The sequence below is a fragment of the Amphiura filiformis genome, chromosome 12 (genome assembly GCF_039555335.1).
Source record: "Amphiura filiformis chromosome 12, Afil_fr2py, whole genome shotgun sequence".
In the NCBI taxonomy this organism is placed as follows: domain Eukaryota; kingdom Metazoa; phylum Echinodermata; class Ophiuroidea; order Amphilepidida; family Amphiuridae; genus Amphiura; species Amphiura filiformis.
Window position 1 is genome coordinate 34,424,846 of NC_092639.1, and position 112,808 is coordinate 34,537,653.

The window sequence follows — 112,808 nt, forward strand, 5'->3', positions numbered from 1 at the left end:
ATAAACAGAGGGGGTACTTCCAGATTGAGGTTATGCTCCAGGGGAAGTCGGAATATAGGCGGAACAGACTTTCGACACATGGTATATAATGCTGGTGGCTGAAAAGGGAGTAATGATCTCTAGTGCTTTTCCAAAATCTATGGCTAGGTGGCAGAAAGAGCATTGCCTACATTACATGTATAGCTGCTATATGTACAATTGTATGATTACATTCCCTGTATAGGAGTGCATGACATCATATCACAGACAATCAACATAGAGCAGCTAATAGAGCTACACATATGATTTGATCAAGCAAAATCAGGTGAAAGTCAGAAATATTGATTTTGAGATATAGCAAAACAAACAAAAAAAGTATTTCCTTTTGAACTGGTTGTCCAAATTCAACAGGTTTTTCTGGAAAATGAAGCTTTGCAAATGGATTTTACAATCCTGAATGTGAGTGACTTCAGACTGATTTTGCTTGATCACACCACATATTTCAATCTGCTGCTGAGCTTTTGAAATTAACGATGTGCTTTAATGAATTGATGATACTGACCAGTGCAAACACATGAAACCTTTACACTATACTATGCTTTACTATATATCAGCAGTTATGATTGATGTTGCATCACTTATATTTATCTGAGTCAATAACTATTTTTCTATATACATGTTTGAGCAATATTTATTTGGTTGCAAACTATGATGTTCCTGTCACTTTTAGCGTAAGTGTATAAAAATGTATTTTTAATTAGAAATAAACACTAATATTGTGTTTAAAGCTAAGAAGTGTGGAAATACGTTGTTCATATTTTTATTTCTCAATTGTGTTCGAATTGAATTGGACTTTTTTACTGCAGAATAAATGTTTATACGGGGTGTCCCAACACATCCATACAGGGTCAGAATTTCGTTTCACAGTGCGAGAATCAATCTTAATTCTTGCAGAATAAATTTGCGGGAATCATTTGATTCTCGCAAATCAACTTCTGTGTAAACTACAAATGTTTGCGGGAATCAACTTTGATTCACGGAAATCTGTTTACGAGAATCTTTGCGAGAATTGATTCTCTGATTCATGCCGAAATTCTGACCCTGCCATATAATTCCATAAGTCAATATTTTGTAATTTTCAGAACAGGTACAAAACAAAATGGTTCAATCGTGCATTTAAGCATATTTATTCACCAATCTTTGCTCAAGAACAAATCATAATTATACAAATTAAATGAACTAATCAGAAATGAATAGAGTGATTACATAACTGATGATTGCTGGAACCATCTTTTGTACATGTTCTCAAAATAACAAAAAATGACTCGTAGCAGGGTGACGATATATGACCAGCTGCCACTAAATAAGTGTAAAGTTACAAGTTGGTAGTTTCGATATGCCCAGACTACCGCATTGGTGTTCTTTGTTTCACACGCACATGTTCAATCCAGAAGTATGTCTGTATGTCCTTTGTGAATGGTGATACAATGGGCCATTCACAAAGCTTCTGGCTTGTACAGGTGTGTGGCAAACAAAGAACATCAACTCAGTCAGCCAGGATGTCTCGAAGCTACCAACTTGCGATTTTATACTCATATGTGACATGATCTAGGGGAATGAGATGTCGGCAATTTTCAATTAGAAGTTTTTTATATCAATTTCTGGCAGTTTCATAATGTTACGTTTTGATACAACCCCTATCAAAATCAGATATCTGGTTACTGACTTATGAGCAATTTATCAATGGCTGAAAACAAAATAGTTGTGTTCACATTTTGAGTTACACCCGGCGTAAACTTACGCTAACATCGATAAAAATTCCACAAATATTTTCGCTACTCCTACCGCGTGTCCATATCTAGCCTACTCCTACCACTACGCCGACCAGTTCCACCAAGCATTCACTTCTGGTCGGTGTAAACATCGGCTACCACTTCCGTGTTTTCGTGACCTTTTCAACCACGCAATATTAATGTCTTATAGTTAGTTCCGACTGATAAAAGTAGGGATGACCAATGAACCATCAACTTGATTAGAACACTCCCATAGACATGCAGGGTGCTGAACTGTGCACTGCTTGCACAGACATTTCTAAATTGATCTCATTCTTTTAGTTTTCAATATTTTTCTGTAAAAATTGGGGAAGTTAATGCCAATTATATTTTGTAACTATCCTGCAAATTACAGCAACATAACTTATTTCATTTTCCTGTAAGTGCGAGTCAAAATTGGTCCATCGCCACAGTGCGCTTTAATTGCCAGTGGCTGAGTTCAGCACTGCTCAAGAATGGCACAAAATATACATGTCAATAATTGCAGGAGAAAAACGTGGCCTACTGAGCTGTAATTGGGCAGAGTTGCCAGTAATACCTCTATCATACCCTCTGTAAAAAGGTTAAAAAATTGAACAAGTAGATCTTGAGTTACAAATTAAATCACCAGCTTCCCTTTGGAATTTCCATACTCCTTTCGAATCATGCTAAGAAGACACCTTTCTGAACATAAATGTGAAGTTTCGTGCCCATTCGATGTATTTTTCACCTGATTTCAACCCTAAACGTTTTCTTATATTTAGGCCTATACCATATACAACTTGCTGCTGGCTATACCTTGTTTAGAACTTTCAAAAGAAGTACCGGAATGTGCAACCATAACTGTTTTAAAATAGCCCGCGAAAGTCATGCAGGTAACTCCAAGGTCATGTATTGAATTGTTTTGAATGGGGAATACTACGGGAACCAGCACCTTTTGTTAGAAGTCACACATGAGCATGATGAGTGAAGTGGATAACCTCTATTGTTGTGAATGAGTCAATGACCTTCAATGACACTTAAGATTTAATTTGCATACACCTACTAATTGGTCATATTAAACCCAATAACAATAATAACAATAAATTTTTGGTTGTGAAAAAAAAGTTTACCTGGACTTAGTGCAATTTTGATTTTGTGCCATCGGCCATCTTGGATGATTTTTGGCAAAATGTTCTCTAAATGCATGATTTCAATGCCTCGGTTTGAAAAAATAATTGATGCCATTGATGACTAGTAAAGTGCCATTTCATAAGAAACCCCTTTGATACTTTCACAATATGCTTGTTTCATGTTTGCATATATGTTAAAATAAAGAAATATATAAAGGTATATATGCTTATGCCAATTTTGCTCCCAATTGATATTTTTGGACCTTGTCATTTCATTTCGTTCCAATGACCGGTCAGAATGGGAAAATTCATAATTCGAAAAGTTTTTGACCGATTTTGACCATTTAACCACCAAAATACTTCTATTGATGAGTTCTATCCAGAAAACAATATTTTGTAGCAATAGGGGCAACATGAAATTTTGATGGTTATCCCTAATAAAAGGTCAAACTTACACCGTGTGCCAGGAGTATAGCAGCGTTCACATTGCAACTTACGCCTGTCGGAGATTACACCCAGCTTGCTACTCCTGACTTTTGTTACCATGATTAATTAACACACCTCTTGATTACAAGAAAATCTTGGAGGGGGTGAGGCGTGGATAGTGATTAGCTTAAAAAGAAAATTAACCTTTTAGAAATTCATGCCACAATTAAAATATAATAATGATTTTGAGCAAATGAGCTCCTTTTGTTACATTAATTAACACACCTCTTGATTACAAGAAAATCTTGGAGGGGTGAGGCGTGGATAGTGATTATCTTAAAAAGAAAATTAACCTTTTAGAAATGCATGCAACAATTAAAATATAATAATGATTTTGAGCAAATGAGCTCCTTTTGTTACATTAATTAACACACCTCTTGATTACAAGAAAATCTTGGAGGGGGTGAGGCGTGGATAGTGATTAGCTTAGAAAGAAAAATAACCTTTTAGAAATGCATGCAACAATTAAAATATAATAATGATTTTGAGCAAATGAATTCCTTTTGTCACATTAACACTCTTGATTACAATAAAAATCTTGGAGGGGGTGAGACATAGATGGTGATTAGCTTGGGAAAAGCATACAACAATTAAAATATATTAATGATTTTGAGCAAATGAGCTCTTTTTGTCACATTAATACTCCTAATTGAGTGCAAGAAAATCTTGACATGGTGAGACATAGATAGTGAAAACACATTGTCTAAAGTTACGATCAAATTATTCTGTTCTTCCTTATTAGTCTCATGGAAGAATCCCATGGGGGTATTCAGTACAAATGACCATACAGGGACGAGCCGCAAACATGGGTAGCATTTTCAGCATTTTGGTATATCAATAACCCCTATTTCTAGGCCAAACTAAGACAATTTGGGTTAAATTTGGCCAAAAAATTTAATATTTGGTATATCAATGGGTCAAAATTTCTTGAAAAATTGGTATATTGATTTAGTGTCCAAATTTTTCAAAGCAAAATTGCAACAAAAGTTTTAATTTTTATAGCAATATGTATTGCAATATGGCATACTTTATGCCAGCTATATTATGCCCTGTTGATGGGCCCACTTTCAAATTCTCAGTGGCACACCCCTACCAAAACCAAACTTGAGTACCCCCCTCCCCCAGGTAGAAGAGAGGATTGCTTATTAAGTGCTGTATTTATCCACTGCCCACATGTATGTCAAGATGGCAACCACTTTGAATTTAGAAGTCACACAAATTTGCAAAAGTGCTACAAAATACTGTGATCTACCGTAAAATCTTATCAAAAACATTTTTGACAATGTCTGTAGGGTAAACAAATACTACCAACAATAATGAACACATCCCAATAGTAGTGTGCACATCCTGCTTTAAAAAAAGTGGACTCATCTGGCAAAAGTAGAAATTGTTTAAATAAAATAACAAGAGTGGTGCAATAAGCTAAGCTGAGTGCACACTTCACTTTTAGGAGTTCTTTTTTTAATTATTAATTTAAAATTGAACTAATTAGTATTAATTAACATAATTAATTTCAATGTACAAAAGACCCAAAATATGAATATTGACCGGGCTTAATTAATTGATTAAATAATTAAAAAATTAATTAATTTTAATTATTAATATTAATTAATATTATTTGATTATTCATACATACACGCTATGTAACAGCGCACATGATTGGTCGAGAGCTGGATATAAGACAATGTTGAGTCATATGAATGAACCCCTAAATGATTAATTAATTTATTAAATAAGTAATTGATTAATTAATTATCCATTTATTATTCATTCCTTTCAGAGTATGTTTAAGAACTTACCAGAACTATTACAAATGCTCTGGTATTAAAGACCATGTAATTATATAGTAGCTTTAATAACGTGTACACTTGCTAAGCAATACAGATCGGATTACTGCACTGTTATGTGGGGAAATCCAATAAACAGCTGATAAACTGAGACCTTTGTTATATAGCCATATCTAGAAAGTTGCCAAACCCATTTGGGTGACTTCTGATGATTTTGAAGATCAAAATGGACCACAAATTTGAAACTATTATGAGTAGAACCCCTGCTGTGTTTGTAAATTATATTCTTTAATTTGACACCACTCAGGTGGTCATACCTTCGTGGGTGGGTGGGTGGGTGGGTAGGTAGGTAGGTAGGTAGGTAGGTAGGGTGGGTTTTTGTTGTGATTAAGCAGTTATTTTTCTATGAAAGGCTATTATTGAGGATACACACATCCTGCCAAACTTGCCAGGAAAAGCTAACTATCTAAACTTGTTCATTTATCATCATTTAGTTCTAAGGGATAAGTGGGTGCATAATTTATCTTTTATTTCTACACACATCCCCCGTTTCCGGCAGTACGTGTATCCGTGGGTACTCATGCTTGTGCAAAAAATTCGTGAAATTTCTAAAAAAAATAGGGGTGTTTTCATCCTGAAACTTCGTGAAATGAGATACAAAAGGGGCTGTTTTCAAAGTTCATAGATGAGCATGAGTATACCTGCAGATACATGTGAGTGCCGGAACTAGGACACATCCTGCCAAACTAGCAAGAAATAGCTAACTATCTAAACTTGTTCATTTATCATCATTTAGTTCTAAAGGATAAATGGATGCATAATGTTTTCTTGTATTTTTACACATATCCTGCCAAATTTGCCAGAAGAAACTAATCTAAACTTGTTCATTTATCATCATTTAGTTTTATAAGAGACCTGATAAGAGATAAGTGGGTGCAGATTGTTTTCTTTTATTTTTACACATATCCTGCCAAATTTGCCAGAAGAAACTAATCTAAACTTGTTCATTTATCATCATTTAGTTTTATAAGAGACCTGATAAGAGATAAGTGGGTGCAGATTGTTTTCTTTTATTTTTACACATATCCTGCCAAATTTGCCAGAAAAGCTAATCTAAACTTGTTCATTTATCATCATTTAGTTTTATAAGAGACCTGATAAGAGATAAGTGGGTGCAGATTGTTTTCTTTTATTTTTACACATATCCTGCCAAATTTGCCAAAAATAGCTAACTATCTAAATTTGTTCATTTATCATCATTTAGTTCTAAGCGATAAACAGGTGCATAGTTTTTCGTTTATTTCTACTGGAAACATTTCTGAATAACAGCCATTAGTTTACTAATCACCTGTCTGGGGGGGGGCACTCATGTATAAAAGTTGTAATCATCTGCGTGAATTGACTTTCAAAAATGAACCTAAGCGAGGATGCCAGAATTTTGTCAAACTAACCCTAAACAAGGATTTTACTAAAATAAAAACACCCTAAGCGAGGAATTGGTTTAAAATTTGCCCCTAAACGTAACAAGCAGAGACATAAAAACATCCTAAGCATGGAATTGGCATGAAATTTTCCCCTAAACAAGGAGAGACATTGCATGTGTCGGTATTAGTGTCATCCAGTCTTTTCCTGGCGCTGTTGAAGTTGGCTCTGAATATTTTAAAATCTGGGTTGTAAAACTGCTCAGAAACCACTGTTTTGTGCCATAAACTTGGCTGTTAATTGGGTAATTCTAAAAAGAACCCTAAGCAAGAATCGTTCTTAAAAAAAACACCCCTTCTAGTAAAATTAGTGTTTTGAGACCCTAATCACGGATCTGCAAGGATCCCTGTTTTGCTTTTCAAAACCACCCTAATTCCTTTCACGCGAATGCTTACAAGTATAATTCTGAGTGCCCCTCCCGGGTCTGAGGAAACAAGTAATTTGGAAAGAAGACAACAATATACCATGCAAATATTATAAACACAGCCAAATTAAAAATCTCCACTAGTTACATCCCCATTTAATCAGAGTCTGATGAGTTTATGGCAAAATAATTTATATAATTTTCTATACATTTTCCTTCGAAGGTTGATACCAAATTTGATATCAACAGTTCCTATGCTCACAATGATTATACTTTTCATATCAAATTTGGCATCAACCTTCGAAGGAAAGTGTATAGAAAATTATTATATAAATTATTTTGCCATAAACTCATCAGACTCTGATTAAATGGGGATGGAACTAGTGGAGACTTTTAATTTGGCTGAGTTTGTTAGTAACAACCTGTTACCATTAGTGGGCAGTAGTGACTGTCTTCTTCAAACCTAGTCCTAGATGGTTTTGGTATTTCTTGGACTAGAAGACATACATTTTTTTGTAGATCTTCGACCATCTCTGTTTTACTTAACTTCTTCCTAAATTGCTGTGGACTCTTCTATCTTCTGTTGAGAAACAGAAAGATCAAGCTTCTTATCTGCTTCTGGGGGAGGGGCATACATTCTCAAAACGGTCTGTCGAAAAATCGCTTGTCGCCCCCTTTTGACATTCCAAACAATCTTTTCCCCCTTTGATGTTCCAACAGATCTTTAACCTGCTTTAACTTGCCAGATTTTGGGGAACCCAAACTTGAATTTTCAGAAAAATCTTTTCCAGCTTTATTCTACACCATTTTAAGACTTAATATCAGAAAAGTGCCAAAACATCTATACCAAAACTCACCTACTCCCCCCCCCCCCTGACCTGCCAAAACTGCTTGGCCCCCTCCCGCCCCCCTGAAATTGTTTCATTTTGATAATAAAGAACAAAAAAATAGTAGTTTGGTTGTTAACACCTCGGATGTCATGTACGGCTATGGGCCACTATGGACACACTTCTTAGTTGTAAAATTCAAACCGATGGAGCAATTCAACTCAAAACATAACGCTATGTGTGACAATCGAATAGCACACCTTTAAACACATTTGTGTTTTGATAATGGCCATCACATCCTTTTATATTTTTGGCCCGACAATAGGGTGTGGCAAAAAAATTGTTTTTCTATGATAATTTACTAGTATACTTCTATTGTGCTGAAATATCAGTAAGATCAGAGCATAATTTGCTCAGGCAGTTGATTTTCACAAAATCCCTACTTACTTTCTGTATAAATCTGTAGAAACCTGGACAAAGTTGGACTATGCCATAGTCGAATTTTGATAAATAAAAATATGTTATTATTAATCATGATGAACGCATTCTGTTGAACTAAAAATTATACTGATGTTTATTAAAATTAAAGTGTTCAATAGTAAAATGGTCATAAAGAGTTTATAATTAGTGACAGTGAAAAGTAAAGTATACATAGGCTTATGTTATTGAATGCAACATACCTTGCATAATTATAATGGCTCACTTCAATACTGAACAATTCTGATTTTGGAATCTATAGTTTATTGATCGCGAAAGCCTGAGTGAAAAATCTATGTACTTTGGATTTTAAGCAGAACTTTACCCCGGGACTTTGTATCTAACAGTTAATCATACTTGTTTATCAATCCAATTAACCACAAGTACTAAGCATGATAGTACAAGACACACTAAATGTACGTCCATGCACCAAGTGAGAGTTTAACCTTAGTGCCAGCAAAAAAGCACCACACAAATTCCACAGATTGTTGTGTACGATGTAGTGAATGGTAATGGCACGTGCCAGGAGGATTTAAACCATTGCGAGATCTGGGTGACCAATCACAAGCCAGATCCATTTAAAGATGCATTACATCATGGCCATGGCCAATTTTGGTAGGCCAGAAATCTCATCCATAGACAACTGTGTTAAGGTAGCTGCCTCGGATACAACACCCTTGCAGAAAAATAGCTCCTGTGTCAGATCAATCAGGTCTATTCATTTAAATCTTTTAAAACATAACATTTGAAGGAAAGTATTTTCCCCACCTATTTTAAGAGTCTTAAAATAAAAAAATCTTCTAGATATTTTTATATAGTTTTTAAAAATTAATTTAAAAAAAAATTTGGCCCAAGAATCTTTTTGGTATAGATGTACAAAAAAGAAGTGGGCCAAAAAACAGTTTTTTGGGATTTTGGGCCAAAAATGAGCATTTTGGCCCAAATTTGACCTCTCAGATGAACTTATCAAGTAACATTTGAAGGAAAGTATTTTCCCCACCTATTTTAAGAGTCTTAAAATAAAAAAATCTTCTAGATATTTTTATATAGTTTTTAAAAATTAATTTAAAAAAAAATTTGGCCCAAGAATCTTTTTGGTATAGATGTACAAAAAAGAAGTGGGCCAAATATGTATACTTTTATATACTTTAGACCAACAATTTAGCAGTTATGAGGCCCGAAAATTTCCATAATTCCAGGATTCAGAACAACCTTAATATTGATGGTATTGGAGATAGGGGTATCATAAATTGGTGCCTTTCCCCAGTTTTATGCAATGTTGGACTTGTTCATAGATATGGACTGGATTTTAACCTTATAACACTGACCCAAACCTAAGATTTAGGTTAACCTAAATGCCCTGAAGTTGTATAAGTTATGACAGAAGTCATACAAATATCTTGTTTGTGTTTTGTCTGTTTAGAAAATAATTGGGAACAGATAGAAGCCATATTACAATTAATTATCCTGTTTATGTTTTACATTAATTTGTTTTGAAAATAATGAATACAGAAGTCATACAAATATATTTTTATGTGATATAACATATATGCCGGGTGTATCAAAATAAAGTATATAGTTTGACTTTGAAAAATGCCACTAGAAAAAGTATGAGGTATTAGGTCAAAATGAATCTGAATCAACATCTTGTCCTCCCATAAACTGTAAAAACTGGTGTGTGACCATTAATAAGGACTCAATGGCTTTTTTTGTGAGCCGAGTAAAAATGCAGTTGCGTGAAGTTATTTAAAATCAAAGCAACATGAACATGACATGTTAAAACCATCACTTTCTTCACAGTAATTGACAGTCTTAGTTTTCAACATGGCCACCATTCCTCTGAATGATATCATCTAGCAGATATCAGCTCCCCCCCCTCCCCAGCCCCCAACTCAGCACAAAAGTTGACAACCATTAGAGTTACCAAATCTTTCAAAAGCCCCCTTTTGCAATGATTTTTCATCAAATTTACCCCTTTTTCATGCAAAATCATGGACAAAATATGGCCAAAAACAACCCCTTTTTTGCGGTTTTCAATGACTAGAATTTCAAACACCCCTTATCAATGACACTAAATATTGACATAAAATTTCTGGATTTTCTCAAGTACCCCTTTTATCCAAATTTCACGGACAATGCAAATTAAATACCCCTATTTTGCTCATTTCACTGTCAAATTTCACGGACAGTGCAAATTAAATACCACCTATTTTACCAATTTCAAGGTCCTTGCTACTGGTAAAAAATAACCCCTTTTCCGCGCAATTTGGTAACTCTCATGGTTGTCAGCTTTTGTGTTGAGTTGGGGGGCCCTCAACATGGCATTCACACCACTCATCGTATGAGAGATGTCCTGCCTGGGGGATGTCAATTATGTGTCTTTGGAGTTCACCAAGGTCTGCAGGAGGACTTGTGAAAACCTTTGATTTCAGATAGTCCCACAAAGCATAACAAGAAGATATCCAGTCCTGGCACGGAATTGGGAAATGTTGTGAGAGTTACGCAAATTGCGACATGCCTCTCTTGAGTCGCGTAGGAGGGATTAATGACTGTGTTTGCTCATTTTGAGGCAGCTCTTCAGCAAACCTACAACAGTGATCCACCCTCCTATTTCAGTTACATGGCTCACATAAGTAATCACTGAGTCCTTATTAATGATCATACATGCCAGTGATTTTACAGTTGTGGGAGGAAAAGATACTCGTTATCTAGGGACCTGATTTTGATACACCCTGTATGTTTAATTAATGAACTTAATTAGTTAATTAGTTTCTGCTGCATGTTACCTATTCACAACAGGAGTGTCTTTTGTGGCTTCTTAATTTTCAGTTTGTGTAATCGGACTTTTTGATCCAGCCCCTCCCTCCCTAGGGCTTCATTGAACTTTTGGGTTGTTCCCTAATTAATTTTGGCTATAATGAAGTTGAATATGAGTCTTAAATTGATCTTTCAAATTATTTTGTGCTGAAATATGTGAAGAATCGATGTTGAATTTGTCAATCCTAAGAGTGGCACCCAGGGCATGTGCCCCCCCCCCCCAAATGAAAAAAGGAAAGGAATAACATATATTATTGGGCTAAATTATTGGGCTAACATTAAAATATAAGCACCTCAATTTGCACACAAATATACAGTTTATAGAATTAAAATTACCACAAAAAGCTACAAAAAGGCAGAAAAAGATGAAAAATTTGATTTAAAAAAAGTTTAAAATAGCTAAAACATATGTGTGTATATCAGTGTGATGGCTGATGGTATTGGAAAGGTTTAGAAATGAAAATTATGTAATGTTTTGTTGGAAACATTAATAATCAATCACATCAAACAATCGTGAAAAGCAGCTATGGTATTTTTTTTTTTGTCCGCTTTTCATACCTCCTGCCACCCCATGATTAAGAATTTGCTGTAATAATTCTACTGATAAGTCTGGCAGGAATACCCCTAGATAAAAAAAATGGGGAGATGTTTTACTTTTTACACTAGTAGAAAACCTGTTACAGTGAAAATAGAAGAGTTTGACCCTGTAAAGTGCAAAAATTTTCGACTCGGAGAGGTGCAAAAATATAGGCCGAGAAATTTAAGCTCCCGCTTTCAAAAACCTGGATCCACCTGCTTACCCTTACCCTTACCTGATAACCCTCTCACTCTCGTTCATATACCGGTATACACAGATTGGAATTTTCCATGCCTGTGCCTTCTAAGCGTACTCGCATTCAGCTGACGCCGGTACAGCGTACAGACCTGGCGAAATTGCTTATCTTACGCGCGAAGTTTCTTTTGAGTACGCTCGCGCTGTTTGCGCTATTTTTGAGTTTGCTCATGCGGTACCTGACTTAGTGTCGATCCCCTGAGGCAACATGCCATGTTTCCGCGGTATGCCTGTATGTTTATACATCATGATACAAGGATGTAATCTGATGTAAGGCAATCGTGCATGTTGGGGAGACTGCATAGGGCAAAGTGCACCAAGGGGGAAAAACAAAACACCCCATTAACTTATTTATATGCTGCTCTCAATCTCCAAGCTCATGTTTTTAGAACACGGCATGGATCCAGCATTGTTTGTGATGGGCTTAAGCCTACTGTATGCATGGTAACAGGGCTAGCATACATTAGCGTAGATGATAGTGATGCATGTCAGGAGAAATCTCACATAGTCGGAGCAAAGTGGATCAGGCGATGGAACAACGTGGAAACAGACCCCACTCAGAACTCAGTGCAATACTGTATCTGGCCATAGTGTACTGATGTACTAGGAGGTAGGCCCTAAGTGGTGTTGACATGAAGACATGCCTGAAGTGGTGCATTTCTGTAATGCCCCTCTCCATGTTTAACTTTCCCCTGGCCCAAAAGCAGGACAACTTTTTCAAGTTCACACCATTTAATAAACAGTGGCGGCGCCGGGAATTTTTTTCGGGGGGGCATTGAGGGGGCAAAGTAAATTTCAGGGGGGGCAAAATTACATAAAAAGGTGAAATTTTAAGTAATTTTGGGTTTTACTGGGGGTAACAGGGTCAAGAGTTCCAACTAGGGGCATTTGCCCCTCATGCCCCCCCGTGGCGCTGTCACTGTTAATAAAATTGTGTTTTTGATCAATTTGATTGTCATTTGTTAGTTGTAGTCCTATTAAAGGTAAGATTATAAACCTAAAGTTTGAATGAGCCTGATGATTGAAAATGTGTGTGAATCGTCGTGGATAGTGAAATATCATGTGGATAGGTTCCATTTTCCCATGCATCAATAAATACACATGCAGCAACACTGTAAGTTAGATTTTAATTGATATAAAATTGGATCGATTGATCCCATATTTATTGGTCGAGCTACGAGTTTAAAAATATTGGACGAGACATAGTCAAGTCCAATATTTTAAAACTCATAGCGAGACCAATAAATATTGGGCGTAAAGCATCCAATTTTACCATTATTATGTGTTGGATCCAATATTTTCACACACTTGGATTCATTAAAACATAATAATATGAATAATTATGCTTCTTAGTTTAATATTACTATTGAGTGTGGCTCTGGCTCTTAGTATATATGTCATGTCAGGCATGTAAAATTTCTGTCCGACTGGCTAGTGGCCAAAAAGTTAGAGTACACCCCTGTATTGCTTTGCTTTGTAATCCTGTTTGGGCTGGACAAAAAAAAAATGTTGGTCCACTTTACCACGGTCTCCCCTACGTCACTGTGTGCATGATGTACAGTTGGTAACTGGACAGTTGTCCAAGATTCTGATTGCTGCTGTAACATCAGAAAGATCACAGAGGGCAGCATTCATACTTGATACACAGTTTTGTGTATCCGTTGTCGTAGTGCAAGTTAGTAACCATTGGTTACTGCTCCAAGCCTGGGCTCATACACCTGTTCCGAATTTTGATATGCCATAGGCTTTGTGTTGTAATCATTTCGATCAGTGGTTCGTAACAAAGAAAGCGTGATCCAGTTGACTTAGCAACGGTCATATTCTAACATGCACCATGACAGCGAATAGGCCTGGAATATAATTATTGCAATAGAAGCATATGAATTGCAAGCACTGTTATAAGGGTGGTCTTGCAAATAAGCTCATTAGTATTCATAGATATGCAAATAACATGACACAAAACTATACAGCACATCAGACCACCATATCCTATCACAATACCAAGTTTAGTTTAAAGTTAATCGGTTATTGCGTTGGAGCTGCACAGTGGATTAATGAATTTGCTTCTGCCCGGACTGCCAAAGAAAGAAAGAACCAAACAACCATTTGGATGATAACACAAGCCCCACACATGGGCCAAAAAAGTGGACTTATCCCCAAAAATTGATTTTTTTTTTTGGTGCTAGTTTGACATGGAAAATAAAAGACACAGATTTTGTTTCAAAGTTTTAATTGTATTTATTATTAATTGATACTACATTGTATATTCTACAACTTAATTTAGGTTTAAAAAAACCAAGTTTGTCCTCTGTATGTAGCCGGAGAACTAAAATACATTTTGGGGTTTTTCTCTCTCCTTACTTTTTTTGTGTTTTTTTTTAGGTTTAGAGTCGGCATCTATGATAACATAATATGTCTCAAATCACAAAATATTGTCAAATTGGTGGCAAATACTTTAGATGTCAAAATTAATTACAAGTTTGAAGAAAATTATAGATTAATTTTCATATGATTATTTTGATTTTGTAATTGCTTGCAAACAAAACGTATGAGAAAAAAATCTTATATCATTGAATTTTGCGTGAAAATATAAATTTTTGGTATACAGGAACAAAACTTGTTTTTTTTAGCCTTATAGGATACAATGACAGATACATGAGAGCATTATAATTTTCTGACTATACATTAAATGTAAATGTTGTTGAAGCACCATAGGCATAGCTAGGCATCCAGTTTGAATTCTCTTTTTGCATTAAAGACACTATCAGTAATTGGCTAAACTAATAAAATCATCAAAAATCTGTTTTTTTTTCCCTTTTTTGTAAAGAGGATGGGTGTGATAACACACCCTGACAAAACTGAACACGACCCAATAGGTCAAATTCAGACACTTGTAGCTACATGCAATTTGAATGGATTTATCAACATTGCCGTTTTTGTCGACTTCCCGTCTCTTTTAAGGGGTCGGATAGCAACTTTTGCACAGTATTTTTTGTGGGACCTGACAGCACATCAGACACATCAAATTGCATTCTAAATACAAGGAATGTCCTGATATCAAATATAACTTTTTGAAATTTGTAATAATTTGCATTATATCGTGAATTTTTAATAATTTGCCATAAAATTTGTATTATTATCGTGAATATCAACAAAAATCAAAATCATTTGCCATTCCTCGTATTCAGAATGCAATTCGATATGTCTGATGTGCTTGTGTCCCATAAAAAAAACTGCGCAAACATTGATATCTGATCCCTTAACAGCAATTTCTATTTAAAAAATGCTTTTCTCCAATCACTGATAATGCTTTTAAGTGATTTCTAACAGAAATCACTTCCTAAGTGATTTCTATACAGATATCTACAGAATTAGATTACTGGTCTTACAGGCAATTTCTAAAGGCACATACTAAATGTTTTTATTTACATCAGAATTGGGTCATTCCATTTATGTGCAGGTAGTGATTAAAATGCACATTCCTAAACTTGAATGGGGAATTGTTATGTTAGTTTGGCCCACATATTCATTTTTTGTGCGTTTATTGTGTGACCACCATCAATGTATACTACATAAAATATACCAAATTTTGATCACGATAGTACATTAACATTTTTATTAAAAATAAGCTACATTTATCACTTATTAGGCAAAAACATTGTGGCATAGCATCAACAATTTATTGCATATCATCAATTTTAAATATTATTAATTAAACATAACAAGTTGAAAATGGTTTTGTATATAAACAATTATATAAAATATGATTTTTGAATGAACGGCCTAAAAAGTGCATTGGTCCCCTAATGAAATGACCCAATTGTCAAAACATACATGATAAATATACAGTACAATTCTCTCTGAGTGGGTACATGTGTTAAAAAATCGTTCACAAACGGCAATATACCTTACTCTACACAAAACAGCTCTTGAAAGATTTGCATTGCTATTTTGTTGCATTAGTTCGTGTTTTTTTTGCTCCACGTTGGTATGGAAGTGGAAGAACCATGTTCTCTAAAATATTCTCACCAAAAATGTGGTGTGCTGAAGACCTACTTTGAAATTTCTCAAAAAATTTATCATTATTATTTATTTATTCAAGGTTTATTAGAAAAATGCACATTGCAGCCAATGGCTGAATTAAATATATTGTACAGGTAAAAACAATTGAAATATATTAATACAACTTGACATGAAAAATACTTATGAGCAATTCAAATGAAAACACTCAGCTTGGCTCGCTCTAACACTCACTCATGCATTCACTCATCCCCTCACTCATTCCCCCACTCAATCACTCGCTCACCCAATCACTCACTCCTTCACTCACACAATCATTCAAATAATGGAATTTAAATACCAAAAAGCATTATACGATACAATATAAGTCATTGGAAAATATGAAGACCATGTGAACGTGACAACAATGCAACAGTCAAACTTTTGTTGCTTCCTGAAGCCACAATCTAACCATGCATGAGATTTTTTGGGGGGAGGGGTCAACAAATTTTGCTTAAAATTGCTGCAAAAAATAATTTTGGGTTTATAAAAGTGGCAGAAAAATATTGGGGAGGGTAAAAGCGGGGCCAGAAAAATATTGGGGAGAATGCCCCCTTGCAAAAGAAACATCAATTATATTAACCATACCCTTCCTATCTCAGTCTGAAGACAAACGCTGTCAGCAATTATGCCACAATAACTGGGTATGAATTGAATATATGAATACAAAAGCCACCCAAGTCCATACTTTGGCCAAATTGAATTAAGCATGGGAAAGTGTTGCTATACATAGGCCTGTCATATGTTTGAAAGAACAACTCAAATTCATCCTCTGTGTCTATTGAGCATGTGAAAAATAGCATGTATGAAAGAATCAACCCAAGTCCATGATTTGAGTCTTGTAACACATTGATTGAAATCCAGCATGTATAAAAGTCCACTTGTAACTTCTTCATTGCTGGAGAGTGACTTTTGAAAAAAATGGGTTTAATCAAGGAAAGTGTGTGGTTTATATTACATGGCAGAATGCTTATCAACATTATACATAACTGTGTGCTTTATTTTGTATTATCTTACTAGTGGTAATATCATTCCAACATTATTGTCTGTATTTGATTCAAAAAACCACCCAAGTCCAGAATTTAAAATGAACCCCACAAAGTCCCTGAATCGTCATACCTAATACAGTTTAACCCACCCATTTGCACGTACAACCTACCATATTGACCAGGTAAATCTAACCGAAGGAGTGAAAATGATACACAGGTTTTTTTTCTCAAAATCACTTCCCATGGACTTGGGTGGGTTTTGGATTCATGTATTCAATTGCATTACTGGTGGGAATTTCAAACTTTAAACTACAAAATTCATGCAAAATACAAATAATTCAAAATGTTTTTTGGAATGTGTGTTAAAAGAGTGGAATGTGCAGTTACAATTTTAGATATATTAAAAAAAATTGTAAACATAAAAATGATAAAAAGATCTGTATCGGACAGATTTGATCTGTAAAAATTTCATAAATACACTTCAAGATACCGCACAACCAAATGGAATGCTATCTGCATATCACCTCAGGAACTTTGGTGCTTTGTAAAATAATAAAATTGAAAACATTTTGTTCCTGTTTAATAGTTGGGTCAAGAACTAAATATAAATCCTTTTGGTAGGTTATGATTGGTCAGTGTAGTTCATGTGACAAGCGCCATCGCTCAGGAGTAAAACTCGCAGAAGCTTGGTCTGAAAACAGCTTGACAGTCTGAAAACCATGCATGTGATTACTTTCTGCAAAAGTGATATAGTATTCAGTTTAATCCTTCGCTTATAAGCCATTTTCTAACCAATTTTAAATATTTTTATGCTGTGATGTGGACCACTGATAAATATTTTTAAAGTGCAGTGATTTATAGTATGGTACAGAGTGGCCCAAGACATATTAGCAACAGGGATTTACAGCTAAGAAGAGCACACCCTAGACATGCCACAATATACCATCACAGCCAGGATCAGCTCCCCAAGTTCTTGTATGGGTAATAAGCAGCTAGTTCCTTGCCCAGGGGAATTTCAAGTCAGCTCAATTGACCTTTTCGGTAAATCCATAACCCTTTAGCGAGTACACCTGAGAACTCGTCATATTATGTCAAAATGACGAGTTCTCAGGTGTACTCGCAAAGGGTTATGGGATTTACCGAAAAGGTCAATTAAATTGTTTAACGAGAACAAACGTGGACTGCGCCAGAGGTCAAACTCGCATCGCTAAACACCAATACACCAGAATCCACGCTATACAGATTGATCTAACTTGACTGCTTACAGTATCTTTAACATAGGTATGCCATTATAGAGTATATAAACACAATGTACCAACCTGAGTATATAGAGAAAATCGCATCATTACCCAGCAAGCACCAAATATTTCTAATACATGTGTTATAAACACATTTTGGTTTTGGTCAAAACATTTGAATAACATTTAAATGTCGGGTTATGTAAAAGGTTCTGAACACATTTTTAAAATGTTTTATATGAAAGAACACTGCAACAATTTTTTTTTTAATGTTGTCAAAATGTTACTGCAAAACATTTTTTGGCAACCGTTTTTGCAAAATATTTTGTCAACACTTATATCAATAACATAATAATTTCAAAAATGTTTCACACCTTTTATATAACCCAACATTTTTGAAAACATTTCTGTAAAACATTTTGTTTGCTGGGTATAAACCCTATTTATCCACATTGTATTGCAATCATGTTCTCACATCCCACAAACTTGTGATTCAATAATGTTACAGTGATAAAGTAGAATATAATACAGTATTTACAATATCTCGACCGGGGGATGGGGGGGGGGGCACAGTAGTAAGCACTACCACTGTCATGTAATGTGGGTATGTGCTGCAATTTTGCTCAGTTCTTTTTTCAGTTCAAAAAGTCTCAATCAAACTAAGACCTTACTGTATGGAGGAAAAAGTTGATTTCCAGGACCCTACTTTTGAAGACCTGTGCGGCACATACCCACCCATAAATTTGTGAGTGTTCCTCCCCTAAATGCCCCACCCCCAATCCCCGGGGGAAGTTAGCCTCTACAAAAGAATACAGTCAATATATACAATCAGCACACAATATCTTGTAACCTACCTAAGGCGACAAATAGATCCTGTTCTACAGACTCGACTGACCCAAATTTTGCATTTTGGAGAGTGGCTTAATTTATGTTTGCAAACCTGAATGTGCAATTTTTCAAAATTTTTTAAGCTTCTAGTGATTACTTGGCAAGTCCGCCCTCCTGTAGAATTTCGGGTTTTTTGTCGCCTAAAGGTACATTGCTAGGGAACTAACAGAAGATTGATACAGCCCTATTAACAAGACTAGAGTCATTAAGGAGGTATGAACTATGATATGTTCTTTATTGTTATACTTTAGGCACCAACACTTTTTTTAATCATCAATGTTGATTTGACCCACCTCCGAGAGGGGCTTAGCTTTATAATCAGATCTTTATGTTACTTCATCAACCTTTGGTTTTGTTCCCTGCATAGCAGATAAGATATCTCACCCTTCCCAGAATCCTTTGCAACATGATACATCACCCCCATTTCATCAAATGACGCTTCCATTACTTTATACAGGTTCTTTTTGTTTCATTTTGAGAATAAACTGGCTAAACATGGGTTGATAGCCTAAGAAATAAACCTATTTTGCAAGATCTTGATGTCCGCTGTTCATTGAGGTACATTTTGTCACTATCAAGTATCGACCCATGTTGCACTATCGACCTGACAGCAAATCAATTCAGGAAATTGAAATGGGCAGAAATGCATTATGGGAAGTGTAAGATATCTCCTGTGCCTGCATGGTATCTGAATGTCAAATAAGGTGCTGTAATACAATTTTAATAAAAACCCTGTTAAAAACATAAAAACTTGTTTCAAAGTGATAAAATATATTACATCATATTATTGTTAATGCACTTAGCACTTTCACTTCATGAGTGCAATTCAGGCAGCAATTTTCATCAAATCATACATACACATGCACATACCATACTATAATTTGGTTCACCTCAAGTTTGGCAGTGACGTAGGTGCGTATTTAGCTCGCCGCAGTATTGAATCGCGCGCATTGAGTCTCCACGCACGCATACAGAGGCGGCTTGTCGACACGCTTGCGGCGCAACCGCGAAAAGGCATTGACGTCACTACCGAACTTGAGGTGATTCGAACCAAATTATAAGGATGTGCATGTGTCACACTGCATGTACTCATCTTACACAAAGTCATTTCACTACATCTATACATAAAATTAAGCTTAATATAATCCTAAAAATCAAAACATATAGCATGATTCTTTTGGTTTAAAATTCCAAACATTTCAATTACATATGCATTTCAGTTTTTGATTGATACAGCTTAAAATATATGACATGATATAAACACACATATCTTGGTGTAGATTATTCATCCAGTAGTTCAAAACATTATTTTGTAAATTAAATCTAATACTGGAACTAAAATGTGCAACTCACTTTGCTATGTTGCGTCCGAAAACATCGGACTTCATCAAGCATCTGATTGATGATGTTGTGACGTCAGATGTGATGATGTTTTTAGTTCCAGTATTAGATTTAATTTACAAAACAATATAAACACACAGCTATATCTTACATGTGATGGGGTGTGTGTATGTTGTTTTTATTTTTGTGACTTTTTTAATATATTTGTTCTTTGCATTCGGCAACCCTGAGAGGGAGAGGTAGTAATGCATACAAACTTATCTATTACCTACTAGTATACTGTAAAAGGAGATATTTTTGTGAGCAGTTATTTTCGCAATTTAGAGTAAGAGAGACATTTTCACGAATGTTATTTTCGCAATTGCTAAGTCCTGCCTTATACTTATAATACATTGTTGCATATATTTGTGGTGTTATTTTCGCGGTTCGAGCTCCAATCGCAAAATTTGCTAAAATTAAACCCCTGCTAAAATTTCCCCTTTTACAGTACCTGCCAACCCAGCAAAACAATACAGAAAACAATCACAAAATGTTTATATGAAGTTGCTAGAAAACATTAGGTTATATAAAGTTGTAAAACGTTTTTAAAACAATAATAACATTGAAAAACATTTTAGACAGCTTCCTGCAAAACATTCTAATATAATGTTATTTTAAAAGTGTTGAAAAAAATATTTTAACAACATTTTAGAAAGGTTGTAGTAATGTTTTTGCAGCAAAATGTAATGAAATGTTTTCATGACCTTTAAATAACCTAACATTTACTGTTATTAAAATCTTTTGACCAAAACAAAAAAAATATTGAAAATATGTTGGATAAAGTTTTTTGTATTCACTGGGATGAAATTTTTGCAGGTTCATAACTACACATCAGTTGTTTGGAGGGTATTAAGAAATATCAACACATTTTCTTTGGAACCGAGGAATAACCTCAAGTGAGGGATATTACAAGGTCCAAAGCAAAATGTTCAGATTTTTCACAATGCCCGACATATAACTGATGCAAAGTTATTTATCTAATTCATAACCATCACTTTACAACTCATCACATTACAAAATATGTCACCTTGCTCACGTACATGTTCATCAAATTTTCTGGAAATTTCATTTCCAAGTGCTTTACAATTGTCATCGAACACTTTAGTAGCGATTCTCGGTATTCACAATATGATGAGCCACCATCTGTTGCTGGAGAGAGGCCAAAATATGCAGTGCATCTTGAGAAAAAGTTGACATCCAAAGCCAACTTAATACGAATACAACACAGGAAAATATGTCATTGTCGTGGCGCTGTTTTCAACATTATTATCATCACACTGACATGAAAAGCCAATGGTGATCGACTAGAACGTTGATGTCGACCCTGGAGATCAAAAATTGGACTGGCAAGAACAACCACTGGCTGCTCATCATATTGTGAATCGTAAGAATTGTTTTTGCTTTTTATTATTTGAACAAGTTGTCAGGCAGAAAAGCCTTTGTTCAAATCACAGAGTACAAATAATGAAATCATAACATAAAACAATAACATAAAACAGTTTCAAAATTACAATTACAATACTACAACAAAATTTGAATTGTTGGAATCACTTGCATATTATGAAACCAAATAATACCATTATACCAATATTTTACAACAAGTAGCCTAAATAATACAGTGACATAATAATAATACAGTGTTATCTGGGGTTGGGCAATGTGGTGACCCTACTTTTGTCATATTTCTGACCCCCGACCCAATCTGTTTTCAAGCCCAAGGCATGTTTGTCTGACATTAGTATGTAAATCTTACAAAGTAGGTAATGGTGCCTCCAACGGACAAGGTACAAAACACACCAAGGATCAAAGGATGATACAAGAGGATACCTAGAAATTATAAAAACAGAAAGATTCGAGCCAGGTATACCAACTTGGTGTGGGGAACAAAGACAAAGACCAGATAAAAACTAATGCAGTATGTAAACCAGAATGGTGTACATGCACTGTTACGTCTGCATTAGAAAAAATCCAAAACCACAGGGATGGTAGACAAAGTTAACAAAAATACAACCGACGTTTCGAGCAGATAAACTGCTCTTCTTCAGGGACAGACAACAAAATATAAAAGCAAACAACGAAAACTACATACTGTAACTGTAGTTAAAAAACAATTTTGTAAAAATAAAATTCAAGTCAAAAACTGAAGGCAAGTTCAAATAGAACTCAGTAGCAAACAAAGCTCAGAGCAAAATAAGCACGTCTTACCTCTATGAAAGACGGTTCACTACAATGAGAAACAGGAAAGCAATAAAATTATGTAAATGAGCAACACCGCAGGACAATAGGGTATTGTCCTAATTGACAGGATGTAGATGCAGTATTGTAAGCCTACAAAATAAATGTGTTAAAAAATAAAAAATAAAAAATATAAAATATAAATAAAAAATACAATAAAAAATAAATAAATAAAAAATTTTTCATCCTAAACACACAAAGCATAGTCTTCCATACAGCCTGGCCTTCCGTCTTAACAGGATCTGCTCTTCTCCAGAGACCCTTACCACCAGAACTGCAGAACTTAAGGACTTCTTGAAGGCCAGAGGCTATCCTATAGGTGTCATTGACAGACAAGTCAGCAGAGCCCTTACTATACCCAGATCTGAAGCTCTGAAGCCAAGAGGCTCTGACTCTAACTCCAGTCCAGAACGGGTCCCTCTTGTGGTTACCTTCCACCCGCCTCTACCTAAGCTGTCTCAAATCCTGAACAAACACTTACCTATCCTTCGCTCTTCCAGCAGATGTAAGAAGGCCATACCCAATGTTCCCATGGTGGCCTACAGAAGAAGTGCCAACATAAAGGATATGGTTGTACGCTCTACTCTCCCACCTGTACAACCTCCTCCCAGAGGCTCATTTACTTGTGGCCAATGCAGATCATGTAAACACACAAGCGTTGATCATCATGATCATATTGATGGACTTGGGCCAGTATCACACACTTATGAAGACACTACATTCACCAGCTCATCTACTGGAGACACCCACACTATCCACAAACATCTCAACTGTCAAACTGATAATGTTGTGTACCTAATTACTTGCACACAATGCCAAAAAACAGTACGTAGGAGAAACAAGCCGCACTCTTGAACAACGTCTGGCTGAACACTGTGCCGATGCCCGCCACAACAGAAATACACCTGTTGCTAGACATTTTAATCAACCCGCCACAATGCACGTAACATCTCAGTTATTTGTATCGACAAACCACCCAAAACTAACAGTACTATGAGGAAGAAGTTAGAGAAGGATTGGATCGCTAAATTACAGACCAGTAACCCTCATGGTATAAACATGAAAGAGTAATTTTCTGCCAGTGTATCCTTTTAGGCCTATGGATCTTGTTAGCATTTACTATTGGATCTAGGCCTACATGTATTGTACATGCTTGATGTGTCAATTCACATTTGGCTTTCTTACTGTAGGCCTACTTGCTTGTTAATATTTTTCCATCTTTCAGTAGACCATGTATCACTTCCTATTTTGGCATATTTCATGCCAATCAGTAACGGTATTTCACTGTGCTTTGGTTATAGTGATTTTTGGCTTACTTTTATCCGTAGGCCTATACTCATGCTCTGATGTTAATTATAATTATGTGCGGACCATTTCCATATTTTACTTTTTATCTGTTTTTCTACCCCCCCCCCACCTACTCTTTTTCTGTATGCATGCTACACTTTAATATTTGAGTACTTCCTCGTCTTTATTGTTTTATTCAGCAAATTTAACTTAAACAAAAAACAAAATTAAAATTTTTTAATTTTTAATTTTATTTAAAATTTTTAAATTTTTTATTTATTTATTTTTTATTGTATTTTTTATTTATTTTTTATTTTTTAACACATGTATTTTGTAGGCTTACAATACTTGGTTTGTAATATGCATATCACTCTTCTCTCTTTTTAGTTTGAGTGACATTAGTCCACTTATCTCTCTCTATTCATTCTCTTCTTCTTCTATTGTCTGCGACCCCTCTTGACATCTACATCCTGTCAATTAGGACAATACCCTATTGTCCTGCGGTGTTGCTCATTTACATAATTTTATTGCTTTCCTGTTTCTCATTGTAGTGAACCGTCTTTCATAGAGGTAAGACGTGCTTATTTTGCTCTGAGCTTTGTTTGCTACTGAGTTCTATTTGAACTTGCCTTCAGTTTTTGACTTGAATTTTATTTTTACAAAATTGTTTTTTAACTACAGTTACAGTATGTAGTTTTCGTTGTTTGCTTTTATATTTTGTTGTCTGTCCCTGAAGAAGAGCAGTTTATCTGCTCGAAACGTCGGTTGTATTGTTGTTACTTTGTCTACCATCCCTGTGGTTTTGGATTTTTTCTAATGCAGACGTAACAGTGCATGTACACCATTCTGGTTTACATACTGCATTAGTTTTTATCTGGTCTTTGTCTTTGTTCCCCACACCAAGTTGGTATACCTGGCTCGAATCTTTCTATGTAAATCTTACATAAATTGTCTAACATTAGTAAATCTTAAAGGTCTATTCTGCAATTTGCTGAACTGCAACACCCTAAAATTCATCCAAATTCAGATTTTTGCATTTTTTTTGGAATGAGTATAGATGTGCTATAGACAAATGGCAAACTTAAGGGCTCCGATAGTGACATTTTCATTTTGCATGGGGTGCAGATTTTCAAAATGCATACCTTTTCATTAGAAACTGTCATGTTGGACAATAGTAGACCTTTATCCCCTATGCAATTGATTTTTGGATCCTATTTCCTAGCAACAAATTTCACAGAAAATTCATGATTTGAGTATATTTATAAATTTTGACCCATGCAATTTTGCTATCTTTTGCAGATTTATGGGGTACGGGCCTGAAAAGACATAATATATTGTGGTCAACTTATATGTAATTGTTGATTGTTTGGTGGTGTAGTCAAACAATATATTTTTGTACAGCAAACTGTCGAATAGGTGTTTAAAATCAGCCTCTAATCACAACCTGGTCGAGCGGACCTTGCCTCCCACTTTATTTACATTTAAAAACACAGAACTCTTCATCTTTTACACTCCTCTTACGTAACAAAGTTTGCATTGTTATATTTTCTTTCAAAATAATTTCTCCTTTATGTCCTATTTATAAATATGAATTTCATGATCAAAATAAAAATTTAACAACTTGTGTCAATTTTTTTAATTCCATGATTTTTCCCCAACTCTGTGGGACCCCTGAACATGAAAGTCATGGAACAGCTACATGTGGGGTATGAGTTGTTGCATTCATCATGGTGTGTTGCAGTAGAAGTTTGAAATTAAGCCCAGTAACAGTACAAGAAGACGCCAACAGACAGTATGGTAACCAGGCCTATATTCAGGATGATCTTATCTCGTTTTTTCTGGTATAACTTGGCCATTTGTTGCTGTTCTCGTGCTTTTATGTCCTCGTCAGATAGCGCTTCTTGCTCTTTTGTCTCGAACCCGCAGAACCACATGTAGAAACGTTTTAGAAGGGTCATCTGTGTAGACGGACCATCAGCTGAAACAAGAATTACAAGATAATGTATTTAAACAGAAATTGTAACCACAACCAATTTCCTTCTCAGACCATATGGCCCAAAATTGGCATACAGTTGGCACAAAATTGGCCTGGCTCAAAACTGGTCTATAATTGGCCCAAAACTGGCAACAATTTGCTCAAAATTAGCCTACAGTTGGCACAAAATTCTTCTACAGTTTGCCCAACATATAAACCTTCAGTAACATTTCAATGGGCAATTTGCAATGGGCTATACCATTTCAAATCCACACTACCCCTGTGGAAGATTTTGGAAATATCTTTCACAAGAGTATGGATTTCAAACAGAATGACTCCATTCGAAATTCATACTCCCCCTGTGGTAGATATTTCCAAAATTTGTCCACAGGGGTAGTGTGGATTAAATGGAATAGCGTAATCTAATACCACTGAATAAGGAAAACATAACTTATTGTGGGATAGGCTTTTACGACGGGAATTCATAACAATTAGTGGGTTTTTAGCGGGTCGCCGTCGGACAAGTTTAGAACTGTCAAGCTTTCGTCAGGAGTAGCTCTGACTTCTTCAGGACAAAGTACCTAAGAATGAGACATGTAGACCGCCTTTGTCTACTGATGACTCTGAAAAGAGCCGCTCAATGAAGACTGCCCCTTGTCTACAGAGAACTAGCAGATCTCGCCTATCTGCTAATATAAAGGTTTTGGTGGCTCTGAAAAGAGCCGTTTGCTGAAGACTGCCCCTTGTCAACAGAAACAAGCAGATCTCGCCTATCTGCTGATTTTGTGAGTTTTGGTGGCTCTGAAAAGAGCCGTTCACTGAAGACTGCCCCTTGTGAACAGAAAACAAGCAGACCTCGCCTATCTGCTAAATTAAAACATAACTTATTCAAAACCAGTCAATTTTGCATTAAATCCCTATAACTCACAAACTATGAACACTAAATTATATACCAGTTACCTATATGGAGATGAGATATTCCTTTATTATAAAATTCCATTTTTGAAGCTGCAGGAGGTTTTACAATAATCTTCATTTATTCAAATTTTGAACCACGTTTGGTTCGTTTACTGCATGAAACCTTTTCTTTTGAACCTGCCCTCTTTTTAACGATCGCCATTCAGAGTAGCGCTCTCTATATAGAATATACTGGTGTCATTAGGGAGCTGAGAAATTTTCCTTAATGGTCATATAAAACTTGATGTGATAGACCTGAATTCCATATCGCAAGTTGAATTAAGATCCATCCTTCGATCTGACTGGTCGTTTACTAGCCTCACTCACAGCCATGGTTACCACAGCACACAATAAAGCAATCAAGCACAGATTTTGTTAGCAACTAGCAACTTCAGATTACATGCACATATTTCGGGAATTCAAGGTTGTGATATGCTTGCAATAATAGTTAGTCAGGTATTTCAGGCTGAAAAACATGTTACTCTTTCCATAGAAAGGTTTTCATATGAATTGGCCTACATTTGGCCTGAAATTGGTCCAGCATCTTGCGAGATTAGTTCAGAGGAAATGGGGGATGGAAGAATCACAGGCTTTTGCTGCTAAGAGCTAGAAGATCACTCGAGACAACAAAAAATATATAGACCATTCACTAACAGGCAAAGTCCAGCATCATCTGTTAATGAGGGCTGAATTATCCATGAAGCGTGCGAACGAAAATGCTACATCCATTTTGTGCCTGTTACTGCGTATTTTTTCAAAGCACAGTCTTGATATCTTTTGCGTAAATGTGCACAGGCAACATAGAGTTGATAATAAACCTATTTCAGCTCCATGATAGCCACAAACGATATGTGCTTGATTTATTAGACATCTATTTGAACGATCGGCCCTCATGAATATGCAAGAATTCTCAGCGTATAAAGCATGAGGACTTTTGGCTGTTAGTGAATGGTCTGTATATTTTTGCTGAACCATGGAATGGTATCAGCCTATATTAGTGAATGTTACTAGCTTACTAGCTTACTTACTAGCTTACTTACTAGCTTACTAACTGACTAACCATTTAGTCTGAAATGGACATATCTCAAAATGCCACAAAATTTAAATGCATTGATCCTTATGACATTCTAAACATGTTAAAAATATTTTTAAATTCATTTAAGGTCATTACGGGGTCATAAAGGGGTCAAAGGTCAAGTTTTCAAAATGTTCCAATTGAGCTGCAATTTAAATACAAAGATCCTTATGAACACAATATACTGCCAAGCCCATGGTTCAGCTATGGTGCGGTAACCGCCTAGTTCATCTATGGGAACACTAACTATATTCCTTAACACACAAACTTATTTATATGCATTTTGGCTCGAACTGGCAGAAAAAAATGCCAGGTTGACACAAAAAAGTTATTGTAAATTGGTCTCTGCCAGGCCAACCATAAAGTTTGAGTGTAAGCCTTTTGCCAAGATTTTTGGCCAGGTTTACCATAAAAGGTATTCTCACTATATCGTGGTCTACAGTACTAGGAGTATGTTGATTTATTTGTGTGGAATAAACTAAAGACCTAGGGTATCCTAACTATTCTCTCATTTTCATCTATTTTTTGTTATCTAACTTCTATAATATTGTGTGATATGCTTTTACGACGGTAGTTCATAACAATTAGTAAGTTTCTAGCGGGTTCGCCATCGGACAAGTTTAGAACTGTCAAGCTTTCGTCAGGAGTAGCTCTAACTTCTTCAGAGCCACAAAACTTTTAAATTAGCATATAGGCGAGGTCTGCTTGTTCTCTGTTGGCAAGTGGTTGTCTTCAGTGAATGGCTCTTTTCAGAGAAACCAAACCTTTTACATCAGCAGATAGGCGAGATCTGCTTGTTCTCTATTGAAAAGAGACAGTCTTCAGGAAACAGCTCTTTTCAGAGCCACAAGGAGGCAAGGGGCAGCCTACATGTATCATTCTTAGGTACTTTGTCCTGAAGAAGTCAGAGCTACTCCTGACGAACCTTGACAGTTCTAAATTTGTCAGACGGCGAATCTGCTAAAAACTTACCAATTTCTATAATATTCAATCATGCAATCAGGCCATGCAAGTATACAAGGGATAAGGTAGGTAAGCTTAAAAATATGATTGTTGCAAATTAAGGTATTTTAAGGTTATTATGTATTGGCATGTAGTGTCTCGGTTTAAGGAGGGAATGGTCTAGCACAAAGGGAGGGAGGAGTACATTGGGCATTACATCATAGTATGCAGCTATATATTGTCTTTATTTGTTTCTATAATGCAACTATTGTCATGCATGTACATGAGCACATGCCCATACCTCGCTCGGGCTGGTCTGTTGTCGTACCATCCTGGGCGGTGCTTCTTTCAGGCCCTGAGGCACATGATTTGTGTAAAAGGAAAATACTTATGAGAAGAGATCATAAATAAAATAAAATAATCCATCCAAGCAAGAATCACCCCAACATTATTATGTTGCTAAAATATGGTGCACAACAACAACAAAAGTACCAATTTCTATTGGCATGTCTGTTTTTCAATTAACAAACACTACACATCAATGAGGGCATTGTGAGTTAAGACAGAATCTGCCATCTTGACCAATTTGGCCATATTTATCAAGGCAAATTGCAGTTCACGGAGAACAAACCATAAGGAATTCCAACTAAAATGACATATCAATCAGATCAGGGGTGACATTCTTGTGATTTGGGGTGAAATTCTAGTGATTTGCAGTGGCGTATCCAGGGGGGGCTTTGGGTGCTGAAGCCCCCTGCACTTTGTTAAAAATCATGAAAAATCAGCCGTTTGGGGCGATTTTAGCCCCCCCCCCAGCTCCCGCAGGAACAGATCCTGGACACGCCGGTGATTTGCTAATCTGAAGTATTAAGTATCCATGGACCAGTATAACATTCAAATCAAAGTTGACTTTATTACTATCAAATTGCATCTTTTGCCAGAAAAAACAGTCAGGCGATTGATTTTGTGATTTCATGTATGTCCCTGATAATTACTGATGGTATGATACTGATTCTAAACTAATTTAACGTAATCCGCTGGCAACATTAAATTTAAGGTTAAAAATCAAAATAAGGTTGAAGTAAAATAAAATAAAATTGCATCTTTCTCATATTTATCATAAGATCCCAGGGGGGTGGGGCCAGACAAGTTTCAGAGTGTACACATGCGTGACCAGAAAAACACAAATTAAGGGTCCTTTTCAGAAAATGAATCAGAATCCTGTTTAGGGGCTAAAACACGCCTGTTTTCGAGAAAAAGGGTTGTTTATTAAACCTTTAGTTGGTGCGTTTAAGGGCCATTTTAATGATCCTGCTATTTCACAAAGCGTGTTTCACTGGCATGTTTTGCATCAGGAACATCATAAATATTAGACAATTATAAACAAAAACATGTCCCGGGAAACATGTAGGCCTACTATAAGGGTTTATTTTATCAAAAAGTGTGGTACCTTTCAGATAAAATCCTGCTTAGGGGTATCTTTTAGGTACAGTCCTGTTTTTTTTTGGGGGGAAATTTTGCTCAAAAGGGCAAATCCTGTTTAGGGTATGTTTTAAAAATCTCTGGCCATGCATGTGTACACTGTGAAACTTGAGTGGCCCCCCTGTGGATAAGATATCTAAGATACTTACCATTGCGGAGCATATTCTGGTCCTCTGGATCCTCCTCTGTTGATGTTGCGGTGTTACCATTTGCTGTGTTACCATTCATCTCCCCGGATTTCTCCTGCAGTTCATATGCCTTGTTGGAAGCATTCAGTTTGGCACCATCATCCTCGCCATACTTCCTCCACAGTGCGATATCTTTGCGCTCTTCTGTACTGTACCGTGTCCAGTACGTGAGGCGGTACAACTATTAGAAATTGAACGTGAGAGTAAAGATGGTGTCACTGTAGTGTATATTAAGTACAATCAATGCAACTGTATTTTTTGTCCTGAGCTATCAGAAACTTTGTCTTTTACTTTCAAATGGAGGAGCATGTGTGTATGCATGTACGTGCCGTGCATAATACAAATGATCACAGAATTAAAACCAGAGAACCCGGACTGGACCACCATCTTGATACATATGGAGCAAAAATCCGGGGGAATTCGGTTTTGCTCGGAATGTGCTCAAGGCAATCATTGTCATGTGCAGGGACAGGCGATTTGCGCCGAAAAAAATTGCAAATTGCGAGGAACTTTTTTTCAGTGCAAATCATGTATCCCTGCCCATAGGAAAAATAGCCAATTGCGCAAAAAAAAGTTCCTCGCAGATCGCTTGTCCCTGGTCATGAGAATGCGACACCACATAATAAACACATTTGAGAGACGCACTTGATGGGCCCTGCACGCTATACCTATACGCTTCAGATGAGACACAGAATTGCTTTTGTTCGTTTCCTCGCACCATCAGCAGTTAGGACCCAAATACCCCAAATTTTACCCAATAGCTGAAGGGCGCTATTGTATGTGGCAGTATAGGTAGTCTGATTTGGTTTAATTCTTACATGCCACAAGGGGTGTGAAGACTTTTTAACAGCCTCGCATGTACAACATGTTTTTTTGTAATTTTTGCAAAATATAACAGAATAAAGCTATAGATTTATCAATATGTTTTATTCTATAACAAATAAAAATTTGTTGGAGAATAAAGCATAAAACTAAGCATTAAATGTCTGACCCTAATGGATGTCATAAAAAGTGAACCAAAATGGCATAGGTGAATCCTAAATTGCAAAGTTACTGTTCCAACCTCCTTACATTGGAAACAATGAAATGCATAAAACTTTCCACATATAACATAACTAATTCATAAATACTACAGAAAGTTCCTGCAATCTTATTGGTTCTTAGGTGTGTGATATGACACAATATATCATGGTTCAGTGCGTGCAAGTCGATGCGATACACACACCTGCTATTTGAACCAATCGGAGTTACATAGCAACAACGGGACCGATTGATTCTAAGCCCTAGGTAATTCCACATGCAAAATGTACAGTGGCGGCGCCAGGAAATTTTTTTTCGGGGGCATTATGGGGGCAAAGTGAATTTTAGGGGGGGAAAAATCAACAAAGTTTATAAAATTACCGTAAAAAGTGGACATTTTGGGTTTTTTCTGGGGGGGCAACAGGGGGGGCAAGAGTTCTGACTGGGGAGGGGGCATTTTCCCCCCGTGGCGCCGGGGGTTAATGTAGGGTTTAATTTGATTAAAATTTGGTATATTCATGGTCAATATATTTATATGAATTGAAGTATTTAAGAATGAGAATAAAGTTATTGTTTTTAGCAGCTGTCATGTGTTTATCATCTCGTTGTTTTACTTGAAATAATGATGTCGCCTGTGTTATATGAGACGACAGATGCATGACAGCGGCTAAAAACAATATAGATCAATTATACTAAAAAAGCTAGCTTTGTGTTGGAATTCATCGCTGGTGGCTATGAGATCAAAAATGGAAGGATCTCACTTCATAAAATATGTTTCTGAACTGATAGCAATGTATAGGTACTAAAATGCCCAATTGGGATGGTTTGTCCCTAACTTCAGTCGGTGAAGGATTGAAAAACAATGAAAATCAATCCTTCGGACTGAATATTTAATCAGAAGAGATTTGTCCTGAACTTCAATCGCTAACCGACAAAATCAGCCAAGGTTTTTGATTGAATATTCAATCAGAAAATTGAATTATCCATTTCATAATCTGTTTGCGCAGATACAGCATTGGGCTATTCCAGTTAAAATCCCTACACCCCTTATGGAAGACATGACCTTAATCTTCCGCACAGGTAGTGTGAATTTCAAATGGGTTTACCTGAATGGGGGTGACTCCATTTTAAATCTATACTCCCTGTGTGATTAAGATAATGACTTCCACAGAGGGTATACAGATTTCAACTGGAATAGCGCACTTAAATGAGGGCGGTATATATCTACTTACATATTCCGATGGTATCCGTTCTGTGAATAAGCTAACAATCACAGTCACGATGGCTGTGAACCAGTACAAGAACATTGCAAAGTACATGTAATGGATCAGGATAGCCACTATCCACTCAGGTCGAGGGTCCTCTTCACCACAGTGAGGCTTCTCATAGATAAAGTCAAGGATCATACGGATGATGCCAATGGCAAGACCAGACATATTGCCCCAGAAGGCACCCTACAGATAGAATAATAAATAATAATAATAATAATAAATTTTGGATTTATATAGCGCCTTTTTCCAGATCTTGGAGGATTCAAAGCACTGTAATTTCGCTATATCAGTCCAAGAGAACGCCAAATATGGATCAGGAGTATTACATAATAATACCCTGCTATGACAATAGCTGCACTAGCTTAATCGTATAATCTCCTTTATGTGGTTAGCATGGCTGGGCCAAGAAATCCACAAGGTCAGCCAATGTATGTACATTTATTCGGTACATGTTCCATATCTTTTACAATGGGTGATAAATTTCTGGTTTGTTTTATTTCAAAACGCAACATTCGATATTCTAAAGCTTGGTCCAAATCCAAGAGAAGAACCAACTCTAGTAATTTATGTGGTTTCAAATTATATCGGCCGTTGCCTTTTTGATAGAAATGGTGTTTGTTGATGTGCACAGTTTCCCATTAGATCATAACATGCTGTTGTACATCCAAGGTCAAAGGTCTTTTAATCCATATTTGGCGTTGTTCTGGGACTGTATATGGTGAATCATCACAATCAGATCGCATCAACTAGGTTGCTACCGCTTGGCGCAAACCTATCCGCACTTAGATTGTAACATCCACCAATTATCTGTGCAACTCCCCAAATTTCATTGGGTAAAGGAAGTTTTTGATAACCAAACAACAATCACCGATTTTTTGAAGCAAGAGGAAACCGGAGATCCTGGAGAAAACCTTGCCTGTGGTAGCTACTAGATTAGGCATGACTATTTAGATGGAGGAAAGGGGAAGAAAGAGAGGGGAGGGAGGGAAGGGAGGGAGGGGAGGGAGGGAGGAGGAGGATTCAAAGCGCTGTAATTTCGCTGCCATGTTGAATCATCACAATCAGATAATTGCATCAACTAGGTTGCTACCGCTGGCTCAAACCTATCCGCACTTAGATTGTATCATCCGCAAATTATCTGTGCAGCTCCCTAAATTCCATCGGGTGAAGGAAGTTTTTGATAACCAAACAACTAATCACCGATTTTTTGAAGCAGGAGGAAACCGTAGATCCCGGACAAAACGTTCGAAATGCAAAATAGAATTTTTGATTCGAAAGATTGCCCGTGGTAGCTACTAGATTAGGGATGACTATTTAGATGGAGAAAAGGGGGAAGAAAGAGAGGGGAGGGAGGGAGACAGACAGACAGACATTTTCTTTCCAAATTGGTAGCCTCATCGGGGCAGAGGGGTACTCAAGTTCATTTTGGATTCAACAACTCTTCCTATACCTTTGTACAGGAGCCAACCGTTGTTAAACCGTGATGAACCCACACTTTTACTGTAGCGTATACGCGATCGCGGGCGAGACTACGCGTTACGAGTGAGCGCGTAAAATTCGGCATGTCTGGAACCTTTGTGCGTATGCCAGCTTACAAGTTGAATTCAGTATTTTTCAGGTAGCGGCTAAACATTGCCGTTTTATTATGTAGTTTTATTGCTGCTATCAAAAGAGAAATCATCAAAGTTTTTGTAAGGCTGAGTCCCGGGGCTGAGTGGCAATGATTACCTGACATTCCTCGTAAAATAATCGTGAACTATACGATATTTAGCTTCTTTTCGTTGTTGAAAGGATTCAATCATGTTTCACCGTTGTTCATCACCGTTTAACAACTTCGCGTCCGGCGCGTCTGCGTGGTTTACTTCGCGTGGGCAGCTAAAGCTGCCCTCGTGAAGTAAACCACGCAGACGACGCGGCCACATTGTTGTTAAACGGTCATGAACAACGGTAAAACATGATTGAATCCCTAAATGAAATTCAAATTTTGGCCATTTTCATGTACCCTTATTGATTGATTATTAAATGCTGTTATTAAAATGTCTTAGGGAATTGTCTGAGTTTGTCCGATGCATATTGGGGCACTAGTATATATACTTCAGGATAAATTTAATTAGAGAATAAACGATAGAAATTTTTGATTTTACTATCCTCTACTGTGTGATAGACGACAGGCAGGTCCAATATTTTGAGTAGTGAATGCTGGTGCATTCTTAGTCAGTTAAATATTATTTGAATAACTAAACACTGTTTTACAAAAAACAAGTTACCGTCATGACTAAATCTCCCCCTTTACTGAAATGAACGAAATTTGTTTACCGTTTTAGTTAAACGTCCTGCAATCTTGTTCACATATTATTATAGAATGTGCTATATACTTGCGCCTCGACAAGCGTCTTCTGATGACTCGATTGCTGCCGTCTACCGCATGCATGATAGACAGCATGTAGAAACCCAATCAAATTCAGCGCTTACAAGCTAAACCATAGCCTCTGACTAAGAATGTGGTATTGCCGGAAGTGGTACATATTATGTGCAGTAAATTTGATTCACTATAAACAGCACCAGATGCGGTATATATAATTTACAACCTGTCAGAAACGATGTGCTTAAAAATAGTAGTATATTATTTACTACGCAGGGATTTACTAAAAACATGTGTATACTTGCCTGTTCAGTGGTCCTTTCCCAAATGATACCCAATGTGAAGGTGGCTGCAATAGGAGGGGCCATATAAGCAGTCACTTGGTTGATATAGTGAAACAGCTGACCACCCTGAGAATTCTGTACCACTGGGATCCACAAGATACTCACAGCAACTAATACCAACACAAATACCCTGGAAAAAATAAATCATTAAGGGCTCTGTAAAACACCTTTGTGCAGTATTTATTTAAGGAACATGAAAGCACATCAGACATATCAAATTGCATTCAGAATACAAGGATTGTCATTCTGATATCAAATAATTTTGATTTTTTTTTTTTAATTTGCGATATAATACAAATTTTATGGCAAATTATTTTCAAAAATTACATTTTTGACATTTAAAAGTCTATTTGGGCTATTCCATTTCAAACCAACCCTCCCCCATGGCAGAATTCACTACCACTTCAATTCCAGTTGCACCTTATGATCAATCCAACTACTGTAAAAACTTGATAGTTAGCATATGTGCTTACTATCAAGCGCTTTTGAAACTTGCAAACATGAAGAGCCCCATCCACAAAAGTGTAAAGGGTTTTGAGAAAATCATCGATACACATAGTTATCTACGAACAAGTAAATCTGCAACTGTGTGTTTCAACCCCATTAGCTCCGTTGGTAAAGCGCCGGACTTTGCATTTCATGTACATATCCTTAAAACTTTTCAATCCATGCTTTCTTCAAATGTTTTCAGCTTTGACAGCCAGTTGCCATGGCAATTGCCATGAGCATGAAAGTTAGTCTTAAAAACACAGTGGTCAATCTGTCATCGTAACCAGCTGGACTTCACTTGGGTCACCATACTATATGCCCTCTGGCAATTCCGGCCCTGAAACTCACTCCCCTGCCCAGCTGACCTCCAGAGCACCAGGAATGTGTTGACATGCAAAAGGTCAAACATCAGCAGGTGTCGAGGTATATGAGATCAAATTATGAAATCCAATATCAGAAAATGAAACCAGTGAAACAAAATTAATTACCCTCGCTTTTCTCTAATCGAGGGTAATTTTGCTAAAGTTCTTTAAGGACCCGTCAACGAAATGGGTACAATTTTATGTTTTAAAAAGCGCTCGATAGTAAGCACAGATGCTATCTATCGAGTTTTTATGGTATTTTTGATTTATGCTCAATTCTAGTTAAAAATTGTTGCAATTTAATAATTTATAAAATACATTTAACAATGGTTACATTCTGTACAATTTGGTCAAAAACTAGCAAGGCAAATTAGACAATTTTGTTTGGAATGTTTCCAATGTCTTCCATACCTTTTCCACTATTTATGGATGAAAATTGCTTGATCTGGAATAATTCAACTGTTGAATTTGGTTAGTCATTCCAAAATCTTCTTCCAGAGGAGTGTGATTTTCAACTGGAATAGCCTAGTATCAATGGGATCCATTGTTCTTACCTGCCGACAACCATCAACTCAAATTCATACCGCCGCCTATCCTTCCTGTCCAGTTTAGTCATCTCCACATCATTAGGAATCTTGCGAATCTTACTCCAGATGTCCATGGTGAAGATGGTGCTACCACTGTTGAAGATTGAGGTCATAGAGCTCATCAAAGCAGACAACATGACAGCCAACATCAGACCTCGCAGACCTGAAAACAAGTCAAGTTTGTACAGTTTGAGGCAAACATAGATGGCACAGTCTTTGATTTAATTTATTATACAAAATATTATTAGTGTGATATTTGAAAAATAATTATAAGGTATTGGAATTGATCATTTTTGCTATTTTTAGCAACTATTGCACTCTGCACGAATGCAATAGTCCATTTCTCATGGCACCCAAGCACAGCTATGGCAACACTAACCAGGTGGTGGCGGATGCGATAACGCCATTTTTGATGTCGCCATTGGATTAACACATAATTATGAAATCTCCACAAACAATTCTAAATGTGTTATGTGGTGTCAAAGCAAAATTATGTTATTCTAAAACAGTTGCGGTACGAAAAAGTACCCCACTGTAAGTATGTTGTTTTTCAATTTATAACTGCTAACCGTCTATTTTGAATGGGGCTGCCAGCCTTGTATTTTCGCCAGCCTCGAACGTCACATGTCGTGTGTCCTATACCACCTGACACTAGCAAATGCAAGCTTATAGCGCCCTCGGTGAACACCTCCACTCACCAATTATTATGTTGCTTCTAAACTTAATATTTAGATATTTTCAAATTTATTTTATTATATTTATCCTGGTGAATTACAACATAAAGTGGAAGAAAAGGAATTTATATAAAAGTTATATAAAACTCCTTCATGCTGCACACACACACAGACTTGCAACAATCAGATGTCCCCGAAGTTAAACATCCAGTTTGAGCACGCTCGATGGTAGATTTTGGCTCATTGACCGAATAAAAAGGCAGGTAGTTCCTGTCAATCAATCAAAATAAGTTTTATATCAGTGGAGAATATTCATATTTCAGCTGTGCTCCATTGAAAAACATGCGATAGGGCAATTGGCTGTTACATTTACTGCCAGTACAATCAATAGGCGAGACAGGATTTTGGGTAAAACAACACAAGTTTTTCTCATCATCAAAAATGTTTCATGTATGATTTATATTGATAAAAATGCTTTTAACTTGTGCAGCCGTAATTTTGTACAACACAAGCCCAACTTGACATTATATAGAACAGCTGGGAAGCAATCCCACAAATTCACGACTGATTTGCCATGGTAAGCGATGTACTTGACATGTCGCGGAGCAAATGCGATATGCAAGGGTGCATGAGCAAATTCAAAAATATCGCAAATATAGCACGGGCGTACACAAAAGAGATTTCACACGTAGGCACTGACAAGTTGAGCGCTCTGTGTATGCTCAGATGAGCTATATCGTCAGGTCCAAACGCTGTACCGGCGTCAGCTGAATTGAAGTACGTTTATAGGGCACAGGCACTGAATATTCCAATCTGTGTCATATTGATCTATGGCTATCACTTATTAAACTGGATCTTACCAGTTGGTAGCAGGTTCATCACCAGCAATGGATACGCCAAGTTGGAGCAGCCAGACTCAACACCACAGATTTCTTTGCATATCTCAGGGTCTACGAGGCTACTTTATCTGAAAACACAAGTCATATTGAAATAAAAAAAACAATAAGTCTTTTTTTTTTCGAAACAATAATTTGTCCCACTTCTGTTCAATAAAATTAATGTATTATCTTATGTGACTTTTGACCTTTTTGGATATGGAGTTGTGACCCTTCCCAACAATGACAGGGCCTCATTATATTTTCATAATTTCAAGGATTAGTGTTTAAACCAAGGACCAGAACACAGGGTACAAAGCCAGGGTTGCAACGGGCTCAACATTTTAACAAGTAAATTCAGGATGGTCTACTCTAGTAATATTCCTGATATTCTAGTTGAATTGAACATGGAAGGGATGACAATTTCATGTTGCACAAAGCCTGCACAAGGGGCTGGATATGTGCCTGTTTCACTCAAGGTATAAGAGCACAAAATGGCCTCACTCTATAATTTGGTTCACCTCAAGTTTGGTAGTGACATCAATGCTTCTTCGCAGTTGCGCTGCAAGTGTGCCAACAAAACGCTCATGTACGCGTGCATGCACACTTAGGGCGTTTAACTTTACGCACGCGATTTGATACTGCGGCACTGGAAAAACGCACATACGTCACTACCAAACTTGAGATGAACCAAATTATAGAGGGCCATCCCACTCGGCTGCACTCAAATCTGGTATAGATATTTACATAACAAATGCTGGATATTTACAAAATGAATTATTTAGTAATTACTCAAGTGGAATTGCAAACACATTTTGAACATTTTCTGAATTAATCAGTGGTGTGATTCAAAGCTTGTGAAATATCCTGAAAGTAGTAGAAAATCCTGAAAAACAGTGTGAAATTGGGCTAAAATACACCCCAAAACAGCTGAAAATCAATATGGGAGTGCAAGTGTGAATATTAAATATTCCTAGCATATCTATTTCAAAATACACAGATCATCAGCATAACACACATTTACGTCAGTTTAATAATTAATTTGTTTAGGCTTATGCTGGGTTAATTTGCTTAGGCTGTGTGACCACTATATTTTGTACTGTAGTCTTTATACAGCCAGTAGCCTTTCGGGCATTGTACGCTATATTAATTCTCTCTTATTATTATTATTTTGATCAGGATGCCCTTTGTTTGATTTCTCAGCTTTTCCAATAACATTGATAAGCAGTTATGAAGATATTGTGTAATAGAAGTGACTGTGTGCTATATAGATTGCACCCTACCTACCATATTAGTAGACATTCACCATGCTGAATAGAAAGCAAAATTAGACTTCTATGTGACTCAAATTTGGGACACTCACTAGAGCGTTTTCACCGGCTCAACCAAGAGGGCTCAACTGGTGCCTTCAGCGGATGTTATTGCTCTGAAGATTTGTTGATGTTAGTGATGGTAAGACACCTTCGATGACATATCATAGGTGTAAATGACTTCAAACAAGAAGATATTGTGGCACCTCGATTCCGGGGGTCAGGAGGTTGTCCCAGACAGAGTCTATGCAAAACCCTTTTTCACGGTTCTGTCTAGGTCTTTTAGTTCTAATGTAGATTGCTTCCAAGACCCCACAAGGGAAGTCCTTTGACATCCTCTCTAACACCTTTATGTTTCCCCAGTCAACCGCCTGACCCCTGAATCGAGGGGGTGCCACAACATCTTCGTGTTATGCCAACTACACCTGTGACGTCATCGGCGGTGTCTCAACGTCACTAGCATCAACAAATCTTCAGAGCAATAACATCCGCGGAAGACGCCGGTTGAGCTAGCACTATCAAGACACTAACACCAACAAATCGTCAAGCAATAAAATCCTCGAGATGTCGGTTGAATCGGTGAAAGCGCTCCGTGTACCAAATTTGAGTAGCGTAAAAGTCTAATTTTACTTTCTATTTACATTTACCGCTATATGAATATATACCTCATAATATCCACCATGCATTTTATAATTTTGTAAAAAACAATTGTCATTTGACCTCATATATCATGATGCATCATAATTCCATCTCATTATTCCAGTGTACATTTATCAGGATTTAAGATGTTTTGATAGTACAAAAAACATAATTAATACAGATTAAAAGGAAGAAAGGATTATAAACATTTAAATATACATAGCTGCTATAGCTGCAAATAATATGATAGAATAGAATAATTAAGATGTTAAAATAGTAACAAACAAGAAAGTTTAACAGAAAAATATTTGTTGAAACAATGAGCATGTTATTCTCATGACTCACTGTCAACTTTTCAAACTTATCACAATGAGCATAACTGACAAAATCTTCACAGGAATGTACCAACAATATATTATTTTGAATACATTTAAGTTACATGTTTACATATTTAAGATTTGTGTAAAAGAATCTTGCAGGGTCCCCAGCATTTTACAAAAACAAAATTCCCTGTGAGTTCACCCTGATATTCCTCTCACGATTTTCCAAAATTATACCAGAAATTCAGGTTGTGTACTCTTTCAAATTACTACCTAGAGACAGGGAAGGTAGAATTCTTTCCAAAAAGTATGAAATATGGATTCAGTTTACAGGTGAATGGAGTCATACATTGTATGCAAGACACATGCATGCCAATATGACTAAAATAAGTGCTGAGCCACTTGGCCAACTCCAATTCCCTCACCTCTTTCCCTGATTTCTCTTTCCCTGAGTGGCTGGGAACCCTGTCTTGTTGAGTAATGGTTCTACAAAAGTAGAAGCCAATACAGTAAACACTATTTTCCTGTCTACATAGTTATACAATTCATGTTTGATGAAACCTGTGAAGTAAAAACACCCCTGCTCAGGGTTGCCAGTTGCCGCACATGAACATTGTTTGATATTATTTAAAAAACTTTTGCAATGAGTGATTCTGTAAGTTTTACTTAACTGTATTAATATATCCAACTCTAATTTAGACCTGGAATTGAATCTATATAATAACATGAATTTAACCCTAACCAGAATTATTTTCAACCCACATTTGGCAGTTTATATGCTATTGCTATATCCAAAATCAAAATTGTAGAGAATCTATTTTATTATTTTTTTGTGTTCATCTATAAATATTAAAATTTTAAAAGCCTGTAAAGTAAATTTTTTGTTACTCTTTGATCAAACCATCTTACTAATATTTGAGTAAAACTTTTTTTTTGGCCTGTGGCAACCATGAATGCTTAATGAGAGCTGTGTAGGAACAAGAGGTAAAGAGCATGAAAAGAAGGAACATTATATGGATAACACATCGCAGTCCATTTGCACAAAGATGTAAATATAATATTAATGCACAATGCATTCACATATCGTCGTTGGGCAGGAAAGACCTCAAACATGTTTTTGGCACCTGAACATGTTTAAAGCAAAACCCCCTATGTAACCTATAAAAGGTTTTGCTTCAAACATGTTCAGGGGCCAAAACACATATGAGGGTTTTTTTGCCCAACGACGATATATGACTTGGTCGAGCTCACTTTAAAACTGTTCGTACATCAATTTGGTCATGACGGGCTCTTGACTGTCGTCATAACCAATCATGACCAAATTAAATACCTGTATGAACACTCTATTGTCAGCATAGATGTTGTGGAGACTTTCATGAGTTTGAGTTCTAATTTATAATGTTTTAACCCCATGAGAACTACCTGCCGATTGGCCAAAAAGATGTTTTCATTATCAAATGGACCAATCAGCAACATTGTTAGAATAATTTCACCATGTAAAAAAATTGGGGTGAATTATTTGCAAAGCTCCATTCTGATTGGTGATCAAAATGAAGATATCATGTAATTGACCAATCAGAGGCAATGTTAGATTGGCATGTAGTGCTCAGAGGGTTAAATCTTTGAGACAATGTTTGCATTGGTTGAAGATGAAGCTATTATAACGTGAGGCACTCTGATCAAATCTGACCTATGTTGGCAATTTGTACAACTGAAATACAGGCAAAATTCGCTGCCGTGGTGCACGTTATGACTGTTGCTAGGTCAACTGGGTCAGGCTTTCTTTGTTACGAACCACTGATCGAAATGATCACAACACAAAGCCTATGGCATATCAAAATTCGGAACAGGTGTATGAGCCCAGGCTTGGAGCAGTAACCAATGGTTATTAACGTGCACTACCACAGCGAATAGGGTGTCAAAACCAGTTAGCAAAATCAATATAAAAATGGTATGTAAAAGCTCATTAGGCACCACATCTTATTTGCTCCTATAGCACTATCAGTGCCCACTTAGGTACCCATGACTCTTCTATCATTATACCCTGGTGATGTAATAAATTGTATCAAGCATGATAATTGACATTTGCAGTTATCATTTTTCATTTGAGACCAGTTCACACAAAATGAGCGGAAAGTTGCTAGGGAAGTGAAGGAGATATGGTTCATTGCATATATCAAAAAGTAATAGAAAACAAAAGAATTCTTTAATGAAATATTGACTTTTGAAGACCAAGTGAAAGAGCAACTATGAGGAGTTATATTAAGCTTATAATCCAGAGAATGTGAATCTTGACATAACTCAAAATGAAAATTTGAAAGTTTCCTCTCATTTTGTGGGAACAGGTCTCAACAGGTCTCATTTTAAATTTTTCAAAAAGCAATATTCAAATGTCCAGGGTACGATAGAAAGAGCCATCTGTACCTAATTTATCACCGATAGCACACTATAGGATCAAATTAGACATTGTGTCTAAACATTTCATCTTTCACATGCTGAGCTATGGTGCTAGATGATGATGATGATGATACTGTATAAGTGGTAATTTTCATGAGGGTATTATTTTAAGTGAATTTTGCGATTAGAGCTCCAACCATGAAAATAATACCTCGCTAATATATGTAATTATGTATTACCAGTATAGGACTGGGTAATCACGTAAATACATTCGCGAAAATGTGTCTCTCACTGCAAATCGCAAAAATAAGTGTACTCGAAAATTACCACTTATACAGTAACTAAATTGTCAAAATTACCTCCTTTAGCCAGATTAGATCAGATTGTGTTATTAAATATGAAGCAAAGCATACTGGGTGCACAATTCCTGCTCCAATGTTTGGAAATTAAAAATACCTTTGGGATACACCATTAGATTTCCAGGGGGACTGGAAGTTTTTTTGAGGGTAAAAACCTTCACCTACTACATGAGCCATGACCCAACTCACTGTGCATACAATAATGCATGAAAATTGTTTTAAGAATTGCCCTTTAAAGGAGTATTTCGTGATCCTAGCATCCTCTTTTTATGACATTTTTCAGTACATATCCACGAAAAAAGCATATTCCCAAAATTTCAGTTGATTCCGATTTTGCGTTTGCGAGTTATGCATGATTATGTGTATTACACTGCTCCATAGACAATACGTTGTAATTTCGTTCTGCTGCACCAGAACGAAATTCAAATTTCGCGATATCTTTGCTAAATGAATTAATCTGCAAGAAATATTTTGTACATAAACATTATGTAGCCAGAGGTTTCCAGTGATATAAAAATCTCAACTTTTTTTGAGAAAAGTGGGGGATGAGGCTGTGGATCACGAAATACCCTTTTAACTTTTAAGTCCCTCACTGGTCTATTGGTGCATCCCTTAGGAAGTTGACTAAGAATAGTACATGCAACATTCACAAGGCACAGAGAAGAGAGGGGGCGGGTTAAGCCAGCAACATGAGCATTAAGCATACTATCAAAGTGTGTCAAAAACCTCTTTGATCCAGCTTGACCCAAGTCACCTAACCCACAGGCCCACACAAATACAAACATAGGTCTACACATCAGTATGGTCTTTATGGATCGGTTAGGCAGTTTTAGAAATCGTCCAGGGCTATTGACACAACATAATACATGCTTAGCAGTTTGAATTTTTGCCACGGAGCACACAAAACAAATTACCAGCATATCAGCCACTTATCAATGCAAAATTATGAAACATGATCTTCATCCGTGGCATTGTCTTTTTTAAAGACAGTTCTTGTTTTAATGTCGCATTGGTCCACATTTTGTGACACATTCTAATGTCTCAGACTCGCAAAACAACAACAGGAAATGTCACATATAGCAAGGACTGATTTATGTTACTTGGAAGTCTGTATGCATTGAATCAATGACTTTGGTAACAAAAGTTCACGGTCCACAGGATATCATATATCAGCAAGCCGGCTGTAATTTTGACAGGGGCCTACATAATTTTAGAAGGCTTCAACTCCGTACAACATTATTTAATGGCATGACCCCTTAAAAACATATTTTTAATCCTCCTAAGTAACTCTACAATATAAAAGATAAAAGAGTAAAGCTTTCTCTAATAGTAACAATGGGTCTTTTTTTACAATTTTAAGCACAAAAATGGGTCGTTTATTAATTGTAATTGTATTCTAACTTACTGGATAATTTGATTTAAATCCTAATTCGGTAAAAGTGGGTTGCCACAAAATTTCAGCCCGATTCGCGGGATCAAATAATCGAAAAGAAGCCCAATTTTTTTTCTTAGCCATTGGTTTCTATGGGATAAGAAAATTGTCAAAAGTTGCCGAATTGGGCTACCAAATCACAGGTTTGGCAACCATGGGACCTCTTGAGGCTTTGGGGATGGCAGATGTAACTGTAACACAATCTGACATTGGATGGGCAAACCTCCATGGACCCTACCTAGAAACTTGTAAAGACCACACTGACATATATATACACACACAAACCTATTACCACCTCCTCCACAGCAGTTAATAAAATGTTGATGCAAATTCTGGACAACTTGTACATTATGGTACGCCACTCACTTGCACCCATTGATTCTTGAGAGGATGACACTTTATACCCTACACGGAATAAAGCACACCTCATGGGTGGTGTCCAATGAGGTTAAACTAAAGAGTACCAAATCCATCACGTTTGCATATCCCTCATGGAGGGCAAATAGTGTACCTATATACAATATTTGCCTACCATGAGTGATAAACCAATATGGTGGATTTACCATAGCATACACACTTGAGTTGGTACTCTTTCAGTATAACCTCTTTGGTGGTGGCATACCTTATTGTACAACCTTGTCCCGAATTCTACAACCATTATAATAACCATTACCAGAGGGCTGACATTATTATAAGCTGATATATATGACATGATTACAAGGCTGACATTTCCTTCATGATGCTCTATTATGTGTGATGATGCACACATACCTGTGTACAGAACTCTCATGATCATTCCGGGAAAAACCATAAAAACAAAGGTGTAATCTTGCAGATTCCGCAAATAGCGTGGCTCCTTGGCCGTGGGAGAGATCCTTGGATGCCAATGAACGTGCACAATGACCTGTTGGGGTATTAGGAATAAAATATCAATTATTTAAGGAAAAATTATGAAAAGGTTCTCAGCTGTCCTGTATGTCATGTATCACTATGGACCACAATAGCCTCATCTTAATGGCACAGTTCAATAACCTCAATCAAACAATCATAGTACAAAATTTGACCTCAAGTTGCAGAGTATGAGTTTTTGTACCCAAATTTTCAAAGGTCATTCAATGAATGTACAAATGTATTGGAGTTGAAGAACTGTGCCCTGATAGATGAGCATGTTGTGGATCCTAGTGTATGTAGACTCTCTTACGAGAAAAAGGTTTTGAAAATGGCAAGAACCCAAAAATGGTTCTCTCTGGTTCTAACCTTTACCATACCTTTTAGATGATAATAACTTTTCCAAATTAGCGCAATTATCAACCCCATTTTGAAATTAGCGCAATTTTGAACTAAACATTGCAATTATGAATCTTTCACAATGCTCAATGAAAATAGCGCAATTATGACAATAACTTGCGCAATTTTGCTTAAATTGCGCAATTTTCAGATTTTCACTTTACCTCTTCATTGAAGTGATAATTGCGCTATTCCGCTATTTTCAAAAAAATTGCGCAATTTTCAAATTTCAACATTTTCACTTTACCTCTTCATTCAAGTGATAATTGCGCTAATTTCAAAATGGGGTTGATAATTGCGCTAATCCGCTATTTTCAAAAAATTGCGCAATTTTGCGCTAAATTGCGCAATTTTCAGATTTTCACTTTACCTCTTCATTGAAGTGATAATTGCGCTATTCCGCTATTTTCAACAAAATTGCGCAATTTTGCGCTCATTTGCGCAATTTTCAAATTTCCAGATTTTCACTTTACCTCTTCATTCAAGTGATAATTGCGCTATTCCGCTTTTTTCAAAAAAATTGCGCAATTTTCAGATTTTCACTTTACCTCTTCATTGAAGTGATAATTGCGCTATTCCGCTATTTTCAACAAAATTGCGCTAAATTGCGCAATTTTCAAATTTCAACATTTTCACTTTACCTCTTCATTCAAGTGATAATTGCGCTATTCCGCTATTTTCAAAAAATTGCGCAATTTTGCGCTAAATTGCGCAATTTTCAAATTTTCACTTTACCTCTTTATTGAAGTGATGATTGCGCTATTCCGCTATTTTCAAAAAAATTGCGCAATTTTGCGCTAAATGACACAATTTTCAGATTTTCACTTTACCTCCACATTCAAGTGATAATTGCGCTATTCCGCTATTTCCACAAAATGGCGCAATTTTGCCCTACATTTTGCAATTTCCAGATTCTAATTTCCTTAATAACATACACCCAGCAGCCCAAACGTTTCGGGAACATGCTCCAAGTGGGACCAGAACGGAAGGGCCCCGCAGAGCAAGAAATAAACTGTGAACTGCTAATTTTTTTCATAACATACACGCAGCAGCCCAAACGCTTTCGAGAACATGCTCCAAGTGGGACCAGAACGGAAGAACCCCTTGCAGGGCAAGAAAGAAACTGTGAACTGCTAATTTTTTTAATAACATGCACGCAGCAGCCCAAACGTTTCGAGAACATGCTCCAAGTGGGACCACAACGGAAGAGCCCCGCAGGGCAAGTAAGGAAGTGTGAACTGTTAGGTCTGATGTGTTAGGTCTTTCTTAAGAAATTGATGTTTATGCACTTTAAGTGCGAACTGTTATTGAGAAATTTTGAGAATTTAACTTTACCTCTTCATTCTACTGTTCAACGCTTTACGCATACACGCAGCAGCCCAAACGCTTTCGAGAACATACTCCCAGTGGGACCAGAACGGAAGAGCCCAGGGTAAGAAAGAAACTGAACTGCTCATTTCTTTAATAACATACACGCAGCAGCGAAACGCTTTGAGAACGTGCTCCAAGTGGGACCAAACGGAAGAGCCCGCAGGGGCAAGTAAGAAAGTGTGAACTCTTAGGTCTGACGTGTTAGGTCTGATGGTTACGCATTTATAGCGCTATTATCACTTGAGTGGTGGGGTAAAGTGAAAATTGCAAAATTGCGCAATTTTGTCTAAAGGCCATTTTTGAAAATAGCGAAATAGCGCTATTATCACTTGAGTGGTGGGGTAAAGTGAAAATTGCAAAATTGCGCAATTTTGTCTAAAGGCCATTTTTGAAAATAGCGAAATAGCGCTATTATCACTTGAGTGGTGGGGTAAAGTGAAAATTGCATAATTGCGCAATTTTGTCTAAAGGCCATTTTTGAAAATAGCGAAATAGCGCTATTATCACTTGAGTGGTGGGGTAAAGTGAAAATTGCAAAATTGCGCAATTTTGTCTAAAGGCCATTTTTGAAAATAGCGAAATAGCGCTATTATCACTTGAGTGGTGGGGTAAAGTGAAAATTGCAAAATTGCGCAATTTTGTCTAAAGGCCATTTTTGAAAATAGCTAAATAGCTATTATCACTTGAGTGGTGGGGTAAAGTGAAAATTGCAAAATTGCGCAATTTTGTCTAAAGGCCATTTTTGAAAATAGCGAAATAGCGCTATTATCACTTGAGTGGTGGGGTAAAGTGAAAATTGCATAATTGCGCAATTTTGTCTGAAGGCCATTTTTGAAAATAGCGAAATAGCGCTATTATCACTTGAGTGGTGGGGTAAAGTGAAAATTGCAAAATTGCGCAATTTTGTCTAAGAGCCATTTTCACCAAACTGATTTTCTTCTAAGTCTAAAAATACACTGATAATAGCGAAATTAGCACTTTTTGATAATAGCAGTGCTATTATCGCAATTATGTGTAGAAACGAATGACAAAATAGCGCAATTGCGTCTAGTATAAAAAAGAGCGCTAATATCGCTATTATCAGTTATAGCGCCTTTCTCTTTTTTCTAGGCCAATTTGGGTATTTTTTGGTATATGGATGGGTTATTTTTCTTAATTATCTCATTTTTTCCCGAAAACCAGACGAGGAATTTTGCCAAACTGTAGCCAATTTTTATTTTTAAATTTCCACTTTCAAAAGAAAAACCTTGGGTATCCCCAGGGTTTTAACCCATGGGAATTATGTCCCAAAAGCCACCCCTGCTATGGGCATGCACTTAGGCCTTCGATAATTCATTCTTTCTTTGGTAGCCCATGATACAGGCAGACTTGTGGCCTAGTTCAAATGGGATATTCCAGGTGATATCATACACCCCTATGGAAGACATTACCTTAATCTTCAGGGAGTTAAATTTCAAATGGGGTTACCTGAATGGTTACTCCATTTGAAAATCTATATATACCATATATCCTCAATTAAGCGCCCCCGGGGCATTGCATTTTCCAAAAGGAGGCCATTTTTAGAACGATAATTCCTGTTAAAATCGTTAAGCTTAAAACTCAAGCTTAAAACTCATGACGAACTATGAACTATGAACTATGAACTCAGGATTTATGACTTCCGGGTTCACTTCCAGGTTTACAATCAGACTCTGACGGCTATTCAGTCGCGGCCATTGAAAAATTTAATGCTATGAGATTTTACAAACTGTTTTCATGAACTTTTCAAGTGAAACTTGTAGTATTGCAGTCAAAAACATGTAAAATTGGGCACTTTCAGAGGAGGTGTTAGTTTGAGGGTTATTTTCATCACAAAAACTACTGGGGTGTTTATTTGAAGGGGAGCGACTATTTGAGGAAATACGGTGCTCCCTGTGTGCAAGATTATGATCGTCACATCTTCCATAGGGGGGTGTATGGAGTTCAACTGGAACAGCACACTTAAGTAAGCAAAGTAAACAAAAATACAAGGATATAATATATCCAATATGTCAACCGATTAAACAATGGTGCAGTTATCAGGTTTTATAAGCTTATCACCTTGATAAAGCAACACTTCACAAATTATCTCAAGTATTGTATTCCTGACATTGTTATTTCCCTACTTAAAGAAATACTGACAAAACTACAAGGCTTATTCATACTCATTTGAACACATTTTAGGTGAAAGTGTTAATTGTACACTCTCTTAAATGGACCGATTGAAATATTTCAATCTTGTAATGGTTGTTGATAGTAATCGATCTAAATAGATTGAAAAATAGATTGAAATGGGTTTTTGGATTGACTGTTACTCTTTTTGTAGATCAATTACCCCAACCAATCAAATGTTATTCCTAATGTACAGCCGCTTCAGTTGGTAAAAGATTGAAAAAACAATCCTTTTGACTAAATATTTAATTGGAAAAACATTTAGATTGAAAAATAGATTGAAATGGGTTTTTGGATTGACTGTTACTCTTTTTGTAGACAAACTACCCCATCCAATCAAATGTTATTCCTAATGTACAGCCGCTTCAGTCGGAATAAGGTTGAAAAACAGTCAATCCTTTTGACTGAATATTTAATTGGAAAAAGATTTGTCCAAACTTCAATCCCAAAAAGGATTGAGAATCACTCCTTTTGATTAAAAAGACTGAAAATTTGAATCATTCAACTGAATTTCTGTCAAAAATGTTTTGTCCCAAACTGCAATCGGCAAAAGACTGAATATTTATGATTGAATATTCAATCGGAAAGTTTAAGACAGTAATAGCCATGTAAATATGAAATTCTAAAAAAGAATTGAATGTAGATTGCATCCATCATTATGTACAGAAATTCAAGAATGAAGTAGGCGGGTCTATAGGAATGTAATCAAAATTACCTTTTTTATACTTGGTAACAAGTAAGTTAAAACCATATTATAACATTTGCTGAGGAAGACGCCCTCACTGAATTTTTAACATTCCTTTTTTTACACGATTAAATTGTACTTTATTAAACCAATATACCCTGCAAAAATCAAGACTCTCTAGTGCTGTAGTTTTGTCAAAATCCGAGATTTTGAATAAAACGCCGGATCCGGCGCTTTATTATTACGATGGAATTATTAGTCGAACGCATACACGATGTTCATAACACACAGTAATGCGTTACACAGGCGTGCGGGACAGTGATATACACAACAAAGGGGCGTACCACAACATGACCGAAGGAGTGGTACGTATTGGTGACATGTGCGCTGGTAGTAAATTCCAATTTTCTTTGCTTTGCCGTAGTTGTTCGGCTCAAAAATAAAAGGGGATATCTGACAGTAAAAGCTAACATTTTATGGCAAAGAAATGCTAATCTATTTTGTTTGAAAATGTTATAATATGGCTTTAATGGACGGTGACAAGTTTTGTCATCAAAATTACTGGTTTTATACTTGGTTACCACTTCAGTTTTACCTTGGTGATGATAGCGATGATAAGTATTGCCGCTGATGATAAGTTTTGTAATGTGTGTGTGATTATAAATGTTGACAACACTGCAAAAAGCCTGTGCTGGAGTAATGTGCTCCTAATAAAGCTTACAAGTAGTGGTGAAGGACGCGTAATTGTGATTTGGACGTGCAACCTTGCCTTGATAACCCAGCAAACACAAAAATGCTTGTAAAACGTTATATACATGTTATAACCACTTTTTGGTTTGGACAAAACCATCTAATACAATTTAAATGTCGGATTATATAATGAAAAAAACATTTAATTAGTTGTCAAAATATTTTGTAAAATATATTTTGGCAAATATGTTTGCAAAATATTTTGTCAGCATTTAGTAACATTATTAAAATGTTTTCTAAATGTTATTCAAAATGTTTTATACCCTTCATATAACCCAATATTTTATGCAAAACATTTTGTGTTTGCTGGCAAGTCTGGACTACTATAAGCAGCTAAACTCTTAGAAAATGGTTCCACGTAGAACCTAATAAGGTTCGTTGAGCTGTTCAATATGTAGAACTTTAAATGGTTCTAACAAGAACTCAAAATGGTTCTGGAGAGGCAAGAAAAAATCATTTGGGACCTGAAAAAGGTTCTGGAAAGACCCAATGTTGGGATTCTTTCCATTTTTAAGAATTACTGTTCTTACTCTTGAGAGTTCTACATACAGGACAATCAAGAACATTTTCTCTAAGAGTGTATTTACCATCAAATTTTGGACCAAAATATCACAGCGAATCACACTGCAAGAAGAGTGATTGTCATATCCAAATGTATCAACAACCCCCTTTTATTGTGCATTTGTAGAGCCAAACCTCTTGGTTTATTTGGAGCACTGTGTTTGGAACCACCTTTTTGAAAGAATTCCTGGACAAATAAGATCTCCAGCTTTATCATTGCTATTCTTAAAAGTGCTTAATGACTCACAGATACAGGTGCGATTTCAAGTTCATGACAATGTTTACTAAGAGCCGCAGCACACAGTGTCAGTACCAAGAACAGAAAACACATGTACACAAATTCATACCAATTTGCTTTACAGCAATGGCTTGATGTCGGGTGATATGTGGTAATATGCTGTAACAGCCTCGGCAGAAACATTTCAGGTGAAAGGTGATGCCGGGTGATGTGGGGTAGCCTTACCCCAGGACCTCGCCTCACCATCAACCACGTGTTGAGGTTAATAGTGGGCGGCACAAGGCAACACCCTCATTAGAAACAGTATGGGTGACAATTAAGCGGGTAAACCAGAAGGCACTTAGACCACGATAAGCTACATAATATACACCGCACATGATCTAAACCTGATCTTACGCAGCTTGAAAGTCACAAAAAAGTGTTTTCCTACTTTTGATTTCCCCACTAAATGCACAGGGAGTGAATTGTTATGTTTTTCAGAGCAGTAGAAACAACCTAGTTGACTGTGATACACATAAAAATATGGGGAATTAAAAGCGCAGTAATGTGAAGTCAGTATATTAAACCACATTGTTTGATATCTATGCTAAAATTGCAAATAATATCAGGGCCACTGAGATTGAGGAAAAAGGGCCAGAATGATAATTTAAACATTTTGAGTGTGTATTGCTACCTGCACATGTAAAATAATGCATTTTACATGCACAGCAAGCAAATTTTACACAAAATGTCCAAATACTGGCCCTAAGCTCTATTACATACCTGATCAGTAGCCCAGTACCACAATGACGCAGCTGTCTGACCGAATACAAAACCGGGCCATGGCATATCACTGTCGGTAGGACTCCTCATCATAACAAAAGCCTCTGGGTTGGGCTCTCCGCAGCTATTGTTTAGTTCTCTTGCCTCGTAGGAATCGGCTTCCATGTATTTCTCCTCTAGACCTGGTAGACCTCCGACCTCATTGAATCCTGTGACATGAGGGTGAAATGGAGAACCAAAATACTGAGTTAATTATAGGCATGAAAAGTATAATTCTATGGATAAGGTAAAGTCATGCCAGAGCAAAGCTCATCATGTGCCAAAGTCAGACGCGGATCCAGGCATGGGCACACCGGGCCCGGGCCCCCCTTTTTCGAGGGTCCTAATTTTTTTTTTTACAATTTTGTTGGAAAAAATAAATAAAACCCTTTGTTTTGCTTTTCATTTTTACATCAACGGCCTCCCATGCCAGTGGCGGATCCATGCAGGGGCACACCCGGACCGTGCCCGGGTGGTCCATGCATTGGCTTCAATTCGGCCTTTATTTTTAATTTTTTCCAAATACTGAGGGGCACATCCTCCCTCAGACACACTCCCTCCGCGTATGAATAAAGAAGTCATAGGCTTCTTTTTTGGACCCTCACCATGCAGGGGCGGGTCCAGGTGGAAGGGCACACTGGCCCGTGCCCCGCCCCCTTCACGGCTAAAAAATGAGGAAAGGAGAGAAGAGAAAGGGGGCAAATGAGAAAAAGAAAAGAAGAGAAAATGGAGCAGACCGGATGAGAAGAAGGGGAAAATATTTGCACGTAATTGAGTGGGCCCAAGCCTATAGGCCTACTTGTCTGTGATTATTTTAGGCATTGCCCAAAAGCCTGTGAAATTACTGCGGGCCCGCCGATACGCAGGGGCCTGTCATATTTTATCACCAACATCAGTATTGCATGAAAGCAGTCGGGACTAGTCCTGGGACAAGTGCAAATTGAGTTCAGGCCCTTTTTTGTTTTAAGCAACGATCAGATGATAAAAGTGTAAAAATGATGCACCAAATGACTTAAATGGGTCCTTCATTTTGCAAAATTTTCCAACTTCTGAGGGGAGATAAACAAGTGACCATTTTCACTTCTGTTTTGGACATCAGTACACTTTATGTTTTAACATGTTTAAGCAATATAATTAGGCGTACAGTTGTGCCTTCATTTTCACACATTTTCTAACTTCTTGGGGTGTGGGGTGGGGGGGGGGACATCCCTCCTCAGACACCCCCGTGCGTATGCATAAAGAAGTTGCTATTTTCACTTCTGCTTTGGACACCAGACCCTTTATCATGTTTATGTTTAACATTCATAGTGAAAAATTGTCGACGAATGACTTCAAATGGGCCGTCATTTTACAAATTTTCGGCTTTTTCAAATTAAAACTTTACACAATAATAGTGCCAAAATGGTCCACCAAATGGCTTCAATTAGGTCTTCATTTTGCAAAAGTTTCTCACTTCTGAGGGGGGAACATCCCCCCCTCAGACACCCCCCTGCGTCGCGCAAGCGCGACGTACGCTGCTGCAGCGCCGATGATTCTAAGTGTGTGCCCCCCTTTTCAACAATCCTGGATCCGCCACTGGCCAAAGTGTCCATCATTTTTGCCTTGGCATTTAGGCCTGAATTACCTTGTTGTGGGAGATTCGCCCTCCTCCCACGCAACTATAGTTTATTTCACTACCTTTAATCAGCGGGACTAGCTTTGAAGTTCAGCATGTGCTGTGTTGGCTTAGCATTGTTTCTTGCATGTACATATGTGCCACGTTAATCGCACGAGTAAAAGTATGTACACGCACCAAGTAATGCTAAGCTAATGCATAACAAGCTGAACTTCAAAGCTAGTGCTGCTGACTGGAGGTAGATGTATAGACCATAGTTTACTTTCCCCAGAACTATATTATGCCGGTAATTATTTATACACCTTGGTGGTGAGACACAATAGAAGTTGAGAGCCTTGTGTAAGGGCACAACAGGATAGCACCACCTCCAGGGTTCGAACCAACAACTTTCCAATTATGAGTCTGAGCCTGTACCACTTGTCCACCGTGCTCTCAGATTCTATGTAGCCTGAAACATAATGGCCTTGTGTAAAATTTAAATAAAAACTCCTTTAAAAAAGGAATGGGGCGCCCAAATTATGTGAGCTTGGACGTGATATGGTGAATTCCATGGCATGGTGTTTAGATTTGGTCCCGGGGCTGTGGTATCATAATGATTTTTTCTAGGGAAGAGTAGAAGATGATCAAATGCAAGACAAATGTGTTTGATTGGGGAAGGTGTATCACAGGACCGTTTTGGATGAAATAAATTGAATTGGAATGAAGCTGTCGTGTCAATTTGCGATTATGTGGGGTGGGGAGTTCAATTTTGGGGCATATTGTAGTGATGATATTGCTTTGGATATTGAATATTGTTGAATTTCGTTATGCAGGGGGTATATGATGGATAGTATAGAAGAGGATCTACCCTATGTTGACCAAAAGAAAAGTTTTTATGAATGTATAACGTCTGTGATACATATACATCATAACGCCTGTGATACATATACATCATCTACTTGCTAATACACTGAAAATCTAATAGAGATGAAGGATAAAAGACAATTACAGAACATTCATTCTTCAAAAGTAGCTATATGGGTATACAATGTTTACAAGATAAGAACGTTAATGTTTTGTACATGAACGTAACATCTTTGATACATAGTTGTTAACACACTGAAAATCTGACTAGAGATTTACAATTTGATGATATCCAAAAGAATACTTACTAACTTAGCATTGAAGAATTAAAATAATTACAGAACTTTCATTTGTTAACATACACGTAGCAATGATTAACAATGTTGAAAATACAAACGTAACGCTTTGTTCATAAACATAACATCCTCGACACATCTAGGATCCGCATAATTTGTTGATTAATGTCATAAACAGTCACAAAAGATTTATGGTCTGATCATTTTATCATTTTAAGGGGACCCGATATTGCATTTGGAAGAACCAGGCTTTTCAATTACTATCAAAACTGCTGGGTACCAAACTTTTTGATACAGCTTGTATAGTAATTTGTTCTAATTTCCATGCAAAAGGAGCCAGTTGTTTCATCCTTAAAACAAATAGGCTACACCATAATTTCCAATTACCCCATGCAGATAGATAAGACCTTGGTAAGATAAGCGTGTTAATTGTTATGTCACTATCACTATCTTGATCTTGATAAGATGCCTGACTTTGAAACTTTGGGTACAAAAACTCATACTCTGCAAGTTAGGTCAAATTTTGCACTATGATTGTTTATTTGAGCTTATTGGACTATGCCATTCAGATTAGGCTATTGTAATCCAAAGTGTTGGTCACCGTCTATCGGGTTCTAAGAGGCGGTAAACTGGTTACAAAGGTCAAAGTGGTTACAAAGGTCAAAGGTCTCGATTTATTTGGTGTTTTTACAAATCCATTAATTTTGTCTTTTAAACAAAGAATATACGCACACCATTTTATCCTGTGCATAACAGAAAACAATAATAAAATAAAATCCAAGCATATTGTGGATTTATTTCTGAGCAAGGGCATAATTTTAGCAAAATAGCACAACAATTGCGGAGTAAATCTAGTAAGACTGAAATTAGAAGCTACTCACAAGTACATGCCAATATTGTGGGACGCCTCCGTAGAGGGCGCCCCAAAAACAGCCACATATTTTTATAGCTAAATTACACAAGGTCATTCCGCTTTACAGAACCTCGCTGACCACTATGGTCTAAGACACACCTTATATACGGTATGGCCATTTTATAGCATCATGCAGCTCTAAACAGGTGCATTGGAAATCAAAGTGTACAAGGCTGGTATAGAACCCCACTGGATTTTTACATTCAAGTTTTGCAGCTATAGTATTCGGCAAGGTCCTTCAGCGGTGACCAACTGCTCTGTCTGATTATCGCATGACAAGAACTCGGGCAAGAGAATGAACATTCATGAAAAAGGCTAAATAAAAATTCCCTTTAAAAGGGAAAGCCAGCCTCAATGTAGAAGAGGTCTTGTAATTAGTTTTGGTCAATGTGAAAGGCATTTTTATTTTAGGATCACACTTACATCCATGTTACATGAACGGACTGAAATTAAAAGAAAATGCGGAAATTTGAACAACAAAAAAACCTGTTAAACCTGAAAACTCTCATGCCGGAGAAATAGGTCACACAAATGAGTTACCCAACTTTGGCATGTTTACACCGTAAACAGCGCCAATTGGCAGTCCGTTGAAGAACCTTGCCGAAAACTATAATGATCTGACATTGTTCATTCTTACTGACATCAATTTTTGACTGAATCTTTGATCCCACTGCACTGGTAAAGTGGTTATTTTGCGAGTTTTAATTAAAGCGGTCAGATGAATTTAGGCGGATGCGCCGTAATTAGCATTAGCTTTAGACATTTAATTAATTTCTTTATTTTTCACACGGGTAAGACGGGTGGAAAATAATTAAATGTCCAAAGCTAACGCTAAAAACGGCGCCTCCGCCTAATGAGATGCGCTCTGCATCAAAAATTTCCTAAAAAATTTGTCCCACCTGCCTCCGTTTGTTTATTTCTTGGTTATTTCGGCACGGAGCCCATTACTAAGATAATTATAGTCCTTGACCTCCTTTGAAAGCTTTTAAACATAATGCTATAATAGTTTACTGAGGTGCCGCTTCAATTAGAGATGGTCTGCCCCAGGGCTCTGGGTGTATTGTATCCCATACAGTGGAAATTTCCATAATAACTGCAATATGTTTTCCTCACTAGATGGGCTCTAATCGTTTCTGCATCCGGTATATCCATCATCATTTATTTATTGCAGTATTCTCAAATACTATCATTTGTAATTATATCTTCCACATAACAGGCCTATCAGCTGAAATTCTGCTTTGGTTAAATGATTATGTAAATTCAAGATAGGTATAAATTGTAAAATCGCAAGAATATAAAAAAAAAAAAATGCAGACATTTTTTTTTTAAAAAAAATGGGTTTTTTTTAGTTTTTTCCAGCGAAATCGGATGTTTTTTCTCAAAATACCATAAAAATACCAAGTTGCGAATAAAAAAAAATTGCATTTCGCATTTGTTTTCAAACCACTCGTGAGCTTTGAGACAAATCTTTAATTTTTTTGGCCTTATTAATAGCCTATTATACCTAATATGCATTGATCATTGACATTGTGTATATAAGATTCTATTTGCATGTTAAAATATTCTGCAAAAAGGTCAACAAATATTGCAATGCACTGTCTAAAATTAACATTTTCATTGTTAATTAGACTGGATGGGTCATTAATCAATATTTTTAATGGTTTCCATGGGTACTTGTTAAAGGTAATGATTCATGGAGTAGCTGACATATTGAGAGAGTTAGCAGTGGGGATTGGACCCCTGCCAAATGCCTACCAAATGATTCAGTTTAGTGGGAATTCAACAGGATCTGTCCACTTATGGTGATTGTGACTATTATCATGATTGTTTACTATATATTTTTAGAGTGCATTGACATATCTGTTCAAGTACAATGTATCTAATAATAATAAACCAATCTCTTGATATGATCCTGGATGAGGGGGGTACTCTGGGGTATACTCCAGGGACGGCGCAACCTATGCGACATGTCAGGCGATCGCCGCACCAGTTTTGAGCAAAGCAATAGAAAAGAAGAAAATTAAAAGAATATTTCTCCTATTTAGAAGCAATTTACAAAAATGAACACTTATACTAAAAAAAGGTGTTGTAGTGTTTTTGCATAACACCGTTTTAAAAATGTGACCTATAATACCAGATGAACAGGCACTCGAGCAAGATTTTCAATTAGCGAATAGATGCAACTTTTAAGTATGCATCTTTTTCATTCATAGGGTCACCGTGGCAACAAATTTGATGATATTTTTGCTAAGCGGCTGAATGCTTGATTTAACCGCAATTCGCAGAGCAGATCTTAATGATGATGCTATAGAAGCATTTGAATGAATCTGAATTTGCTAATAATTTGTCATATATTGATTGGAGGAATGTATACTGCAATTTTTATAATGTGAAGTTCTTAATCTGCATATATACCATTGCAAATTGGGGGAAATTATAATATAGAGTGAATTTTTTTTCCGTGATTCTCGCGCAATCGGGACCTTATTTTGGTGTTAACTTAAGCCTAGAATATACGCAATTTTGTTTAAAAAACAACAGGAAATGGCCTCTAAGCGCATCCAGAAACAAAAACCCTACACCGTTAGACGCTCCGCTTGCTTCGCTCGCTACACTCGAATTGGATAGTATATTTCTAGCGCCGCACCACTTATAAATCCTTTGCGCCGGGCCTGTACTCAAGTTTGGTTTAAGTAGGGGTGTGCTGCTGAGAATTTGAAATTGGACCCATCAAGCAAACTGGGCCCATCGATATACCAAAATTCAGAATTTTTTGCTAAATTTAACACAAATTGTCTTAATTTTTAACAACTTTTCCCCAAAAAAATTTGAAAAAAGGACCCATCCATATATACCAAAATTGGCCTAGAAAAAGGGGTCATTGATATACCAAAAGGCCGAAAATGGCATGTTTGCAGCACATCCCATATGGTCATTTGTACTGAGTACTCCTCCCCCATCGGGTCTTAGAGTTCATTTGCTTACCTGTTCAAGATCTCAGGTCAGGGCCAGATTTACCTTTTTGAGGACCCTGGGCCAGGGCAAAATTTGGAGGCCCCAAACTCACCATGGGGAAGGCATGTGCAATCCAGCCATCTTTTGGTTTAGGTATAAGATCAACGGTGGCAGTGGGAGCATTCCAATTTAGAGGGAGACAAGAATAAATTTTACTAGGACATTTGCGCGTGAAGCGCCCGAACAACATTTCAAAATGAACATGTATTTTGCTATAACGGACCAGTGTGCGCTTCGCGCGCAAAGTGTTGCAATTTTACCCATGGTGTTTTATAGGCTAAAAAGGAAGATGCACAGGGCAATTTTTGGGGCCCGTGCCCATCTGGCCCAATGGTAAATCCGGCTTTGCCTAAGGCCATATAAAATTAATGTTTTGGTTCTCATCCAGAGGATTTTCATAAATCAATAAGGGAGGGATGTCCCCCCCCCCTGCAAAATTAGCACATTCAAAGTTTGCGGTCTTTGCAAACAGTGCTTGAGGAAAGCAGGAGGCCCTTTATCTTTTCTTTTTTACAAATGTCAGATTTTTGTTTTCTTTCTTATGAATTATTTTAGTTGACTATATGATTGATCATTGAATCTGTATATACTTTTATTTGCTGAGTACTATGTCAAAAATTAATTATAGAGCCATTGAAAATAAAAATAATGATGCTGTCACACTCACATTTATAATTAGGTGTGTGTTTTGAGGGCTTCCAAAAGTTCCATGTGATATTGTTGCACTGCAAAAGCAGGGCTTCAAATTTTGCTGATGAGCCTGCAATATTTCTTGGAAGTTTCCTGGCATGCTGTTTACAGTATGCTTTTCCAAGTTTACCAAGAAAGCTTGCTTAATGAGTCAATAGAAAAGTAAGTATGGTAAGATTGATCTTCAATACCAAAATACTAGTAGTTTGTCTAGACTAGCTGCTTTGTTGTTTTTTCGGTACATGTAGTCTGGCATGACTATGCGGATCTTAACTACTGACTGACCAACCCCCAGGTGGTTCGGGGCACTCAATTTTAGAAATGATGAGCATGGGCCTGTCAATAGATTCCCTTTCTTGAAATTAACTATACCTGATGACCCCTACCTACTTTTTAAGTTCAGCTACCGATGAGTGGTTTTGCTAGAATTTTATTATCAAAAAGCCGTATAATAATAATTTTGCTCTATTTTTTCAACTTTTTCAACTTTTGACCCCTCTTTAAAAAATATTCTACCCATTGACCTTTTTTTTATACCTTATGCCCCCTTTACAACATTTATTACTGACAGTCCCTACTCACCCCCACAGCGCCGGTAGGCACATACCTGTCAATTCTAATTTCCCAGAACCAACGACTTACTTAGAGCCTTAATGTACGATCTTTTTAAATTTTTAGATTTTTCTTTTTTTCTTCTAAAATGATAATATGCAATCATTATGAAAGTTCCCAATACATTTGGACGCTTGAAAAACATTGGGAATTTGCAAAGAAACAACATCATAAACTTCACCTCTATCACTCAAACATCTCGCACTATTTGGATTAGGACAGCGAGTGCGGCCTCAGAGTTAGTCTCCCACGCGGCCAGTTTGGTTACGCTCCCTCTACATGTGGAGGGAGCGTAACTAAGCTAGTTTTGTAGGAGGCTACGGTTTGCGATCGTGTCGGACCAACAGAAAATCGTCCCGTTTTACTACAAATAGGACGAATTTGACAGTTTGCTCATAGATTTAAGTTAGAACATGTGTAAGTATTACAAATATGCCAACAAATCGGTTTTGAAAAAAATAAAGGTAAATTCTGAAAAAAGATCGTACATTATGACTTTAGCACAATGAGTGCAATGATGCTTTTCAGTTCATAGCCTAAGCTGCAGCACAGATTCTAGAAGGAACTAGAATCTGTGCTGCAGGCCTAATTCAAAGGAAGGAAACATGGGAAAATCTGGAACAAGTTGTGAGAAACGTTGTACAAATTTTCTTGCACTAAACACGCCTGAGATGCTAAGCATACGTGGGAAAAAGTTGTGAGAAATTTTGTGCACTATTTCTAGTTCTTAAGACAAACAAGCTGCATTGAATTGAATGACTATGTTATATGAAAGTTTTTCTTTTACACAGATCTCTGTGTTCTGACTATTATATAACAGTTTGCTAACTGTCAAATTGCACCCAAAAAATACCAACTTTAATCATTACGAAGTCTGTCAATCATAATTTCACTTGCTTCTACCTGTTGTTTACATATTACTAGTGACATTTACCGGATACAGATAGCTGGGCAAAAATGAAACTCCTCTTTACAAAACTCTTTATAGAGTTTTCTTATAATTGGCCCCTTCCAGCCGTTGATGGTGTTTTGGCTGAGCTAGCTCAATCAGACCAGAATTAGCGAAGCAAGGCTATGCAATCCTCGCTTTCAGTTTTCAGGCTCACAATCGTCCTTGCTTTCGGTTTTCCGCTTCGTTAATTCCGACCTGATTGGAATTAGCCGAGCCAAAGCGTAATCAACGGCTGGAAGGGGCCAATTATAAGAAAACTATCATTGTTTTAAAAGAAAATTTGGATGGCTACAATATATCCGTCTGACTCTCTCTATTTGTCTGTCTCTGTCAGACACAAATTGTTGTTTTGTGTGTTAAATTTGGTCAATTTCAATGTTGTATTTGACAATCCTGGGGCATGTGATCCTAGAGGCAGCACAAGAATTTTTTTTCTGGGGGAAATGGGGGCAAAGTGTATTTTCAGGGGGTCAAAATCATGTAATTTCCACAAAATTGCTGCGAATATTATACATTTTCAATTTTATTGGGCGAGCAACTCAAGGGGCAAGATCTTTGAGTGGGGGTTGAATTCCCCCCCCCCCCATGAACCCCTCCACAACCCTCTCCTCACCCCCGTGGCACTGCCACTGTGTAATCCTAAATTTGAGTTGAATATACAGACAATATACTATACAAACACACCCCAGGATATTATCATAATTATTTATAACATTGAAACTGACCTAGTTTTATACACACAAAGGGACAAATTTCACAGACAATTTCTGACCCGAACTCGCCATAAGCTACCAAACTTATCCACAATGCTCAAGGGACATGCTACCCCCTACCCTACAATCTCTATCTTCTTTCATATTTTGTAGTATACCATGTAATATGTTAAAGCATGGTAAGAGAGACAACAAATAAAACCCTTATTATTGTTTAAAATTAATAAAAATTCTTTGTATCATTTTAGACAGAATTGAAAAGACTAGTTTGGGTATGACATCACTGTCAATCAAACTCCCTACGACCCTTGATTGGTTAGTAGCACATTAAAAGGAAGGTCGATTCATCTGGTGCTAATCGGAGAATAGGAATCACCAAAGATGGTGAAAAATTGTGGTACTTTTACAAGGCAAAACAGCAACTTTTCTAGGCATTGTTTACATAGTGCCTTCAAGAAAGAAAGTTTCCTATTACTAAGATCTTAACTTTTTGAGACAGTATTTGTATAATTGAAGGTGCAAAATTAAACTGTTTTACCACCGCGTTCAGGACTCGCTTCATTCCGACATTCGTAAACAAACTGTCCCCGAGTTTGATTGACAGATGACGTCAAACACAAACTAGTCTTTTTTATTCTGTCTTAGATAGTTGCATATCGTCACCCTACTACGATATTTACGCGAGTAATTTTTTTCTAATTTTGAGAACAAAGTACAAAATTATGGTAAAGCATGCATCAGTTATGTAATCAGTGAATGATCTGATTTTCCTTTTAATTTGTATCATTATCATTAGTTCTTGTGCCAAGATTGGTGAATAATTAGGCCCTTTACAATTAATTCTTAGTTTCCTGTTTCCTGCCCGCGTCCAAAGTAGAGAATTGCAAAATATTTTATTATTTTATTTTTATTTTGGATTTTCTCTTTTAAAATAACTTTTAATGACTTTCATTTGCTGCTTTCTGACTTTGCTTGTATCAACTATAATGATGAATAAACAACGAACATAACTGTACGGTCTGTACCATTACTTACAAACATAGTTGTAAAATAATTAAATGCATGTTCCGATCAAAACTGGTTGATGTAGGATGCTACCACTTGTTTTAAAATAAAGAAAACAATAGATAATTAATAATTAATAATTAAAAGTCGCCTCATCCCTTGTTTTCAACCATGAAACAGGAAACTAAGACTCAAATGTGAAGGGCCTTATGTTTGAATACATGATTGAACCACATTTTGTACTTTCGTAAGTAGGGTGACGATATTTTTTTCGGCTTTGGGGATTAACTTACCTATTACACAGAGTACAAGAGCTCCACCCAACATGATGATGGTCTGCAATGTGTCTGTGTATATGACAGCGGCTAATCCACCTACACAACAACAACAAAGATATAAGAATGAGTAGTTAGAATATTTTATAATGCCTGATTTATACTCAGAATCTGTGAATGCAATACTTGACAAAATAAAATCAGTCATTTGATTTTAACCTTGTTTCCTCGATATTTATTTTCAAAATTCTGTTCACTTGATTGTTGGGAGTCATTTCCTGGATATTTATCTTCAAATGTGTTTCTCTCTTTTATTTCCATACAGACCAGCATGGTTTTTTTTTTTAATGTTCTGCGTGCGGGCCATTATAAGCTTCAACATCAAAAATCCATGTTTTGAGATATTTTCTAAAAATACCAAGACCTATCTCAAGAACCACTGAACCAATACAAGGCTTGCTTGTACTCATTTTAATGCCTTTTCCATGCTGATTCCAAAATTGGTCAAGAAAATGTACAATTCTGAAGTTTTTAAATTTTTAAAGAAAATTTGACACTCGTCATCTGCAGTCGACACCCGGGTAGAGAGGATTAAAGTGGCTTGAGCATTTAGTTGAGACTGGGCCCATCAGGAAGCTAACCCAGTACTCCAAATGGATGAACCATACTAAATAGCCCTTCACATATACCATCAGTGGCAGATTTAAGCTGTCAGCTGCTACCACAATCAAAGAAATTAATGTTGGCACACTCGGGCATACTAACTGTAAATCGCCACCCCTCTCCCCCAGTTCAATGTTGATGAAAGCACTTTTTCCAATTTGGGCTCTCCAGAGTCTCTCCAACATTGATTGAGGGGGAATGGGGGAGGGAAGGGGAAAGGAGAAGGTATGTACTTCTCATCAAACATAGGTATACTAATTTCACTTAACTATCAGAGCGGCAATGAAGAGTTCCAACATATTGTCAAGGTGTGCCAACTATTAAATTCGTTGATTGTCTGAGGCGAACGCAAAATATGACATCTAAAATTTGTTTTTGTCTCATAACTCAACAACAGAATATCGTATGAACTTCATATTGCACACGGTGTGGGAGTGGACCATGTGCTTTAGAATGATTATAAAATTGTTGATAAATAAATTGGTTTATCTAGGAAGTGGTCACTGAAAGCATATGCTAAATTACGTCATATTTCGTATTAGGCTCTAAACGGCAAAAATCCATCATAATTCAACAACGGAATGTCATATGAACTTCATATTGCAAATAATATGGGAGTATACCATATGCTTTGGAATCTTAATAAAATTGTTGATAAAGAAATTAGCTTTTTTTAGGGAGTGGTCAATGAAACATTCCATATCCTAACCTACACGAATTTCATGATTAGTTCTCTAAGCTGTCGTGTGCAAAGTTAGTTAGTTTTTGTGCTATATCTTAAAAACAGGAAATCGTATCAAACTGTTGTTACTCACAAGTTTTTGGTAGTTACTCTCCTTTTGAAATATGTTACAAAAAATTTTGAGGGCAAAGAAATTTGTTTATTTAGGGAGTGGTTATTGAAAACATCCACAATGAAGAGTTCCAACATATTGTCAAGGTGTGCCAACTATTAAATTCGTTGATTGCAGGTGGGGGAAATGACGGCAGCTGATTAATAATTCCAGTAAAATTTTACTTGTTGACAAATTTTCTTTTGTTAAGCCTCATTAACTTTGTGTTGAAATATACATGACATGACATGCCAGGTGTTATCGTTATGATTGCTATATCTTCCAAATTTGTCATTTTGCACCGTTTTTTGTTTTGTCCAAAAATACAATGAATTTTGTTAAAACCACATAAAATTAAAAATTTGTTTCACAGCCCCATCTTTTTTGGAATAGTGAGGAGGGAGGGAAGTATTTTTTATTTTTGTTTTTTATCTGTACAAAGACACCTGCATTACACAAGACACACGCACCCCTACACGTTTTCACCGACAAACATGAAATCTATGAGCCTCCCATGTAGTTAACAGTGCAACTGTGGACCTCTACACACGGACATCTCACTATCGAAAAGGTGGACTTTTGTGGTAAGATATATTTAACCACCAAATCGTGGACCTGGTATTACACCTATGATGGGGGGACCTATACCCCATAATGCATTATCACAGCTTGTAGCATCCTTGGCTGCCAAATCGTGGACCTGGTATTACACCTACGATGGGGGACCCTATACCCCATAATGCATTATCACAGCTTGTAGCATCCTCGGCTGCTCTCTCATGACCGTGGATGTCCACGGTTTCTTTGGGTCCGCACTTTATAACTGAAATGTCGTAGGTGGGTCCACACACACCTCTTTACGTGCAACTACTAGTTAATAAGGATGTGAAAAACACAAGAGAGTTTTTCATATCCAACCGTAGACACATGTTTGTGTTTATTTGGCCTGGAATTATTTACTATCCAAATGCAAACTCACTCTATACCGGCAACCAAGGTCTTTAGCTTCACTTCTTTAACACTTTCTTATTGCATCATATCAGTTAGAAACATCATCTAGGAACTGCGGACATCCACAGTTCATATGCGTCCACTGTTGTACAGTGATTTCTCATGTGTATGTCCTCAATTGCCAGTGTTTACAAACATGCATAAACGTACCTGTTACCGTGTACAGAGCAGTAATAGCTAGTAATGATAGAATTGCTAAATACAAGTTCCATCCTAATGCCTGTTGAATAAATACTGCCCCTGAATATAAATCAACCTGGAATATTAGAAAAGAAAATAGAAAAGAAAAATTAAATATAAAAGAGTGAGAAGGGAGAAAGCTTTCAGGTAACAAAAAAAGGGGGCAAGTAATTTGGGGACACCTTTTTGATATAACACCATAAGAAGGCGTTGAAAAATGGCACGTATAAATGTGTAAAGGGGGGATATTTAGGCAGATCAAAAGAGGCCCATAGATTTTGGGGGATATCAAAAAGGGGGGAAATTATTTTTGACACACCTTTTAGAGAATTCGCTGCTGCAGCATATAAAATCTCTTCGGCAGTTGAGATTGGATTAAGAACTTCCACTCTCTTGACCAAAGCACAGATGACCAAAGGCTTAAAATTGTTCACATCAGTGATATGTTGGGAGTGGCTTGCAGCATATAAAATCTACCAAAAAACGTTGACAACGTAAAAGAAAGCAGCAAGTTTAAAAAGCCCCACCTCGGCTCACTTTTTGAAACTTGGTCCCATTTTGAATATCAACAGCAAATCGGTGTTTTTAGCATCATTGCCATTAACATGCCTACTTGTTATTCGCTTTAATTCAATCATTGATCATGAACTTAATAATTATTATAAAACAAAACATATATAGGATATTGGCCAAGAACAACATAATAACCTTTCTGATCGTTCCAGAATGCTAACAACTTTTAAGTAATATATCGCATCGGCACATTAAAGATTCATAACACTTCTGGAAATGTTTTAAGTTAATAATTATGACAAAGTTTAAATCAGTATATTTTACAAATGGGACCAAGTTTCAAAAAGTGAGCCGAGGTGGGGCTTTTTAAACTTGCTGCTGCTTTTATGTTGTCAACGTTTTTTTGGTAGATTTCGCTTTTTATGAATGAAGCCGAGTAGCTCCAAGCTTGAAAAGTCATCCGTTACGAAGTACTCCATAAGACGAATAAAGCGAAAAATAGAAGTTTGAATATTTTATCCTTGATTTATGACAATAAAAAATACGAGTATATGTAGCTATAACTAAAACGTGGTTCTTTGTAGCACTGGGGCAATCTAGTTGGATATCCAAATTTCGCCGCTTGTGGTTCTTTTGTAGCCCCTGCAGGCAATCTAGTTGGATATCTTTATTGAGCGGCGGTTGTTGGCGTGGTTATAATTTTCCTTATCCTTCAAGCCTTGCCCTCTATTGAGGGCTAATTTATAGTTAAAACTTGTTGGACATCCATATTTCGTGGCGTGTGGTTCTTTATAGCCCTGCGGGCAATCTAGTTGGATATTTCTATTGAGCGGCAGTTGTTGGCAGTTTTTCAGCGGTTTGTGGTTTTAATTTGTAGGATATCCATATTTCAAGATTTGTGGTTCCTGAGTCCTGCATGGGCAATCTAGCTAGATATCCAAATTTCGCGGTTTGTGGTTCTTTGTAGCCCTCTTGGGCAATCTAGTTGGATATCCCTATTGAGCGGCGGTTGTCGGTGGTCTTTTGAGATTTTCCCTTTAATTTCGGGCCGCCCTCTCCCCTACATCCCGAGGATGCTTTTTAAATTTAAATTATACGGTGTCAACAATTACTATTACTTGGTATGATAACTTATCTTACCATGTTGATTTATATTGTTTGTTAAGGCAACTTTCGCGGTTCGTGGTTATAATTTCCCTAATCCTTCAAGCTTTGCCCTCTATCGAGGGCTAATTTATAGTTAAAACTTGTTGGACATCCATATTTCGTGGTTTATGGTTCTTTATAGCCCTCTGGGGCAATCTAGTTGGATATCCAAATTTCGCGGTGGTTGTGGTTCTTTGTAGCCCTCTGGGGGCAATATAGTTGAATATTTCTATTAAGCGGCAGTTGTTGGCGGTTTTTCGCGGTTTGTGGTTTTAATTTGCAGGATATCCATATTTCAAGATTTGTGGTTCCTGAGTCCTGCGGGGCAATCTAGCTGGATATCGAAATTCCGCGGTTTGTGGTTCTTTGTAGCCCTAGTTGGATATCCCTATTGAGTGGCGGTTGTCGGCGGTCTTTTGAGATTTAATTTTACCTTTAATTTCGGGCCGCCCCTCCTCTACATCCCGAGGATGCTTTTCAATAATTTAAATTATACGGTGTCAAAAATTACTATTCCTTGGTATGATAATTTATCTTACCATGTTGACTTGTATTGTTTGTTAAGTCAACTGGACGTGACAAAATATCCTGCTATGTAGACATTAATTTGTTGCTAAATTGACTTGGCATAATAATTTATTTCGCGAAAACTACATCATGTCGACTTAGCATGATAATTTATCTTGCCATATTGACTTGTTTGTTCAGTTGTCTTGGCGAGATATTTTATATCGTCATGTTGACATAATGCTGATAATAAGTCGACATGGCAAGATAATTATCTTGTCAAGTTGGGTCACATAGACGCTTCCGTACTATATATGCTTGATAAATGTTATTTGGATATTTTTTTTTTTTGTTGGCCTTCCATACTAGCGGAACAATTTTCCACACCTACAGAGTGTTTGTAATCAACCTACCGGGACGGTATGACAATTGTCATGTTCTCACGATAGCTGAAGATGACAGAGAGTCAGGTCTCTTAATCGATTCAACAACCATTCATACATATCACAATCATCATTGTCCTATTATCATGCTTGAATTTGCCCGTGGTAGGACAAAATATATTTAAATGAGAATAACAATGAGTAACGTCGTATTGCATACCCTATAATACCTGATCTGGTTTCTTGTGTTATTCAGATTTCTTTTGATCCTTGATGGTGTTGTATCACATTATGCTGTGTTTTTTAAATAGGCTCTTAACACAAAAAACATTTTCCATGAGAATCAAACAACTTGCTTTAATAAAAAAATAATATCACAATAGCACTGGATGTTTAAAATTATGTTATCCTTGATTAATGACAATAAATTGTTTAATAAAACATTGAAAAAAAATCAATTGGTCACCGGGTTTCAACTCGGGATAGCGTATCTGGAGTCAAGCGCACTAACCATTAGGCCACGGACCTCTGCTGTAAAATACTTTGTCGAAATACAGCATTTATTATATAAATGGATGCGTCGTCCGATAAGAACAAAAGAATTGTGAAAAGCTTGATTTTTTTTTTTTTTTTTCTCAGAATTTGTATGTAGGGTATCTAGGAATCTGCTAGGGTATATTTGGAAGTGAATCTGAAAAAGTAGTGTGAAGGTGATAACCAGGTAGACCTGTAGCAGTGTCCAAAAATTCTGGATCAGTATGATTTGCAACTAATTTTCGCTATGAAATACCGCGTGAAATGGAAGCAAAAATATTTGTTTATTACTTGCAATGATTGACTGTAGGATTGGTGGCCCTTTTGGAATTAATGAGTTGTCACGATATTACACCTGGGACTGTAAATAACATTTAGCATGGTTTTAGATACATTTTGTACCCAGCGAAAAATAACATCGAACAATAGAAGTCAAGTGTTTTAATGTTACGTAAATATAGTCTCGCGGGAGCATCTGTTATTAGTCTTCTTTATCAGTCTTTTTTTTAAAAACTTGCTGGTCACGGCTACCGCGTGACTCTAATCTCTTTTGCAGTTGAGTTTGGTCAGAAATTTTTAATCCAAAGGCTTAAAATTGTTCACATCGGTGATATGTTGGGAGTGGCTTGCAGTATATAAAATCTCTTTTGCAGTTGAGATTGGATTAAGATTTCTACTCTCTTGACTAAAAGGCTTAAAATTCTCTACATGATTTGTTGGGAGTGGCTTTTTTTTCATTTCTAACCGATTTAAAATGACAAAAATGTTTCACAACATATTGCAAACTTTATATTTATTGTTTATGAAAATATTGTGATTACATGTTAAATCAAAAAATTATGATATCTTGCCCCTCCTTCTTTATCTTCAATTCTGTTTCTTTGCTTTCCATAGGCCAGTATCATCCTGTAGGGGGGGCACTTACATGCAAAGGTGGTACGGTACGGGTATGTGTGGCAGAAAAGCGTCCCCTTTTCAGGCTCCCGGCAGTTCCTTAAAACCCACATTTGGATATGCTTCAGTTTTTTGAGCCTCAAATTCTGACAATTGTAGGTCTTTAGCTCATATTTTATTTTTAAATTGGAATCTTTTAGCTCCACAGCTTATAATTTGGAACAATTTTAGGTCACTAGACCCCCCCCCCCATAGTAGTTCATTAGAGCCCTCCCCCCAAATGTTGAAATTTCAGTTCATCAAGCCCTATTTTGCCCTAAAATCAGACAGTTCCAAAATTCAGCACTCTGTGCCACACACCCATACCAAAATTTAGGTTGAATGCCCAAGCGGGATCGGAGTATCACCAGGAACAGGCTTTTAGCCTTGCTTGAGCATTTTGATTGAGCCTGGTCCAATCAAGACCTAAATGTCTCTCCAGCTCTGCATGGCTATAACAATTAACAACCAAACAGGTAGGCCTCACGATACTAACTAAATTGACACATGTTCATAATAATAATACTCAATTAAATGTAAGTAGAGTTAGTGGAATATTCCATAGGAAAATTCCATTGTCTATGGTATATGCAGCGTGCAAGTAGTACAAGATCAAGTTCAGTGCGCAATTATTTTTATGAATGGTTCTGTATGAGCAGTTCAATTAATAATACTATGCCTGAATGGTTGTCATTAAAGCCCGCCAAATAGTCAAGGCTACTCTAGTCCCACATATTTCTACTCTGACTAACTCACCTATGTATTGCTTTTGACTGCAATTTCAAAGCATTTTTGACAAATTATTAACACTTCCTTGTTCTGAATAAAAATTCTCAAAAACATCTCTGGTATATGTATTTTTTGATTTTATCATATAGGAGCCAGGATATGCCAAATAAAGGCATTGGTACACCATAGTACACGTGTACTTGGAAATTAGCAATCTTGCTCAAACCAGGCCTAAATCTCAAATTGTGACCCAGGCAGACCAAATCAAATTATTATTAATTTTCATCATGTACTCTTGATGATTCATCCTGCTGATAATTATCGGTGTAAAATAAAACCCTATTCTACAGATTCAACCACGCGCAACCTCAATTTTGCATTTTGTGGATTTTTATTTAGTTTAGGGTCATTTGGCCATATATTTTAATTAATCCAACCATAGACCCTGGAAATAGAATCTATTTCCAGGGTCTATGATCCAACTGAAAAACTATATTTGGCAAGGTTTTTTTTTTCATTGTCTTATCACACAATCAGTACAAAAAATATTCAGAATTTTTGTAATTTTAAGCTGCATGAATGAAATAAATAAAACACTGTAAATTTGTTGGGACCATGACTAGCTAGAGGTCACATTTTCATGCAGGGAGCACATTCTGGGCATGCAGTGCAGCATTGTATCACCATTAAAATGCACTGCAGGCCATTGAAATACATCATGTGGATAGCCTCATTAAAAAAAAAACACAGAAAACAGGTGTTTTTTCTTTTATGCCTCATTTGAAGAAAAATAAATAAACAGGTGTTTATTTGTTTTGATAATTTTGTATGCTTGAATCTCATTTGTTTTTTAACTACCAAAGTATGTGTAACAATAGTGTGCATATACATAAATCAAATATTTTTTATGATAACCGGGAGGCTGCATCTCCATCTGTTCATTACTGCCATCTGCTATAGGCTATCATTGTGCAGGTTTATATGCTTCATTCACCTCAGAAGTGATGATGTAACAGGAATAACTACCATAGCAATAGGTTTAACAATTTTTGAATATTTCACACTGCACTAGTATGTTGACACTGTAACCTCAGCATTGAACCACAGATGTCAAAGAACAGGAATAAAGACTTATGACCTGGATCGTAATTCTATAGAATATTCATATCATGCTGATCACTCGCACCTATAAGATTTATAGTATCTTTGAAGCATGGCATACACAATAGGAGGGCAGTATTCAATATGGGTAAAACCTGCCAAATTTAAAAGCCTTTACCCATTTCGTGCAGCGGCAGCAGCGCCATCCTCTTGTGTCCGCCATACCTCTAAAAGGCTAATTACATTCTTTCTATGACTGCAGACATACACAGGTGATGAGTGCAACCTGCTTGTAGTGCAGGGCGATATATTCAAAATTGTTTTAACCTATTGCTATGGTAGTTAATCCTGTTACATAATCACTTCTATGGCAAATAGGCACTGGTTGCAATAATTCCATTTTGGTGGAGCAGCTTGGTCAGGTTGTTGATGTCCAGGTCAGTACCAAGGAGTGGGAATGGCAGCTTTGCTCCCCGAATTCCCCCTCCCCAGTCAGAACAAAGCAATCACAGAAAACCCACTATTTTGGAAAAAAAATTACCCCAAGTCCTGATGTCAACTCCCCGAACAATTCCTGATACCAACACTGGATTACAAGTACCACAAAGACAATTTATGCCACTTACCGATATTTTTGTGAAAATGTATAGTACAAGTGAGAGACAAGCTATATACAGACGTAATCTTTGTCCTCCAAATCGTTTTTCCAGATATTCTGGCATGGTGAAGATGCCCGCAGCCAAGTAGACCGGAAGAAACACCCATCCTAGAATCTGACACAGGTATATTGCCTAGAAATGGAAAGACAGTTATTATGCGATCAGTGTTAGGAATTATATGAGGTGGGTTTTCTGGTCAAAAGCCCTGTGAAAATCATTGAGGTGACCCATTGATATGTATTCTGCTGGCTTTGCAGAGGGCTGTATTTACCTTTTTGGGGGCCCTGGACCAGGACAAAATTTGAAGACCCCCAAACTACCCGTGAGGTGATATTGAAGCTTTTAAGGTGAGATGCGAAGGGCCCAGCGTGAGCCTTTCTGCGCGGTGTCCAGGGGCCCACTTAAGGGTCCCTTGTTGGAGTCCAGGGGGCATATATATATATATATGCATATATATATATATATGCTGTTGTCATTCAGTACAGAAATGGTGCCAAAATGTGACCTTATACATATTTTTTCAAAATCATTTCCGTCGATGGGCAAAAAAAACCTCCTGTGTCATTTGCCCCTGAACATGTTTAAAGCAAAATCTCTTATGTAACCTGTTGGCAGTTTTGTTTTAAACATATTCAGGGGCCAAAAGCACATAGGAAGTTTTTCCTGCCCAATCCTTTTATATTTGGCATTTTATACCTTGATTTGTGAGTCTGATGTCTAAGAAAGTGTCACCACATTTTAAACCAGTGTAACATTTATAAGGTGTGTCAGAGTAGTCGTGGGCGTTTAACTTCAAAAATCAATTTTAATTGTCTACATTAGGGGATTAATGAAAAGTTGCACCTCGGCGATTTGATAAGGCACAGAATGCAAAACATACACTTTCAAAAATTGCTTAATGTATTGTGGTTCTTGAGATATGTGTCATTTTATGAAAATGTTTTGTTTTGACACTCTTTACATCATAACTCAAGAACCACAAGACCTACAAAAGTGTAACTGTGATATTTGAATTTTTAAAATAACCACAACAACTTTTGCCAGAGGTCATTCAGAGGATGCCATGATTTGACCAAATGGCCTAACATCTTCAAACCAAAATTAATACCTATTGTTGATTGGCGAGTCCGAAAGTGTCACATGATTTTGGACCAAAGTAACATTATTTTCATTTATTTTATTCCATAACACTCCAGCGAGGGCGCTTTAGTGTTGGTGTTGATGTTTTGGGGTTAGGTAGTGTGGATTTTTGGGTAACTTAATTATAGAATTCTGCAGGTTTAGAGTTCAAGCTCTTAATGAGTATAATTCAACCTAAGACGAATTTGTCTCAGATTCAACCACATTTCAAACATGCAAAATGAATGTTTTCTTTGGCGAAGTTCCCACTATATACATGTATCTAAAAGATTCTCACAGTAAAGTCAATTGTTTACAGTGTATTTGTATAATTTTCATGCAATGAAGCGATTAATGAGACAAGAAGATTTGTTTTGAATAGTGGACACAAAAGGATCCTAACTATGTGCCCAGAGTTTGTGTTTCATCATGTTCATTGTAGTTGAAGACTTTCTCGATATTCTTATACAAATACATAATTATTTGTATTTGTATAACTATCATGCAATGAAGCAGTTCATGAGACAAGATAACATAGTGTTCAATGCCTGGGTTCAATGAAAGCAGGTGACAAAGTTTTGAATAGTGGATGTAAGAGTTCTTTTTGCTCAATTCTTTTTGCTTGAGCGGTGGGATTTACAATTTACATTAGTATATGTATATCTGATCTTACCAGTCTATAATATCGAATTGATTAATTCGAATTAAACAATTCATTGAGTGGCCATGGGCAGCGCCATTAGACATGTTACAAGACTACCAAGTGACAGGTGATGGACAATTGAATAGGCACTTTTTTGATAATTTTCATCAAGGTTACTCAAAACTTACCTAGCTAATTTATTATACATCAGGGGTCTCTGTCTTTTTAATATGTTATGAAACTTAATTTTAAAAATATCTACCGACGGAAATAAAAATCCATCGACGGATATAGTCTTGTTATGCTCTCACAAATATAGAAAAAAATCTGAAAAGTCCAAAATTTTGGTCTAAAACATGCCCAAGGTTACTGCTGTCCCATTCAAAAGTACAGGAAGACCACCTACAGCGTTGAGGTCAACTTTCTAGACTTCCTGTCTACTGGCAGTAATGGCTACTATACCCAGTGCTAACATCAATGAATTGTTTAATTCGAATTAATCAATTCGATATTATAGACTGCTTACAGACATAAAGGAACCTGACTATGCGTCCAGAGTTAGTGTTTCATCATGTTCATTATTTGTGAAGGCCTTTGCGATATTCTTATAATAAATAAATAATTAAAAAAATATATTATATAAAAAATATGCATTTTGTAAGACACCTGCATGGTAAAAACAAATGTATTATTTTCAAATTTGATGATAAAATTGTTATTAAATAATAATTAATTTTGTTAGTACTTACATTGAGTTCAAATGCAGCCACAGCAATTCCAGATGCAGCACCTGATCCGGCCAAACCTATGAAATGCTCACTGCCAATATTACTGGCGAAGATTGAAGCACCAACCTGAAAAATAACACAATGGGACATTCCATTTAAAATCCTCACTACCCCTGTAGAAGATATTGGAAATATCTTCCACAGGGGGAGTATATTTTTCAAATGTAATTGCAAGGGTTAATCATTTTGAAACCAATACTCCCCTGTATTATGGCTTTACCTATATTGTCCACAACTGGAGTGAGTATCAGTATTTCAAATGGAAGTTAATACCCAATTGTCTAAAACTAATAGGCCTACTCCCTCTGTGGAAGACTTTAGCTAAATCTTCCACAGGGGTAGTATGGATTTTAAATGGAATGGCACAATGCCAGGCAGGAATTTGTATAAGAGAAGTTGCATAACCAGTAAAGGGGAATGGGCTTTAGAACCATCATTTAGGATTTATGGCCCTATGGAGGCTCTTTAATTATGTTTTAATGGGTCCGTCAGCCAAACTTAAGTACCCTACCCGACTCGGATAAATTTTGCTCTTTTTGGACCTTTCTAATGAGTTATTTGTAAAAAACTACCCACATTTTTACAATTTTTAGGCAATTTCAAAAAACATGGACCCTCATGTCTATGGATTTTTTGCGAAAAGCAAATTACACATATGGGCGGCACAACCCAACAAGGAAGTAATCAATTGTTAGGGGTGAATATTATTGTTAAGGAGAGCAAAGATAAAACAATTCTCAAGGTGTATCATTTATTCCCTCAGTAAGCTTAGTTCAGCAGAGTTTATTGACCCTATCGAATACTACTTCACTCCTCCTCAATTAAATAAAATTCTGCCCTCGGTAACCTACCACAGGGCATGATAATATAATATAAAACAGGTGATAGGTATGAATGATTGTGGAATCGAACTAGAGACCTGTTCCTCTGTCACTTAGAACTTAAACCAACATAACCCTTTCCCCTTTTTTCCTAGTCCTTCAAGAATGACTCTTGGCTGAGGTTAACAACTATATAGCGAGGCGAAGCCGAATGCCTGGCCTTCAGCTACGCCAAGCCCCCGAATCTCACTGCTTGGCTTCGCCAAGCCCCCCGATAGCCAAGGACTAATTTACACAGACTGTTACAAAAAAGATCTACTTACTGGAAACCATATCATGGAGCCACCAGCCAAGAAATAACCTTCTGTATTGCCTCGATTGGATCTGAATAAAGTCTAGAAACATGAAGACAGAAAACAAACAAATATTGTTAGACATAATTCGGCTTTAACTTCTTTCAGAAACATTAATTTCATACAATACATGGGTTTTATATACAAGCTTGTTTTAACTTTGTTATTTTATGCCTAAAAAGGCATAAAAACATTCAAATACTGTAAAATGTCCTGCTTGCTGCACTCACACCATGCACATATTGTTTAAATTTTGGTTTCCCAAAATCTGGCATGTGTAAAGTAATGGCCAGGAATTTTTTAGCCTGTGGGGGGGATATTTCGCACATTTTTTAGGGGTGTTGTTCCCCATTTATGTTTTATATTTCATTTCTGTTATCTTTTCAATGATAATCTAACATGGTCAATGGTCATATCTTATCAGTTTACTTGGACTATGAAACTTATCTTCTTTATTGTGTCAAACACACATATTATTGAATATTTATTTACTTACATAAGTAACACATGCCATACTTGCATATCTATATTTTATGTACATATTAAAATGTAACGCTCTCAATGCAAATGAATAAATAAAGTAAGTTAAATTCAGCTAGCAGAATTAAACCCCAACTTTAACCCTAACTCCAAGGCCAAAAAAAATGTTTGTCTCAAAGCTCATGAGTGGTTTGAAAACAAATGCGAAATGTGATTTTTTAAAAATATTATTATTCCCGACTTGGTATTTTTATGGTATTTTGAGAAAAAAAATTTTTCCTGCTGTGGGGATGAAGGTAGGTGTGTGGAGGGATGCATTTGTAAATACCAGCAAACAAGGACACGCCCATGAGAAATATGTTAGCACCCAGGAGCTGCAGACATAGTAGTCCTGTGTCTCTAATATATGAATCACAATGTGAATATATTACCATTGACCATAGTTCCAGGGTGTAGGGTTAGTACGCAGTTGACTAGTAATCAATAACAGTGGCGTACTGACCTACAAACTGGGGCAAAAGTTTCCTACTGGTTTGAGCAAATAAACTCAAATACCAGGACAAAATAATATTTGAAGATTTACTTAAAATTGTGATTTGTGGGGGTGTGTTGTGGTGTACTGGTGTGTTTTACATAATATTTTAAATACAGACATCCCCGGCAAACATCACCAGAAGAGGAAATCATACAAGTATCTTTCTGCATTTTTATGCATTTCAACTTTTTTCACTTTTATAGATTATCCATAAAATATACAAATATAATGGCCTAAAAAGTTGTTTCAGAAATCCTTTTTATATTATTTATTTGTTATCCAATAATGTTGTCAATTATAACATGCTTGGCGATGTATAATTGTGTATAATTCCGGGTCAAGCATGTAATTATTTCATAACGGTGTACAAAGTCCATTGTTTCACATAATGGTCCAAAGTCCAACAAAGCCCAGCAAACACAAAATGTTTTACAGAAAACATTTAGCATATTGGATTAATATGAAAGGGTATAAAACTTTTTCACAATTTTTCACAACCCAAAACATTCTAACATAATGTTATTTCAGTGTTGACAAACTATTTTGCAAAAATGTTTGCCAAGAACAATAACATTTTGACATTTTAAAATGTTGTTTTTGTTATAACCCAACATTTAAATGTTATTGAAGGGGTATTTTGTGATTCTAGCATTAAATAGTATGTTTGAGCACTGCACTGCCTTATGACAGTAACCCTTACTTTTAACAATCAAACCGGCAATCAAAGCAACAAATTTGACCTAAAGTTTCAGAACATGAATTTTTGTACCCAAAGTTTCAAAGGTTTAATATTCTATGAATGCACAAACATAATATCATAAATAACTAGCTGTGTTGTGACAGATGAGGTTTGAGGTCCTAGTGATGGGTTGTAGAATTTGGCTTGATCAGGTCACAAATTGACTGCTCAGTGCCAGAAGTAGGTAAGTGCAATAGCTGCCCTGTGAACATTTGGCAATTTACACACAGTATATTGTACTCTTCAACACATGGCAGCTACACATGGCAGCTATTGTACTTACCCACTTCTGCCGGCACTGAGCAGTCTAAAAGTACTATTGTGTGCATCCCAGCTCCCAGCATGTAATTTATCTCATGTGAGCAAGGTCCAATATCTTCTTATATAAAAGTTTAAGTTTAGTCAAAGTCCATTCCAACATATTAAATCAATGGGAATTTGGTATTTGTACAATACTTATATCTTATTACTGCCCATTTATAGGAGTATCACTGTAATTACCCTGATAATAAGACCCTTTTAAGTATGTATATATATATATCTATAATTTACTAAATAAATGAGCTCTTTATTTCTGGCAATTGCATTTCACTGTGTTTTCACGTATAGTCTTCTAGCCCAGGATTCTATTTCTAAAGTTTGTTCGGCTTATAATAATGCGGAAAAAATAAGACCCACACCGTGTATTGATATAGAATGGTGTGCACGCTGTTGGGCGTAATGCTTACGCTAGTTGTGCGTTGCATTATACGTGACTGGCAAACTCTTATGTGAATTTAGGCGAACATGAGTTGGGACTTTATTCACACGCGCAGTAACAAAAGCCGCACCATTTTCACCTTATTAACAAACTTCAGCCCTGGATAGTGACACAATTATTAAATATTTATATGTGCAGTACATATCAAATGGGTGTACTGCACACATCCCATTTGAATATGTTGGACATATAAATATTTAATAATTGTAAAATCTTTTAAGCACAGTGCAATCAACTAAAGAGAAAAATAACTACCCATCTGGATGTGTTTCAGAAAGTATTCCTTCAATTGAAAATATTTTTTTTTTTTTTTCATCAGCACACTCATAGCATCAAAGATACCGATTTCATACCTGCAGTTAACTTCACGCTTGAATAAGCACATTAAAAAATGAAAGACTTCATCATAAATTCAAAAGTTACAAAAAGTTAATAATGAGTATTTCGGCCACGTTGTCGGATAACGTCACTGTACACTGTGAGCCTAACAATAAGGTGCCTTTCCTGTCCTTGGATATTCCACAAAATTAGCCCATAAGCTATGTGCATGTGAACCCGGCATGTGAAGTGAAACAAAAAGGTAGTCTTGCCAAGTAAAAGGATGCTCATTTTCTCTCCATTCACTTGCCATTACTCATGCATCAGAACACCTGTGAGATTAGAACCACTGGGTATGAATAGGCTATGTGTCTGTAGATGATTGATGCGTATAAAATAGTTTCAATTGAAGAAATGCTTTTTGAAACAAATCGAAAGGGATAGTTATTTTTGTTTTACTCTTTATGCTTTCATCTCATCATGAGCACGTATGCCACCAAAGTTGACAGTTTTTTCACCTTATAAAAAATGACAGCATCAAAATATTAGTAATTTTTCCCAAAAAATGAGTCACGAAAGTTACATGGCAAATTGTACAAATCACTTGATACGGTACTGTAGCAATAATGTTAAATATGAGACTGGTACTGTTTCACCGACAAACTATTTGAAACTGCCACCATATTTGTGTCTCCCACATTGCATTGCGGTGACCTCGAACACGCTCAGAGGTCAACCATCTGTGTCGGAATCGGATTTAGAATAGCGCTATTGGTCGCCACTATTAACAGCCAAGATAACGGATAAGTGACAACAAAAAAGGTTGGCCTTTTTATTTCCATGTGCATTTAGGGGGCTATCATTTTCTTTGAAAGGGGGTCCTAAATATAGGGGGTCATAAATTTTTGGGAAGAAAAATAGGGGGGGGGGGGCATAAAAGTTTTGCTATACATAAATTATTGCTATACAAATAAAACTGTCACAATTTTGCTATGCAAAATTCTGACACTAAATTATGCCCTGGCTATTAACAGGCCCATAAAAATTGATAGGTTACTTTATTTAGCAGTGTGGATGCAGGTGATACTATGAATGAATTATAATAATTAATAAATTATAATTAAGTTCCACAGGTGCTATATCAGTCAGCATTTATTGCATAGGTGCTCTGTATTTAAGCCAAACAATAGACTCTATTATTTTAACAAACTGTGCAAAATTTCGCACTATATTTAGCAATTGATTTTTTTAGCAAATTTGATCAATTCAAGGAAATGAGTAATAGAAATTCACCTGCAAAAACACATTTCATACTACTGTTGTATAACTGTGGAGTATTTTACATAAAACAGTAGTGAACTCAAGTTGCTCGGTCAAGTTGCACAGAAGGTCAGTCAGGCGTGCTACATATTATATATCTATGCATTTTGTATGCTATTTCTTGTGTAAATAATACCAAAATCCAAATAAAATTGTTGTAATATTGCAATTACTCTCTTTTTAGCCACTTAAATCTTCATAACATAAACAAGTTAATATTTGGACTGGACTGCAACAGAAACAATAATTTTCAATGATTTATGCTTGGATGATTTATGCAGTTTTTCTTCAATACAGAGAACCATTTATCTGAAGTGGGTGAAAATAAAAATTGGACTATATTCCTGATGCCCTATTGTATAATTTGTTTAATATCAGCATCGGTTCATATCATTTTGTGACCTGTCACATACATGTAACCCAGAGACCATATCACATGATATTTTTGGCAGTAACAGTCCTGACTGAAGCACTCTTGAAGCACATGATATAAACACCACTGTGATATAAATTAACAATACTGATGAAAGCAATAAATTGACTCCCCTACATGTAGGCCTATAGCCATGCTCAGACGTAGGGTATTTAACTCAAGTAAAGGGTATTTACCTCGAGTAAAGTGCTCAGTCGGGGTAAACTCGTGATAAATGTCGAGTTTGTGCCCGTCTGGACAGTAGTCGGGGCAGCTTATCCCGACCTTAACCCGACTGATTTACCTCTGAAAAAAGTCAGAGGTAAATCCTTAACCCGACCGGAGCAGTCGAGGTTGATGCCTGTGTGGATCGCACTAGAGGTAACAGTCGAGGTAAACATCTGCAGATTTGACCTCACTACAAATTAACCATCGGCGTTCATTCAGTTCTTGCTCTAAACTGCTTTACATGAATCAAGGCGTGCGTTTTTTTCTTCGCTAAAGAGTGTAGGCCTATGACCCTGCAAATACATGTTATACAAAACTTTTTAATAGCATTTAAATGTTGGGTTATATAAAGATCATGATGAATACGTTTTTAAAACATTATATTTGGGCAAACATTTTGGTAAAATATTTTGTCAACAGTTAAATCAAATTCTTTTAGAATGTTTTGCATCACGTTTTCCATTTTCCGTTGCAAATTTTACTCGAATGAAATTGGTTTACAATCGGACTGCATATTTACTTTTAGAACATGCGCGCTACTTCCGGAAATTATCCCTGGGTACAAAATGGTCGTGGTAAATTCACGTCAGCCAGTCGTGTTAAAAGGTCGGGGTAAGCTACTTATGGACAATCAGTCGAGTTAGCGAAAATATTTGTGGTATTTTATCACGGGTTGTAAAAATTTTAACTCGAGTAAATTCGGGTCTGAACGTGCCTTATATCAATCATTCGGGAGAGGGGAGATCCAGGAGTGCTGGAGTGATTTCTTGGCAATTTTAATTTTGCCACTCAGAAGGTTGGCGACTTTGGGCTCCCCCGGGGGCTCCCCCAGATTGACCAATATATTCATATTTGCCATAAAAAAAAATTGGAAGGAGCGAAGCAAGCTGGAAAATTTGTGTGAGCGCCGCACCCTTTCAAAAAAATGGATCCACCCACCGCTGTGCATATTCATTCACACATCCATTTCTTTCACACAAACCCAATTCTCATCAATCAATGAACAGAATTATTCTGATACCAAACGACAGTCCACAAAGTGAAAGCAAAATGATAGTAGGCCTGTTTAATTGCTCCTGGTAATTGCTATAACAGATGACCTTGGGGATTGAAGCTCATTGCCAAAGCTATTGATAGCATGCAGAAGCAATTAAACTATACTAGTTCTATGAATATAAATAATAATAATATATATGTAAATTATGCCACGTGCGTGCTTGTAATGAAGAGTATTTAATCATTATTTTTCCGATTTCCCAGCTTTCACTGGCTCATAAAAATACTAAAATAGTACATTACCCGGCAGTGGCTCATAGTCATCCTGTTGGGAGGGCACCAACCATTATTTGGGGGTGCACCAGATCTGATGGGGGGGGGGGGGTGGGAGCAAGCCATTTTTCTGCAATTTCCTTTTAGATTTTCTAAATTTCCAAGCAATTGGGGGGTGCATGTGCCCCCATGCCCCTATGCCACTGTTACCCGGCTTTCTACAAAAGGCCGCTGCTGATTGCATCGTCAAATTTCAAATAAATTATTCTTATCATTTTGTTCCCCACATTCCACCTCACCCCCTCCCCCTCCAATAAATAACGAAGGGGGAAGAGTAAGATTACATAGGAAATCTGTTCAGATGGGGAAAAAACAAAATCTTCTGAATCTGAGGGAGAAATGTCCCTCAGACTCCCTCCCTGCCACAGAATGACCACCATGAAATATATTAGAGTGCTCCCCTCCCCCGGGTCCCCTCCTCCGCCCATCTCTTCAGGCTGGAAAATGAGCAAAATTTCCCTCTAAATTCCCAAATTTCCCTGGATTTCACACATTTTCCATGCCTGCATCCCCTTAATATTCAAACCCCTGCAAATTCCAATTGTAGTATCCGAAGTGGAACACAGAAGGAAGCCATATTTTCACTATTTCAGGCAATAAACGAGACCCCTGAGTGATTGTTTTACAGGCTGTATCAAAAAATGATTAGTACCCATCAATTTTGATGTTTATTGAAAAGCCTGCCTCTTCCAAATGCAACACATTGGATACTCTTGAAATATCCAGAATGTATCTAGTTAAATGACTTGTTATACAATCTACAAATTATTTGGATCTTATGTTGAATTTTGATGTGTCAGACTGGTCGACTATCAATGAAAACTGATGGGTACGGGTACCAATCATTTTGATACAGCCTGTACTGGGGTGAAGGGATAGGGCCCATAGCAGACATATATATCTCTATTACATTGCACATTCCATATTGCCTAAACAGCAAAGTTCAATGTTAAAACCTGTAGGATGATTTTGTGGCTTTTATACTTTTAATAGCAGTACATAGGTTGCTATAAGTATACTGTAAAACTGGGTGAATATGGACAGGGGTGCATGAACAGGGACAAAAAAGTTTTTTCACATCAATTATAACAATTTCTGCTGAACCACCTGATGATTTGCTTTTCCAACTATTACAACAATTGAACATGCGATTATTTCCGCTTGAATGCTTGAATGGATTGTATGAAAAAACTCTAGTCCAAGGTTGCTCAGACTGATATTCTCCAAATTTTTTGGACTTTCGATATATCAGGTCTGACGAGATCTATACACGTGCATGAAAATTCAGGGTTTTTGGCGCCAACACTACCAGTACTGCACTTGATATTGTCTATGACTTTATCGTTCAATATAAATCTACAAATTTATGTAAAATCCTAAAGTATAATATTCTAAACTGCATTCCGCATATTATTTGGCACATTTTTGGCATAACCCAAAACCTAACACTTATCTTAACCTTAACCTAAAATAACCCTTTCCCTAACACTGTAACCCTAATGGTAACCCTACCCTTATCCCAGACCCTAATCCTAAGATAAAATGCCCTAAATCCTAACTTGAAGCCTTTTTGGACTACAAAAGATCCTTCAGTCTAAGGGGCTATTCCCATCATTGCATTTATGTGTACCGGTACTATAGGGTGATTGGGATGCCCCCCAAAAAAAAACTGAAGTTTTAATATTACAGGACACATTTTCATTTTGTGTATTTTATTGCAAAAAACACAATTATATCACTTTTGAATGAATTAAGTTTAGAGGTTGCTACCCAGCTATTATTCTCCCCTATTTAAATCCATTGTATACAACTACAATGTGGTTTTGGTATCAATTTTTTGCTGCCATGAGCATGAAAGCCCTACCTGCTATAGCTGCCCTATAGACATTTGACCATTTCTGCATACTATATTGTACACAAATGACATCTGGCAGCTATAGCAGGTAGGGCTTTATTGCACTATAAAACCCTTGGTATGTTGAAAAGGAATGTTGGCATTTTACATGCTTTCTTGATTTTTTTTACAAAGGTTAAAATACCCAAAGTCAAGACCTATTGTACATTTTGAAAATTATCAAAAGAGAAAATCTCTACAATAGTAGAAGCAACTCGGTTCATTAACGAAACTACTTTTTAACACCAAATCACAACTGGCACCAACATAGCGGATTTAATAATAGTTGATTGCACACCCGGGAGCCACATCATAAATTTTTGATGGGTATATATATGTTCCCCTGAATTTTGAAGTTGTGGGTCTTTTGGAGCTGATGGCGTACTAGTAAAAGGGGGTCTTTTGGAGCTACGAACATATAAAAGGAGATCATTTGGAGCTTTGAACAGTCAAAAACAGTCAAAACAGGGGGCTTTCCAGGGGAGCATACCAGTATGGTCATTTGTTAAGTGCAACCCCCCCCCCGAGTTGCACAACTCATTTTGGGCTATATAAGTTACTATTTAAAAAACAACAAACTTGGATGAAAAAATTCAACAACCTGAAATAATTCATAAATAAAAGTCCAAGTAAAGTATTTTATAGACCACATAATTAATTTTTTGGTTCTCATCCCCTCCAGTCTCAATTTCTGGGATTAGTGGGACTATTTTTATTAAAGATTTTTCATAACTTAAGGTTTATACTTTGGGTGATTTAGAAAATATCTTTAAACACATTGATCATGCATGCCTAAATACAATTCTAAGACAAGAGTGGTAAATGCTGCAAAAGAGCTGCAAACTTAATACTTATGTAATAATTTAATTTACCACCTTCATATCGTGTCAACCTTGAAACTCTGTCTTTGCATCAATTCAAAACAACTTTTTTAGACAAGCAAAGTGAATATCTATCAGGGGAGTTAAAATCAATCAATTTTGTGCAAAATTGCTGCAGGCGCAAAAAGTGGAAATTTTCATAATTTGGGGGTTTTACTGGGGGAAACGGGGGGGGGGGGGGGGGTTTTTTTTTCTGGGCCTTTCCCCAACCACCTGGCACTGACACTTGTTCCATGGTGTGGTCCAAGCTGGTAGTTCAGTATGGGCGTTGACCGGGGGTCACTCCCATTGTGGCCTGTACACCATCCGCGATAATGAAAACGCGCGTAAAAGGGTCAAGTTTTTTATGGGTAGGCACGATCGCTGCGTCGCGTTTAGGGTGTCAAAAACATGAAAAATTGGAAAAAAGGGTAGCAAAATTGCAATTTCTAAATATGCGGAAATGAAATTTAGGGTATGAAGTTTGATGTTAGGAATGAAATCCTTGTTTAGGGTATCGTTTTAGCCAAGGGTTAAATCCATGTTTAGGGTGCTTTTCAAAAGTTGATTATCGCGGATGGTGTACAGGCCACAATGGGAGTGACCCCCTGGGGGCGTTGATGGGGTTAGACCCCACATCACATTCCACAAATAAGTGAAAAATTACCTCCAACCCACTCAAATGAAACTCCATTTCACCCCAGAAAATTTTCCCTCTTTCAAATGTTTGACCATCCCAATTGCAATTCAGTGACAATTTGACAGACACCCACTCCCATGCATGATTATAGGCCACACCTGCATTGCAGAGCTTTTATACGGAGGCTTTTATTTGGGGGCTACTGTTAGTAGGGGGGCTACTGTTAGTAGTAGGTCTACTACTAGTGACTATAGTTGCAGATGACTGTGTGGGGTCACTGGGGTGTGTGTAGAGGGTGTGTAGGCCTGCGCTCATAAAACCCTTGACCCCGCCGACACCATTTTGGTTATAATGATAAATTATGTGACATCGAGGCCTAGTTGTAGTAGTGTATCGATATGAAGCTATATGAATACACAGATCCTGATGAATATGAGTATGGTTTAAAATGAGTGACTTACCGCCAGTCCCACTCCAATAACGAAGACAAAATACAGAGCTAAAATCACGAAATCCCATGCCTCCATTTCTGCATCAGCTGGAGGTGATTCCGTAGTCATAGGATTCATTGTTGTAGTCGCCATTGCTGCAGCATAAATTGAATAACATCAACAGGCTATAAGAACATCAAGATTATTTTCGATCTAGTGTAAACACCCGGAGTAAACACAGAGTTGTAAACCAGTATGGGTGTAAACAGAAATACAAGCACTGTAATGTATTTGGCACATATATATAAAGTACACAGTGGAATTTTCCACTGACTACTTGCTGGCACCAAACCAAATATTATTGGTGTTTTCCCGGGGATGTTTTAAAACACCAATCCACCGTGGCGCCCTGCAGTGGCGCCCGATAGGGCACCACGGCACCGAAGTCATCCATCGAAGGATCTACCATCGAAAGTAGGGGGCGGGTGCATGCATACTGTCCCAGGTGGGCGTGTCGTGTTATGTTTTGATTTGCAGTCAGTGCCATTTAAAAAAATCCCTTTAAAAATGGATGTACCGGCAAAAGATGAATTACAATGAGTAAACTCAGATTTATTTTAAAATAAATAAATAGGCCTATATGGTTATGAAGGTTATGGAGTGGGGTCAAACATCTTGAGTAAAGTATCGATTTGATGCGATTTTCTCAAAATCGGTCACTTTCAAGTTCCCAAATTCTGAATCATAGGCGTAGATCCCCCCAATATTTTTCGAGGGGGGATGGTCCATACAATCATCCCCCAATGTTGACACCTGAATATGGGTTTCTGACCAAATCAACCTCATATTTGTCCATTTTATCCCCAAAAGCGCAAAAATAAATATATGGTAAAAAATAATTTTTAAGTGTACATGTAGGGGCCTGAAGGTTATGGAGTGGGGTCAAACATTTTGAGTAAAGTATCGATTTGATGCGATTTTCTCAAAATCGGTCACTTTCAAGTTCCCAAATTCTGAATCATAGGCGTAGATCCCCCCAATATTTTTCGAGGGGGGATGGTCCATACAATCATCCCCCAATGTTGACACCTGAATATGGGTTTCTGACCAAATTAACCTCATATTTGTCCATTTTATCCCCAAAAGCGCAAAAATAAATATATGGTAAAAAATAATTTTTAAGTGTACCGGTACATGTAGGGGCCTGAAGGTTATGGAGTGGGGTCAAACATTTTAATATGGGTTTCTGACCAAATTAACCTCATATTTGTCCATTTTATCCCCAAAAGCGCAAATTTTTGCACGGTTCGCGCGCATTTGTTCAACTTTTGCACCATATTTAATCAATTTAGATTCAAAATAGCAAAGTTTTTCACGCGCTTCGCGCGCATTTGTACCATAAACTTATTCTGTCGCCAAAAGGTGCTACATTCACTATACTTCAAGATTTTTTTCCAACCCCATTCCCCCCCCATGTCAACAAAAAGAAATATACGCCACTCTGAATTTCGGAAGCAAATTCGTTAGCGATTTTGCCCAATTGTACCCGTTTGAAGATAATTCATTTGAAATGAGCCATATTGACCATCACCACCAACTTCATCAATAATGTGGTATTTTGTTCCTCTGAAGTGGCGGCCGGGCGCGCGCGGCCTCATAGTCCAAGTAAAGTCCAAGTAAAGTATTTTATGGACCAAATTCATTTTTGGTTCTCATCCCCTCCACAGTTAGGACGCGGGACTACCGATTGTTATTGTTCTGCAAGGCTCACTCAGTCATTTAATAAGGCAATACAAACGATCGAATTTGGTATTCAAATGAACAAAATTTTGAGTTGCACCTTTTTAGTGTAAACATTTTTTCTCGGCCAAATGAAAAGCAATAATTTTCATTTTTTCAGTAAATGTCAGGAAAAACTGTAATGCTTGATACTGTATTTTTTTCAAATCTTAGTCGTGAAATTCAGTCATTTAGTGTAAGATTTTCGATTTTGATAGGCTTCAACTCTGCCCGCGAGCCTTTTTTTGGATCAATCTTTTAGCTTTTCAAAGTAATATACCGGTAGTTCACTAAAGAAGGATTTTTCCCAACTTTCTAACGCACATCACCGTGAGCGATATATCATAGTTTTGTCAGAATTTCCGTTTTGATTCCATAATTTTTGACTACTAGCTGAAAAATTCTCAAAGTGTTGCCAGAACTTCAATATAGCAAAGAAATTACCTAGTGTTTCAATTGTCAAGATGACTGGGTATAGTGCCTTTTGTTTGTGTTTGTTTGAAATTGCTTAAACCCACCGAAAGTCATAATGAAGCAGCCAAAACAATACAAGGTTAAACATGGAAGTTTATAACAACCTATTATAATGACCTAAAGGAAAAATCATTTATGGCAACAATGAGCCTTGCATTGTAAGTCATGGTTAAAATGTGTTGAGTACCCACCCCACCCCCATAGGCCTACATAACTTACATACCGGTACCTTATAATATTTATATAGCACGGCTATAGCTATAGCACGGAATAGGCTATAGCCTACATTTAGAAAGTAGGTCCTATACACCAATCCGACTAAGCCATTACTACGGTGTCCCCGACCCTGCCTGCATGTAAAACTGCGGTGTCCCAAAGTCGGGGGTTCTATCATTTACTTGTTAGTGTGCTATACAGAATTGTACACAACAGTGATTTTCAATACACGATCATGAATTCATTCAACAAGTCAAATCTCCCGCACTGGTACAACTGTGGTACCGTCAATAGAGGGCCAAATACAGTAAACGCTTCTCGGATTGGTGTATAGCGCTAAATTATGACAAATAGGCCTACACAAACCCGAACGCAAGTCTGAAGGGTGTAATGAAAATGCCAACCCGCGATGGGGGGGGGGGTCATTCAAAATTCACCTGGAGATAGGAGGGACAGAACATTAAAATCCCCTATAATACCACGCGAATTTTTCTAGGTTTGGACAGTGGATTTTTCCAAGGACCTCATCCTAGGTAAATAAACAAACAAACAAACAGACAAAATGGTTTTCATAATCATGGAATCCATAGCCCCTATAAATTGAAATTGCAGGCTATCACGGGAGCAAATTTTCACAATTCACCTCATTTACCAGAATTGGGGATTTGGGCTACCAAATCGCTGGTCAGGCAATCCTGGTTTTCAATGGAAAAGGGACCTGGTTGACAACAATTGAAATATCGATTATTTCTGCTGGTTGTTCTCGAGATAAAGTACTGATTTGACATTTTCGGAGCATGAAGGGAAAAAGGGTAAAATAAAAACGGAAATTCTGACAAAACTATAATATATAGACCCACACGATGTGCTTTACAGAGGTGGGAAATATCTTTCTTTAGCAAACTTTATTAGTTTGAGACGCTAAAAATGAATTCTGTAAAAAGCTCACGGGCGAACTAAAGGCCTATAAAAATCAAAAATATCACACTAAAAGACAAAATATGATGCTTGAATTTTAACACCAGGATTTTAAAAAAATGTATATCCAAGCACTATGTCTTTAACTGACATTACTGAAGAAAAAAAAAAAATATTGCTTTATATTTGACCGAGAAAATAAATTTCATAGCAAAAGGTGTATCTCTGAATTGTGCTGATTTTAACATGTATCGATCGACTTTTAGCGCGACTATGCATTTCTAAAGAATGCAGTTTAATTTGTACATATCAAATGAAACACAAAATTATCCCTGCAGCTGAAATGGGATCGCCCTCGTGAGGTCACAATTGGGTGCCTTGTTTGGTCGGTGGCCATTTTGTTTGCTAATGCCATTCTCTGTCAGTTTTTCAGCAAGAACGGACGCAGAAATTTTTTATTCAACTATAAGACAATGAATAGGCCGTCACAGCTTACAAAAAAGTGGGTAGTGGTGAATCCAACGGATGTGGATACAAAACACATCAAGGAAACCTCGAATATGAACAACTGGAAAGAAAAAAAGCAAGTAAGCTTACAGGTTACAGCACATCACACCACATGAAATGAATTGTGACGGTACAATGAACAGTCCGGAGTTGTTTGTATAACTCGATAAAACTTTCGTGGTCGATTGTCTAAACAGTGATCCGAGGAAGTCAGGCATGTATGAGTACTATTGATTGGGATTGCCGGACTGGTGGTATGGAATAATTCTAATGTGTTGAAATGTTGGAGGCGAGATCTTAGCGCTATTACATTTGTCAGAAGAGAGACTACATTTATCCTATGCTTGTAAGCGGTGGCAACAGCCGATGGCCAAATAGAGTAATTGTATTTTGCGTCAACAGTGAATAAACACGGTGAGAAATTTGCTTTCAAAATTGTCAAACGTGGTCGTCTACATGTATACATGTATGTACATTATTAATGGTAACATAGACCACTGAATCACGGTAGTATATAGCCGGGGGGTCACTGGGTTATCAGGGTTTTTGAACTCATAAATATTTATAAATCATGCAGGTAGTGGAATGGAAAATGCGTGAAATTAAGGGAAAGCAAAGTTTTGAACCATTTCTATGTTCATCATAATTATATTAGGCAGTCTGAAGGAACACAATCTGTTTCTGTTCTGGTTTGAAATTGAAAGTGGTTCAAAATTTTTTGTTCTGAATTGGAAAATCTCTCTTGGTATTTAATAGCCATATGAGTGAAGTTAGCACATGTTATCATCATGGGGTGGACACGTGATGCTTTGTCTTGGTAAAATTATAATAGGCCTAGTCATATGAGGGAATTTAATCGTCATTTTCAAAATTTGCATCGCAATCATCATGGCATTGGACACGTGATGCTCACTCTTGGTATATAAAAGCCATAATTTATGAGTGAATTTAATTGTCAATTTCAATCTTTTGGCAACATGGTTCAAACATTTTGTTCTGAATTGGAAAATCGGTCTTTGTATATAATAACCATATGAGTGATTTTAATTTCAATCCGTTTAGCGCAATCATGATGGGCGTAGACACGTGATGCTCTCTCTGGGTAAAGTTATAATAATAGTCATAATATGAGTGAATTTCATGGTCAATTTTTCGCAATCATCATCATGGCCGTAAACGCGTGCTTCTCTCTCTTGGTATATAAAAACCATATGAGTGAATTTAATTGTCAAATTCAATTTTTTTTTAGCGCAAGCATCATGACGTGGACACAGGATGCTCTAATTTTGGAAGCCATCCGGGTTTCCATTAAAACGAATCACAACAAAAAAGAAGTAACTTCAACGCTGTCGTCTATGTCGTCTATGAAAAACAAAACGGCCTTTAAAATAAATAGATAAATAAATAAATTTTTAAAAAATAAATAAAAAATGGATTTAATTATGTGTTTTTTACATTTATTACAAGTTCAATCCAAGGTTGTCGGAGTTCAAATAGATTAATAAAGGAGTTGAATTGGCGAATATATTGGATGTCATTTATAGACAGGCATGAATTATACACAAAGTAAAATGGCTTTGCTGGCAGAATTTGCTTCTCTTTTTTCTGTCTTTTAATTCACTGCAGGTCATGTGGTTACTTCGAGACAGGTGGTAGAAGGAGGACATCTTGCAGGGATCTGCAACAGAAAGTCGTAATTACCATGCCTATGACAGTGGATGGAGTATATTTTGAATCGTAACCTGGCTCTATGGGGAGGAACGATCTTTGTTAGAGCACAAGTATGATGGAAACGTAACTTCTCTAATGGTGAAATTTTATTGTGTATAACAGCTAACTACATTTAGAGCATGTACAGATAACGAAGAATCTTCATCTACATTAGATACAGTGTATCCTTGAAAGAGAGTATTGTTGCACCTTAATATGGCGAGGAAGCGAACCAAAATGCAAGTGGTGAACGGGAAGATTATATATTATACAGTTCTTCATGCGAGTAAAAATAGCATAAGCAAAGCTCTGTATGCTAACAAGTCCATGTCAAAAATGCTTCTACGAATGGAGCTGCAATAAAGGATAGAGGAAGATCATTCCATAGTTTGATGGAAATGCTAAAATTTATTTTGTACCACTGATTGGGCTTATATTATTCTTGGGCAATATGTCCATGTCAAATAATACAAGAAACAGATGAAGGAAGCGGTGGATGTCAAAAATGCTTCTACGAATGGAGCTGCAATAAAGGATAGAGGAAGATCATTCCATAGCTTGATGGAAATGCCAAAATTTATTTTGTACCACTGATTGGGCTTATATTATTCTTGGGCAATATGTCCATGTCAAATAATACAAGAAACAGATGAAGGAAGCGGTGGATGTCAAAAATGCTTCTACGAATGGAGCTGCAATAAAGGATAGAGGAAGATCATTCCATAGCTGGATGGAAATGCCAAAATTTATTTTGTACCACTGATTGGGCTTATATTATTCTTGGGCAATATGTCCATGTCAAATAATACAAGAAACATATGAAGGAAGCGGTTGCAGGAAACTGCAGAATTATCTTGGTGTCATCAATGGATCATTTTAGTGATAAAATGTCATACATTAAATGCTGAAGCGATCTGAAGGCAATTGAAGTAAGTGGATTTATCTCGGAGTAGCTAATTAACCAAACTCGTTGCTGCATGAATTATCTTTTAGGTGTCATAGCACATCAGACAACTTGACTTTTGCCAGTTGGAGAAATAACGGCAAACTTTTGCTAGTTGGAAAAAGAACCCCAAATTCTATGGGGTAGAATTCAAATTGAAGTGAAATATTGCTCATCATATCAAACTTTTATAGATGTTCATATTAATAAAACAAGGGAAATGTGTGTATTTGCAGATAGGGTGCGCAGGTGCAGAGTCCGAATAAAACTTATTTACTAGGGGAAAAGTTATTCATCAAGTAAATTATTGCAAATTGGCAATGCTTTCAATCAAATTACCTTTTACACTATACTTTTTGTCACCTAACTATTCTCCGACACAGGTTGGGGGTAGTCTGTTAACATAGGCAGAAGGAAATGCATATAATATATTACCTATTGTTAATGGCTAGTCGAGCGGTTATTACCAAATTTTTCTGTATCTATCAAACAAAGACTGGATCTTCATTATCATCAAGTTAAGCATGTGTGTGATTAAATGTGGTAATAATTGTATCTATCAAACAAAGAGAATAATTTGTCATTAATTGAATTACAGTTTCATCTATTATGGCATACTTATAATTTCACCGCCTCGTAAGTTTCGCTTATAGACTGTAGGTAGTTACTATCAGAGGCATAAGGATATGCATATAACATATTACATATAGTTAATGGCTACATTGAGTAGAGGATTATTATGAAATTATCAAAACAAATTCATGGTAAATGATTTCTTATTCGTATCTATCAAACGAAGTCCAGAACTCTTGTACATTATTATTATGTTTTCATGGTTTTAGTATAGTAAGGTGTGTATATGAGTTCTATCATGCGTAATTTTTATGTATACTATTTTGTTCAGCATGTAGGCCCTATTTTTTATTTTTTATTTAGTGGGTGTATTTTAATATTCTGTGCAGCGCCGCGCTTTGAGGATGTTTTTTACATCGTGGGGCGCTTTATAAATCCCATGTATTATTATTAAATTGCAGTTAAATTAATTCACGGATAGACCGGGGTAGTCATTTAAAGAAGCAAAAAGAATTTCATATAACATAATTAATGTACATTGCTATAAGAGTGTTATCAAGTTTGGTAAAACAAATGGTTTTCTTTTTGTACCTATCAAACAGAGAACAATTCTTCATTATTATTAACTTTGGTAAATCAAAGTTATGATTTTAAACGTACTGTAGGACAGATTCGTTCACCATGTATGGCAAATTGACCTTATAGTTTCATTTATCGGTAAATTGGTCGCTAAAACATTTGTCCTAGTTGGTATGTACAAATAGGCTATGTGTAGTCCGAAACAGACGGAAATTCATAGATTATAGTAATGTTTTTCGGTATGTCAGTGTTTTAAATAGGTTATCACCTAGTTGTTACTCCTGAAGCAGAAGGAAATTCACAATTTTTACAATGGTAACTCGTTAATAAGTAATAGTAGGCCTATTAAGCTACTATAACACTCATTCATGATAATTGACAGTGGTCAAAAGATGAGAAGTAGACACTCACTCGACAGTAGCATAATTATCTCATCGCACATGTTCAGAAGGAAGGAAATTCAAATAATTCAAAACAATCCTTGCGAAGTTATAATAGTCAGTGGGTTTTGTTGTTTTCTTTTCGGGGTTTTCTCGTACGTGGCTGTACCAGATGGCCAAAACAAAGCATTGGCAGGCATTCTTTTCCACTAGTACTGCATAAGAATGCTCACTAGGTAGGACTGTTGATCCAATCAGTCAAGTTAAATCCTAAACCTTTTAGCACCAACATTCGTCACCACCAACAATGGCAGGTTTATAAGTTGGGACAAACTATTTTAAGAACACTATAAGGGAGATCATAAACAAGGAAGGGAAAGACAGCCAAGAGCTCGCCTTATTGGTAAAGCATAAAAATCTCGAGGGGGGGCGGGGGGGGCGGTGTGGCAATTTCCTTGCATGTGATGACAAGGAACTTGGGTTGCAGTTTTTGGATCATTTTTCTAAAATGATCGATTTAATGTACAGAATTATACATGTACTACATTAATAAATTCGATTTAGTAGTTCCAATATCCGGAGGTATCTATCTACTGGGTATTTGGCATGGGTATATTTACCGATGTCCACTATGTAATCTGAATATGAATATAATAGGAAAATGAGAAAGGTATCAGCCATTTAATTTCTTTTGACGCGCTAGATGACTGCCTAGCGAATTCATGTAAGTCCGCGGCATTTTATATTCTCTCCATTGGTATTATGGAGCTTTTTATTTCCTCCTCCGAGGAGATGATCGTGTAGAGGATTGCCTAGCGAAATATTTGTCCATTGGTATATGGAGCTTTTCCTCCTCGATAAGGAGTTGATCGCTAGATGAGTGCCTAGCAAAATAGTTCCCAGTGTGTTAAGGGGCACTCTTGGGTTATAGGCGCAACAAGCTTCCCAGTAATTGTTGGGAGGCTCGGTCGAGTATTTACTCCGTTCGAAAAAGTTGTCCAGAAATCATTATTATTTGGCTGATTCAGGAATTTTCTAAAAACATTGCTTGAATAAATTATGCGTTCTTTCTGAATGGCTGACCAGAGGCCCAAATTTTGGTGTAAGTGTTTTCGTCATTTCAGTGTCTGGGGATAATGCAGTTTAATTTGTACATATCAAATGAAACACAAAATTATCCCTGCAGCTGAAATGGGATCGCCCTCGTGAGGTCACAATTGGGTGCCTTGTTTGGTCGGTGGCCATTTTGTTTGCTAATGCCATTCTCTGTCAGTTTTTCAGCAAGAACGGACGCAGAAATTTTTTATCCCACCCACCACTCCCCATATGTAATATTTGATATCTGTTTAAAATTGATTTCGAGAGTTTGATAGTGGGTCATAAAATTTGAGTCTCGCAGTAGTGAGACAAGTACATATAAAGTGTCGGTCTTCAAATTAAAAGGTAATTAGGAATGAGATGAAATACGAAGGAGAAATGTAAATATATTCGATTGAGAGTTCTCCGAATTTGAATAATATTCTAATTACATTGAGGTTTGTTGAGTTACATAGTATTACGACTATTGTATACGGGTGTGAGAGTGTGCGTGAGTATATCACTTTAGGTTCAGTTTCTATCTCAGCACTCAGCAACACATTCTATTCTGTTGCGCAGTTGTATTTTTTTTTAAATTCTATTTTGTATAATGGGTTCACTCTAATGTGTCTTCAGAAGCATTAACAAAATCGATACAATTGGTACCACTTTCAGTCTTAGGTGGTAATACACTTCAGTCTTAGGTCGAGTAATTTTAATTATAGCAGGACGGGAGGAATTAACACCAGGTTGGCATGGGATAGCTAGACAGGGGCCAAGTACTATGCCCTCAGATTTTCTTGTTCATCAAAGTATAAATAAAAAATGAAATATTGGGTTCAAGTTTTTATGAGGTTGCGCAGCCGGCTGGTTATCGCGTTAATTTCTGTTAAAGGCTGCCTTTTGTGTTAGACATGGTATCCTAGTTATGTATTCGAAAAAAAAAAAAATCATAAATGTGCAGAGCATGGCACTGTGTTTGCTTGGCGTTGGCAGCGAAAAATAACGGGTTTTGCAATTAACTCCTTCAACATGTTCAAATCGGGTTAATGGTCCACTGTGGTGAAGAGGCCTCAATCGTAAAATTCAGAGGCTCTTCAAATAATCATAAGTGTGGATCTTGCGGTATTTACTACCAAAGGGAATGAGGGGATCAGAAATAGCTTATTCCATGGTACAGGGTACGGATGTTAACAAGTAGTCCTTGTGGCAGTTTTTGGATCATTTTTCTAAAATGATCGATTTAATGTACAGAATTATACATGTACTACATTAATAAATTCGATTTAGTAGTTCCAATATCCGGAGGTATCTATCTACTGGGTATTTGGCATGGGTATATTTACCGATGTCCACTATGTAATCTGAATATGAATATAATAGGAAAATGAGAAAGGTATCAGCCATTTAATTTCTTTTGACGCGCTAGATGACTGCCTAGCGAATTCATGTAAGTCCGCGGCATTTTATATTCTCTCCATTGGTATTATGGAGCTTTTTATTTCCTCCTCCGAGGAGATGATCGTGTAGAGGATTGCCTAGCGAAATATTTGTCCATTGGTATATGGAGCTTTTCCTCCTCGATAAGGAGTTGATCGCTAGATGAGTGCCTAGCAAAATAGTTCCCAGTGTGTTAAGGGGAACTCTTGGGTTATAGGCGCAACAAGCTTCCCAGTAATTGTTGGGAGGCTCGGTCGGGTATTTACTCCGTTCGAAAAAGTTGTCCAGAAATCATTATTATTTGGCTGATTCCAGGAATTTTCTAAAACATTGCTTGAATAAATTATGCGTTCTTTCTGAATGGCTGACCAGAGGCCCAAATTTTGGTGTAAGTGTTTTCGTCATTTCAGTGTCTGGGGATAATTGGTAGTCCCGCGTCCTAACTGTCCAGTCTCAATTTCTGGGATTAGTGGGACTATTTTTATTAAAGATTTTTCAAACTTAAGGTTACTTTGGGTATTTAGAAAACTTCATACCTTTAAACATGCACATTGATCATTCATGCCTAAATAGCTGCAAAAGAGCTGCAAACTTATGGAATAATTTAATTTACCACCTTCATATCGTGTCAACCTTGAAACTCTGTCTTTGCATCAATTCAAAACAACTTTTTTAGACAAGCATCATTGCTTCTGAATTATAATCCTTTATTATTTATAGTGTATTTTTAGATTCCATATATTTTCCAACTTATTCATTTTTTTGTAAAGGTGCTACATTCACTATACTTCAAGATTTTTTTCCAACCCCCCCTGTCAACAAAAAGAAATCTACCCCACTCCGAATTTCGGAAGCAAATTCGTTAGCGATTTTGCCCAATTGTACCCGTTTGAAGGTAATTCATTTGAACTGAGCCATATTGACCATCATTGAAGGACTTCATCAATAATGTGGTCTATACATATTTGTTCCATCGGCCTATGTTATATTTACACGTTTATGATCCTTTCATAGCTCACCAAAATATTCACCCCTCCCCGGTTGATGAAGTTCTGTATACGCGCCTGAGTAGCATAGTAATTTGACCGATGAAATAAGTAGTATAGGCATACGTCATCAACACTGATCATATCAGCAATAATATACCTTAGATATATTTTATAAACTCTAATATCAGCAGCAAAAAACAGTGTTGATAAAGTAACTTGATCTAATGCTGATATCGGTGTTAATAAAGTATAGCTATAGGCCTACCTAGAAATGCTGGTATATACTGTTGATGAAGTAGCCATCTACTGCGGATATCAGTAATGATGAAGTACTTATCTACTGACGATAAAAGAATTGGTGAAGTAGCTATATCTACTGCTGATATCAGTGCTGATGGAGTAGATATAGCTATTACATCATCAAAACTGATATCAGCAGCATATAAAGCTACTTCGTCAACACTGATCAAAACTAATATCAGCAGTAGATAGCTACTTCATCAACACTGATAGCAGCAGCAACACTTTTATCAGCAGTAGATAACTACTTCATCATTACTAATATCAGCAGTAGATGGGTACTTCATCAACACTGATATCAGCAGTACCGTAGATAGCGATTCATCACTGATATGAGTAGTAGATAGGTAGGCCTACGTCATCAACACCAATATCAACAGTACATGAAGTTACTTCATCTGATAGCTACTTCATCAACACTGATATCAGCAGTAAAAACACACCGATGTTAGCATCTATCAATTGCTCAACACTGATATCAGGAGTAGATGACTGCTTCATCAACGCTGATATCAACGGTGGAGCTACGTCATCAACACTGATATCAGCAGAAGATAGCTAATTCATCAATACTGATATCAGCAGTAAAAAAAACGTAGATGATCGATTAATCAACACTGATATCAGTAGTAGATAGCTACTTCATCAACACTGATATCAGCAGTAGATAGTTTCTTCATCAATACTGATATCAGCAGTAGATAGTTACTTCATCAATACCAATATCAGCAGTGGATAGTTACTTCAACAATACCAATATCAGCAGTAGATAGCTACTTCATCAACACCAATATCAGCAGTGGAACGTTACTTCATCAATACCAATATCAGCAGTAGGTAGATCTTTACTTCATCAATACCAATTTCAGCAATAGAAAGCTACGTCATCAATACCAATATCAGCAGTGGGTGGCTACTTCATCAATTCCAATATAATTCTGATATCAGTAGAAGATAGCTAATTCATCAATACTGATATCAGCTGTTAAAAAACGCAGATGATCGATTAATCAACACTGATATCAGTAGTAGATAGCTACTTCATCAACACTGATATCAGCAGTAGATAGCTACTTCATCAACACCGATATCAGCAGTAGATGGCTACTTCATCAATACCAATATCAGCAGTAGATGGCTACTTCATCAATACTGATATCAGCAGTAGATGGCTACTTCATCAACACTGATATCAGCAGTAGATAGTTACTTCATCAATACTGATATCAGCAGTAGATAGTTACTTCAGCAATACTGATATCAGCAGTAGATGGCTACTTCATCAACACTGATATCAGCAGTAGATAGTTACTTCATCAATACTGATATCAGCAGTAGATAGCTACTTCATCAACACTGAACACTGATATCAGAAGTAGATAGTCATGTTACTTCATCAACACTGATATCAGCAGTAGATATCAGCAGTAGATAGCTACTTCATCAACACTGATATCAGCAGTAGATAGCTACTTTGCCAATACTGATGTCAGCAGTTAGATAGTTACTTCATCAACACTAATATCGGCAGTAGATCGTTACTTCATCAACACTGATATCAGCAGTAGATAGTTACTTCATCAATACTGATATCAGCAGTAGATAGTTACTTCATCAATACTGATATCAGCAGTAGATAGCTACTTCATCAATACTGATCCAGCTGGCTGTTTCAGTAACACTGATATCAGCAGTAAATATTTACTTCATCCACACCGATATCAACAGTAGATAACTTCTTCATCAATACCAATATAAGCAGTAGATAGCTACTTCATCCATACCAATATCAGCAGCAGATGGCTACTTCATCAACACCGATATCAGCAGTAGATGCTTAGTCATCAACACCGATATCAACAGCAGATGGCTACTTCAACAACACTTCATCAACACCGATATCAACAGTAGATGGCTACTTCAACAACACTTATATCAGTAGTAGATAGCTACTTCATCAACACTGATATCAGCAGTAGATATCTACTTCATCAACACCGATATCAGCAGTAGATGCTTACTTCATCAACACCGATATCAACAGTAGATGGCTACTTCAACAACACTGATATCAACAGTAGATAGCTACTTCATCAACACTGATATCAGCAGTAGATAGCTACTTCATCAACACTGATATCAGCAGTAGATAGTTACTTCATCAATACCAATATCAGCAGTGGATAGTTACTTCAACAATACCAATATCAGCAGTAGATAGCTACTTCATCAACACCAATATCAGCAGTGGAACGTTACTTCATCAATACCAATATCAGCAGTAGGTAGATCTTTACTTCATCAATACCAATTTCAGCAATAGAAAGCTACGTCATCAATACCAATATCAGCAGTGGGTGGCTACTTCATCAATTCCAATATAATTCTGATATCAGTAGAAGATAGCTAATTCATCAATACTGATATCAGCTGTTAAAAAACGCAGATGATCGATTAATCAACACTGATATCAGTAGTAGATAGCTACTTCATCAACACTGATATCAGCAGTAGATAGTTACTTCATCAATACTGATATCAGCAGTAGATAGTTACTTCATCAATACTGATATCAGCAGTAGATAGTTACTTCATCAATACTGATATCAGCAGTAGATGGCTACTTCATCAACACTGATATCAGCAGTAGATAGTTACTTCATCAATACTGATATCAGCAGTAGATAGTTACTTCATCAATACTGATATCAGCAGTAGATGGCTACTTCATCAACACTGATATCAGCAGTAGATAGTTACTTCATCAATACTGATATCAGCAGTAGATAGCTACTTCATCAACACTGAACACTGATATCAGAAGTAGATAGTCATGTTACTTCATCAACACTGATATCAGCAGTAGATATCAGCAGTAGATAGCTACTTCATCAACACTGATATCAGCAGTAGATAGCTACTTTGCCAATACTGATGTCAGCAGTTAGATAGTTACTTCATCAACACTAATATCGGCAGTAGATCGTTACTTCATCAACACTGATATCAGCAGTAGATAGTTACTTCATCAATACTGATATCAGCAGTAGATAGTTACTTCATCAATACTGATATCAGCAGTAGATAGCTACTTCATCAATACTGATCCAGCTGGCTGTTTCAGTAACACTGATATCAGCAGTAAATATTTACTTCATCCACACCGATATCAACAGTAGATAACTTCTTCATCAATACCAATATAAGCAGTAGATAGCTACTTCATCCATACCAATATCAGCAGCAGATGGCTACTTCATCAACACCGATATCAGCAGTAGATGCTTAGTCATCAACACCGATATCAACAGCAGATGGCTACTTCAACAACACTTCATCAACACCGATATCAACAGTAGATGGCTACTTCAACAACACTTATATCAGTAGTAGATAGCTACTTCATCAACACTGATATCAGCAGTAGATATCTACTTCATCAACACCGATATCAGCAGTAGATGCTTACTTCATCAACACCGATATCAACAGTAGATGGCTACTTCAACAACACTGATATCAACAGTAGATAGCTACTTCATCAACACTGATATCAGCAGTAGATAGCTACTTCATCAACACTGATATCAGCAGTAGATAGTTACTTCATCAATACCGATATCAGCAGTAGATAGCTACTTCATCAACACTGATATCAGAAGTAGATAGCTACTTCATCAACACTGATATCAGCAGTAGATAACTACTTCATCAACACTGATATCAGCAGTAGATAGTTACTTCATCAATACTGATATCAGCAGTAGATAGCTACTTCATCAACACTGATATCAGAAGTAGATAGTCATGTTACTTCATCAACACCGATATCAGCAGTAGATATCAGCAGTAGATAGCTACTTCATCAACACTGATATCAGCAGTAGATAGCTACTTTGCCAATACTGATGTCAGCAGTTAGATAGTTACTTCATCAACACTGATAGCAGTAGCGGGTGGCTAATTCATCAATACTGATATCAGCAATGGAGAGCTACTTCATCAACACTAATATCAGCATCAGATAGCTACTTCATCAACACTGATATCAGCTGTAGATAGCCACTTCATCAATACTGAAAGGAGCAGTAAAAACACTGATGTCAGCAGCAGATGATCAATTATTTAACACTGGTATCAGCAGTAAATAGCTACTTCGTCAAAAATCAGCAGTAGATCGTTACTTCATCAACACTGATATCAGCAGTAGATACGGTAGCTACTTCATCAACACTGATATCAGCATTTGATAGTAATGTAACTTCATCAACACTGATGTCAGCAGTAGATGGCTACTTCATCAACACTGATATCACCAGTAGATGGCTACTTCATCAACACTGATATCAGCAGTAGATAGTCATGTTACTTCATCAACACTGATATCAGCCTTTGATAGTAATGTAACTTCATCAACACTGATGTCAGCAGTAGATGGCTAATTCATCTACACTGATATCAGCAGTAGATGGCTACTTCATCAACACTGATATCAGCAGTAGATGGCTACTTCATCGACACTGATATCAGCAGTAGATAGTCATGTTACTTCATCAACACTGATATCAGCAGTAGATGGCTACATCATCAACACTGATATCAGCAGTAGATGGCTACTTCATCAACACTGATATCAGCAGTAGATAGTCATGTTACTTCATCAACACTGATATCAACTCCGATATCAGCAGTAGATGGCTACTTTGTTAATACTGATATCATCTGTAGATCAACACTGATATCAGCAGTAGATAGTTACTTCATCAACACTGATATCAGCCGCAGCTGGCTGTTTCATCAACACTGATATCAGCAGTAGATATTTACTTCATTAACACCCGTATCAGCAGTAGATAGCTACTTCATCAACACTGATATCAGTTATGGTTAGGTACTTAATCAACACTAGTATCAGCAGGAAAAAAACGCTGATATCAGCAGCAGATGATCCATTAATCAACACTGATATCTGTAGTAGATGACTATTTCACCAACACTGTTATCAGCAGTACATAGTTTCTTCACCAACACTGTTATCAGCAGTACATAATTTCTTCATCAACACTGATATCAGCAGTACATAGTTTCTTCATCAATACTGATATCAGCAGTAGATGGGTTCTTCATCGACGCTGATATCAGCAGTAGATATCTACTCCATCCACACTGAACTCAGCCTTACTGTCATGTTCTTAAACATCGGACTATTCCATTTAAAAAGCATCCCATTGAGGAATATTATAGAATTCCATAACAAAGATAACCATAGATACCATAAATACCAATATCAGCAGTAGATAGTTACTTCAACAATACCAATATCAGCAGTAGCTAGTTGCTTCATCAATACCAATATAAGCAGTAGATAGTTACTTCATCAATTCCAATATCAGCAGTAGATAGCTACTTCATCAATACCAATATCAGCAGTAGATAGTTACTTCAACAATACCAATATCAGCAGTAGATAGTTACTTCAACAATACCAATATCAGCAGTAGATACCTTCTCCTTCATATTTTAAATAAAACCTCCCATTGAGGAATATTATAGAAGTCCATAACAAAGATAACCTTAGATACCATCAATTCCAATATCAGCAGTAGATAGTTACTTCAACAATACCAATATCAGCAGTAGATAACTAATTCATCAATACCAATATCAGGCTCGGCAGTAGATGGTCGCTTCATCAATTCCAATATCAGCTGTAGATAGTTGATTCATCAATGCCAATATCAGCAGTAGATAGCTAATTCATCAATGCCAATATCAGGCTCGGCAGTAGATGGTCGCTTCATCAATTCCAATATCAGCTGTAGATAGTTGCTTCATCAATGCCAATATCAGCAGTAGATAGCTAATTCATCAATGCCAATATCAGGCTCGGCAGTAGATGGTCGCTTCATCAATTCCAATATCAGCTGTAGATAGTTACTTTATCAAATCCAATATAAGCAGTAGATAGTTACTTCATCAATTCCAATATCAGCAGTATATAGCCACTTCATCAATACCATTATTATGTTTTCAGGGTTATTAGGAGTTAAGAAAACCTAATATGATAATATTGGATGGCTTATTTCGCATGATACCATAACATATCGGATTCGTCATACAAATATCGAACTCGCCGTTGGCTCGTCCGATATTTTTATGACTCATCCGATATGTTATGGTATCATGCTCAGCCATCCAATATTATATCATTATCAGCAGTATATAGCCACTTCATCAATACCATTATCAGCAGTAGATAGTTACTTCATCCATTCCAATATCAGCAGTAGATAGTTATTTCATCAATTCCAATATCAGCAGTAGATAGTTACTTCATCAATTCCAATATCAGCAGTAGATAGTTACTTCTTCAATTCCAATGTCAGCAGTAGATAGTTGCTTCATCAATTCCAATATCAGCAGTAAATGGCTACTTCATCAATACCAATATCAGCAGTAGATTGTTACTTCATCAATTCCAACATCAGCAATAGATAGCTACTCCATCAATACCAATATCAGCAGTAGATAGTTACTTCAACAATACCATTGTCAGCAGTAGATAGGTGCTACAATAATACCAATAGCAGCAGTAGATTGCTACTTCATCAATACCAATATCAGCAGTAAATAGCTACTTCATCAATATCAATATCAGCAGTAGATAGTTACTTCATCGATGCCTATATCAGCAGTAGATAGTTACTTCGTCAATACCAATATCAGCAGTAGATAGTTACTTCATCTACTCCAATATCAGCAGTAGATAGCTACTTCGTTAATACCAATATCAGCAGGAAATAACTATTCAGCAAACACAAAAACGTTTTTAAAACGTTTTAAATAAGTTATATTTTGGGTTTTGGTTTAGGTAAAAACAATTTAATAACATTAAAATGTCGGGTTATATAAAGGTCATGAAATCGTTTTAAAACGCTTTGTATGAAAACACACTACAACAATATTTTTAAAATGTTTTCGAAAAGTCATTGTAAATTATTTTTGCAAACATTTTTGGCCAAATATTTTGTCAACACTTAAATAACATTATGTTAAAATATTTGCACCCAACAAACACAGAAATGTTCTTAAAATGTTTTTACAAAAACGTTTTAATAACATTTAAATGTCGGGTTATATAAAGGTCGTGAAAACATTTTAAAAACGTTATTGTAAATATTTTGGGCAAACATTTTTTGCAAAATATTTTTTCAACCCCAAAATAACATTCTGTTTAGAATGATTTGTACCAAGTTTTCAAAAATGTTTTTGGAATGTTATTAAAACGTTTTTATACCCTTTATATAACCCGCCATTTAAATGTTTTTTATCAAACATTTGTTTTTGCTGTGCAGTACATTACCAACAAATGATATTTAATGTCATGAAAACGTTTTATACCATTAATGTACCCTTTATATAACCCGACATTTAAACGTTTTCTGACAGCCTTTTATAACCTTTTGCGAATTATATCGAAAACGTTTTGTGTTTGCTGGGTACTTCATCAATACAAGACAAACAAACAAACAAACAAACAAACAAAACAAATACCAAAAATCAGCAGTAGATAGTTACTTCATCAGTACCAATATCAGCAGTAGATAGTTACTTCATCAATTCCAATATCAGCAGTAGATAGTTACTTCATCAATTCCAACATCAGCAGTAGATAGCTTCTTCATCAATACAAATATCAGCAGTGGATAGTTACTTCATCAATGCCAATATCAGCAGTAGATAGCTACTTCCTCAATACCAATATCAGCAGCAGATAGCTACTTCATCAATACCAATATCCGCAGCAGATAGCTATACTTCATCAATTCTAATTTCAACAGTAGATAGTTACTTCATCAATACCAATATCAACAGTATATAGCTAGTTCATTAATACAAATATCAGCAATAGATAGTTACTTCAACAATATCAATATCAGCTGTAGATAGCTACTTCATCAATACCAATATTAGCAGTAGATAGCTACTTCATCCATACCAATATCAGCAGCCAGCAGATGGCTACTTCATCAGTACCAATATCAGCAGCAGATACGTTGGATGAACAGGGGCGTAGCCAGCTTTCTTGGTGGGGGGGGGGGCAAATAAAATTTCGGGAGCACAGACGAAAAAAATTGCAGTTGCATCATACAATACATAGAGACTGTATGTCTTCGAGCTTCCCGAAAAAGGCCTTATTGGGATGATGTGCGCGCGTAGCTCGAAAATAAATGGTATTTTACACTATTTTCGCCCATTATCCGGCTGACAAGGGCTTTATTGTTACAATGTGCGCTGGCTACGCTACTGGATATGAGTATTGATGAAATAGTCATCAGCTGCTAACATTGGTATTTATGACGAAGACATCTACTTTTGATATTGATGAAATTGTTGTCTGCTGATAATGCTGTTGATGAAGTAGTCATCTACTGCAAACATTGGTGTTCATGAGGATTTTATCTACTGCTGATATTGGTGTTAATGAAGTAGATCTAATTGCTGACATTGGAACTGATGAAGAACTCATCTACTTCTGATATTGGTACTGATGAAATAGTCATCTACTGCCGATATTGATGTTGATGAAATAGTAATCTTACGCTGATACTGGTGTTGATGAAGCAGGAATCTGGACCTATGACAATGATTTTAATCACCGGGTCCATTGCGATATCCTACTGATGATAATGGTGTGATAATCTATACTTTATCAGTACAAAAACAAAATATATGTCAGCAAAAGATAACAAATATCAGCAGTAGATACCGTCGCCTTCATATTATAAAAAAAACCTCCCATTGAGGAATATTATAGAATTCCACAAAGATAACCATAGATACCATCAATTCCAATATCAGCAGTAGATAGTTACTTCAACAATACCAATATAAGCAGTAGATAGTTACTTCATCAATTCCAATATCAGCAGTAGATAGCTACATCATCAATACCAATATCAGCAGTAGATAACTACTTCATCAATACCAATATCAGCAGTAGATAGTTACTTCGACAATACCATTTTCAGCAGTAGGTAGCTACTTCATCAATACCCAATATCAACAGTAGACAGTTACTTCAACAATACCAATATCAGCAGTATATAGCTACTTCAACAATACCAATATCAGCAGTAGATTGCTACTTCATCAATACCAATTATCAGCAGTAGATCGTAAATTTATCAATACAATATCAGCAGCAGTGAGCTACTTCATCAATTCCAATATCAGCAGTAGATAGCTACATCATCAATACCAATATCAGCAGTAGATAACTACTTCATCAATACCAATATCAGCAGTAGGTAGTTACTTCGACAATACCATTTTCAGCAGTAGGTAGCTACTTCAACAATACCAATATCAGCAGTATATAGCTACTTCAACAATACCAATATCAGCAGTAGATTGCCCACTTCATCAATACCAATTATCAGCAGTAGATCGTTACTTTATCAATACAATATCAGCAGCAGTGAGCTACTTCATCAATTCCAATATCAGCAGTAAATAGCTACTTCATCAATATCAATATCAGCAGTAGATAGTTACTTCATCGATGTCAATATCAGCAGTAGAGAGTTACTTCGTTAATACTAACATCAGCAGTAAATAGCTACTTCATCGATACAAAACAAACAAACAAACAAACAAACAAAACAAATACCAATATCAGCAGTAAATGGTTACTTCATCAATACCAATATTAGCAGTAGATAGTTACTTCATCAATTCCAGTATCAGCAGTAGAGAGTTACTTCATCAATTCCAACATCAGCAGTAGATAGCTTCTTCATCAATACAAATATCAGCAGTGGATAGTTACTTCATCAATGCCAATAACAGCCACTAGTAGATAGCTACTTCATCAATGCCAATATCAGCAGTAGATAGTTACTTCATCAATTCCAATATCAGCTGTAGATAGTTACTTCATCAATTCCAATATAAGCAGTATATAGTTACTTCATCAATTCCAATATCAGCAGTAGATAGCTACTTCATCAATACCATTGTCAGCAGTTGGTAGCTACTTCATCAATACCCAATATCAACAAGAGACAGTTACTTCAACAATACCAATATCAGCAGTATATAGCTACTTCAACAATACCAATATCAGTAGTAGATAGTTACTTCATCAATACCAATATCAGCAGTAGATAGTTACTTCATCAATATCAATATCAGCAGTAGATATTTACTTTATCGATGTCAATATCAGCAGTAGATAGTTACTTCATTAATACCAATATCAGCAGCAAACAGCTACTTCATCAAGTACAGAACAAACAAACAAACAAAACAAATACCAATATCAGCAGTAGATAGTTACTTCATCAATACCAATATCATCAGTAGATAGCTACTTCATCAATACCAATATCAGCAGCAGATAGTTACTTCATCAATACCAATATCAGCAGTAGATAGTTACTTCATCAATACCAATATCATCAGTAGATAGCTACTTCATCAATACCAATATCAGCAGTAGATAGTTACTTCATCAATACCAATATCAGCAGTAGATAGTTACTTCATTAATACCAATATCAGCAGTAGATAGTTACTTCATCAATACCAATATCAGCAGTAGATAGTTACTTCATCAATACCAATATCAGCAGTAGATAGTTACTTCATCAATACCAATATCAGCAGTAGATGGCTACTTCATCAATACCAATATCAGCAGTAGATAGTTACTTCATCAATACCAATATCAGCAGTAGATAGTTACTTCATCAATACCAATATCAGCAGTAGATAGTTACTTCATCAATACCAATATCAGCAGTAAATAGCTACTTCATCAATATCAATATCAGCAGTAGATATTTACTTTATCGATGTCAATATCAGCAGTAGATAGTTACTTCATTAATACCAATATCAACAGCAAATAGCTACTTCATCAATACAGAACAAACAAACAAACAAATACCAATATCAGCAGTAGATAGTTACTTCATCAATTCCAACATCAGCAGTAGATAGCTTCTTCATCAATACAAATATCAGCAGTGGATAATTACTTCAACAATACCAATATCAGCAGTAGATAGCTACTTCATCAATACCAATATCAGCAGTAGAAAGTTACTTCATCAACACCAATATCAGCAGTAGATAGTTTAATACTTCATCAACACCAATATTAGCAGCAGATAGCTACTTCATCAATTCAATATCAGCAGTAGATCTTTACTGCATCAATACCAATTTCAGCAATAGATAGCTACGTCACCAATACCAATATCAGCAGTGGGTAGCTACTTCATCAATTCCAATATCAGCAGTAGATAGCTACTTCATCAATACCAATATCAGCAGCAGATAGTTACTTCAACAATATCAATATCAGCAGTAGATAGCTACTTCATCATTACCAATATCAAAAGTAGATAGTTACTTCATCAATACCAATATCAGCAGATGGCTACTTCATCATTACCAATATCAGCAGCAGATATAGCTAACTTCACATATCAGCAGCAGATAGTTACTTCATTAATACAAATATCAACAGTTGATAGCTAGTTAATCAATTCAAATATCAGCAGTAGCTAGTTACTTCATCAATACCAATATCAGCGGCAGATAACTTCTTCATCAATACCAATATCAGCAGCAGATAGCTACTTCATCAATACCAATATCCGCAGCAGATAGCTATACTTCATCAATTCTAATTTCAACAGTAGATAGTTACTTCATCAATACCAATATCAACAGTATATAGCTAGTTCATCAATACCAATATCAGCAATAGATAGTTACTTCAACAATATCAATATCAGCTGTAGATAGCTACTTCATCATTACCAATATCAGCAGTAGATATAGCTAACTTCACATATCAGCAGCAGATAGTTACTTCATCAATACAAATATCAACAGTAGATAGCTAGTTAATCAATTCCAATATCAGCAGTAGCTAGTTACTTCATCAATACCAATATCAGCGGCAGATAACTTCTTCATCAATACCAATATAAGCAGTAGATAGCTACTTCATCCATACCAATATCAGCAGCAGATGGCTACTTCATCAATGCCAATATCAGCAGTAGATGGCTACTTCATCAATACCAATATCAGCAGTACATAACTACTTCATCAATACCAATATAAGCAGTATATGGCTACTTCATCAATACCAATATCAGCAGCAGATACGTTGGAAGAAGAACCCATCTAACAGTTGATATGAGTATTGATGAAATAGTCATCTGCTGCTAACATTGGTATTTATGACGAAGATATCTACTATTGATATTGACGAAAATGTTGTCTGCTGATAATGCTGTTGATGAAGTATATTAGTCATCTACTGCAAACATTGGTGTTCATGAAGATGTTATCTACTGCTGATATTGGTGTTAATGAAGTAGTCATCGAACTGCTGATATTGGAACTGATGAAGAACTCATCTACTTCTGATATTGGCACTGATGAAATAGTCATCTACTGCCGATATTGATGTTGATGAGGAAGTCATCTTTTGCTGATTTTGATGAAATAGTAATCTTATGCTGATACGGGTGTTGATGAAGCAGGAATCTGACATGATGCAGTCATGTCTACAGTAGAATTCATCTCGACCTTTGCAGGACTTAAACCCCATTAAAAGCTATTAAACCAAGATAACACTCATTGAAGCAGCTCAACTGATTAAATCAGATCTTCTCTGGTTGTGCACAAGTGTCTGTTTTACATGTGCGACATCGCAATAAAGCTGGTATTATAGCTTCAGTTGGGTAACCGATTATAAAGGAAACGAAAGGAAACAATGGTATGTGTACCTTTGTTCACGAAATGAGACAATGACCTGCTTTTTGTTAACCAGCATTCTTCAAAATGAGCAACATAATGATTGTTGACTTAACACGGTTTGGAAATAATTTCTTCATATTTTTGGTGTTATCTGTCGTTTACATATCCTTCCTAAAACACAAAAGTGCGACCCTCTCCAAACATCTAAATTAGCTCAAAATTTAGGACATGTTACAAAACTATATTTTCTAGAACCTATTTAGAATAGTTTAAATGTAGCTTGTACCGTTTTTTGTGGCATCCTTCAGAACGGAGCGGTCCGTTACCAATATAGCTCAATATTTTCGGTCAAATCTCCATTCAATTAACACGGGGAGTTGGCTAGCTATGAGCTAGCTATGCTTTGCCCTCACTCATATTTTACAAAAGTGCGACCATTTCTGAACATCTAACCTAGCTGTAATTTTAGGTCATGTTAGAGAAACATATTTGCTAGAAGTTTGGAGAATAAATTAAATATTGGCTGGTTATTTTTCACACAGTGATGTTAACTAGGCTAGTGTCCATTCTTCCAACATACATCATTTGTAGAGGTCACGTGTCAATGGTGAGAGCACTGTGTATTGTGTATAGGAAAACAGACAGTAACTGCAGTATGGACCCATGACAGTGATTTTAATCATCTATTCTACTGATGATAATGGTGTGATAATCTATACTTTATCAGTACAAAAACAAATATGTCAGCAAAAGATACCAAATATCAGCAGTAGATACCTTCTCCTTCATCAATATCAGCTGAGCTTCTTTATCAGTACCAATACCAGCTGTAGATGAATACTTGTTGTGGGACGCTTTATTCACTAAAATCCGCATTCGATTTCAAAATGAAATTTGAAATAGACAAAAAGTATATTGTATTAATAACACACTTTCTCTCTTAAAACTCATGGGCCTCGTTGGCGCAGTCGGCAGCGCGTCAGTCTCATAATCTGAAGGTCGTGAGTTCGAGCCTAACATGGGGCACTGAGTTTTTTCTTCCCTACGCGTCAGTAACTTTTTTTAAACATTTTTTTTAAATTCTAATCAGAAAACTTCAGAAATATAATTTTTTTTTTTTGCTCATAACTATATATGTCTTTTTTCTGTTTTCTCAATATCAAAAAATATCAACATTTATAAACAAAGCAACAGGTAGCTATTTTATCAATACCAATATCAGAAGTAGATATTTACTTCATTAAAACCAATATCAACACTGAGCAGTAGATAACTACTTCATCAAAACCATTTTAAGCAGTAGATATCTATTTTATCAATACCAATATCAGCAGTAGATAGTTACTTCATCAA

At 36.6% G+C, this 112,808-nt stretch overlaps 1 non-coding gene and 1 pseudogene across 1 annotated transcript; one reads left to right on the forward strand and one right to left on the reverse strand.

The window, feature by feature from the left end:
* Window positions 1–24,982: 24,982 nt before the first annotated feature.
* Window positions 24,983–87,162, reverse strand: LOC140166112 (sodium/glucose cotransporter 4-like; annotated as a pseudogene).
* A 25,246-nt stretch (window positions 87,163–112,408) lies between these two features.
* On the forward strand, window positions 112,409–112,481 carry Trnam-cau (transfer RNA methionine (anticodon CAU)). The gene has a single exon. It is a non-coding gene; the product is annotated as a tRNA-Met (tRNA).
* The last annotated feature ends 327 nt before the right edge of the window (window positions 112,482–112,808 follow it).